Here is a 144,179-nt window from a genome sequence, read left to right on the forward strand (position 1 = left end):
TCAATTCTTACGATCTCACCAGGACAGTAAACGTCTATGCTGCTAGGAATGAAGGCAGGGGAAGATTTCTCCATTAGAAAAATGCTATTTTGTCCTTTTCCTCTTTTGGAGTTGCCTCACTTTCTCTTCTAACAAATCAGATCAGCCCTGTCCTCTCCAGGGTTCTCAGGGGACTTACATCTGGTGTGCGGAATGGATTTGGATCCCCTAATCTGCTGCTGACCTCCTTTCTGCCAACTGAGACAGTTGTGATCACTGAACAGTGTAGTAGGCAAAGGAAGCAATCATTTGATAGTACACCATTCTAACTTTCATCCTGACTACCAACAGACACATTTACAGTACTATTTGCAACAATGAAAAGTTCTGTATCCTTGATGGGTCCACTGGAATGTTCCATCCTGTTCCTTCCTAATGATGAAGAAACTCACCATTAAGTTTTGTGATTTACTTGAAAACTCTCACTAGGACTCAGATTCCTGTTTTGACTTATAAGGCAGTGTATGTTTGTCATGCTTGGAGTACCCTGGTGAGTATGCAGACTGTGATGTTATTCTTTCAGAGTGCAAACTGTTTTCCACCTGACCATGGCTCGTGCTTTGTTTCCCACTGGGGCCTGGTCAGGCAAGCTGTGTGTACACTTCTTGAGAAGGCTGATTGCTGTGAAAACCTTTGCCACATAAACAGAAACAAGGCATTGGCTCATTTAGATACAATCGCCAGCAACTTTTCTCTTATAACCTCTGGAACACAATTGCATCAGTTCAGACATGTGACTGGGAAGAAGTATCAGCTCAAAGACCATCTGGTTAAGAATGAGGAGTACTTCCCAGGTTGGCAGATGGCAAAATGCCAAAGTTCCCAAGCACATCTGCCTTGGTCCCCAATTCCTAAAAGATTCACAAGGTGAGGAGTTCTGACCCAGCCTCATAAAGGTGGGTTTGCCCTGGAAGAATTTGCCACGATTCTTTTGGAGCACCCTCAGGGGCTTTTGTATTTCTGGAGCTAACCTAATGAGTAAGTGTTGCTTTAGGACACATCTAAATTAGTTAAAATTCATTCATTCATTCATTCATTCAATTTATATTTATGAGCAGATATTGTCCTAAGGCTAGATTCACAAAGATAGACCCAATTTCTGCCCCTAACAGTTCATGCGACAGAGTGAGGATCTAAGAGAGGGAGGGATGGGACATATAGATGTTGACAATACAGAACCCCTTCCTCTACCTTTTTTAAATGTGAAATATGCTTTGTCATGCTATGTTAAGTAAAAGTTTAATTGCTTCATTTGTTCAATCAGCAAACATTTATTGAATGCCTGCTTTGTGCCAGGCCATGTTCCAGGTGCTATGGCTTTAAGGGAGTCCATTTAAGGAACAGCCTGAGATAATGTTAGGAAGATCAGAGAAGCACCCTCCCTTATTCTCCCTTCACCCTTCTCCAACTGCCCTCTCACCTCATTTTCTGAGGCAGCAACAACTTCTAATCCTTTTTGGGTCCAAGGGAGGGCATCCCCTCAACAGGAACTTTGAAAGTAATCAGATATACAATGTAAACATCACCTTTAACCATGCCAATCATTTGTCTCCCCTGGCCTTTCTTTAAATACACATGCAGGTTTACTCATGGCAGTGAGGCAGCACTGAAGAAGGGAGAAATAGGACAGCCAGAGTATGGTAACTTTGCCAGTGACTGACTGCTTGCATCTCTGTTGAGTAATCCTCTTTAGTAAATGCAAGCTGAGACTCAAAAATGAATGGAGGCTACCTAGGGTAGTGACAGGTATGTCCCAGGTGATGGCAGGGTCTTATCTCCTTCCCCATCTGATACTCAGCAAAGATATCTGTACAAATAGTCCCATGATGCATTTGACCATTTTTCTCCCCCCGATACTTTAGTACACTGAATCATATAGAAAAAGGGATAAATTATTTGGATAAACATAGATACTTCTTCTAGGCACTAAGGGGCTGTTTGAAATCATTATATAAAAAATGAGGCTTGAAGTAGTTAAAAAAAAAAAGAGGTAGATTTTATCTGTAATATGAAAATATTTCCAAAATGTGTAAATGGGTTAGACAAGTTGCAAAATAACATATAGTAGGATGAAGTCATTTATATTAAAAAAAGGGGGGGGGAGGAACGATGATAATGGCTAATATTGTATAGTGCTTATTATGTGCCAGACACTGTTCCAAGTGTTTCATGAGATTAACTCATTTGATCCTCAAAATGATGCCATGAATTAGGTACTGTTATTATTTCCATAATACAGATTTGAAAACTGAGGCATGGAGAAGTTGAGTGTCTTGCCTAAAGTCACACAGCTAGGATTTAAACTGAGGCAGTCAGTCTGCAGATTCTGGAACTTAAGCTTTGCAATATTTCTACAGGTACAGCCATAGACATAGAAAATGCTTAGAAGAAAGGATAGAGAGTTACACACCAAATGGAAAATTATGGTTGTCTTTGGAGAAGAACCAAGAATTGGAGGTGGGGCAGGGTCAACTTAAATATTCTCTTAGCTGAAATGTTTGAAGGTCAACCCCCCCCCCCCCCCCCCCGCCCAAAGAGAAAGACTGCATGTTACTGCTGTTAAATTATTTATTTCTTTAAAGATTCTATGTTTAAGAAATCTCTCCACTCAACATGGGGCTTGAACTCATGACCTCTAGATCAAGAGTCACATGCTCTACAATTGAGCCAGGCAGGCACCCCCTGTTAAATTTATTTCCAGGGGCGCCTGGGTGGCGCAGTCGGTTAAGCGTCCGACTTTAGCCAGGTCACGATCTCGCGGTCCGTGAGTTCGAGCCCCGCGTCGGGCTCTGGGCTGATGGCCCAGAGCCTGGAGCCTGTTTCCGATTCTGTGTCTCCCTCTCTCTCTGCCCCTCCCCCGTTCATGCTCTGTCTCTCTCTGTCCCAAAAATAAATAAACGTTGAAAAAAAATAATAAATTTATTTCCAGATAATTTTTTAAATATTAAAAAAATCAAACTTAGAGTCAATATAAGTGATTTTGAATAAAATTGCTAGATTATGCTCTTTTCCTAAATTTCACATTGATTTTGATATCGAGAGAAGAATTAATTGTGTTCATCTTTCCTCTTGTTCTGTCTCATGACTTCTGATGAAATCTTATTTCAGAGATTAGATGAAAAGTTATGTCAGATTTTATCTGGAACAATGGAAGGAATATTGGTAAAAGTATTACATTTCATGGCTAAAATGTTTTTCAAGTTCAGAAACTAAAGCCCACATGACCATATCAGATCAAGTATTAGGTACTGAATCAAGTTAAGGGGGAGGATTTGTCACAAAATTGAAAAATTTTAAGTTTCATATGTACTAATAATTGGGAAATTGTAGTGTATTAGGCTAATATAGAGATTTCTCTCTCGATAGGAGATAGGTAGATAGATAATGAAAGAATAATTTATTTTAAGGAATTGTCTCAAACAACTGTGGGGGCTGGCAATTCTGAAATCTGTAGGGCTGACAGGCTGGAAATTCAGGTAAGAGTGGATGTTAGTCTTGAATCCAATATCTACAGGGCAGGTTAGCACATGGAAAACTCTGGAAGGGTTTCTCTGTTGCAGTTTGGAGGCAGAATTGCTTCTTGTTTTGGAAACCTGTTTTTGCTGTTACGGTCTTCAATTGACTGGATGAGAGCCATCCATATTATAAGAGTAATCTGTTTTTACTTAAAGTCAACCAATTGCAAATGTTAATCACATAAATACTTTCACAGCATCATCTACACTAGTGTTTGACCAGACAACCAGACCCCATAGACTAGCCAAGTTGACAACATAGTTAACCATTATGAGTAAGTTCCAATTTGAACTGAATTCTGACTGCTCAAGAATATATATGTTAGAGAGAATGTGAGTCTAGTGATTTTTTTCATTTAGGATGTCTGGAAGTTTGAATTTACTTTAAGAGACTCAGTCATTTGGAGAAAATCTTTGAATAGTACATTTGCAATACATTTAAGCCGTTCTAATCACCATTTTTGCTTAACCCAAGTTGAGTTGTGAGATGATTCTGAATTATTTCATGGCAGTTGAGATAAGGTTAACTAAAAAATTCACACAAATCTGTGAAGCTATACAGCAAATACATTGGTGAACTCATTGTAGTATAGCATTTTCAATTTTGTTCCTAGTTAAAGATAGTTAACTTATGCGCAAAGTGCTTATTGTTCTTCAGTGAAGGTGGTCAATAATGAGAGGTGTTTTCATGTTAATATAATCACTCAGTTCTGTCTCTGACATCTCATCTAATAAAGTCATGCAAATAATTTCAGGATCACCTCCAGTCCACGAGTTTAAATTCTTTTGTTAAAAAAATTTTTTTTCATGTTTATTTTTGAAAGAGAGAGAGGGAGAGAGAGAGCAAGCAGAGGAGGGGCAGAGAGAGACACACACAGAATCTGAAGCAGGTTCCAGGCTCTGAGCTGTCAGCACAGAGCTCGACGTGGGACTCAATCCTAAGACCCTGGGATCATGATCTGAGCTGAAATCAAGAGTTGGACACTCAACTGACAGTTACCCAGGTGCCCCTATTGAACTTTAGTATTGCATTGATGCTCTGTTACTAAATGTAATACTTTGTTACTAATAGATGAATTGTGGGAAAACTAGTAAACATTTTTCAGATTTAGGACTATAGGTTTAATTAACAAAGGGTTATTCAGATTTTTACTTTAAATAAAATTATATACCACCTAAAGATACTTAAAATGTCTTTCTATGACTGCAAAGTAGAAGAAGGGAATATAGTACATGTCATAGAGTTGGTGGTGGCCTTTATCTTATTTTTCACCTGCGAGGTATTATTGGTTCCTTTCACAATTGAGGAAAATTAGGCTCAGAGAAGTTCAGAAACTTGTTCAAGGTCACCAGAAAGCAGAACTCCTTCAAGGCCTAAACTCCTTCCACTACAGACACAGCCTAAATAGAGAAGGAATTAAAATGCTTGCTCCTGCATTTCTTATATAAGAAAGGTGATTTGTTCCTATCTTATCTTGCATTTGTCTCCGTTCTCACTGTTAGCAAAGGTTTTAAGGACAAAGGTCTTTCTCTAAAAATAAGGTATTTCTTCCTAGGCAAGTGCAGCAGGTTGGACTATTTTCATTATATTTTTATTACATTGCAATTTGTCTTTGGCAAGATCAATTTAACTCGCCTTTTTCTAAATTACCACTGGAATAGGCCAGCAACTACAATGAGTACTTCTGTAATGGGAATGGTAGGAAGAGAGGTGGGGTCAGGGGGGTCCACAGTGGAGGGAGCAAAGGACTTCCCTGGGTGGGATTTCAAAAGAGTTGATGAATGGTTTTAGTTATAGGGTAAAAAAAATGGAAGTCCTCTCCTTTTCTCTCCTTTTTCTTTTGGTCACCCCTTTGACGAAGCCTATAAGCTATAGCTGCTGCAAAACAATGTTGATTAGATAGGCACTTACGTCAGGGTCGTACTGTGGTGCTTGCACCTTCATCCACTTGTGCCATGAAGATAAATCTGTAGTTTACAGTCCTAGAGTAAGTATTGCCAGATACTTTTAAGATTGCATAGCTCTGCCCTTGAACTGTATTCATAAAGTGAAAGAGTTCTGGAGATCATCTGGTCCAGTGGTTTCCCAACATTTTTTTCTGTAGCACAAGGACTTCAAATTCTTACTTGCAAGCCCAATAAGCAAAACTAAGAAGAGGTGCTGCTCTGATGCAGTTCCTAGGCTCTCTTCCAGGTCTCTAAAATGTTTCCTTTGAGCCCCCATTTTAAAATTTCTGGTATTAGTCAACCCTCTAGTTTTACAAATTTAAGAAAAAAACATTTTGAACAAATACTATGTGTCCAGCACTGTACTAATAAGTTTGGGGAAATTGTGGCCTAAAATAGGAGTATGTTCTGGTTCCTGGTTTATTAGGGGAGACAGATGATTGCAACACAATGGTAAATCAGTGATACAAATGTACCTGTGATATTATGGAGTCATGGAATGGGGGGGGCTCCCTAATTCACTCTGGGGGCACTGAGTTGAGACTGAGCCTGAGTCTCTAAGACTGAACAAATTATCCAGGAGGGCAGTTAATTTGGGAAGGTATGGAGGACAGTATAATTCAGACTGAAGAATGGAGTGGGTAAGTAGCTAGGGGCATATTCTGGAAGATACAAGTTGTTTTATGTAATAGTGCTGTGGGAATTGATGAAGAGGACATAAGCCTTGATTCTTTAGAAAATAGGGAGCCACTGAAGGCCTCAAGTGAGGTCAAGTTTACATTTTAAATTGCCAACAGGGACTATGAGTTTGATGAGAACAAGGGAGGATGGAAGATAAATTAGGAGAGTATAGCAGTGACAGAGAAGCTAAGAGTAAAAGTAAGTTTGGGGCAGGGGGTATGATGCATTCATTTTGAGGTTCTAGGTAGAGGTGTCCAGCATGACTGCATGGTATCTCTAGTCAGAAGACTTGAATAGACTATGATCCTATATATAGAAAGGGACTGGAGAGATGCAGGAAAGTTAACTTTACTTAATTCTTGATTTTTGGTTATTTTCTTAATCCTTTTCTATACTGAGCATATATTACTTTTATGACCAGGCAAAAGCATAGCTTAGTTTTAAAATTCTGTTAGCTTCCAAACTTTGCTATTTTCTTTAACCAGATTGGCACCACACTATATGGAATATCCTGCCACTAAAATTTGTATTTGGAAATGATACTATGTAGCCATTAAGATCATGCTTTTAAAAATAAGTATGCAAATATTTACCAGTCTTCTTACACCAAACTTCATGATTTGGTTTATTTAGTTGGGTCCTATGCAGATACAGTGATGGAAAAATCTCGAGAATAAACCAGAGTGTTCACAGCATGTCAACTGCTCTCTTTTTTTTTTTTTAATTTTTTTTTTTTCAACGTTTATTTATTTTTGGGACAGAGAGAGACAGAGCATGAACGGGGGAGGGGCAGAGAGAGAGAGGGAGACACAGAGGGAAACAGGCTCCAGGCTCTGAGCCATCAGCCCAGAGCCTGACGCGGGGCTCGAACTCCCGGACCGCGAGATCGTGACCTGGCTGAAGTCGGACGCTTAACCGACTGCGCCACCGAGGCGCCCTCAACTGCTCTCTTGGAGAAATCACAGGCAGTCCAAATGTTCTCTCAGTCACTAGTGATGGTAGAAAAAATGCGAAGCTGAAATCTAGCCCAGGGTCTCCTCAAAGTCTGACTCACAGGAGTGTGGTAAGAAGATACAGCCTTTTCTGACATTGCCTGGGAATGATGAGTCTTGCCTAAAAACAGTAAAGAAAAATTGGGTGGTGTTCATTTGAACTTTCTTCCTACAACAAATAGATCATAATCTGTTATTAGAATCTACCAAATTGAGGGCTGACCTTAATGGAACACACATACTCAAAAGCTATCTTTGAGCATTTGCTACATTTAACTCACTAGAGCAAAAGAACCATCACTATAATATGCAATGAGTCATTTTTATTATGCTCAAAGCAATTTATAAACTTTATTATTACCAGCTTATTCTGGTTCATAAAAAACTCTGTAAGGTAATACACTGTGTTAACATGCCAACGGCATACATTTTTAGCAATTGGCTGCACTTCCCAATTACTAACAGAAGTAAATGGAATACGTGGGTAAGGAGAGTCTGATTCAAGTTTTCTAGAGAACAATTTTCTCCAGTACTGGTTCAATATACTAACTTCAGCTTTCAGATTATAGGTAGAGGTCGGTGTAAGTGTTGGAGTCTGCAGATTTCAAAAAAGGCAGGTAGAATTATTGTCAGGAAAACATGACGTAGACTTCACTAATGTCAAGATTTTTTTTTTTTAATGTTTTATTTTTGAGAGATAAGAGTGTGAGCAGGGGAAGGGTAGAGAGAGGGAGACACAGAATCCGAAGCAGGCTCCAGGCTCTGAGCTGTCAGTACAGATCCCAATGCGGAGCTCCAACTTGTGAACTGCAAGATCATTACCCGACCCAAAGTTGGACGTGTAACCAACTGAGCCACACAGGCACCCCTCACAGTCAAGGTTTAAAAACTTATCTGTTGTCTGAATAGGTTCGTTTCCTAATGGAGAGAAACTGACTAGTACACACAGTATAGATTTTGAGAAACATGCCAACTTTGAGATACTATCAGAAGATAAAAATCTGAATAAAAACAATGTTTTAAAAAAATCACATTAGATTTTCATGTGGAATCTCCTGATATGTAACTGAGAAACTTTAGGGAATATGAAACCGAATACAGGAAATCAAGACTAAAATTATTGAAGAGTAAGTTCATTTCAAGTGGATGTCAAAGATGGACAATGTAACTTGAAATGATTAGTGTGGTGTTTCTCAGATGTGCCTGACCACAAGAATTACCATGGAGTTCTTACGAGTGAAGTCTGAGGGGTGCCTGGGTGGCTCAGTCCATTGAGCGTGACTCCTGGTTTTGGCTCAGGTCATGATCATGGGGTCACGGGATCAAGCCCTGAGTCAGGCTCTGCGCTGAGCATGGAGCCTGTTTGAGATTCTCTCTCTCATTTCTTCTGTCCTTCTCCCCTGCTCATGCTCCCTCACTCTCTAAAATAAAATTAAAAACAAAACAAAGCAAGAGTCTGAGACCCATTTTCTTTCAATTATGGCTCAGTGTGTAGTAGGTTTGGTCTGATGTGTATTTTAAGTACTTCAAGTGGTTCTAATAATCAGCAAAGTTAGGGAAATAGAGTCTAAGGGGAAAACAGCAGCAAAAATACCACCACAGCTTCTATCTCCTTACTCTTAAGACTACCCAGCAAACTACCTGAGAATGAGAAACACTCAACTGAAATTGAGGAATTGTCTATATAAGTTTATTTCAAGTCCAAAACACAAATTACTCAATTTTCTTAACAGACTGCATCATTTTTACTGCATGGATATTTAGGGTTTCTCTATTCACAAGTGCAGATTTATTTCTGAACTTCAGGCTCAAACTTATATGTGTGTATGTGTGTGTGTGTGTGTATGTATATATACATACACACACACACATATATATATATTTATATGTTTACTACAGAGGACATGTATGTTAGCAAATTTTATAAAATATTTTACATAAAAAACACACAAAGCATTTACCAATATTCTTCAGTCTTTACAACCAGTCTTCAGCAAAGATTTGGCTGAAGATCATTATTTTCTATAAAACATCCCAAGACTGAATATAATAGAATGCAGTATTTTTCATACTTTAACTTATTATTGCAATTTAAATTTCCCCTTTCTTTGACGGCTTCTGCATATGTTATATTCATAAAGTAGAATAAACCTCTTCTTTAACTTGGTGACTTTAATGGGCCACTTGTTAAGTTTTTGGTGTAACCAAGAACCTAAATAGTCTCAATGAAATCAAGTAACTGACATATGCAGAATATGCAGGGCTTTTCATAAGGGCTTTTTCAAATGAATAGAAGAATTCAGTACTTATCAGTGTAATACCCTTTATTATTTTGTGTTCAGTAACTATCACCCGGGTGCTATTACTTCTAGTATAGCCAGCATCAAAATATAAAGTCAAAATATGTACATTTTTATATATCAATTCTTACCTGAATAATCTCAGATCTCGAGAATGTTCCACAAAGTGGAATTTCTTCCTAAAGTTACAGTGAATGTGGTACAATGTGTACAAGTTGGTTAACCAGTGCCTGCTTTTCATTTCCAAGACTTTTCCTTATCTTGAATCAAATGCATAATCCTGACTACCATATCATAATGCACTGGGCTTACAGTTTATATATAAAGTCCAACTCAAGCTTATTTTGGTTTATTGTACATGCTTTATTAAAATGGTACTGGTATTTACAGTATCTGCAGAGTCCTTTCCAAGGCGCTCTCACACACATTCAGACGCACCCATACAACATCCATACCACAGCCCCATGCACCCACACCAATGAGATGTGAGGGTCAGACTCCTAAAATTAGGCAGCTGTTGGGGGACAAAGTTGTTGATTTGATTTTCGATTTTTTTTTAAAAGAGAAAAAGCATGAGGGAATGCATTTGGCCATTACAATGCTAATTAAGTTTGTGTATATTAACATATGTGGCAGTAACACTGAATATTCCTTTTACATTCTATGTACACAGAATGACATCAAGGTTTTGCAGTCAACAGAATATTCCAACTTCAGTCTCAATGCTGCTTGTAATGACTTCTGAATTCACATAGGGGCTTTCCCTAAAAATAATTCAAGTCTATGTAAGTGAAATAAGGCACAATTAATATTGATTTGATCTAGGGGAAGGGAAGGGATAAAAACTAGTTTCAAATGATCTTGCTATTGGGAATTAACTTTGACTTAGATCCACTTGAAATCCCTTCTCCTAATTTCCAAAGATTTCTTAGAAGGGTTTTTTCCTTTTTCCTGACAAAACCCAAAAAGAAAAGTTTGAGAATTCACATTTTAATGTTTCAATAATCTAAACTACTCAAATTGATGTGCACCCCCAACCTCTCCTGCCTAGGTCTCCTCCCTCAGAGCTATAACAAAAACACATCACATGAATCTCTTGCTGTTTTTGAGGAGATTTGTACACTTAAGTAGCAAATACATATCTGGTTGTCTTTGATTTAAAAAAAAAAAAAAATAGGAGGGAGGGAGGGAAGGAGGGAGAGAGGGAATAGTAACCTTGTGACTTTCTTGCTCTTTAAAAAAGTCCCTGTTTCCTCCTTTTCAGGATGATGAAGCCCCACCAGACATTACAAACAACTGCAACAAATGAGGTTGGCAGCATAAATAATGTCTAGTATTCAAATCTTCAAAGTGAGACTCATTTAGCTTGTATACAATCTGTTGAATGTTTTTTGCAGCAGGTGAACCAAACCCAAAGACGCTGGACATTCTGTGAAAGGGAGTAAGAATTGCAGTTCTGAAGGCCCCTGACTTTGGTTGTTTACAAAGTTCAATCCTGTTTATTGTGATCCTTGGTATCTTCTTCATCTGTATATTCTGATGGTTCTTCTCCTGGTTTTAGGAGTCTGCCTACATAATCATATTTTTCTGAAAAATACACCAAAAGAAAATCAGTAGTGATCAAATTTGTTTTAGTATTCCATTACACAGCAGGGAAGGTGTTCACCTCTTTTAAAATTATATCGAATAAGCTAAATTGATCCTATTGCTCACCTTGGCTGCCCTTTGTATTCATGTAAGGCTTGAACAAAAGAAAACAGGATTAGGGAATTTACAAAGCTTGGGGACTGTGCTTTACCAGGAAAAGTGTTCCATTCTACCAGCTCTTAGCCAAGGACATTTCATCAGAATCACTTAGAGATCATGCTAAGTAGATACAACTAGAAAATATTCTTGGGAGAAAATGGGACATCTGCTAGTAGTCTCCAAGAAAATAAACCAAATGAGATGCAAAGTCATTTGTTACTCATTATCCTGTGTTCTTTGAGAACTCAGTGTGTGGCCCCAGTCATACCATTATTCTTTCTCCTAGCAAACTCTCTTCTTACATCTCTGTTAATATTCCTTGTTTTAGGTTACCAGTACTTAATTTAGAACACTATAATGTCCAAGGTGATACATATTTAGTCAATTTTTGGTCAGGAATTTGAACTAGGTTAAGTGAATTAACTGACAAACCAGAAGGAGAAGACAGGAGGACTACCTCATACAGTAGAACCAGTTCAAATGCCAAGAAGCCAGAACTGTTTCCAAGGGATGTATAGGTCACATAAATAGCTGTCTGGAGTGTCACAGCTGTCAAGAGGTATTAACTGATGCCATGAGGGTATAAGAAAGGGGAATGACGTTTTTTCTTTATAGTTTTGAGAGTAAGATCAGTAAAATCATTTTAGAATAAATTATAGTATCAATATTCATAATGAATTCAGTTTTAAATAGAAGCCTATATTTAAAAATACTATGTCTTACTTAAAAAGCCTTATAAGACTAAAGGTGTCACAATTTGTTAGACTTACAGTTGGTAACAAGTCAATTTTTAAAAATGGATTTTTAACTAATATGTAACAACCATTTTCAAATTTTGCTATTTTTATCATCAAATAATGATGGTGGTGAAAATATATCCTTAGGTTTCTTAAAGAAGTGAAGTAGTATATACTTTCTTTGGCCATAAATTTAATATTTCCAAAGAACCCAAGAAAATGAAGGTACCTTTAAACTGCATTTCCCATTCTCGAACACTCTCCATTTGTACAGCATTCAAGTCTGAGAGATCATCATATTCATCTTTAAGTGCATCTTTATCTAGGCAAAATGTCGCCAGTCCTCTGGAGGCATCCCTACCAGCAAATATTCCATATGGACCAGCTGGGGGAAAAAAAGAAATTATTGACATCATCTTAACAATATTTTGTTTATTATTATTATTTTTTTAATGTTTGTTTATTTTTGAGAGAGAGAGAGAGAGAAAGCATGAGCTGGGTAGGGCCAGAGAGAGGGAGAGCTAGGTAGGGCCAGAGAGAGAGGGAGACAGAGGATCTGAAGCAGGCTCTGAGCTGACAGCAGAGAGCCTGTTGCAGGGCTCAAACTCACGAACTGTGAGATCATGATCTGAGCCGCAGTCGGGCACTTAACCAACTGAGCCACCTAGGCGCCCCAACCTTAACAATATTTTAGAATGTCTCAAAGGAAAAGGTCAAATAAAAGAAACCTCATAATGACTCATATTTGGTACACAGCCTTAACTTCAAAACATGCACAGATAGATACTAGACAATGAGAAGAAACTTCTTGGAGATCTACCTTTAGAACAAAATAAAGTTTTTCACTGAAAATTTAAAACTTAAATTTCAGATACCTCAAAACTTGTATTCAAAGTTGAAGACTACAAGGTATTAGGGAGAAGAGGAAACTTAAGCAATTAGGTTTGGAAACTGGTTTGTTTGAGGGGATATAATGCTTTATTGATTTCTGTTAATTAATTGTGGCATCTAAAAATAAAACAGAATATCCACTAGATAAGTACTTGGTAAAGACCCAAGTGAATTGTGGATCTAAAACATTTTCTTCCTCTAATCCAAAGTAGGTTGTATGAGCAGAGACTGTACCATCTTTGCACCTCCAGTGACTAGCTCAGTGCACAACACACGTAGATGTTCAACATATCTTTGCTGAATGTTTTACCAGAAATATGGCCCATTTTCAAAATAAATATCACCAGACTACCAGAATATATTCACAATTACCTATATAAACTATGAAAAGTCATTAAACAATGGTTGTCATTTGTCAAGGCTCTTGGGAAACAGGAGACATGGCTATAGGAACAGTTCCTCTGACTGACATAAAATGATTAGCATTTTGTCCAGGGAATTAAGAACCACTTCCCTAGAAAGGAATGGCATGATTTATATGCTGACAGCAGTGAGCCATTCCCAAAGTCTGTGCTTGAGAGTGGCAATTGTATTACTCATCTCAGTATCCTCAGTGCCTAGCACAGTGCCTGGCATAAAGTAGAAACGAAAGTTTCTTCCAAAATATTAGCTGCAATTCCAAATAAGGATTAACTAGATTTTGATCCTTTACTTTAAACAGATTCATTTATAGTAAGTAAAATCTCCGCTCAAATTTATGACAAAAAAGACTCTTGTTATTTAAAACAAATAAACAAAACCAAAACAACCTAATTTTCCATATCAAGAAATTGGTTAAATTACAGTACATTAATTTAATGGAATAATAGTACATAACTATCAAAAAGAAGGAGATATCTCTATATGTACAGACACACACAGAAGTCCATGATAGAGTAACTAAAAACAGCAATTCAGAAGAGTATGTGTGTGTGTGTATATGTATATATATAGCATGATTTCCTTTGAATTAAAAAAAGAATACACATGTATGCACATTCTACATGTGTTTGTATATGCATGAAAAACACCAGTTAGAATACAGACCAAACACTTAACAGTGGCAACCTTTTCTGGGGAATGGAGGAAAAAATTTTACTTCATGTAACTGGTAGTCTGGCTATTTAAAAAATTATTATTATTTTAATTGAAGTACAGTTGACACACAATATTATATTAGTTTCAGGTGTATAGCACAGTGATTTGACAAGTCTATATATTATGCTGTGCTCACCACAAGTACAGCTACCATCTGTCGCCATATGACACTGCTACAATACTACTGACTATATTCCCTGTGATGTACCTTTCATCCCTGTGATGAATTCATTCCATAACTGGAAGCCTGTATCTGTCACCCCACTTTACGAATTTTGGCAATCTCCTCAACCCCCTCCCCTATGTCAACCATTAGTTTGTTCTCTGAACTTAATGGGTCTTTTTCTGATTTTGGTTATATATTCGTTAAAAAATTCTTTTTATAATAAAAATCTCTCTCTCTCCCCTCTGCCCCTCTCCCCCACTCATGCTCTCTAAAATAAAATCAGTAAACTAAATTAAATTAAGTAAAAATTTAAATGCTAATAGGTGGTACCTGGCTGGCTCAGCCATAAGAATATGTGACTTTGAGCCCCATGTTAGGTGTAGAGGTTACTTAAATATTTTTTTTAAAAATCAAGTGCTAATAAATAAGATTTTTAAAATTCCTAATTTTACAATAGAAAAAAATTTTCTTTCCTGAGGCTATAGTTATCCATACATGACAAAGGTAATTTAGAGAAAATAATTTTAAAACTAGAATTACTAGCTTAACTATTATGAGCAACAGAGTGGTCAGTTAGAGAGCTTACTGTTCAGTTAACAAAACAAAATCTTTTCTAATGAGAAGTAAACTAGAAGAAAAACCTGGAAATTTCTTGCTTTTTAAATAAACAGAGTAATGATTATACCCATATTCATATTTGAAAGCATTTAGGAAATTGAAGATTATGTGTCAGAAAGTATCTGTACATTTGAGAGAATTCAAAAATCTACTTAAATAGACAAAAATCTAAAAACTTATGAAAATTAATTTGAATTATAGAAAGTGTTGCACTATAAAGTTCACTGAGTATAAGAAACATACTCTGAAAAGTTCATGGCACGGAACCAGAAGTGGCATTCGCAATAGGTACAGATACATTAACATGAAAATTAAGATAATCCTTCCAGTAAAGCACTTTCTTATTCTATTTTCCTGTTCCTAAGTATTCTCCATATTGCTACTTAATATTAGGTGACATTCACAATTACCATTTAATTGTTATATATTTTCTTACTGAATGGATATACCTAAAATTTAATCATTTTCCTATTAGCATACACTTAGACTACCAATTTATACTTTTAAATTTGTGTTCTATATAAGAAAATGAAACACTTTTTACAATGGGTCAACATTAATAACCTTCAAATTATTGCCCACTATTTCACTTGTCATTGAAAAGGGTATTAACCATTTAAGAGAAAGAAATTCAATATTATTTCTATTTACACAGTAAAATCCAAATTTCCTTAAATTGGAATTATTTCTTTAAAAAAAATTTTTTTTTAACATTTATTTATTTTTGAGACAGAGAGAGACAGAGCATGAACGGGGGAGGGTCAGAGGGAGAGGGAGACACAGAATCTGAAACAGGCTCCAGGCTCTGAGCAGTCAGCACAGAGCCCGACGCGGGCTCAAACTCAAGGACTACAAGATCAAGGCCTGAGCCCGAAGTCGGACGCCTAACCGACTGAGCCACCCAGGCGCCCCTGGAATTATTTATTTTAGAGCAATGTGAACTTTTAAAATTAAGCAAGAACAGGGGAGCCTGGGTGGCTCAGTCGGTTAAGTGTCCGACTTTGGCTCAGGTCATGATCTCAGGGTTTGTGAGTTTGAGCCCTGAGTCGGGCTCTATGCTGACAGCTCCGAGACTGGAGCTTCAGATTCTGTCTCCCTTTCTCTCTGCCTCACCCTCGCTCGCACTCTGCCTCTCTCTCTCAAAAATAAGTAGACATTAGGGGCACCTGAGTTGGCTCAATTGGTTAAGTGTCTGACTTCAGTTAAGGTCATGACCTCATGGTTCCTGAGTTTGAGCCTCATGTCGGACTCTGTGCTGACAGCTCAGAGCCTGGAGCCTGCTTTGGAATCTGTGACGCCCCCTGTCTGTCTGCCCCTCCCCTATTCACACTCTCTGTCTCTCAAAAAATAAATAAATGTTAAAAAAATTCTTTTTAAATAAACAAACATAAAAAATAAAATTAAGCAAGAATAGTCCCTAGGGAAAAGAAAAGTAGCCCTCATCTTAAAGCAGTTGTGTGGGTTTATTTATTTTTTTTGCATAACTCCACATGCTTTGTGGCACTAGCTGCTTCTCTGGAGATGGAGGCGATAGATAGACAGATAGATAGAACCAGTGTGATTTTTTTTTCTTGAGGAACGACAATGATGACAAAGTAATCTATAAACATTATATATCCCCTTAATGCTGACAAACTTAAAACAGCGACGAGTCACACACAAAAGAAAAAGTAAAGCTGATCAAGGCTGTAAAGAACTACAAATGTAAAATGATAGTCAACCATTTAAAGAATTTTCTAGCACGTGACTTTACTCTCATAGTCTTGCAAAGTAAAAGGAACAATTTTTGCCCTCCTCACTTGGCAGATGAACAGAAGCAGAGGCATTCAGTGACTTGCTTAAAATTACCAGCAGACTTAGGAAGTACTATTTCCACTTATCTTTTAAAAATTTTTTTTAATGTTTTATTTATTTTTGAGAGAGAAAGAAAGAGAAACAGCACAAGCAGGGGAGGGACAGAGAGAGAGGAAGACACAGAATCTGAAGAAAGGCTCCAAGCTCTGAACTAGCTGTCAGCATAGAGCCTGACACAGGGCTCGAACTCCCGAACCGTGAGCCAAAGTAGGAAGCTTAACCGACTCAGACACCCAAGTGCCCCATCTGCTTTTCTAACTACTCCAAATATAGTCCACCTTCAGAAAACACACAGAGGATCCACAAACCCAAAGGTGGAGTGACACCTGAAAATTGGAGCATTTCCATTAATTACAAAATTTCAGGGGAATAGATATTTTAGAACACCTATTAAATCAAAAGAAAAGAGAATTAACAAGAAAGCTATATACATCAACACCTTTTCTTATCATTTTGTTGTAATATTTATCTTCCTGGCCTGCAAAAGTCAATCTACTTCAAAGTACTTAAGAGTATAAACCATAAAACTTATCTGAATTATAAAAGATGATCATTATAAAAACAAAAAATCTTCCATCTCTGAGTATATTAATATATACCAATGCATTCTCTTATAAAATTCTCTGCCAACTTTTCTAAGGAGACCTCAATGCTAAATTAATGTAAAAACAAAACTTCATAAAACACGTTCTTTTTTTGATTTTAGATGTCGACTTAGTAAGAGCGAACTTGAATCAACAGTTAATAAATCAAGACTATTTCTAGGCAAAATGATGTTTTATTAACTCTTGAACAGAAAAGAATGATTCAGTGATTAACATACTTCTTCACTCTCTAAACTATATTAAGCGGTCTTCTTCCCTCAGGAAGCATTTAACTTATGAAAAGGTCTTTTTAGACTAGTTTAGTTTTTCCTGTAAGATCATAAAGAACATAACATTAAAAACTAGAATTGGAATTGGATGCATTGCTCAGAGAAAGGAGGATATGAGGTCTAACTAAAGTACATTTCTCTGCATTTATAATACAACCAGAAGCATTATCTGAGAAGCCAGAAATACCTGCCATTCCACTACCCCTTTACACAACAAACATAAAAGTTACTGATTCCAATATTTTGATAACCATACTTGGCTACCTATTACACTAAAATAACATAGAGTTACCCAAGGAAAACAAATTTTAATGGTATTAAGCCTTTAGGTATAATTTATAAAAAAAAAATAATAAAGGCCAGCTTATATAAACTAATGTTATTTTGACTATTAAGGGTTCATTTTTACATTAACATCTCAGTAATAACTAAGGGAGTTATATTCTGTTGCTTTATCATAGACTACAATATAATGCTGATATAAAAGTGGATTTGCAGGGATGCCTGGGAGGCTCAGTCAGTCAAGCATCCAACTTCGGCTAAGGTCATTATCTCACAGCTCATAAGTTTGAGCCCCACATTGGGCTCTGTGCTGACAGCTCAGAGCCTGGAGCCTGCTTTGGATTTTCTGTCTCCCTCTCTCTCTGCCCTTCCCTCCCCTGCTCTCGCTCTGTCTCTCTAAAATGAATAAATGTTAAAAAAAAAAAAAAAAGTGGATGTTTAATTTGAAGAAAATTCTTGCTACCAAAAATGAACAGCAATTCAACCAAGGCAGTTTCTCTTAAATGTACTTATGTAACAAATATTCTAGGACATCATTTTAAAAATAAATCTTTTATTAAAAAAAATATTTTATAATGTTTATTTTATTTTTGAGAGACAGGGTGTGAGCTGGGGAGGGACAGAGAGAGGACACACAGAATCTGAAGCAGGCTCCAGGCTCTGAGCTGTCAGCACAGAGCCCGACGTGGGGTTTGAAACAAGAAACCGTGAGATCATGACCTGAGCTGAAGTCAGATGCTTAACCAACTGAGCCACTCAGGTGCCCCCAAATAACTCTTCTTTTAAAGATAATGTTAAATACATCAAAATGACATTATACTAGAATTCAGATTTCATTAATACTCTTTAAGAGTTAACATAACTGTGGCACAGATTTTTCAAGTTCAAAATTCAATAAATCTACTAGTTAGTGAATCCTGAAACTGCTTACTTTAATATGATCAGGTAGAACGGGTAACATTTTTTTGAAAAAGGAAAAACATATGGCCACTGTAAGAAAATGTTTTAAAGAATAATGCAATGAACAGAAAATTCCAGGAAGAACTAAATATCTAAAGTATGTAACATAACTTTGTGATTCTTAGAATGACTACATAGCTACATTAGTATTTATGAAGAGGAGAAAATTCTACAATGAATATTTCAGTTATTTCCATAGTATAACAACCATAGTCTCAGGGACAAACTTTAATTCATTAAAGTTTATAAACAGCCTAGTTTTCTGGCCTGTTTTGACAATAGTCTTTTGTGATTACTAAAGCAACTTAAAAAAAAACAAACCTAATTATAGTTGTATTGAGTAATGTATTCCAAATAAGATTACAACGGGCCTAGGAACAAATGAAGCAATATGTAAAAGTGACTGAAAGAAATCCAAGTAATAAATATTAATTTTTTATACTTATATTTAGGAAGTCCCAAGACTTTTAGAGAGAAGGTAGTGTGGTGAAAATGAAAGAATACCTCTCAAGAAGCCAAGATAACTGGGTTCTAGAGGCTTCACCAACATTTAACATTGGGCAAATCTTAAAGGCATTGGTATAAAATGGGGAAAGAATCTAGTTTGGCCTCCTCCCATTTTAGGCAGGTAAAATACTTTCCTTAACTCAATCTTGCTTCTGAAATTCAAACTAGAAGGCTGTCAACAATACTGTGGGTTGAGCTCAGTGGCCTTGGCCCTCGCTTATAGCTTAGGGTGGGGACAGGGAAGACTGAAAAATTAAACTTCAGGCCTATGCCAGATGTTGGAATGGAGACTGAGTTTAACACAGCCTTCATAGGATGAGAAGTCTAAGGTGAAAAAATAGCATCTTAAATGATTATATTATTATATAATTTTTTTTAAAGTTTATTTATTTTTGAGATAGAGCCAGAGCACGAGTGGAGGAGGGGCAGAGAGAGGGAGACACAGAATCTGAAGCAGGCAGGACCCAGGCTCTGACCATCAGCACAGAGCCCGATGTGGGGCCTGCAAGATCATGACCTGAGCTGAACTTGGACACTTAACTGACTGAGCCACCTAGGTGCCCCATATTATTATATAATTATTATATTAAAAATAGGACTTAATTAGCTATTGGAATTTAGTGAACAGTAAAGGTAATACTGCAAGTGTTGGGGAAAAATATTCTATAAATAGTGTTGGGATAACTGCATAGCTTTCTGTAAAAAAGAAAAAAATCCTTATTTCACATCTTAAAACAAATTCCAAATGGAACTAAAAAACCCGAACCATAGAAGTACTTTAAAAAACTACGTATTTAAAAAAATAACCTTTTTAGTGCAAAAAACCTTTAACTTATGATAAAGAAACTCAGCAGCCATAGAAAGAAGATAAATTTGAATACATAAAACCAAAAATTTCTGTGGCTTAGAAAAAACACCATAAAGTATAAAGACAAATAAACTAGGAAAAATGTTTGCAGCTAAGATTGATTCACTTTTGATTCACCTTTTAAAAAACACCTAAAATCTCTAGGAAAAGACCAATACCATGATTGAAAAACTGTAGCAAAGAATATATGAACACATAATTTGTAGGAAAGGAAACATAAATGACTCAAAATTCTAAAGGCAGCCAACCTCACTAAAAAAGAGAAATGTAAATTAAAACAATATTGAGATACCATTCTAACTTCTCAGATTGACAAAGACCAGGAAGTTTGATATTGCATTTTTTGGCAAAGGAGTGAGAAATAGGCATTTCCATGAAGTGTAAATTGGTCCAATTTCTCTGGAGGGCAATTCGGAAATAAAGTACCCAAATAAAAAATATCCTGTAACCTAAGCCTCAGTCATTTTACTTCTAGAATTTTCCTTTTTTAAGTAATTTTTTTTAATGTTTATTTATTTTTGAGAGACAGAGTATGAGTGGAGGAGGGGCAAAGACAGAGGGAGACACAGAATGTGAAGCAGGTTCCAGGCTCTGACCTGTCAGCACAGAGCCTGATACAGGTCTTGAACTTATGATCCACGAGATCATGACCTAGGCTGAAGTCAGATGCTTAACCAACTGAGCCACCCCGGCTCCCCCTAGGAATTTACTTCATAAGTTTACTCATGTGTGTAAAAGGACATGTACATCAATATTTACAGGAGCACTAGGTATTAACAAAAGATTGGAAACAACTTATATGTTTGTTAATACCCTGTAAATTCTTCTATTTTAACTATGTATTACCAAACAAAAAATACAGTTGGCTTAAGGAACAAGATAGAAAAAATACCCCAAGAAACAAAAAGACAGTAATTGCTACAGACAAGTTTTTGCAGTAAAAATTATAAACTACATGAAGAAACAAACCACCATGGAGGAGTGAGCACATACAGCAGATACAAGAACTGGCATCCCCAGAATAATACAAACAAATTAAAGAACTATAGTATGTTTGTCTAAAATTCTTAAGCAATTAAGAGATGGAACATAAAGAAAGATTAAAAGACATGAACGACAGAACGAAAAACTAATGTGTACCTACTAAGAGTTCCAGAGGAATGAATAAAGAGAATGGGGGAGGCAATAATTGAAGATAATGAGTTCAAATTTTCTAAAATAAATGGATGACACACATCCTCAAATTTTAGTAGAGTGTGGCACATGTTAAAAAAAAAAAAAATCAAATCCCCACCTTGACAAATCCTAGTAAAAGAGCGGCACTCCAAAGACAAATGGGAAAACGGATTAATCAAAGGAATGCAATTTACCCAAAGCACTTAAAGAGAAATAGAAGACAGTGGCATAATATTATTGAAGATCTGAGGTAAAGGTCAATGTACAATTTTATATACTAAACCTATACTTTATTCCTGAACAAGGGCATATAGAGACAGAATTTTTTTTTTTAATGTTTACTTATTTATTTTTGAGAGAGACAGAGCTTGAGCAGGGGAGGGGCAGAGAGAGAGGAAGACACAGAATCCGAAGCAGGCTCCAGGCTCTGAGCTGTCAGCACAGAGCCTGACATGGGGCTTGAACCATGAACCATGAGATCATGACCTGAGCTGAAGTCAGATGCTTAACCGACTGAGCCACCCAGGTGCCCCAGAACTTTTTTTCTACCAATGAAAAAACTATAGGACATACCTCACTAAAATGAGAGCTGAACCTTGAACAAAGTAATGAGATGCAAGAAATGACAGTGAATAAAGAAAATGGTAACTATGCTGGTAAATTTAAATGAGGGCTGACAATAAAAAACAGGTAATACTTTAATAAATTTGGGGGAGGAGTTTGAAAAAATACAGAACTATAAGTCTAATAGGAATAATATAGAAAATAGGATGAGGGAGGGACTAGAGTGAAAGTTTTCTAAATGATTTTGTTTTTATTACTTTTGAGAGAGAGAGACAAAGAGAGAGAGTGTGCACACATGCACAAGCAGATAAGGGGTAGAGAGAGGGAGGAACACAGGATTCCAAGTGAGCTCTGCACTGACAGCAGAGAGCCCAATGTGGGGCTCGAACTCGGGAACTGTGAGATTACAAACTGAGGTGAAGTCAGATGCTCAACCGACTGAGCCACCCAGGCACCCCATATAGAGTGAAAGCCTTCTAAACCAGGGCCACAACATATGGCTATATACTACAGAATCTCAAGAGACACCATCCACATTTGTATGCATGGTACTTTTGTATATTTATTAAATAAATATTCTCTCAAATAGCAGTAAAGTATCTTAGAGTTTTTTTAATTCACAGAGAAATGTTTGGCCAATAGTCCTATGTTCTTCAGAAGGATAGTGTCTATAGCAAAAACTTTAAGGAAATCACCAAAAGAATCGTTAATAGAATATATCCAAATAAGTAGGGAGAAAGAGTGGAAGAATTAAAAAATTCAATCTGCGAAGGAAAAAAAGTGGATAAAAGGAGGCAATGAAACATATGCCAAAGATAAATTACTAAATAAGATGATAGAAATCTAAATATATCAGTAATGATAAAACATACAAACTAATTAAGCTGCTTAAAGACAGTGTTGATATTAGTCAATGAAAAAAAATGTGGTTATATGTTTTATCTACAGAGGAATAATAAAACATACCAGACTGGTGGAAAAAGAAACACTGAGGTAATACTAACCAAACAAAGGCTGAAGTCAAATCTCAAAATCAGTAAAGGTTAAGGATGTTTCTTTCTCTGCTGATTGTGATATGATCAGTTCTAGATCTAGTGCTAGATGGCATCAAAACATTCTCACACCCAATCTTTGTATGGCTGACTCCTTTAGGTTTTTGCTTAAATATCAACCCCCTTTTCTTGATAAACTAATATAAATAAAACATCTTTCTTAACCACCTATTCTAAATAAAGTCTTTTTTTTTACCCTCTATTACATATCCTATTCATTTCTTTCATAAAATATTTAACTATAAATTATAGTTATATACTGAATGCTAGTTTATTGTCTGTTTTCCTAAATTTCCACACAGGTAGGAACTCAACTGTTTTGAAAACTCAGTTAACTCACTTTTCACAACATCTTATTTAAGCAACACTGTAATGAAATACAGGCAATTCCTTTTCAGTATTTAATATGGAGATGAAATCCTATCTTAGCTATCTTGAGATGATGCAGGTTCGAAGGGTAGAGAAGTTATTTAGTGATGTCTGTCATGCGTACAGAGGGGAGGGGTGGTCTATGTCGTAGATTGTTGAAAGAATTATTAAAAGAAAATGAATGGCTAACTCTAGATGTTACTAAATCTATTTTCTTCCAGCATGAATAACATATTCTGGTTTCATTGGGCTTTCAGCTATCCTTTTATACTTAATGTTAGTATTTAACATAAATACAATTCCCTCAAAGATTAAAAATAAGGGCATGATGCTGAACTCAGAGTAGGTATTATAGAAATAACTAGTATAAATTTGAGCAGAGTATCAAAATTCATTAGACAACTTAGCTGATTCTTTTATTTTACTGAAAGGTAATGGATGTGTATGGCCATTAGTCCAAACAGACCCAGCTGGCTTCAAAGCAAGTAGCTGGGATGATAGCTGATAGTGTGAATAGGATATCCACGAAGGAAGAGGTCAGGTTGAGCCTAGTCAATATGCTGCAACTCTTGCTTCAACTGTAATTTTGCAAACTATAAATAAAAGTTAACATACTGAAGATAAAATTTAAAAAAGGAGGAAAATCACTTGAAAGGTACATGTGCCCCTTTCATGGGGGTACTTCTTTTATATATGACTTTTTCTTTTCCAGTGGAATTTAAAGGGAAGTTGGAGAAAATACAGCTTTGGTCTGTGTCAAAGAAAATGCTATACGGAATAAGGGGAAAGCCATATATTTAAATTTCAGAAATGCAGAATAAACTATTATACAAATTATACAACTGTATAATTGTTTGCCATTCTAAAGAATAAACAAAAACACTATTTTGGTAGAATTTCACTGTAGTAATATTAATCAAGTTATTTAGAATTATTATTATTTAGTCTTCCTACTCTATTATGACTCTAGAAATGTGTGAAATTATATTTTGTTGTGATACAATGGGATGGGATGGCATGTGAAGTCAATTATACTGTTTGATTTCTAGCTTTGCCACTAAGTAGGTGATTTTGAGTAAAACCTCCTTGAGTTTCAGTTTCCACATTTGTAAAATGGGAACATTACTTATCTCCTAGGGCTGTTTGAAAATTAAATGAGATAATAAGCTCAATAAATGGAGTTTCCTCCTCCTCCTCCTCCCTTGACCTCTAGAATCAATGCTGTTGAAAAGAACTCTTTGGTAAGATGGAAATTCTCTATAAAGTGCACTAATATGGTAGCCATGTGGCTACTGAGTAATGGAAATGTGGCCAGTGAGATGGAGGAACTCAATTTTAATTATACTTAATTTTAATTAACTTAAAATTAAAAAGCCATATGTGGCTTGTGGCTACCATATTGGACAGCAAAACATACAGCCATGAAAGTGTGTTTCTTTGAGGCTTTAGATCCTTATGGGACCCTGGAGAGGGTATCAAAACAACAGTAAGATTCTCTGCAAGTTTATCCCATTATGTAGTTTACCTGAACTAGTATAGATAGGCTTTGTGGTCAAATGTACCTGGATTTGAATGCCATGTCTGTACCTCAGACTCCCCATCTGCACCTCAGACTCCCCATCTGAGGGCAAGAATACTTACTAACCTCACTGAAGTAACATGGAGATGACAAATTAATGGATCTGATGTAGTAGGTGCTTAACAAATCTTACTTTCTTTCTCCTCCCATATGCATTGTTTCTTACCTGACCACTTTCCTCACATGCTGGCCAAGTGCCTGAACTGTTACTAAATTTAATGCTGACAAATGTAGTTAATGCCAGTTGTTTGCCAACATGTGTTTACTCCACTAAATTGTCAATAATTTTTTAAGAACTTGAACTTTAAAAATGACTAAGAATTTTTCAACATAGAAAAACCTCACAAAATAAAAAATCTTTAACTCTAAAACTATTATTGTGAAATGGGAGTAGATATTGGCTAGGCAAAGAAATGAGGTTTTCTGGCTCCTTAGCCCTAAGACTGTCAGGCTAAAATTGCTTCAAAGTGCTCAGACGACTGAAGATGAAAATAAAAATTAAAACCCAAAATAAACTTTATCTGAAATTTGGCTTCAAGACTTTTAGAAAAAGTGCTACATCTGTTAATGTGAAATGTCAACATATTTCAAGCCCATAGGTGATCTGTCTACTTTCAAGGTTCCTTTCCATAATACAACGTTCCAAACATCTCTACTAGGTTGAACAATAAATACTTAGAATAAAATAACTAATTACTCTTAGGCTGTTCATCAGGACCTGGGAGTTGGTGGAAGCCAACCTAAAAGTGATTTCTCCGTGTTATCTAGGAAGCCCCTTAATGCTCAAGCTGCACAAAGGCTATCTACGTTATATCTATGACTCTTAATTTTTAATTTCTGTTGCAGAACATTTGCCACTGGAGGCTGCTAAACTATGTCCAGGATAACCTTTCCTAGCTATTTGCAGATAGTGGCAAAGCATAATGTGTGAGGACTAATATGCTTCTTTGCACTGACACTTTGTTTGTTTCGTTGTCAGTTTAGATAGGGGCTACAAAAGCAGGTCTTTTAGTTGGGTAAGCTCTACATTAAAAACCTAAAACTGTACACAATTTCTAATCACTGCATACACTTTTTAATATTAATAAGAAAAAACTTCAGGTACAAAATATTGTGTAAATACTTGATTTAAAAAAAAATTAACTATTTAATTTGGTCTGTCCGTTTAGTTACTTTACTTTGGCTCTATTTTCTTGTCCCTCATATTCTTAGGAAAAAATATTAACTGTTTTAGCTGAGTTAAGTAGGTAGACAACTGTTTTTCATATTTACATAACCAGAAGCAAATATTTTATGATACCTATGACTTAATTAAATTCAATGTAGATGTACACACAAAAATACAAGCAACTGAGCAATTAAATAGTTTAACACATAAAATCTCCAATTTCTTATTCCTATTTCACTTAACCAAAGCACTTTAAAATATATTCCAGCCATCAAACACTAAAACCAAAAGTATATATTTACAAGTACCAATAAATCTCCTGTACTAACAGATTAAATCAAGAAGGAAACCAACTTGTTTTTAGACTTGCCAACCCCCTTAACTTTAAGGCTTGAATGTACTCTTTCGAATAACAGGTCACTCTAGGTCCCTAATTTTATTATTTATTTTTTATTGTAGTCACTTTTTTTTAAGCTTAGAATTAATTACTACATAACCAGGATGTACAATGTTGCTCAATTTTATCGTATACCAACAGGTTCCATGAGTCTGAACTGAAGTTTATTAGCATAATCTGAAATGTACGCTGTAACTACATGGAAGAAAGAAGGGTTTCTAACCCAGTGACCCTACATACACGGTTCTCTGAAAGCCAAGTTTTAAAAACCTTTAACTTGCAGAAACCTTGCACTGGGGTGTGGATTTATAGCTTTTTTAAGTTTTTTCTGCTCAGTGAAAACACAGTAAGTCATTATCAACATGTATTTGAATGCTTGCCTTCCTACGATCAGAAAAGAAAAGAAAAGAAAAGAAAAGAAAAGAAAAGAAAAAAGAAAAGAAAAGAAAAACCAGACAGGCCCGCCTGCTGGGGTATCTGAGCTCCACCTCCAAAACTCAGGGAGAATATCTTTGCCAGTCTTTATTAAGATCTACATTCTGGTCTGTCTACATCCTACATACATGGTTAATCTTGGAAAGTGGCTCCATACTAAAACTGGTTTAAAGAAAAAGAATCTGAGATGTTTCTTATATGCCCAGACTTCACAAGCTAAACGGTAGGAACTTGTAACTACGTGTACCTAAACGTGGCCTTATGGGGAATGGCAGAGGGAAAAGGGAGATCAGTGGCTAAAAAGAGTAAAGAAAGGAAAGCTGTGAATTACCTGGCGTACAACTTCAGGTCCGTACTTTAGACATCTCTCCTCCCTCCTGCCCCCACCTATCCCAGGAATCAGAAAGCTCAGGAAAGGTTATGGGCCAGCTTGACAGGCGACAACTAAAAGTATTTTGAAAAATTCAGCACAAGAAAAGGCTTCGTGGAGGGATGAGAGAAAGATGAAAGCTGAGAGCTAGCAACACTGAAACACAGACTTCGGAGGGTGGAAAGCTGTAAGTGCCCGCTGCTGGGGTTGTGTGTGGGGCCGGCCGTCCCAGGTGCAGCAGCCAGGGCGCAGGGGTTCAGACATCGAGAAAGCTGGGCAAACCAACCCAGTGCCTAGGGGCACCCACCATCGGAAGAGGGTCGCACTTGAGCTACAGGAGGTCTTCCCCCTCCCCTTCCAACTCCTCCTCACCCGGGCCGTAGAACTTGCTGCCTTTGGTCACGTCGAAGACTTTCCCATTGACCGCGAGCAGGATGCGCGGGGTGCGGGACCCGTCGTACTGGCGCAGCTGCTCCAAGCTGAAGTCCCGCTTCTTCATACGAGGCAGAGAGGCAGCGGGACTCTCCTCGCCGGCTCCGGCCCCGGCGCCCAAACCCCGCCGCCCCCAGCGCACCCACAGCCGGTAGGCCCCCAGCAGCACCAGCGCCACCAGCGCCACGTTCAGCAGCATCTCCCCGCCCCCCGTCAAAAGCGCCAATGCCGCTGCTGCCCAGCCGCCCCCTTCTGCTGCCGCTCCCGCGCCGCCTGGGCTCTCGCTGCTGCCGTCGCTGCTGCTCTCACTGCCACTCCCCAGGGTGCCTAGCTTCACGTCCCCATCACCCGCCGCCATCACTGCCCGCCAGCGCCTTCCTCCTCCTCCCCGCCCCCTGCCCTCCCCAACCCCACGGCCAACCCCGCCCATCTGAGGCCTCTCAGCCAATAACATGAGGTGAGGGGGCGGGGTCAGGCTTGCTCTCGATTGGGTGTTGACGGGGTAACGTTGTCTTGGATCTCTCCCTCCTCCTCCCTTCTTTTGCAGACCGCGCTCGCGTGCGACGCCCCGCCCACCTCGCCCCACACTTCCCTGCTTTCGCTCGTCGCCTACTCTGGCTGAAGTGGAAGAGGGGGGCGGGCTTGAAGAAAAGATGCAGCGCCGGCCGCGCGCGCGCACAGGCCGAGTGAGACTACGGCGCGTGCGCGAGTTCCGGAGCGCCACGCGCTCTCCTTTCCTTTGCAACTCCTCCGGGAGGCAGGCTCCGCCCAATCCCCTCGCAATGCGCGTGCGCCCTGGAACCGCTTCCTTTCCCAGGTCTAAGTTCGTGTCCGCGAACTCCCGCCTCTTCGCTTTTGCTCCGCTAGGGATTTCACGTGCGCCTAGGCGGCTGCGGAGGCGGGAGCCTGGCTGGGTCGCCTTTTCGAGGGCGCAGGTTGGTGGCTTATGGGAGGCCACGACTTAATTTTAACTGCTGGCGCAAACTATTGAGGGGTGTCCCTTTTTCCCCCGTGGCGCCGGCGCGCCTTTCCGGAAGCTGGGAGCGTGGGCGCGCAGACAAGCTACCGCCCAAAAGTTTTGGCGACGAACTGGAGTCTTCTTGTCGCGGAAAGAGTGCACAGTGCCCGCACTACGGTTATTTGGAATCCGGAATCTACTCGCTGCCTGCGCTAGCACGGAGCAGCCACTCCCGGGTGGTTTTGGTCAAGACTTCGCTTGTAGAATTTTCTTTCAGGTTTCAGACTAAAGGTGTTACCGCTTAAATCATAGTCCGTGGCGGTAGGGAAGTGGCTAGAATGAGGTGGTCCTTTGATTCGCTCATTCGACTTTATTTACATTTTTTTTTTAATCTCCCTAAGTCTTTCACAGTCTTTTAGCCTCTCAAGTCCTTTAAAAATCTGGTATAAATTCACCTCTGAAGCCTTATTCTGGGCTCCTTACCTCAAGCACTCAACTCCTTTGACTTGCTGTCTCGTGTCCTAGTCTGTTGTCTTTGTGTCAGGGAGTTCCCCCACGGCCACTCCCAAGAACTACTTGCTGTGAACAATCGGTGTGATAAATGAGTGAAGGTGTATTAAGGGAGTAACAATTTTCGTTTAATCTTGAGGAACCGGGGCGATGGAGGACAGACCCGAAAAGCAGTGGGGGCATATGATACGAACTAAAGTACTTATTAGGGAAACGACTAGTGTTCCATTTTCGCTTCAGTAATCAGGAGCAAAAAGTCTGGAAAATCAGGTTGGTAGTCTTAAGTCAACAGATAGGCTTGGACTTATACTGCCCGTTTTGGAGGAGCCATTGAAGAGTTTGAAGGGGCAAATGACCGGATAAAACTTCTCTAGATTATCTACCGGATGTATTAAAGACTGGAGTAGGAAAAGCATGGAAAACAAGTTAGTAGCCTATGGTATTAGTGCAAGAAATGAGGAAACTTAGAACTAAGTGGCATTAGGGCAGGGGTCTGCAAGCTTTTCTATGAAGAGCCAAACATATTTTAGGCCTGTCTTTCATAATTACTCAACTGTCTTATAGTAAGAAAGCAACCTAAAAGATGCTTAGAGGAATGAGCATGATTGTGTTCCAGTAAAACTTTATTTATGGACACTGACATTTTAGGTGTCATGAAATAGTATTTTTTTTCAACTCTTTAAACCTGTAAAAGCCATTTTTTGATCTACAAAGATACAAAAAGAGTCTATAGGCCATAGTTTGCTCACCCCTGTACTTTCTTGGGGCAGAATGAACAGGATTTAATTGGGAAAAGTAAGTGACCATATGGTCTAGTCTCCAATCTAGAATATTTTTGGAACTGAAAGGTGGCACTATACACTGGGAGAACAGGATTAAAATTAGAGTGTCCCAGGCAAATCTGAGTGGTCATCCTGAGGTTAATGGTTAGATGTCATAACTGCTTTAGGAATTGGTAACAGGAAATGCCAATGATGGAAACAGGATGATTGGGAAGAAACTGGTTTTGGAGAGAAGATGGATGCTTGGGATGAGATGCTTGGGAGAGAAGATAGATACAATTGGGATGATCTCAATAAGCAGGAAGAAACCACCTGAGAAGCTGCATAGCAGGCCACTCCTTCTATGTTATTGACCGAACTGGGTCACTAACTATTCCCTAAACAGTAACTGACAAGGAGCTTGAGATTACCATGTCTGGTTAGTGTTCATCTGACTTTTGGCCGGTTTTATGCAGGATTGTGGCATGCATTGCTGGACACTTAGTATCTATGGCCCCTTCCCACTAAATGACAGTAGCACACCCCTGACATTGGGGCATCAAAAAAAAACAATCTTCTTTCCTCCCCTAGAAAGATGTTAGTTGAGTGGTTAAACCAAGTGGTTTAAACCATCAGGATTTACCTTGGAGCTGAATTATACACATGTATGTTTCTTTTCCCTGATTGATTTGAAAGGAAGAGATGAATTGAGCAGTATTGAAGTTGTCAAGAAAATAGAGTGGTTGGGTAGGTAACCAACATTGTTTGCCATGAGAGTAAAAAGTCAAACATTTTCTTCTATATCCTTGATAAAATAAATACCTCAACTTCTCCACACTTGAAGCCCACCCCCCCGCCCCCGGTCTAAAGTTTTTTTCTGAGCAACTTATTCTCATTCTAAGCCCACTGAATTGGTTGAGAAGGCAGTTCTTTCTCTCTGCCAGGTAACAATCCCTCACAGGATATTCCTGCTTTGAATACTGTAGTAACTTTCTGCTCTTCTTTCCCTTCTTTGTTCCACATGAAGGCACTAGTCCTGTATACTGATTTTCTTAACTTGGACACCCTATCTCCAGTGGCACTCAGCTATTTAAAGGAAACAACTCAGAAATCTCAGTTGGCACTCAAAGTCGTCTATAAATCCACAAATGGCTTTGCTTCCTCCCCTTCTGCAGCAAACCTAATCTTTACACATAACTTCTATTACTTTGATGCATTTCCTTTTACAATACCTAATCTGCATCCTCCCCATTGCTAAATTCATTCCCCACTCCAAGACTTTACTCATTCTATTTCCTCATTGAGAGTGCCCTTCTTAATCCTCTCTCCACCAAAATTCTGTTACCTTCCAATTCCTTCTCTAATTCTGCCTCTGTCCCAGGCTGTATCAGCCCACAATGATCTCTTTCTCTGAATTTCTACCAATTTCTTCCCTATACTATCCATTTTATTTTATGCTCTTCTTGACCGTTTTGTTACTGAAACTCTGCTTTGGATCCCTACGTGTCTCCTTTTGCATCTGTAGATATTCCTTTTCTGAGTCTTTTCCACCTCCCCTTTCCTCCTTATAATCCACCCCTGCTTCACCCAGAGGTCATCTGTAAGCATCTGTCATTATCTGTGTTCTTTTCTCCTCTTGTTACTTTTTTCCTTGACATTTTATCTACTTAGTGATTTACTTCTCATCTCTATGGAAGATGTACCTCTCCAGCCCTGACCTCTCTCTGGGAGGTAATAGTACTGGCCACCAAATATTTCCATTTCTTTTCCCACACACATAGCAGACTTGCATTTCCCTATTCCTTTGAACTCAGTGTGGCCAATGAAATGTGATTGGAAGTGGTCTGTATCACTTCCAAGTAAAAGCTTAAAGAATGCACAATTTCTAAATTTTTTTTTTCTTTTTAAAGGGAGATTCCGGGGTGGTTCAGTTGATTAGCGTCCAACTCTTGGTTTCAGCTCAGGGCATGATCTCACGGTTTGTGAGTTTGAGCCCTGCATCGGGCTCTGTGCTGACAGCATAGAGCCTGCTTAGGATTCTCTCTCCTTCTCTCTCTTCCCCTCCCCTGCTCATGCTCTCCCTCTCTCTCTCTCAAAATAAATAAACTTAAGAAAAGAATGCATAATGTCTCATGCCCTCTTTCCTTTTGGCAAAATGATGGGATGTTTTAGTTATTGCTGTATAACAAACCACTCCAAATCTTAGTGACTTAAAATAGTAACTGGTTTGGGGCACCTGGGTGGCTCAGTCAGTTAAGTGTCCAACTTTGGCTCAGGTCGTGATCTCAAGGCTCACGAGTTCAAGCACCGTGTTGGGCTCTGTTGTTGACAGCTCAGAGCCTGGAGCCTGCTTCAGATTCAGTGTCTCCCTCTGTCTCTGGCCCTCCTCCGCTCATGCTTATGCTCATGCTCATGCTCATGCTCATGCTCATGCTCATGCTCATGCTGTTTCTCTCTCTCTCAAAAATAAATAAACATTAAAAAAAAGTAACTTTTATTATCACTAATGGTTTTGTGGATTGAATGGGCTCATGGGCAGCTGTCTTAACTTGCTTGGGGTCTCGTGGTTCCAGCCAGGTATTTTCTGGAGCTGAAGTAATTAGGAAGCTTGACTGGATGCGAGAATAGCCAAGGCTTTCTTCTTCCCAGTGTTATCCCAGGGCCTTGCTTCACAATGGCTTCTCCAGCAGAGTAACCTAATTTCTTAGTAGTTCAGGACTCTCAAAAGTGCAAAAGCTTCCAGGTCTTGTAAATCTTAGGCCTAGAAATAACACATTCTATTGGTTAAAGCAGTCACAGGGCCAGCTCAGTTTCAAGGGGAAGAGAAATAAACTCCACCTCTTGAATGGAGACTGGGGAGAAGAGTGATAAAGAATTTGTGGCCTTCTTTAATCTGTCACCCCGACAATGTTTCATATGGTGGTTGCTTACCTCAGTGAGGGTCCTAGATTCAGGACAAAGTAGAAAAGAGCCTTTAGGTGACAGACACAGTCGTATGAGTGAGAAATACATCTCTGCTGTTCTAAACCACTGAGATGTTTAGAGCTGTTTGCTAGCAAACAAAACCTAATCTACACTAATACAAAAACTGGTACTGGAAGTAGGGCACTATTGCAGCAAAAACCTAAAATATGTGGCATTGACATATACGTGTCTGTTACAAATGTTAGTGGTTGGTTGGTAGGCAGCATCCAGTTCTGATTCACTTATGAATCTCCCAGCAAATCTAGCTCAGAAATTTGAGCTCAATAAATATTTCTTAAATAAGAGAGATTGTTTCTTATAATTCTGTTCTATTTCTTTATTTTAGGGGGAAATACTTCTTTCCTGCATCAGATATTTCTTGAAGTATGGAGTGGGTGCCATGATCTTAACTCTCAATACTCTATTCCAGTGCTACTAACAAGTTTCCTGATGTGTAAGTTTGGCACATGCAGCCCACCTTCTCCCTTTCCCCTTTCCCATGGGAGTCAGGCCTCCCACAGAAAGTGTGCTTTCTACTCTACTGCTTCATATCTTAAATTTCACAGGGGCCTGCCCATGCCAGGGGATGCTTGGGTAAGCTTAACAGGATGGGCCCTTTGGGGGAGGTTTTTTTGTTTTTTGTTTTTTGTTTTTTGTTTTTTGTTTTTTCAGTTTTAGGAGCTAAGTTCACTGCCAGGGTAATTTAGGTAATTTAGTATCTGAACTTTTCATTTCTCCCTGGAAAATTCATATTGGGAGGGGGTCATAATCAAATTGAGCACATCTTTTTGGCTTTTAATTTTTAGAGTAGTTTTAGTTATCATTTGATCTTCTTTTAGGAACTTCTATTAATGTTGAAAAAGGTAGGGGGACATAATTTGAGACAGCAATAGAGCAGGTTTTCAGTTATAGCCTTGGGTACAAAACAGCCTTGGAGCTGATTTAGTGATATGTTGTTTTGACCCATTCAGGACATTCAAGGGAACAAAATCTATACCAGTGACCCCAGGAGATTCCACAAAAGGGAGAAGAGACCTTATGAAGATGCGAGCACAATTGCCCTAACTGACCTCTGACTTCTTGTCCGAGGAGGATAACCATATCCGAAGTTGATCTCAGTGGTAAGCTGAAGGCATAAGGCAATGGTCTTTATACATTTTGCTGACATACCCCCCAAATAATTTTTAAGTTGATGTGTAAAATTTTTTGTCCTAAAATTAGTTGCAAAAGATGTAATTTCTGGTTAAAGTAAATATGAATATTTTAAAATAAAAAGGGTTAAGATGCATATAATCAAATCAAATTCCATAGAAATTGAATACTCATCATCGTCCATTTTTATAGAAATTTACATTATTTTTTCTATGAGTTTGTATTTTCACTCTACTTCCCCACAAGAGTTTTAAAAATATATTTTTATGTTCAAATATATTTTACTGCTTGTTCTGTCATTCTTTTCTGCAATAAAAATTTGTTTATAATTAAAAAAAATTATGACTAAAAGTTGTAAGTGTCAAAAATTTCTTCTGGGTTGAATTATTATTACAATTATGAGTACATAATTGATTATAACAGTGTTACAAATTTCTTTTTATTTTTTAATTTTATTAAAAAAATTTTTTTATTTTTTTTTATTTTTTTTTTTTCAATGTTTATTTTTGGGACAGCGAGAGACAGAGCACGAACGGGGGAGGGGCAGAGAGAGGGAGACACAGAATCGGAAACAGGCTCCAGGCTCTGAGCCATCAGCCCAGAGCCCGACGCGGGGCTCGAACTCACGGATCGCGAGATCGTGACCTGGCTGAAGTCGGACGCTTAACCGACTGCGCCACCCAGGCGCCCCTAAAAAAATTTTTTAAAATGTTTATTTATTTTTGAGAGAGAGAGACAGACAAAGTGGGAGCAGGGGAGGGGCAGAGAGAGAGGGAGACACAGAGTCTGAAGCAGGCTTCAGGCTCTGAGCTGTCAGCACAGAGCCGAATGTGGGGCTCGAACTCGCGAACTGCGAGATCATGACCTGAGCCGAAGTCAGACGCTTAACCGACTGAGCCACCCAGGCACCCCACATTACAAATTTTTACACATAGCTACTAAAGAGAACTAAAATTTTATTGGAAATATGTCTCTCAATGAAATGGTTGGAGCTCCCTCTTCCCAAATAGTTCATGAATGTAATTTTTTGCTAGGAGACAGAATAGAAGACAGAAAAAGACAGAATAATACCACTCGGTACAGGACTTACCAAAAATGACTAAATGATTATTGTAAATGCATTTCAAAATGCATTTATATAAAATAGAATACTATATGTAGAAAACTGCGTATCTAAATCTCCATAAAAGATAGGGATGAATAATGATGTTAAGAAATGGTTAACAAATGACAATGAGCAGTAATGTTTGAGTAAAACAATATAGATTTTCTTTATTCAGTAATCTTTAGGTGAAAATTAATGAAAATATTTTCTCCTGTGTATAATTGCTCAAGAAAATACAAAACATTGACTGACTTCTGATACATATTTCTTTTATGTATAACACTGATCTGTTTATTGGAAATTTGTAATTTTTTAACATTTTTTTCCTTGAAATCCTCTGAAATATGTAACTGAGACATAGGAGAATGAGATTTTACATCAAGTTCTTTCTCATTTCTGAGCAGGTGTGCCTTGTAGCTGACCAGTATTTCCCAGAATGTTTTCCACAAATTTTCCATATTTGAATTCTGAGACAGATATATGAAATTTTGCTGTGAGTTTGTTACCCAGATGAAGTAAGGCTCAACCTTCTTCAGTATTTCTCTTTGGTATCTCAACAGGATTCTTTGGCATTGTCAGGGAGTGGAAGCGGAAATAGTATTGGACCATTTCTGTGCTTCTCTCTTAACAGATGTATAAGATGAGGAAAATCAGGAAATCTTCCTACAGGCTTAGCGTGCCTCGATTAAATTAAATATTGACATTGGCATTAGCATTGTTTCTTTGGTGACTCAGATGCTTTTTTTTTTTAAGTTTATTTTATTTATTTGTTTATTTATTTATTTATTTATTTTTACCATTTTATTTAATGTATTTTTTTAAATTTACATCCAAGTTAGTTAGCATATGGTGCAACAATGATTTCAGGAGTAGATTCCTTAATGCCACTTACCCATTTAGCTCATCCCCCCTCCCACAACCCCTCCAGTAACCCTCTGTTTGTTCTCCATATTTAAGAGTCTCTTATGTTTTGTCCTCCTTCCTGTTTATATATTATTTTTGCTTCCCTTCCCTTATGTTCATCTGTTCTGTGTCTTAAAGTCCTCATATGAGTGAAGTCATATATTTGTCTTTCTCTGACTGACAAATTTCGCTTAGCATAATACCCTCTGGTTCCATCCGCGTGGTTGCAAATGACAAGGTTTCATTCTTTTTGATTGCCAAGTAATACTCCATTGCATGTATGTGTATATGTGTGTGTATACATACATATATATACACACATATATATACATACATGGATGAAGAAGATGTATGTATGTATGTGTGTATATATGTATACACATATATACATATACATATATGTATACATATATACACATATACATACCATGTATGTATACATGTGTACACATGTATATATACATATATATATATATACATATATATGTATACATATACACACACACATACATACATACCACATCTTTATCCATTCATTCATCGATGGGCATTTGGGCTCTTTCCATACTTTAGCTATTGTTGATAGTGCTGCTATAAACATGGGGGTGCATGTGCCCCTTTGAAACAGCATACCTGTATCCTTAGATAAATACCTAGTACTATAATTGCTGGGTCATAGAGTAGTTCTATTTTTAGTTTTTTGAGGAACCTCCATATTGTTTTCCAGAGTGTCTGCACCAGCTTGCATTCCCACCAGCAGTGCAAAAGAGATCCTCTTTCTCCACATCTTCCCTAACATCTGTTGTTGCCTGAGTTGTTAATGTTAGCCATTCTGACAGGTGTGAGGTGGTATCTCATTGTGGTTTTGATTTGTATTTCCCTGACAATGAGTGATGTTGAGCATTTTTTCATGTGTCGGTTGGCCATCTGGATGTCTTCTTTGGAGAAGTTCTATTCATGTCTTTTGCCCATTTCTGCACTGGATTATTTGTTTTTTTGGTGTTGAGTTTGAGAAGTTCTTTATAAAGGATTTTGGATACTAACCCTTTATCTGATATGTCATTTGCAAATATCTTCTCCCATTCTGTCAGTTACCTTTTAGTTTTCCTGATTGTTTCCTTCGATGTGCAGAAGCTTTTTACTGTGATGAGGTCCCAATAGTTCATTTTTGCTTTTGTTTCCCTTGCCTCCAGAAGCTTTTTTGTACACGGGAACATTTGCCATCGTAAGATCTGGGATGAGTGAGAGGATGTCTGTTTTTTATAAGTGGGAAAAGAATGATTTTTACAGGAAGTTGGAAAAACAGAATTGTTGTGACATTTCAACTTCAGTCATATTTTAGGCAGCTCAGTTTTAGGACAGAGTAGATGAAAGTTGAATAAATGGGATTGATTTCCTAAAAATCATCTGTGTTTTCCTTGGAAAGTACTTATAGAATCCCAGTGTAGATAGACTCCAGTTTGAAAACTACTAAGTTTAAGACAATAAAATTATGTAGGGAATACAGTGTAGTTGCAGGGGATTCTGTTAACGCTCTTAGCCTCTTGGGCCTCTTGGCCTCTTCCCCATTGGCAAGATGCTGAATGGTGAGAAACTAGGTGAGAAAGCTCAGCCTTGTGGCCAGTTTTACTCTTGGAGCAAGGCTGCCATCAGGAATCATGCCTTCTGGTCTGTTTCTTTTTACTGCAGATTTTACAGGGACATGTCTTCAAGTGGGTGGAGGGGAGAGTCTCTGTCATCCTGCTCTGCCAGTCAGTGACTCAGTGGTAAGTATGCCTGCTCCCATTGGTGGTGCCTTGTTCCCAGCATCAGCTTTATCAGTAAGAGTGATAATTCTCAGCTGTCTACTGTTTTGCCTGTTTTTCAGTTTGTTCACAACTTGGTAGGAAGAAGGATGTGGTTTACTGTGTCCCCTAAATACTCTCCATTCTTAATAGTGCTATGAATGTTAACACAATAAATATGTACTGTGAGTTTTCCTGAGTTCTTTTAGCCATGAAGTTATTATCAATGCTGCTTGCTTTTTTTCCTAATAGATTTGTGCATAGCAGTAAGTGTAGTTTGTTTTCAAATGTTATTTTCCAAGAGACTATCACTGGGCAATATACATAAAACATCAGAAGAGTTAAGTTCAGGAGAAAAAGAATTGCTCTGTAGCCTTAAAGAGTTCTTTAACATACACTATGTCCCAAGTTTCACAGAAGGTGAATGAATACATTAATGGGTTGACTGAGGAAATTGGGCTTGTTATTCTGTTTCTTCCTGTGCTATAATTTACCTAGGTTGCTAAGCCTTAGTTTGAACATTCATAAAACAATGGTATAAAGTATGGCCATTATATGAGAAAATAAGATTATAAAGCAAAATAAGGAAGTGATAACTAATAGAAGCTCTGGGCATAAATATCTCTCCAATTTCAAGGAAATGGCACTTTTTAAAGGGACACAAACCTACGTTCTCTAAGCACTTGGGTCTTTATAAAATGACCTATGTTTTTGATTGCAAAAAAATCTGTCAAGTTTAAAAGGTTTAATTTAACACAAAATAAACTCTTCTTGAATTCTCTACAATGGATTTGTGCAGATAATTCAAGTATTGTCCTACACTAGCAGAAATTTTGACTGACTTTGACTTTGTTGTGGTTATTGAAAGGAAGTTCTCCAGTAGAACCCTGCTTTTTAAAAGGAAACAGGTTCAGGAATTTCTGACAAGAAGAACCAAAAGTTTTGATTCTTCTTTTCCTCTTGCCTCTAACATCTAATTTAACATCAAGTCCTATTGACCCTGTTTCCAAAATAGTATATCAAACATGACCAACCACTTCTCCATAGGTCTACTGCTACTATCCTAGTATAAAATCAGTTGCTCTGATTTGGACAATGACAACAGCTTCTTGTTTGTCCATTCTTACCTTCTTTGTCATTAACCATTTAACAATATAAATCAGACTCTATCACTTCTCCATCTATACTTCGCTAATGTCTTTCTTTTGCATTGTAATAAAATCCAAACTCCTTATCATGGCCTATATCATCTATTCTACACCTACCTTATGGTCACTCTCCTATTACCTTCCTTGCTTATTATGTTCCAGCCATATTGTTTTTCCATCTTTGTTTGAATATTCCAAGCTCATTCCTATCTTAGATTTTCTAAGGCCTGACTGAGAATATTCTCATCACTTAGGACTCAGCTCAAATGTTCACCCCTCAAAGAAGCTGATGTATGTCTAAAGAGCTCTTACTCTGTCTCCCTCAACTTCAATCATTCCCTATCCTGCTTAATTTTCTTTATCACATTTAGCACTACCTGAAATTATCTTATTTTTACATGTTTATTTTCAATCCCTCTGCTCACCCCCAATAGAATGTGATTCCATGATGGTAGAGCTGTTGGTCCTGTTTCCTGCTGTGTTGTCACAGTTTAGAATGAAGGTTGTCATTGATGGGAGTTATTAAATATTTGCTGAATGAGTGAATGAATTTTGCCAGTTTTTGCCAGCATATGGAGGTTTTTCCCTCTAGGGCAGAACTTAACCAAGCTACAAGATTGACATATAAAACCCTTATGTCAATATGTTAGTTTTCAGTGAGCAATATAACTGTCACATGGACTCAGACTTGCACTGATATGACCTGTTGAGGATTTTCTGCCTATGGGCTGACAAACAAAGGACTGGAGATTAAAGCAGAGACTTTTTGGGAAAAAATAGAATACAAGAAATGGGAATTAGATGGCTTGTATAGTTAAATATATCCATTTATTTAACAAATGTTTATAGGTATCTGACTGTGTTCTGTGCTAGGTACTGAAGAATCAACAAGGAATAATATCAAGTACCAGCCTTTATGGGTTTGCAGTCTAGTTGGGGAAGCTGGTGATAAACTGACAATTACAAATAAATGTCAAAAGTACTCTTTTTAGGTTAATGTCAGGGTGATATGTTTAGACCTAGAAGGGAAACTGAGCCTTGGGGGACTGAAGTGAGTTTCCCAGGAAATGTTATTTGAGCTCTGAGGAATTAGCCAGGCAGAACAAGGAATGGCATGGTGGGGGAAGGGTAGTGCTGGCAGAAGCTGCAGTCCAACCAAAGGTCTAGAACCTGGAGAAAGCAGGGCTTTCTAAAAACTCCAAGTAGATCTATGTGGCTGGAGTTTGAGGTTGGAGCGGGGTAGGGTGAGAAGGCTGGTGATAAGAGCCATGGACTTCGGTTTGGACTTTATCCTGATAAGAGGTAAAAGGGAGCCATAGAAAGTTTTTGTTTTGGTGGAGAGATGGAGTTCTTCTTTCACATTGCCAGAGTACAGCCAGTACTTTGCATTCTTTTGTCACAAAGATTTTTCCATGAACATCTGGGTAAGGTCCACACTCCTTTTCCTTGCACACAAGACCTTTCCTTTGCTCACTCTCAGCCTTATATCTGCTGCTCTCCATTGTGTATTCTGTGCTCTAACCTGCCAAATTTCTCAGTTTCCAGACTCACTCTCCAATCTTTAATTATGCTTTTGTATCCCCCATTCCTGTTAGTACCCTCACCCACCCCGCTTCCAAAAAATGTTATTGGATTATTCTTCAAACTACAAAACTACATGTTCTTTGCAACAAGCCAAACAAAACAAATGTGCAAAGAAAAAGTTAAAACTTTCTTTCTTCCTCTCACCATTAAACCCATGTACAATGTGCTTAAAATATTTTTATGCTCTGAATGCTCAACTATATTTAATAAATACTCTAAAATATTTTTAACTAACGTAGATCTATGCTATAAAATTTGTACAGCTTTCACCCCCATTCCCCAAACAATATGGGCATCATTCCAGTACCTGCTGGATGTCAGACCCTATGTTTTATCTCATTTCCTGCACAACTAACATATGAGGTAGATACTCTTATCCCCAGTGGGTAGATGAGGAACTGAGATGTGATTAGTTTGCCCAAGGTTGCACAGCTAGTGATTGTGGGAGCAGCAATTTGAACTTGGGGAATGTAGCTCTCAAGTCCACAGTGCTAGCCACTGACTTTTACTGTCTCCCAAATAACGCTATTTTTGTTCTTTTTAATAACTGCACAATGTTTATATTCAGACTTTATTTGGTCACGCCCCTACTGGTGAATGTTGAGGGTTATGTGTGTGTGTGTGTGTGTGTGTGCGTGCATGTGTTTTGCCACTACTTAAAATGCCTCAATATGTAATTCTCCAAAGTGGGATTTGAGGTCAGAAGGCTCTCCAAAGTGGGATTTGAGGTAAGAGGGCTCATTCATTCATTTATTTTTAAACAAAATCCAAACAAAAAAGCACCATTAGGATAACTGTGAATGCCTTTAAATAATGACTTTTTAATTATATAAATATTTTATTTTTTATTAATTTTTTTTATTTTATTTATTTATTTATTTATTTATTTATTTAGAAAGAGCATGAGCAGGGGAGGGGCAGAGATAGAGGGAGACAGAGAATCTGAAGCAGGCTCCAGGCTCTGAGCTGTTAGCACAGAGCATGATGTGGGGTTTGAACTCACAAACCGTGAGATCATGACCTGAGCTGAAGTCGGATGCTTAACCGACTGAGCCACTGATGTACCCTATATAAAGATTTTATATAAACAGTCTTTCATTATTACGTACATTGTTAAGACTCTGAATTTTGACAAACTGAGTTTAGCTGAGCTACCTGTAATAGCTTAGCTAATTATTTGCATTTGTATCCAGAAATGCATATTTTTGTACCCAATTATCATAGTGAATATGCTAGTTATTTGCTAGCTTACTTTGTTTTGGAGACAAATGTGTCCAATCTTATTCAATAATTGTATAACACATTTCAACACTTCAAAAACAGTGCCTGGGACTAGTATACAGCATGGTAGTTTATTCAGAGGTTGTTTCTTATATGGATTTTTTCTCCTGACTATACCTTCAGCTTATGTCTTAGTTTGTCATTATCTCTTATAGCAGAAAGTGCTCCCTAAATGACAGTTGATAAGTAAGTTATTAATATTGTTTTAAATACATTTTTTCTTGCATTACTGAATGTTCTTCCCCTTTAGAGAGAAACCTTGAAGATTTTATTTTTCATTTAGCTTTATGTATGTCTTCAGAGAAGAAAACTAAATCCTATTGTTTTCATAAATAGCTATCTAATATCAGTTCTGAATTATTTTCTTGTTAATTAAAGAATAACCCAGATAGAAGTGCTAACTGGCATAATGATAGTTTGCCTTTGTATTTTAGAACCTATTGGCCACCAATTAATACTGCATCTTGGTAGATATCTTCCTTCCCATCTCAGACAATAAGTTTCAAATGGTACAAATAAAGAATGTACAATATTATCATCAATTTCTCCCAAAACTTTGAACAACCTCACCATGAATGACATTTATGTACTACATTTTTTTTAACCTACAGGCTACCATGTGGGGAAAAAAATATGAGAAGGTTTTATTGACTAGATTTATTTTAATATTGAACATTTTTTTTGACATTATCTGAGCTTGTGCACCGAAGATGTGACACAGGGTCAGAACTAGGGCAGGGATGCACTTATTTCAAATTCAGAATTTAAGAGGGTGCCAAATAGCTCTGTAATCAAGGTATATCCTATTTTGGTGTAATACTTTTTGAATAAAAATTAAGGCCAAAACATTAAAAATTTAAGTAAAGATCAGAAGAGATCTACATTCTGGTTTTGGGGGGGACCATTAATCTGTTTGAATACTGGGTGAAAAATGAGTGGAAAAGGAGAGATCTCGCTGTTTTCTTCTTTGGTTTAAAGACAAAATGGATCTAAACTTAATACCCCATCTCATACATAGCATCATTAGATTAGCATTATTTCAGTCAACATGGTAACTTTAATGAATTGAAACCATTATCTTCTATCATCTATATTTACTGTATAAACATATCATTATCTTACCTATAAATTTGTTTAAAGTATTACACCACTTGGAAAGCTGAATGGAAATTTACAAAGAAATACAGCTGACCCTTGAACAGCACAGTTTTGAAATGTGGAGGTATACTTACACAGGGATTTTTGGGCATACTTATTTTTATTATACATAGTCAAACTGTTATGATTCAAGGGTTATGTATGTAGCATTCTAACACCCCACTTATACTTATTGATATTTTTAGCTTCTTAAGGTTTTCTTTTTTTTGGCACTGCGGTTGATAAAACAGCACACCTTCATTTTGATATGCTGCTGGACTTCAGGTGAGGTTGAGAATTTTTCTGTATGTTTTTGAGATATTTGCATTTCTTCTTCTATGATCTGTCCATTCATTTCCTCTTTTGTGAATTTTTTTTTGTTGTTGGATTGCTTGTCCTTTATCATTTTTTTGGTGGGGGGGATGTTTATAGTAGTAGTAATATTAACCTTTTTTTCTAACATGTGTTCAAATAGTTTTTCCTCTTTTACATTCACTTGTCTTGATTTTTTAAAAGGCATCTTTTAACTTATAGAAATGTTTAATTTTTTATGTGGTTAAATCTGTTGGTCTTTCCCTTCATGGCTTTTGGGCTTCCTGAAATTGACAGATTTTTGGTATCTCTTTTCATTAAAGATTGGGACAGCCAGCCAAGACTCTTTGGAGAGTGCTTGATGGGCTTTGATAACTTTTGTCTCAGGCTCTTTTACTTGTGTTGCTACCTCCCACTCTCCTTCTTCTGAGGAATCTGTTCTTTTTTAGGATTTGTTATTACATTCAAGCAAAGCCTTTCTGACCTAGGAGTCATTTGTCACTTATAAAAGTGTGCTTGCATATCTTTGCTCTGATTCACTGTGCAGATTTTCTGTTTTTCTCCTTGTTTTAAGAAGCAATCACCATGTGGTCTTCTATTTTATGCTTTGTGTATTGGGCCATCTGCAGCCTCTGAGTTATTAAGCTTTTTAGAGGCACTCTAATGGGGAGGCATGCCCTTGGTATAAGAACTGTGGATGGTGAAGATAAATTGGTAATGTGGAGGTCATGGGCTTAATGGTGAGTTTGATTCTTTGATTATACCTGTATAATCCTGGGAGGTTGTTATAAGCCTCAGAGCCTTTTCCCATAAAATGGAAGTGATAATAATACTGCTCTGAGGCTACTTTTTGACAGTGCAAGAAAGGCCTCTAACTTCTTTCTTTTTGGTCATGTTTCAAGAATATTTTAATGAGGTGAGGTCTTCACAAATTACCTTGGTACCCCTTTTGGCAAAACAAATTCTTTTATTTGCTGTCAGCCCATAAAAGAAGGATAAAATTTCTTGGCCTTAAAGACTGAAATCCTTTACGGAGTGTCTGGAATGAACTGCCCTTATTTCATTATTGAAAAGAGAAACTTTTAAACTCTTAGTGGAAATTAAATTTGAGACCATTTTACACAAACCATGGCTTAGGACCAAACATAGAGCATACGTAGGTAAAGGATAGACATGAGGGAGAAGAGTCTGGCCTGCATTTTGGTGGATTTCAAAATGTGCACAGAATTTGTTCCACATCTTCATTAGTGGGCTCAAAGAAAAGAAAGTTACAAGGGATCTAGAGTTACCACCTGTGCCTGCCCCCTGCCCTCAAGCTGGTGATCATAAAACCAATTTATGAATGCAGTTTGTTAAATTGCTCAACTGATAGTATTTCTGGATGTTAACTAATTTTAGAGGATTTGGGGCTAGGTATAGGGAGCTGAGAAGTGGATCTCAGGAGAAGTGGATCTCAGGAGAACTTATGCCTGACCCTGTGTAATGATCTGCTTTATTCTTTGCCTCCCACATCCACATTTGAGGCAGCATAGACCTGAATCCGGTAGACAGGAGGAAAGAGGACTGTCAAAACCAGATCCTAGTTTAAAAGCCTTGCTGTCCTTCAAGCTCAGGCCTTGACGGGTTCAGACTTTATGCATGAAATCAAAGCAACTAACATATTTGAATGCCATGTTAAGACACTGTGAGATGGTGAGTGTATATGTAAGGGAGAGAAAGAAAGAGAAGGGGTAAAGGAGACGGAATAGTGGGTATAGAATTAAGGCAAAGTTCTTGCCCTCAAGTAGCAGAAACAGTTAACTCAAATGCCTAGAAGGCCAACTACATTAAGTTAGTCAAGTGGTTTTGCACATATAAGAAAAACAACATAGTGAGCAGGATGAATGACAACAGATACTTGTGTCACTAACAAAGGAGGTGGTGGGGGCTATGGCAAACTGAAGTGTGCCATCTCTGTTTACCAGGAGTAGCCCATGCAATGATCTAGCAGATCTAGTTCTCAAAGTAGGGTTCCTGGACCAGCAGCATCAGACTTGCCTGGAAATTTATTAGACATTCTAGTTTTCAGGCTATCCCTGACCTACTGAATCAGAAAATCTGAGAGTGGAGTCCTGCATTCTATATTTTAACAATCTCTCTGTGATTCTTTTTTATAATTTTTTTTTCAACGTTTATTTATTTTTGGGACAGAGAGAGACAGAGCATGAACGGGGGAGGGGCAGAGAGAGAGGGAGACACAGAATCGGAAACAGGCTCCAGGCTCTGAGCCATCAGCCCAGAGCCTGACGCGGGGCTCGAACTCACGGACCGCGAGATCGTGACCTGGCTGAAGTCGGACGCTTAACCGACTGCGCCACCCAGGCGCCCCAATCTCTCTGTGATTCTGATGCTCCCTAAAATTTGAGTGCTGCTTTGTGGGAATTTGGACCCAGTGTTACCAGATTTTTTGCTTTTTCAAAAAGATGCTAGAAAACTAAATTTTTATGGAACTATACAGATTTTTAGATATTAAAAACTACAGAGAGTATATGTAATTTGGGGAGGGCCGTAGAAAACTACTTGTATAGGCCACACTGTAACCAAAGAAAGTACATCTGTGGGCCTTGTGGTCTCCATGCCTCCAGTTTCAACTTATGACATAAATCAAATATCATGTTGACAATGAATAACTGAAAATACTGCTGGACTGGAGGCATGACTCTCAGTGAGTATTCATGGGTTGGAGGGAGACAGTGTGGCAGTAGAGTCTGGCAGAGGAGGCTTTTAAAAGCTGCACAAATTCTTCCCCAGCCCAGATGCTTCCTCACTTCCCTCTGTGGTGAAGCTGAAGGATTTTGAACCACTGTACCTCTTGTAAGTCCAGAGTGTCCCTCAGCTGTGCAATAAAGAAGAAAAGAAGACTGTGTCACAGTTCTAGAACACTATGGTTTTTAAACTACTTCCACACCTGTCCTTTCATCACATCTGTCCATGAAACCTGTGCAACAGGTATGACAGGTATTGTCTCCTTTAGAGCTGCCCAAATAGGCTGGGTGAGGTTAAGTGATTTGCCTGAAGACACCCAGTTTGTAAGGAGTAAACATGAGACTAGATACCTAATCTTATAACTTCTAGAGTTTTTCTCCCATACATAGTTCCACGTATTTACGTGTACTGGTTTATCCCTACCACCAGTAATTCTTAAAAGGATCTGATGTGGCTTGCTTTATTATGACTGGTGACTGACTTTTACCATGTGTTATGATCAAGCCCCAGCCAATCTCCTCCCTGGCTTGGTGTGCTGCCTGGGGCCCCAGATCGTCTTCCTTTTGCCTCCTGTGAAACCCAAATACCAGTCACCATTCTTGGGACCCTTGGCCATCACCACCTCTGCACTTGGGCTGTATCTATTTGGAGTTCCTGGTTTCCCTCTTCTGGCCTGTCTTGCCACCCACTAAGCCTCAGGGGGGATACTCTGAGTCCAGAGCTGTTTCTAGTACAGGTGATAGGTTACATGGACATCGGTTGTCTAACTGAACTGAGCTCATTTTGCATAAGCTGCTGAATAGCTGCCATAGCAGTGGCTTTCTGACACACGGCAAATCTGGATGATAAACAATGTACATTACCAGGGGAGTGAGAATTTAGAATTCTTCAAGTATTCTCCCCAGTCTAGCTTAAAATAGAGTAGTCATGCATCTGCATAGCACTACCAGCAGAATTGTAGTAGTTTGTAATTTCTAGGATCCATTAAATACTACTTTGAGGAATTCTGGAATGCATTGTGGCTTATCTTCCACACAGTCTCTTTTTTTTTTTTTAACTTTATGTATTTATTTTGAGAGAGAGAAAGCACACATGGAAGGGACAGAGGGAGGGAGAGAGAATCCCAAGCAGGCTTTGCACAATCAGCGTGGAGCCCAATGCCGGGCTCAAACCCGTGAACTGTGAGATCATGACCTGAACCAAAGTTGGACGCCTAACTGACTGAGTCACCCAGGCACTCCCCCACACAGTCTTTTGAAGGGGGCTAGGATTAGGGAAAGACACATGCAGAGAAACATAGAGACAGAGACAGAGAAAGACACACAGAGACACAGAGTGAGAGAGAGACAAAGGGAGAGAGAGACAGAGAGGTAACTACCTAGCGAGTATGAAAGTCCTGCTGTGTGTATTTGTAGAAGGAAATGGAGAAGGTTCCTTTTGCTAGCACCTTGCTTTTGCCAGGATTGGCTTCATTACAGTTTTCTTAATCAGGGATAGCAGATCCCCAGTGGGAAGGGTGTATTTCAGCCTTATCTTGGATGCTTCCTTACTTTACTTGACTTAATTCAAAACTACAAACAGCTTAGTGTGTAGCTTGTACCATTTCCTTTGCATATAATGAAAATTTTATTTTAAAAAAGTCCCCATAACCATTTTTGCTGTTTTTCTACAGTAAGAGTAATCAAAAGAGAATTCTAAATACTTTATGAGCCATTTTTACTTGACAAAATAGTTTTTCTGAGCCAGACCTCTCTCTCTGAAACTTAGGGGCAGGAGAACTAGACTTTTATAGGAAAACTATGAATTCTTGTACATTGTCATATACTGCTCAAGGCCTTTTAAAAATAATTTTTTACTTTTCTTATTTTCATTAGATGTAATGGTAAAACCCAGTTACTATCCTCAAAATAAGGAGAGCATCAAATCTCAAACCGAAATATAAAAAGAAATTTCTTATTGATTCTGCTTGAATCTTCCTAGTGAAAATATTAAGCAGAAAAATTATCATATAGGAAAGCCATCTTTGATTTCAGTACAGATTTCAAACATCATATTTTTAAACTTGGGGAGAGATGTGTAAATTCAGTTTTTCCCATTGGCCTAGACTCAAGCACCTGCCTTTCTGTTGTGCAGTTACGTCCCCATTAACAAATGATCTGGAAGTAAAATCCTTTAGTCAGCTGTGGTCAAACAGGAAAATCTTCATGAAGTATTCCAGACAGGAAAGCATGTGCTCAGCCAGGTCTGCCTGAGAACAAACAGCATCATTAAGGACCCTCAGGCAGTAGCATCTGTCTCTCTGTCTGTCTGTCTACACTCCTCTGCAGATCAGCAAGGTTGCAAGTCCTCACAGTTTCTCTTTGGGTCTCTATTTTTTCCTTTTTCTGCCATTTCCTTCTCTTGGTCATGATTCTCCCCACCATCACAGGGCTGGGCTCTAGCCCTTCCCTCCAATATCAGTTGTTTTCACGCATTGTCAGGCTGCCAGATTCTCCTTTCTAGAGCCTGGGATCCTCTTTGTGATAATTCTTCCTGTCCCACCTTTAGGCACTCTCTCCTCCTCCCTCTATCAAAACATGAAAGGATCATAAGGCCCAGATAGGATGGTTCCAGCTGTACACTACTGCCATTGAGCTGTTCTGGGGAGAAGGTGTGTAGGACTAACCATGGTGTACTTTCTGGAGGCTGAGGTGCCTCATCCTCAGGCAGTGAAGATGGCAGCAAAGACCCAGGCCACCTGTAGACAGTGAAGTCCCATGAAGCAGGTCCTGCCCATTCCTGTCTCTTGTGTCCTTACTCCCTTGAATTTGCACTCACCTTCCCTCTGCCTTAGAGAGTTCCATTGCATATTTTATGTTTTAAGAATGTCCAGTGCTATTTTAATAAACATTTAATTCTGTTTTCATACTGTATAAAATACTTTTTCAGAAATTGGGATAAGACTCTCAATAAATTGGGATGAAGACTCTCAATGCTTTTTGTATTATTTCCATGTCTAAAAATAGTTTAGGGGCACCTGGATGGCTCAGTTGGGTAAGCACCCTACTCTTGATTTTGGCTCAGGTTGTTATCTCATGGTCATGGGATCGAGCTCCACTCCATGTAGGGCTCTGTGCTGACAGTGTGGAGCCTGGTTGGGATTCTGTCTCTCCCTCTTTCTCTGTCCCTCCCCTGTTCTCTCTCTCTCTCGATAAATAAATAAACTTAAAAAAATAAATAAAAATGAGTTTATTACAAAGAAATATGTTGATGGACTATAATATCTTTATTAATAGAAGAAATTTTAGTAAACTGACTCAATTGTCACTGAGGAATATTTTAATTTGCTTTATGACAAAATAGAAATAGCAAGTAATACATTAACAATAGTTAATTTTTATTTATTACATCCGTATTAAAATAAAAATAAAGGAAAAAAAATATAGAAAACTTTACTTATAATCCTACCACTCCATATTATTTGTTTTTATCTTCCTATGCTCCCTTCTAGGCCCACACAATGTATTTGTGAAGCTGCTGGATACGGTTCCTAACGCACTTCTATGGTAGAGGAATTCTTGTGAAAAGTTGTATTACATTTGGGGGTTGTATTCAAATTAGGTTTTAGTAGTATCCACCTGTTTAATTAGCTGCATTAACCAGCTTTAGTCTACTATCTCAGAACTTTGGCTGTACTATTGTAATATTGAGATTCATTTTTTTTTTTTTTGGTGGTGGTGGAGCTATGATTTTATTACCACCAGCATATGGAAGAAAAGCTTTGTGACACTAAGATTTTCATTGTATGTTTCACTATATATAGTGAGTTTGTGGGTATTAATAGGCCTTTACATGTAAGAGTTGAAATCCCTCTTTATCTTGGATTCCTGTGTCCTGTGAACATCATGGAAAATTTTCTGCTCAAGATAGGCAGTGGATTGGGTCTAAAGTAATTATCTACCTTGTCATATTCCTAATGCATATTCCCAAACTTAGGGGACAAACAACTCTGGCTTCTCCCTCTTCCTGGTTTTCTTTCTGAAATTGCAGATTTCTTTTTTTTTAAATTTTTTTAATGTTTATTCTTGAGACAGACAGAGCGTGAACAGGGGAGGGGCAGAGAGAGAGAGAGACACAATCTAAAACAGGCTCCAGGCTCTGAGCTGTCAGCACAGAGCCCGACACGGGGCTCGAACCCACGAACTGTGAGATCATGACCTGAGCCGAAGTCAGATGCTTAACCAACTGACCCACCCAGGTTCCCCTGAAATTGCAGATTTCTTGTCTTGGTGTTTACGAAGATTGCCTGATTACCAAAATCATCTAAAGTACAGGAGAAAAACAATTTCCCCGGGCCCTTTTCAGAGCTTTTGAATCAGAATTCTGAGGGGTGGCTTGTTTTAAATAGGCACCCTAGTAATTTTTACAATCTAGGCAAATCTGGGAAGCAGTCATTTATTTGAAGCCAGTTCATAGCTGCTGGCTCACACATTTGCTCTGCCCACATTTAAAGAGAGGAAGCCAGCAATTCCATCCTTGGGAGACCAACAGCTGTGTAGGTCCTGTCCTTATTCCACTCCATATATGGCTGTGGCCATGACTATATGAAATATAGCACAGGAGAGCAGGCCAGTATGGGAAGATGATCCACTCCCCCCATACACACCCAATGTCATCATACAGAAGTCTACCACAACCTTCAGTTTTGCCAGTGAAGAAGGAGAAATATATAGGTGGGGTTATTTTCTCTGCATCACTTACAACTTTGGAATTGTGTTCCTTACAGAAATTTTAATTATGTACATGATGGGATATATGCATGTGTGTGTGTGTGTGTGTTTAGAATTTTTCTTTATGCTTTTTTTCATGTGGTTACTGGGTTATTTTAATGTTTATTTTTGAGAGAGAGACAGAGCATGAGCAGTGGAGGGGCAGAGAGAGGAGACACAGAATCTGAAGCAGGCTTCAGTCTCTGAGCTGTCAACAAAGAGCCCAACCCCAGGCTTGAACTCACTGACTGTGAGCTCATGAACTGAGCCAAACTTGGAAGCTTAACCCACTGAGTCACCCAGGCTCTCCAGTTATTGGTTTATTTTAAATTCAGTTTATGCACTGAAAAATTGCTCCTTTATTAATTCCAGTGCTATTAATTTGAAAGTTAAGCAGAGTTTATACAACTCTAGGTCATTGCCCACATCTGGAATAGTATTCTCTGAAGTAGGCTGGTCCCAAAGTTGTGAAATAATGGGGCTTTTTGAGTTTGCACTTATTTCTTGAGTCTCTCTCCTTGCCCTGGGGGATCAGGGCCCTCCTGTTGTCCTCTAGCTGCCCATCCTATCTACGCTCCCCACCCCCCTTCCCTGGCAGTGCCCCATGCTCCAAAATTATCTTTCCCTCCCTTTTAAGTTCTTCTGAGTCAAAAGATAAAAATAGAATAACAACGGTAAAACATAACCCAGTAACTCTCATTCCCTAGATTTAGCGATCTCAGACAGCTGGTAGAAAGAAAAGAATGGATGAAATGAATTCATGCCATGGTGAGAATGACTGATTGGATGACTTACTACATTAACACACTATCTCAGGGACATTCACATTTTAAAACAGTGCTTATTAAGTTCAAGGAATAAGTTCCAAATACAGGCTATTAAGCAGTTTTAAGAAGATGGGTAATTTAGGGGCAGAGGGATCTTTAAATCACACCACAAGGGCCATAGTTCACTCTACTACCCAAGTTCAGCCGTTGCTCTTGGAAACACGTTGATATGGTATTCAGCCAGGAAGGCCGGGAAACATGCTTGGGTTGGGTTAAAGGGCAATTCCAGGCCTTTATCCCCACCCTCTTGGTCTCTCTCTCATCTCCAGCAGGGCACTACATGGGTGCATTCTCTGCAGGGTGCGTTGTCACAAGAATTAACAGATCACCTGCTAATGCAGGGTCCACCCCAGCAGAAGGAGCCAGGAAGGCCCTCATATTTTCATTATTTAAGTATGTTCACTTGTGGGCTAGAGGGTGTCAGTTACTGCCCTTTCATGTAGACAGAATCAAGAACCTTTGGCACCGGCTGTTATCGCTGTGTATAAAGGTTAAAAATTGACTGGAAGAAAATGTGGTACTTTATTCTCCCTCGTGTCAGTTGAAAGTTTATTTCTATGTGTTTTTGTGTCACTGAAATAATAAACAACCAGGCAGGCCTTTTTTTTTTTTCATTGAAGAATTCTGCATTAGGAAATGAAAATATTTTACCAAGTAAATGCAGAATGATTGATAGAGCAAGCATACTATACCTCTGCACATAAGTCTGTGTGTTATGAGATATGCTTCCTGCCATCCTTGGGTCCTTAGGTATCATGACTACTTGATGATTTTCAGTGATGGGATAGACCTACAGAAACAAGGCTGGACATGGCTCTCTTGAATTTTAGTTTTCCCTCCTCCCTCACCTATTTAGTACTTCCTATACAAAGCAAAAATCTGAAATGTTGGCAGCAGAACTTGGATGGGCCTGATTTCCGTCTGCAAGGTGTACTGAATAATACTGAAGAAACCTTTTTGTCTCAAGAGCAATGATTTTTCTGAGTGACTTTGACGCTCTGAGTGATTTCTTTTGAGTTAGGGTGTTTAAATTACTCATTCTTCAACTGTACTGAAAGAAGCAAGTGTACACATTTTATTATGAAACAGCAAAGAGTTTATCAGTAATAGCTGATACAACTGGGTGCCAGGCTCTGTTCTGCTTAATGTGTGTCATATCTACTTCTCACAACAACCTTGTGAATGTTTGCCGTTTTTGTTGCTGTTTATAGATAGGGAAACTGAAGCATGGGGAGTTTGGGTGATTTCAACAAGGTTCTACGCTGGGCTTATGGTCCTACTGGGAAGTGGACGTGGGCAGCATTACTTCACAGTGTTCATACTTAGCCACAGAGCCATACTGCCTCTTTAGCAACAACAACAAAAAGCCTAGAAGAATACACTGCAACCTGGTGTATTGTTGAGAGGACAGGTCCTCTCTAGGATTATGAGAAGGGGGCCAGAAGGAATATTTGCTTTGTCTGTATCATTTGAATTTCTATTTATGATGACAATATATTCATGTATTACTTAATATAATTGAAACTTTTTAAAAGTTTATTTCTTTATTTTGAGAGAGACACGTGTGTATGAGCAGGAGAGGGGCAGAGAAAGAGGAAGAGAGAGAATTCCAAGCAGGCTCCTTGTGGGACTTGATCCCACAAACCATGAGATCATGACCTGAGCTGTCAGATACTTAACTGACTGAGCCACCCAGGCACCTCTATAATTGAAACTTTTTTTTTTTTAATAATTGAAACTTTTAAAGTTAAAATTGTTAAAGTCCTGGGGCACCTGGGTAGCTCAGTCAGTTAAGTGTCTGACTTTGGCTCAGGTCATTATCTCACGGTTTGTGAGCTCAAGCCCCACGTTGAGCTCTGTGCTGGCAGCTCAGAGCCTGGAGCCTGCTTCAGATTCTGTGTCTCCCTCTCTCTCTGCCCCTCCCCTGCTCACGCTCTGTCTCTCTCAAAAATAAATAAATCTTAAAAAATTTTATAAAAATTGTTAAAGTCCTAGGTCAGGTTATTAATTTTCATAAATTCATTGCTACTTAAAAAAAATTATCAATTACACTCTCTGGTAAGGAAGTAGGTATTGTATTAAGGAGATCATTTAACACAGTGTTCTTGGTTTTTAGATGAGGAACCTGAGGTTACATGTCTTGCTTAAGCTCACAGAACTAGTTTGTGACAGAACAGGTATCCTGACACTGAATTTTGTGTGCTTTCTACTGCAGTTTTTGGGACATATCTTAGGTGGAATAAAATATACAGATATTAAGTGAACAGTCTGAGTTTCAACAAATGCATGCACTCACATAACTGATTTCAGAGCTGAGATATGTAGCATTTCCATTAACCCTAAAATTTCACTTGTGCTAGAGATCTCTTTGAAAACTTTACTCTTGTTCATTTGTATTAGTAAGAATCCAAGTGCTTACATTTCATATGTATCCACACATTTTATAGTTCTCAGCATAGATACACCTTAGTGTGTATATATGTTGGGTACTTCCTTTCTACATTTTCACAAAGTCCCATGCTCTCCTTATACTTTACAAGCCAGTTCCTCATTGCTGAAATTGCTAATTGGTGTTCCTTGTTTACAGTCATTCACACAAGTTGGTCTTTAGCCTGACATAATTATCATTACATAAATAATTATTCTTCATTTGGTCCTCAAGCTCCCCAACACATTTATAGTGAAAGTACTATCTTTTTTTGTTGGCTTGTTTTTTAACTAAGCAGTTCCTATATTAATATCTTAGAGATTTGGTAAGAATAAAACATAGTTACTAAAACCCATGCATTTGAACATGAACAAGTTTGGTCTTCAGTTCATTCTGTTAAGTAGAAAAGCTTATCATTCTCTTTCTCCGTTTACTTTGCTCTGTGTGTGTGTGTGTGTGTGTGTGTGTGTGTGTGTGTGTGTGTCTGTCTGAGAACTGTTATCTGGCAATGGTACCAATATGCTAATAGTGATTTTCAAAACTGATTCCATATTAACAAGTATGGAAAATGACCTCTGGCGTGAGTGGATCTCAATCCATGTAAGTTTGACATCTAAAACAGTATAGTTTTGGGACGCCTTCCAACTTTGGCTTGGATCATGATCTCATGTCCGTGAGTTTGAGCCCCATGTCGGGCTGTGTGCTGACAGCTTAGAGCCTGGAGCCTACTTTGGATTCTGTGTCCCCCCTTTCTCTCTTCCCCTCTCCCGCTCACCTGGGTGGCTCAGGCAGTTAAGCATCCAACCCTTGATTTTTAGCTCAGGTCATAACTGCATGGGGTTTGTGAGATTCAAGCCCTGCATTGGGCTTGTCCCTCACAACGTGGAGCCTGCCTGGGATTCTCTTTCTCTCTCTCTCTCTCTCTCTCTGCCCCTCCCCTGCATATATACATGCATGTGTGCATCTCTCTGTCTCTCTCAAAAATAAATAAAAGAATGTACAGTTTATATTTCAGTTTGTCAGTTGTCTCAATATTGTTTTTTTCTGCCATTTCTTCCCTCTAGCTCAGTATCCAGTCCAAGATCATGTATTGCATTTAGTCTTATCTCTTTAATTTCCTTCAGTCAGGAAGAACTCCTCACCTTTCTTTGTCTTTTCTGGCACTGACATATTTGAATAACATGGGCCAATTATATTATATTCCTCAATTTGGGTTTGTGTGATGTTTCCTCATGTTTAGATTCAGATTTCCTCATGAGTGGATGTGTGGCTAGACGACTGCAAAAGAAATGAGGTATCCTTCTTGGGGAATGGCATCATGTTAATATTGAACACTTGATGAAAGTGTTGTCTGATCTCTCTACAGTACAGTAACTGTTTTCTCTTTTACAACTGATAAAGCAATCTGGGGTGAGATGTGTTAAGAGCACATAAACATCATGCTCCTCATCTCACTCTTTCCCCTAGACTTAGCATCTATCTCAGTTCCTCTTCAAAGTCACAGTTGCCAAGACTTATTTACATATACCCTAGGTAAACAGAAAAACTGAATGATTTTGCTGAGGCTGTCCCTTTGCCTGTAATACTCCCATCCAAAGCTGTCTAGTTTGCATTACAATTTAAACCTATCTCAAAATGCTGTCTACCTCCCTGTCTATAACTAGAGTTAATGTCTTCCACTTTGACATCCAGGAGCACTTTCTAATTTTCTTGGGACACATATTAATTTCTCCTTTGTGCTTGAAACTAATGTGGTATACTTCCCTGATCCAACTTACCAGACAACAAGTGTCTTGACAGTATGGACTGTGTCTTAATCATTTCTGCATCCTCTGTAGAGCCCCAAAAAGGCAATCAATGGGAAGTTCGTGATCAGTGTTTATTCATTAAATGCATATTTACTCCTACTACACACCTCTTCTAATGTCCTAGTTGAATACCCAACTGCATATTTAAAAAAACTCAATTTCATCTGCTTAACATCCTACACCCTTTGTTTAACATGTTGCTATTTTGCCCTTGAAAAATGGAAAACTTCAGTGTCATTTCTGTATTCTTAGCTCAGGTGTTAAGAGTGTTGTTGAGTAAATGAATTGCTTTCTTATCGTTAGGATTTGTGTTTGATGTTTCCATCTAAGTCTTTCACTAGGGCACTGGGCCAACTTTTCATTGCTTTGATAAGAAGGCATGATGAGGTCTGCTCTTCCTCGGAGGCATTCTTGTAACACTCATTAAGGATAACTCCATATGCATATTGATAGGAGAATAGATCCCTACCTAACAATTCCCTTCTGTACAGGTTTTAGAAAGTGAAAATATAACCTGCCAAAATCACAGGAGTTAGGAGCCTAGGTTATTAATTTGTTCAGATAGTATTAATTTGTTCTTCCAAGACATGTAAGAACAAGCATTAGTTTGTAAGTTTAATGAATGATTGAAAGAACCAAAATTCTAAGTAGGTCAATCAAATCTTGTGGTACAACTTACTTGCAATAAATTATATGGGGAAAAGTCCAGACAGATGACACTGAACTGTTTGTTATTTAATATGGAAAATATATAAATTACATAAAATTCATCTTTTCTAAAGTGCATTTTTTTAAGTTTTCAAAATGGATGAAGCCACATCATTCTTTGTAGTGGGGCTTTTCTTTAGAATATGAACTGATATATTATTTTTTTAATAATTTAAAAATTGTAGCATAGTTTTAGATTTCCAGAAAAGTTGCAAGGAAGTACAGAAAACTCCTGTATACTCTTTACCCAATTTCCCCTATTGCTAACAATCTATATCACTATGCACTTTTGTCACAAGTTAAAAATAAACATTGGGGGGTACATTATTATTAACATAATGCTTTATTTAGATTTCACCAGTTTTTCTCTAATGCCCTTTGTTGTTGTTGTTCTGGGATCCCACCCAAGACATTTACATTTAGTCATTCTGCCTCCCTAGCCTCTTCTGGTCTGTGACAGATTCTCAGACTTTCCTTGCCTTAATGACTGTACAGTTTTAGAAGTACTGTTCAGGTTTGTTTGCAGAATGCTCCTCAAGTTTGGATCGCTTCAGTGTTTTTCTCATGATTAGACAGAGGTCATGGGTTTTTAGGAAGAAGACCACAAACACATAGTGTCATTCTCATTATACCATATTAAGGTTACATATCCAGGTAATTCATCATGTTGATGTTACTTTTGATCACCTGGCCAAGGTAGTCAACCTTTCTCCACTGTAAAGTTACTTCTTCCTCCATTTCCATATTCTTCCCTTGGAAGCCAGTCACTGTGTCCAGTCTACTCTAAAGGGGGAAGGAGGTGGGAAGTTAAATGCCACTTCTTGAAGAGGAGAGTATCAACATAAAGTATTTGGAATTCTTTTGTAAGGGAGATTTGTCTCTTCTTTTTTATTTTTTTTTAAATTTTTTTTTTCAACGTTTATTTATTTTTGGGACAGAGAGAGACAGAGCATGAACGGGGGAGGGGCAGAGAGAGGGAGACACAGAATCAGAAACAGGCTCCAGGCTCTGAGCCATCAGCCCAGAGCCCGACGCGGGGCTCGAACTCACGGACCGCGAGATCGTGACCTGGCTGAAGTCGGACGCTTAACCGACTGCGCCACCCAGGCGCCCCTGTCTCTTCTTTTTTAAAAAATTTCTTTCAGCCATTTATTTACGCCAGTATGGACCCATGGATATTTATTTTATACTTTGGGTATAATACAATATTTTGTTATTTATTGGTTGCTCAAATTGCTCCAGCTTTAGCCATTGGGAACTCTTTCGGCTGGTTCCTGTATCTCATGCTCCTATGATTTTGTTTTTTGAGCACTTCCTTACTTTCTAGTACTACAAGATGCTCCAGGCTATCTTGTATATTCTCTGCTTCAGGCCTAGAATCAGCCATTTCTCCAAAGAGCCTTGTTCATTTTATAGGAAGATGGTATTAGAGACAAAGTTCTGGCTCATATTTTGATAATATAATTATAACAAATATTGGAAATGAAAGTGAGAGAAAGTGAAGATGTGGTAGGGGGCATAGGCTTTGATGATAGCCCCTGACTTGAAATCATTACTGTCATGAGTAGTCTGATCACCATTCCCAGTTTTCATGGAAGTGAGAGGTTTCCAGGGATGTGGGGCTCTCCGTGATGTAACAAGGATGAATTGGCCACCTTAGTCATGAAATTGGTTATGTTTCATGGTTGCAAGGGACAAAAACCCAAATAAAGCTACCTCAGTTTAAAAAGGGAATTTAATGATTCATTTAACTGGGAAAGCTAAGGATGTATGGGTTTCAGGCAGAGCTGGATCCAGAGATCAAATGATATATTTAGGGCTCCCTCTGACTCCATGTTTCAGCTCCACTTCCCTCTGTGTGTTGGTTTTTTCTTAGACTCTGCTTGTGGGATTTAAGGGAGAAGAACAGCTGTCTTCATTCCCTAGGATAGGGGATCAAAAGTGAAATATCTAGAAGGGTGAGGCATGTAGTGTAAATGAGGAGAACAGGCTGGGTGGAGGACATTAGAGAGTGATGGGAACTTTCAGAGGGAAGCTTTAGTTATTAATGCTATGCAGGAATGCAAGTTCACTATTGTCAGATACTGCCAATGTTTCAAAATAAGACAGAAATATGAAATCCTGATTTTTAAATGTTGGTAAATAATTCAATTAAATACAAACAAAATTATTCATACCAAGAAAATACACTCATGGAGCATATGGCTCTGACTTACCAGAAGGACTCTTGAAGGGCTCACCTTCATGAGTCCATGGCTGTTTCCTGACTGCCTCAGGGCATAGTTGGGCACATACCTGCAAAAGGTGGTTTTCCCTTAGTAGTCTCAGGATACATTTACTGTTTTTGAAAATAGATCCATTTGAATAGCCTAGTGCTACTAGGAATTTATCCAAAGGATACAGGAGTGCTGATTCATAGGGGCACATGTACCCCAATGTTTATAACAGCACTTTCAACAATAGCCAAATTATGCAAAGAGCCTAAATGTCCATCAACTGATGAATGGATAAAGAAGATGTGGTTTATATATACAATGGAATACTACTTGGCAATGAAAAAGAATGAAGTCTGTCCATTTGCAGCAACGTGGATGGAACTGGAGGGTATCATGCTAAATGAAATAAGTCAGTCAGAGAAAGACAGATATCATGTTTTCACTCATATGTGGAACTTGAGAAACTTAACAGAAGATCATGGGGGAAGGGAAGGGGAAAAATAGGTATAAACAGAGAGGGAGGGAGGCAAACTATAAGAGACTCTTAAATACAGAGAACAACTGAGGATTGACGGAGTGGTGGGGGAGAGGGAAAATGGGTGATGGGCATTGAGGAGGGCACTTGTTGGGATGAGCACTTTGTGTTGTATGTAAGTGATGAATCATGGGAATCTACCCCCAAAACCAAGAGCACACTGTACACACTGTATGTTAGCCAATTTGACAATAAATTATATTTAAAAAAAATGAATGGCCTAGTGCTTGAAAGTTCACTGTGTATAAACTATCCTTCAAGTAGCATCTTTCATTAAAATATATGGATTTGTAAACTTATGTGTAGAAGCATATGGGAATAACCTTTCACTTAACTGCCTAAAACTATAGTATTTTAAACTATAATATGTATAATGGCTCCCTTCAAGTAACATATTCTTTTAATAAGATGCAGTGTTGGTAATCTCAAGTGTGGAAACACACTGGGATAGCCAAGTGCTAAACTGCTTGAAATTACATGGTGTATAATGCATCCTTCAAGTACCATCTTCTTTTTTTTTTTTATATATATATATGAAATTTATTGACAAATTGGTTTCCATACAACACCCAGTGCTCATCCCAAAAGGTGCCCTCCTCAATACCCATCACCCATCCTCCCCTCCCTCCCACCCCCCATCAACCCTCAGTTTGTTCTCAGTTTCCAACAGTCTCTTATGCTTTGGCTCTCTCCCACTCTAACCTCTTTTTTTTTTTTCCCTTCCCCTCCCCCATGGGTTCCTGTTAAGTTTCTCAGGATCCACATAAGAGTGAAACCATATGGTATCTGTCTTTCTCTGTATGGCTTATTTCACTTAGCATTACACTCTCCAGTTCCATCCACGTTGCTACAAAAGGCCATATTTCATTTTTTCTCATTGCCATGTAGTATTCCATTGTGTATATAAACCACAATTTCTTTATCCATTCATCAGTTGATGGACATTTACTTCTTTTATTAACATATATGTGGTTGTAAACTGATATTTAGAAGCATAAATGAGTGCTTAACTGCTTGGGGGAAAAATAGATCCCACTTAAGTTAATAGTTGCAAAATTTATCAAGTGCTTATTATGTGCCAGGCATTGTGCTAAGCAATTTACACATCTCTTTTAGTCCTTAAAATAACAAGTTACTATTAACTTCCCTGCAGATGGAGAAACTGAGAACAGAGAGATTATCTATCTTCCTTGATGCTCCACAGCTGAGGGGCCAAGGTAGGATTTAGACCTCTCTTGGGGTCTGATTCTAGAGCTCAGATTGTTTGTCCCTTTGCTGTATTGCTTCAAATGGCTGAAGACTAGAGACATCTTAATATCTCAGAGTCAGAGATCGGTGATAAAAGGAACCTTAGAGATTAGCCAGTATGTTGGCTTATTGATAGGGAAATTGAGACTGCAAGCAAGGAGTGACTTGCTTGCAGTCAATAAGGTCTCAAAGGCTATCAGTGGCTGAACTGGGGTAAGTCCAAAGCCATTTTGCTGCACCATGTAGCTTCTGGGACTTGCTAACTACAAGGATTGAAAGTCCATGGTGGGTTTTACAAAGCGTTCTGAAGCCTCGACAATTTATCCCTGCCATTCCTATTTCTGAATTGAAATATTTTTCATCTCTCATGTACTAGGCTCTTCAGAGGGGGAAATATTTCCTTGTGTTTTTAACCAAGAAAGAAGATTACAACAATTATTTTTCTCTAAAATGATAATTTCATCCATAAGCTCAGCCATCACTGTGATTTGAGGGAGAGGCCAAAGTTGGGTGGAGAGGATACTTCATGGCTGTGATAAATATGTCTTTAAGACCTTTATGTCAATTCCTAAGAGATAGGTTGCCAAAGCCTTGAAAGCTACATTTTGTCTACATAGATAAATGATCATAATGATCAGTTTCAAAAACACTAAATTCCAGTGTATGATTTCTTAAATATATACACATGTGAATTTAGCAGATATTTATAGATGGCCTTTTAGGTGCAAAGAATTTTTCTGGGTCCTTTGAGGGTATAAAAATTAATAGGGAATTATTCCCATCTTCAAGGAGCTTATTACATAGTAGAGAAGGCAGATATATAAGCCCTTAATTACAATAGAATAAGAGTCACAAAAATAAAACTTTTGAAGAAGTACTAGAAAAAGAACAATAAAATCCAACTCAGAAGATCAGAGAAGATTTTCCAAAAAATTTAAGCTGGACTTTGAAGCCTGGTCAGTTGGAGGATGAAAGCTCTATGGACAAAAAAGAGCATATGAGTAAAGATGTAAAGGTGAGACACAGGGTGTGTTTAAAACAAACAAACAAACAAACAAACACAAAAAACATGTAATAGGGACACCTGGGAGGCTTAGTCAGTTGAGCAGCCAACTCTTGATTTTGGCTCAGATCATGATCCCAGTGTCGTGGGATTGAGCCCCATGTCAGGTTCCGTGCTGAGTGTGGAACTTGCTTGGTATTCTCTCTCTCCCTCTATGCCTCTCCCTTGCTCACACGCACTCTCTCTAAACAAAGAAACAAACAAACAAAAATGTAGTAACAATTTTGGTCATATGTTGTAGGACGCTAAGGGTTGGGTGCTGGGAGCTTACCATTATGATGATCCTCCTCATTGGAAAATTCATATGTACATCAGAGTTTAAGAACTTATCGTCCAGGATATGTCTGTCTTCTCGTCTGAGTCTCTGGAATGTCATAGGTTCTACAGCCAAGAATAAACCATAGTGCTTATTTGAATGGGAAATAGAAGTCTTATGGGCCCTTGAGGGAATAAACTCACTACAGGGATTTTAAGTGAGGACTACACAAACAGTGGCTCTTGAAACTCTGCTCCTGACTCCCTTCTTGAGCTGCCACAATCCACTGGCTGATCCTTATTGAGAGACAATGCCAGTTCTTCATAATTATAGTGAGATTAATCTTGATTTAAGAGTGTTGTTTACCTGGGAAGCACAGGTAAACAGATCTTTGGAGTAGAGTGCTCTGGCTTTGACTCTGAACTGATTCTTTTACCCCAGGGATTTTAAGATGAATTCTGATTCAGAGGTTAAGAAGACATTTCCAGAGTGACCTTCTAACTCTTTCTTAGGACTTTCCTACTTCAAATGCACCTTTGCCTGGCAGGTGTCATAGTTTTTGGGGGTGTAAGTCGGGGAATTAAGGAAATGAGCTTTAATTTTGCAAATTAGATTTCTAAACAAGATTATTCTTTTCACAAAGGGTTAGTTCAAAGAATACTTACAATTTTTTTTTAGCCATCAAAGGGTTGCCCAAATCTTACCTATCTCTTCTTCTCCCTTCTCCTACCATCCCCTCCCCTCCTTTTTCTCTCCTCTGCGCTCTTCTCTTGCCTTCCTTTCTCCTTCCTTCCCTTCCCTTTTCTAATTTATTTATCATCCATCTATTTACCCATCTGTCAGTCTATCCTATTATTTCTTTCTATCTATCCATCTCTCTGTCATATGTCTTTACCTATTTTGTTTTGTTTTGTTTCGTTTTGATGGAAATGAGAACAAAGGGTGATAAGGAGCAGTACTTGTTGTCTGAACTCTCAAATATCATTGGAGTTTGTTTGAAATGTTGCATAAAGGCAGTTCAGTTAAGTCTATATTGTATTGTTTGTTGAGATAATGGTCAAGGGAAAAGAGAACTTTAGTGGAGTCCAAAGAGACATAATTCAGGGTATTGGGACAAAGTAGAGAAAAGAAAACTTGTTGGTTAAAGGCTAGAATTCCAGGTGATAAGAAAACAATTATAATCTCTTTTACTAATTCAGAAGAGAGACTAGTGGCTCTAACTCCTCACCTGGACTCATTTACAATTGCCATAAAACTTTCTGCCCTGTGATAGACTATGGCCCTTTTGTCTGCATCTCCAAACTGGAGGAGCAACCAGTGACCCACTGGTGCCCAGGCTGTGACAACATGATGATGAAGGGAGAGACCAGGGTTTGGAGGTCTCAACAGCAACTAGTACTCCCAGTGAGACAGCTCCTCCCAGCAAGCACTGCTCATTGAACAGCCTACTACCTAAGATGAGATGTTTCCCAAGGAGACTCGTTTTTATTCTCTAGGCCCAAATACTCCATAGTGTTTTCCACAGTGGGTACACCAATTTACATTCCCACTAACAGTACACAAGAGTTCCCTTTTCTCCATATCCTCACCAACACTTGTTTCCTGTCTTTTTGATACTAGCCATTCTGCCTAGTGTGAGGTGGTATCTTGTGGTTTTAATTTGCATTTCCCTGATCATTAGTGATGTTGAGCACCATTTTATGTGTCTGTTGGCCATTTATATGTCTTCTTTTGAAAACTGTCTATTCAGGTCCTCTGCTCATTTTTTAATCAGATTTGTTTTTGGAGTTGAGTTGTATGAGTTCCTTATATATTTTGGATATTAACTATCCAGTGTTTCATTTGCAAATGTCTTCTCCTATTCAGTAGGTTAGCTTTTTGTATTATTGATGGTTTCCTTTGATGTGCAAAAGTTTCTTAGTGTGGTATAGTTCTGATAGTTAATTTTTGCTTTTGTTTCCCTTGAGGAGATATGTCCATAAATATGTCGCTAGGGGTGCTGTCCAAGAAGCTACCACCTATGTTTTTGTTTAGGAGTTTTATGGTGTCAGGTCTTACATTTAGGTCTTTAATCCATTTTGAGGTTTTCTTTTTTTTTTTTTTTTTTTTGTATATGGTGTAAGAAAGTGGTCTAGTTTCATTCTTTTGCATGTAGCTGTCCAGCTTTCCAAATACCATTTATTGGCAAAACTGTCTTTTCCCCATTGTATACTGTTGTCGCCTTTGTCATAGATCAATTCATCATATAGGTGTGGGTTTATTTCTGGGTTCTTTATCCTGTTCCATTGATCTATGTCTGTTTTTGTGCCAGTACCATACTGTTTTGATTACTAGAGCTTTGTAGTATAGCTTGATATTGGGGATTGTGCTACCTCCATCTTTGTTCTTTCTCAAGGGTGCTTTGGCTATTTGAGGTCATTTGCATTTCCATACAAATTTTAAAATTATTTGTTCTAGTTCTGTGAAAAATACTATTTGTATTTTGTTAGGGATTGAACTGAATCTGTAGATTGCTTATGTAGTGTGGACATTTAAATGATACTAATTCATTCAATCCATGAGCATGGTATATCTTTCCATTTGTGTCATCTTCAACTTCTTTCAATAGAGTCCTATAGTTATCAGAGTATAATTCTTTCACCTTGGTTACATGTTTTCCTAGGTATTTTATTCTTTATAAATGGGATTGCTTTCTTAATTTCTCTTTCTGCCACTTTGTTATTAGTGTATGGAAATGCAACAGATTTCTGTATATTAATTTTGTATCCTGCCAACTTGTATCCTGAGAGTTTTTTTTTTTTTTGGTGGAGTTTAGAATTTTCTATATATAGTACCATGTCATCTGCAAATAGTGACAATGACACTATTCCTTACCAATTAGGATGCCTTTTATTTCTTTTTCTTGTCTAACTGCTACAGTTAAGACTTCCAGTACAATGTTGAATAAAAGTGGCGAGAGTGGACATCATTGTCTTGTTCCTTATCTTAGAGGAAAAGCTTTCAGTTTTTCACCATTGGGTATGCCATTAACTCTGGGTTTGCTATATCTGGTCTTTGTTATGTTGAGATATGTTCCTTCTTTTTTAAATTTTTTTTTTTCAACGTTTATTTTTTATTTTTGGGACAGAGAGAGACAGAGCATGAACGGGGGAGGGGCAGAGAGAGAGGGAGACACAGAATCGGAAACAGGCTCCAGGCTCTGAGCCATCAGCCCAGAGCCTGACGCGGGGCTCGAACTCACGGACCGCGAGATCGTGACCTGGCTGAAGTCGGACGCTTAACCGACTGCGCCACCCAGGCGCCCCGAGATATGTTCCTTCTAAACCCACTCTGTTAAGAATTTAATCATGAACAGATGCTGTACTTTTTCAAATGTTTTTTTCTGTATCTATTGAAAGAAAGATCATATAGATTTTATCCTTTTTCTTCCAAATGTGATGCTTCACATTGATTGGTTTATGAATATTGAACCACCCTTGCATCCCTGGAATAAATACCACTTGGTGAATGATTTTTTAAAATGTATTGTTGAATTTGGCTTGCTAATATTTTGTTGAAGATTTTTGCCTCTTGGTTCATCAGAGATATTGGCCTGTAGTTCCCCCCGGCCCTTTGTTGGCCTTTTTGGTATCAGAGTAATACTAGCCTCGTGGAATGAGTTTGGAAGTTTTGCTTCCTTTTCTATTCTTTGGAATAGTTTGATAAGAATAGGTGTTAACTCTTTTTAAAATGTTTTGTAGAATTCACCTTTGAAGCCATCTGGTCCTGGACTTTTGTTTGTTGGGAGTTTTTAGATTACCAGTTCAATTTCATTAGCAGTAATCTGTCTGTTCAAATTTTTTATTACACTCTGATTCAGTTTTGGGAGATTTATATGTTCCTAGGAATTTATCCATTTCTTCTAGGTTGTCTAATTTGTTGGCATAAAATTTTTCATAACATTTTCTAATAATTCTTTTCATTTCTGTGGTGTCATTTGTTCTTCACCCTTCCTCATTGATGATTGTATAAGTTCCTTCTCATTTTTTCTTAATGAATCTGGCTGAAGGTGTACCAATTTTGTTTACCTTTTCAAGGAACCAGCTTCGGGTTTCATCGATCTGTTCTGTTGTTCTTTTAGTCTCTATATCATTTATTTCTGCTCTAATCTTTATTATTTCCTTCCTTCTACTAGCTTTGGTCTTTGTTCTTCCTTTCCAAGCTCCTTTAGGTGTAAAGTTAGGTAGTTTATTTGAGATTTTCTTGTTCGTTGAGATAGGCCCATATCACTATAAATTTCCCTTTAGAACTGTTATTACTGTATCTCAAAGATTTTGGACCATTGTGTTTTCATTTTCATTTGTCTCCACGTATTTTTAATTTTCTCTTTGATTTCTTTATTGACCTATTTTTGTTTAGTAGCATGTTGTTTAGTTTCCATGTGTTTGTATTCTTTCCAGATTTTTTTCTTGTAATTGATATTCAGTTTCATACTGTTGTGGTCAGAAAAAAGGCTTGGTATGCTTTATATCTTTTTAATTTTATTGAGACTTGTTTTTTTGCCTAACATATGATCCATCCTGGAGAATGTTTCATGTGCACTTGAGAAGGATGAAATGTTTGGTATATATGTTAAGTCCATCTGGTCTAATGTGTTGTTTAAAGCCTCTGTTTCTTTATTGATTTTTTGTCTGGATGATGTCTCCATTGATGTAAGTGATGTGTTAATGTTCCCCCTACTATTAGCATATTACTATCAATTTCTCCCTTTGTGTCAGCTAATATTTGCTGTATGTATTTAGGTGCTTCTATTTGGAGTACATATATATTGGCAGTTGTTATATTCCCCTTTTGGATTGATCCCTTTATCATTATGTAGTGCCCCCCCCCTTTTTTGTCACTTGCTACAGTCTTTGTTTTAAAGACTATTTTGTCTGATATAAGTATTGTTCCCCTGATCTATTCTTGTGTATCCACCAATCTGCTAATGATCCCTTATAGTATGTGTGTGTGTGTGTGTGTGTGTGTGTGTGTGTGTGTGTGTTTTTATTCAGTTATTGAGTTCCTTACCTCTGCTCTGACTGGTTCTTTTTTTTAATATTTTCTCTCTTTGTTGAAGTTCTTACTCAGTTCACCTACTCTTTTCTCAAGTCCAGTGAGTACTTTTGTGACCATTACTTTGAATTTTTATCAGACGTATTGCTCAGCTCCTTTTCATTTAGTTCTTTTACTGTGATTTTGTCTTGTTTCATTTGGGACATATTCCTCTGTCTCCTCATCTTATCTAACTCTGTGTTTGTTTCTATGTGTTAGATATATTAGCTACATCTCTTGGTCTTGAAAGTGGTGGCCTTATGTATAAGAGGTCCTGTGGTGTCCTGTAGTGCAATCCCTCCTGGTCTCCAGAATTGGGAGCTTTAGGAGTGTCCCATGTGGGCTGTATGCACCCTACTGCTGTGGCTGAGCATCAGTTGATTTCAGCCAAGCTGGCTACATTGACCCACTTTGCCTATTGTGAGTACATTAGGTGGTGTTTGGTTCATGCATTTTTCAGATGCCTGTCTAAGGCCGTCAGAGGCGTGTTGGTGGAAGGGGCCAGCAAGTAGCCTCTGTCTCAGTAATTAACTTCTCACTACTTTAGGCACATGGAAGAGCAGGGCTTGTTCTCCATGCAGTGGCTAACTGAGAAGATCTCATTGGTGTACTGGTCTGGCAGTCAGCCAAGGTGTCTGCATTTAGCCTCTCCACCACAGTTGCAGGCACACTGAACCACAGGACTTGCTCCCTACACAGCCAGTTAAGATGCCAGACTGCTAGAACTGCAGGCATGCTGATGTGTGAGGTTACTTCCCCTTCCTCCAGGGTAGAAGTCTCTTTGGAGTGGTGCTGGTCCCTACTAGGGCTGCTTGCAGGGTATAGTGGGGCAGGAGCTGCTTTGGAGGGACGCTTGCAGAGGTGGTGGGTTGGATGGGGTGGATCTAGAGGGGAACATAAGAGTTGGGCACCCAGTGCTAGCCAGGTAGATGGAGAGTGTTAGTGTTGGCTACTGCAAGTGTCTAGCTATCTGGGCTAGGAGTTAGGGGAAGAGAATTATGTATACTAGGACTTTTTTTCCTAGAGAAATATCCTGCAGATTCTTGCTTCTCTCGCGCATGTTATTTTTTTAATTTTTTAAAAATTAAAAAAAAATTTTTTTAATTTACATCGAAGTTACTTAGCATATAGTGCAATAATGATTTCAGGAGTAGATTCCAGTGATTCATCCCTTATGTATAACACCCAGTGCTCATCCCAACAAGTGTCTTCCTTAATGCCCCTTACCCATTTAGCCCATCCCATCCCCACCCCCCACGGCCCCTCCAACAATTCTCAGTTCTCTATATTTAAGAGTTTCTTTTCTTTTCTTTTTTAAAAAATTTTTAATGTTTATTTTTGAGAGGGGGCGGGACAGAGAGAGAGAGGGAGACACAGAATCCCAAGCAGGCTCAAGGCTCTGAGCTGTCAGCACAGAGCCTGATGCAGGGCTTGAACCCACCAACTGTGAGATCATGACCTGAGTCAAAGTCAGATGCTTAACTGACTGAGCCCCCCAGGCACCCCTGTTCTCTGTATTTAAGAGTTTCTTATGTTTTGTTCCCCTCCCTGTTTTTATATTATTTTTGCTTCCCATCCCTTAGGTTCATATGTTTTGTATCTTAAATTCCTAATATGAGTGAAGTCATATGATATTTGTTTTTCTCTGACTAATTTCACTTAGCATAATACCCTGTAGTTCCATCCACATAGTTGCAAATGGCAAGATTTCATTCTTTTTCATTGCCATGTAATACTCTGTTGTATATACATACCATGTCTTCTTTACCCATTCATCTGTCGATGGACATTTAGGCTCTTTCCATACTTTGGCTGTTAATAGTGCTGCTATAAACATGGGGGTACATGTGCCCCTTCGAAACAGCACACCTGTATCCCTTGGATAAATACCTAGTAGTGCAATTGCTGGGTCATAGGGTAGTTCTATTTTTAAGTTTTTGAGGAACCTCCATACTGTTTTCCAAAGTAACTGCACCAGTTTGAATTCCCACCAGCAGTTCTAGCACATATTCTAAGATTAGTCACTAAATCTCCTTTACTTATAACCAAGCACTTTTCAAATGGCTGCTTCTATGCTGAGTCTTGGGCCAAGTCATTTATTATTCTGGCTTTTTAAGGGAAGTGACTCAATTTCCCATTGCCCTTTGGCTCTCCTGGTGCTAAGCCCACTGAATTTTAAAGTTCCTGCAGTTAAACACCACTGATTTTTTAAGCCACGAGTTATGGGTATTTGTCTTTCCAGTACAGGTCCCCAGGGACCAGGGTACCTGGTATGGGATCTAATCCTCTTGCTTCTCCATGCTTGTGGTGTCCCTCCTGTTTGTGGCTAGTACTGCCAAGGGTTTAGTTCAGAACCATGCCTTCACCCCTCCTACCCTTTTTGATGTGACCTCTTCTCTATGATTAACTGTGGAAGGTCTGTTTTGCTAGTCTTTGGGTCATTTTTAGAGTTAGTCATATAGATATAGCTGTTTTCTTCGTGTGTCCTTGGAAGAGGTGAGCTCAAGATCCTTCTACTATGCCATCTTCTCTGACTCCCTAGTAAATGTAATTTTTTATATTCTACATTTGAAAGGCAGGATTATTCACATGTGGAAAACTCTAAAATTATAAGAATGATTTTGGGTGACCATAAATGTATATGGTGGAGGGGGGAACCTGTTGACTTCATGTGAATCCCTGGATCCAACTGTACCTAAGGCTATCCCTTGGACCTTCCTATTTTATAAGAATGTAAGTTTCTTCTTTTAGTCAAGCTAGGTAGAGTTTGTTTTTTGTCAATTCTCTTTAGTGTTCTTATTAGTACAGCTTTTTTCTTTTCTTTTTTTTAAATATTTTTTTTAACACTTATTCATTTTTGAGAGACAGGGAGAGACAGAGCATGAGCTGGGGAGGGGCAGAGAGAGAGGGAGACACAGAATCCAAAGTGGGCTCCAGGCTCTGAGACATGGGGCTTGAAGTCACGAGCCGTGAGATCATGACCTGAGCCGAAGTAGGATGCTTAACCGACTGAGTCACCCGGGTGGCCCCTGGCTTTTTCCTTTTCCTTTTCCTTTTCCTTTTCCTTTTCCTTTTCCTTTTCCTTTTCCTTTTCCTTTTCCTTTTCCTTTTATCTAAGCTCTACTGTTGCATTATGCTTTTAATTGGTCTCTCACTGTAGGCCTGCTCTCCCTTCCATCCATTTTCTTTGCTGGAGTCAGGTAATGTTCCATACTTGGAACATTATGTAACATTCCATACATAAATATAAGGTCTGTTTATGTCACTGCTTATTCTGGTTAAAACCTTTAATGGCTTTTTATTGCTTTAAGATAATAACTATAGTCCTAGAACAGTATATGACTCTCTGTAATCTGGGTTCTGCTCATTTTGTTAGGTTTACCATTTTGCTTCTCTCTCTGCTCAGGTCTTCGTAGGCTTCATTGTGTTCTCTAAACATTATCAACTTATCACTTTAAAACATTTTTTTTAATGTTTATTTATTTTTGAGACAGAGAGAGACAGAGCATGAATGGGGGAGGGTCACAGAGAGGGAGACACAGAGTCAGAAGCAGGCTCCAGGCTCCAAGCTGTCAGCACAGAGCCCGACGTGGGGCTTGAACTCAAGGACCGTGAGATCGTGACCTGAGCCGAAGTCAGATGCTTAACTGACTGAGCCACCCAGGTGCCCCTCAACTTTTCACTTTTATCTGGGCCTTCAGAGAGGCTGTTTCTTGTCCCTGGAAAGCTCTTTGTACTCTCTCATTTCTTCTGCCTTATCCTCCTTCTACTTACCTCTAACAAACTGATCTTTATTTTTTGTCTTTCAGCTAAGATGTTGCTTCATGAATGTCATTAGAATGGGAGCTTCTTGGGATCCAGGAATTTGTCTCTTTTGTTCACTCTTATGTCCCCAGTTCTTAGAGCAGTGAGCACTGAGTGAGTGAATGAGGGAGGAAGACCTTTAACTTCTCAGTCTAGGTGAGGCTTTATTATTTATCCCCATATCTTTACTTTAACAGTATTCCTAACATTTGTAATTATTTGTTTAAGTCTGTGTTCACATCAACAGAGTGAAAGGACAATTCATGGGATGGGAGAAAATATTTGCAAGTCATGAATCTGAAAAGGGGATAATATACAGAATATATAAGGAACTCCTACAACTCAATAACAAACAAAGGAAACAACCCAGTTTGAAAATGGGCAAAAGATGTGAATAGACATTTCTCCAAAGAAGGTCTACAGATGCTCAATAAGCACATGGAAAAATGCTCAATCTCACTAACCATTACAGAAATGCAAATTAAAACCATAATAAGATAGATACTACTTCATACCCACTAGGATGACTGTTTAAAAACCCCAGAAAATAAGTATTAGGGAGGATGTAGAGAAACTGGAACTCTTATGCACTACTGTTGAGAATGTAAAATTGTGCAGCTTCTGTGAAAAGTAATATAGTCATTTCTCAAAAGAGTAAAAATAGACTTACCATCTTATCTAACAATTCCACTTCTGGGTATATACTCAAAAGAATTGAAAGCAACAACTCAAACAGATATTGTTATACCAATGTTCATAGCAGCATTATTTGCAATAGCCCAAAGGTGTAAATAACCCAAATATCCATTGATGAATGGATAAACAAAATATGGTATATACATACAGTGGAATATTATTCAGAATAGCCTTAAGAAGGAAGGAAATTTTGACACATGCTACAACATGGATGAACATTGAAGGCTAAGTGAAATAAGTGAAATAAACCACACAAAAGGACAAATATTGTATGATTCTATTTAAATTAAGGGCCTAAAATAGTCAAATTAGCAGACATAGAAAATAGAATGGTGGTTTCCAGGGCCTGGTGGGAAAAGGAATGGAGAATTATTATTTAATGGTAGAGTTTCAGTTTAGAAAGATGAAAAAATTCTGGAAATGAATAGTGGTAATGGTTGCACAATAATGTGAATATAATGAAACATTAGGGGGACTGAACTGTACATGTGAAAATGGTCAAGATGGTAAATTTTATATTTCGTATATTTTACCTCGATAAAAAATTGCAAGTGAAAAAATCTGTATTCCCTGCTAGATGTGAGGTCAATGTGGATAGGGATTTTGTCTGTCTTGTTCACTGTTGTATTCCTAGCATCTAAGCACCGTGCCTGTAGCGTAGTGGTATCATTTGTTGGGACTGAATGAATAAGCCTATGAGGAGTGCTGTAGTGGAGGAGAAACCAAGTCATTTGGAGTCAGGTTTCCATTCAGGGACTATTGGCCAAAAGTCAATGTTGCATTTTATGGTGCAGGTCCTGGCCTTGCTCTTTACAAGTTGCCTAAACCAAGTCGTAATCTCTCAGGGTCTTAGTTTCCATGTCTCTAAAATTTGGTAGATAGTTCTTGACCTGCTTCTCATTGGAGTTCTTGAGAGAATCAACTGGTACACTCAGTAGGGGCTTTTCCAGTGTAGAGAATTACTCAGCTACTTTTTGTGTGTGTCCTGGGCTCCTCCCTGAAGTCATACCTTTGCTGCCCATGCCAGGAGAGGCTTAAATTCACCTCCCTCATTGCACCTCTCCTCCATTGTCAGATGTATCTTGATGTAACTTAGCTGCTGCCATTTCTTCTCTTATCCTGGAAGCATTGATGCTGCATGGTGCTTTAAATGGATGGACTATAAAGCCTTTGTTAAGTTGCCCGTATATCCTTTATGTCTGTACATATATCAGATTGTAAGCCCCCAGAGGAGCAGAGCCAAGTTGTTAACTCACATTCACGGTTCTAAATTCAGTGCAGTGAGCAGATCGGGTTTATTCTCATGATGATGATGAAGAGGAGTTGGAAGATTTTTCTTCCATTATATCGAATGAAACTACTGAATTTTATAGGTTCTCTCTTAGAATTTTCTGGATGGTCTCTTTTTCATTTGAATACCTTAATCCCCTGGAGTGAAATGCAGGATAAAGAGGTAAATGATCTGAAAACAAATGTACTGTAATACATTCACTTTGGCTACAAAAATAAAACAACCCAAACCTAGTTTTTCTTGCAGTTTTTAAATCCAGATGGTAGTAAAATTTGACATTTCAATTCTGTTTGTGAAATTCATTTTGTTTTTAAATTGGGAAGAACCATAGAGCTAAAAATTGTCTGAAGTACTAGGAAGGCCTGGTGAGACCTCTTCGGGAGTGTTATTAATAAGGACTTGGTATTTTAAAGTGAATTTGGAGGCACTATAGATAGAGACTGTAAGTAACTGTGATGGATATAAATACTGAGAAGTAATGTGCTACCCCACACCTAATATGAAAAAGGCAGAGGATTGGCCTGGACAATGAAGAGAAGAGGGAAATCTGGACAAAAGAGACTGTTTTGGTAGCTGAATTTAAATTTTCAGTAACTCTCATTTTTGTTTATAGTTCTTATTCCAAAAGGTAGGCTTAATAAATCTGTCTTAATAAAGTTCTGAAATTAAGGATTTATAAGTTTTTTAAAAAAATATACTGTACAGGCCCAATTTAATTAATTAAGCTCAAGATTTAAGGGTCCAAAGTGTTCAAAACCAGGTAAAGTCCCCCTTACAGAATACTTTATTGGCAAGGCTTATTTCTCACTGGATCGGTTTTGTGTATATATTCTTGGAAGAAATCATAGAAACAAATCAGCATCTGTATGTTAGAAGCAGTATATCAATTAAGTTTCTTTTGGTTGAAGAAAGCTCAACCTAAATGGATTTAATCCGAAGGAGAGTTTAATGGCCTTCATAACTGGCAAGTCCAGTGGGGAGACTAGCTTAACTGTCTTGACACAGGTGCTTCAGAAACATCTCCAGGGCTGAATTTCACCTCAGCTTCTCTCTCTTTCACATGTAGGCTTCATTCTTAGCAGAATGTCCCCTCATGGTTGGAAAGAAAGCTGCAGCGTTCCAAGACTTCACAATGCCAAGACTGCAAGTCTATTGGCAAGGAAAAGACCTCTCTCAGCAGATAAACAAAAGCTCTGGATCTGGTTCTCAGTGCCTGATATGGGTCATGTGGGCATCCTTGAATCAATCACTTTTGTGTAAGAAGGTTGAATCTGCTGATTAACTTAATCCAGACATGGCTCACACCTGATTTAAGAGTGGAGCCAAGCTATTCACACCACATGGCCTGAAGTTGGTGGGTAGGCAGTTCTTTCAAGGAGATTCATGATGAATACAGGGGCCAAAACAATAGATATCAGCTATCAGTAATATTTAATTAAAGTGCTTGAAATTTTAATAGAATATTTACAATATTGAGTGTTTACTGTGTGCTAGGACATGCAAAGATGAATAAGAAAGGTCTTTTCCTAGTTCTCATGTATTTAGTTATGAGCACGTGAGTACCTGACTGCTTTGGTATATTGTAGAAAGATATGTTAGTGAGCTATTTTCTCCTTACCTTTCTCCAGGGAAACACACATTCTTTGAAGATGGAGAGAACAAATTTCTCCAAATTCTCCCTTCCTTTTACTAACCACATTCTATGTAGAGACTGAAAGGAGAAAGAGTTATTTCTGACACTGGGGAAGGAAATTCCTCTGTGTGTATATTGCTACTGCATATATAAACTGTATATTTGTGTGTGCAATGATGGTTATAATTTCCTCCACTGGCTCTAGTTCAGTTATTTTCTCTCTGATGATTTCTTCTGTGTTTCCTTCCATTTCTCTTCCCCCTGCCTCCAAAATTGCATGATACATATGTGTGTGTTCCTGTGCATGTATATGTGTTTATGTGCATGTATATATGCACAGTTAATATTGAAAATATTTAACAGATGATATGGCATATTCATCTACCAATCAGAGTGGATGCCAGCTATAAACAACCAGTACAATTGTAGTGGGACATAAAGGCTGTAAAGAAGCAGAAACTATGTCTTAGATGAGGAAGCAGAGATTCAAATGTACAAAAAATAGGGTGTGGGAGCCAGTCAACAGTGAGAGACAGCAGAACTAGGTCATGAATGAGAAAGCAAGTGAAGTGGAGAGAGAACTCAGTATCCAATCTGTATCCAAATTCAGTGGCTTCCCATTCTCCTGAGGGTTGTCTGTACTATGGTTCCTCTGAGATCCCCCATTTCCCTTATTGCTTAATTGATTCTTCCACTAAAAGCACCCCTTCCCTTTAAAAGCTACCTTGAGGGACTTTTAGTAGAAACTAAAGCTAGCTAACTAAAACAAATGGGATCATACTATATATAACATTTTATAACTTGTTGCAATAACTTTGTTATTCCCTTATAAGTAACAGATCTTTCATGTCAATAGATAATAGGATCATATCACTTTTCTGGCACATATTTGTGTTAGACACCTCTAGCTCCCTCATGCTTCATATCCTCTCAGCCTCGGTTTTACTCTAGCCATTGCACAAGTGTTACCTTACATATACCTGGTTTAGCTGCACCATATATTTCTGTTTTTGCCTGGAGCTTCTCACACCCCATGTGAGTAACCTACAGGGACCCGTTTAGCACTTGAGCATGGTCAGACTTGGCAGTATGTAGATGTTAATCCTTATGGGAAAATCTTGACTAGTGGAAGATGGGAGCCAGTGGATAAATGCTTCCCAACTCCATCGTGTAGGCTGACAATTCAGAGTGGCACATTCTGTGTAGTTCTTTAGAGGTCCCCAGTCAGATCAAGCTCCAGTTTCCCATCATTTCTGGTTTGATAATACACCTTTATACTGGATTTTCCTTCATCCTTGTGCCATTCCTCCTGGTCCTACACTACTATTCCCTGGGTTCGCCTCTCAAAATAAGCTACCTGAGTGCAAGTCCTTGGCCTCTTCTTTCTGGCAAGAATCCAGTCTAAGACAGTTTTGCATCACCTGGTTGCATCTTTATTTAACAATTATTTCCTTATGCACATTTATTTCCTTTTTTTCATTGTTATAAACAATGTCACCACGAACATTCTTATAAATGCATCTTTACATAGCTAATGCTTATTTCCTTAGGAAAAAATTACTATAAGTAAAATTGCTGAGTCTGTTACTGATCAATAGGAATACACATTTTAAAGGCTTTAATTCACCCTGGAGCAAAAACATTTGTATTTAAAAGTTTCAGGGGCACCTGGGTGGCTCAGTCGGTTTAAGCCTCTGATTTTGGCTCAGGTCATGATCTCACAGTTTATGGGTTCAAGCCCCGTGTTGGGCTCTGTGCTGACAGCTCAGAACCTGGAGCCTGCTTCAGATTCTGTATCTCTCTCTATCTCTGCCCCTCCCCCAGCTTGCACTCTGTCTCTATGTCTCTCCCTCAAAAGTAAACATTAAAAAATTAAAAGTTTTATGTTTGTCAAAAAAAATTAGCCACTAACCTGGTGACATAATCTATCTATAAAAATTCACATGGGGCGCCTGGGTGGCTCAGTCAGTTGAGCGACCAACTCTTGACTTTGGCTCAGTCATGATCCCAGGGTTGTGGGATTGAGCCCTACATTGGGCTCTGTGCTGAGCATAGAGGCTGGTTGAGATTCTGTCTGTCTGTCTGTCTCTCTCTCTCTCTCTTTCTCCCTCTCCCCTCCCCCACTTATACTCTTTCTCTTTCTAAAAAAAAAATAAAATAAAAATTTACATAAATGACTGATTTTATCTTGAAGGCTGGCTGCTTTTCATAACTACATGACAGCTTAGTCATGACTGAGGTAGAGACTTGCTTCACTTTGTCCAAATCAAACTTAGTGCTGAGTTCTTTGGGTTGAGCTTTGCTTACTGCACTTTAGGTCTTTTTAACACTATGAAATAAGAAATGGGTGAGAGATTAAAAGATGAAAATTTGAGAGTCTCACTTTTAGTTATTATAGGATAATTGTGTTAATGATACTGCCATTCAAGAAAGTTTTGAAACACACAAAGACCTTTAATTTAATCTCTAGTACTTAAGCTTTTAAGTTTACTATAAGAACTTTTTTCTTGAAAGAAAAAATGGGTATCAACAATTTGATATGTCTGTATCAGTATCACTGAAAAAAGTTTCAAGTAGCCCTAGGTCTCTCTTTCTCAAAGATGCTGTCAGAATTGACCCAAGTAAGCCTCCTAAATTCTATGTCCTTAGTGAAGTTTTCTCTCACCTTCTGAATTACTGTAGTACAAATAAAGTAGAAGTTATCAAGTAAGCAAAGAAAATTATATAATGTTTTGATAGCATATAATATTAAATGCATGTGTATGGTTGTATTACCTTTATTGTTTACATATGCTTTAGAAATGTTTACATTTTATAGTGTACAGGGAGATGACTTATGATTGATAATAGATAGCGATTGGGGGTTCCACAAAGGGGTGCTTGGTAGATGCTTAGTGAAAAGTATAGCTATTTCCACAGAAAAGAAAATCCTACTGACATTGTTTTGATTTACAACACTTTTTCCATTATCTTGACCTGGAATAAAAATGTTGGGCATTAGCTTCTTAGTCAAGACAGAAAATATTTATAAAAACATTATTTCTATGGGAAAATTAAAGTCTGTTTACTTTATGTTGATTTAAAATAACTTTTCCAGGAACTTAACCCATATAAATGAAAGAATTGCTTGTCTCACAATCTTTTCTGTCTTTGTGTAAACTTACAAGATGTATGGTACACACACACACACACACACACACACAACCACATTAATACAGTTTAAGATTGCTTCTGAATAGTATTCCTGTTGACTAAGTTTGGACAGGAGAAGTGGAGGCAGAACTCTGAGGGTGGAATTTGGCAGTCAGGAGTTTGAGGTAGGCTGTGTGGAGCCATCTGAAGCTTTTGAGAATTGAAGTAACCAGAATAAATCAGGATTTTCAAAACTATTATCTGGTCATGGTGTACATTTTAGGTTGAAAGAAGATTGGGAGTTTAAAAACCAGGTTAGGCCTGAGATAATGAAGACCTGGGCTAATGGGCTAGTTCTAGAAGCAAATGTAAAGGAGGAAGAAGAGATAAAAGAGACATCAGAAAGGACACAGGATGCTGGATAATAGAGGGTCGGGAAAGAAATTGTCAGAAGGATTGTGACTTTCCATTTGAGTGACCCAAGGGCAGAGACTTTGGCTTTTTTACCACTAAAGCTTCAGTGTCTAAATCAGCACTCAGTACAGAGTAGGTGCTCAATAAATATTTGATGAAAGAATGAAGAGCATTTATATCACCAAAAATGAGATGAAATTACCCATATGACTTTTTTAAATTAATTCCTCACTTGATATTTGTGAATTACCCACCTGGGATTTGGAGCAAATATTTACCAACCATATGGTGTGGGCTTTTTCTCCCACCAGCAGACTTCATTTGGCAGATATGTTTTGTAGCATGTACATCATTGTTAGCTCTTTATCTTTCTCTAGGAATGAATTTTAGCCTCCCCAAGGGGTGATGCTTATGACTCTTCCTTTATCTTTGGAGCAACAAAATGATTTTGCTGGTAAACCTGGCCATCTATTTACTTCCTCCATAAAGTCACGAGGAGATGTGGCATTAGTATTTGCTTGTTTTGCATGTGTATGGGAAGTAGAAAAAAAGGGTTGACTTGTATGGAGGAAGTCTAAGGGGCCAGAGTTTATACCCATGAAATCCTTCGTTGAACAAGGATTGTGGAATGCAAGGATGGTCTAGAAGGCTAAAGTCCCTGTCCTTGAGAAACTTAAGTAGAGAAGACCAAAATAATATGGTGGAAAGAGTCTAAACAGGAAGTGAAGTAAGCTCATGTGACATGGGATAAGTAACAACTTTCTTCGGTCTCATTCTCTTCAGATGTTAAAAAAGAGAATCTTGGGTTATATAATCCTCCAAGATTCTTTTGAGCCTTAATGTCTATCATTCTTTTTCTGACCTTAAATGCGTTGGTGAAAATATCTATTCTTCACCATGGCATCTGTTCAGCTTCCTTCTGAATACTTACCCTGTGTTCCAGCGTTTGCGTTGAGCCCTTACCAACATTTGACTATGTTCCATAACTTGTTATCATAGCAGAAACTCCCCCTCATTTTGTTGAGACTTAATAACTTAGTCTATTTAAGCCAGACAACACAGCTGTTCTGTTTGGAACATCTAGTTTGGTAAGGTTGTAAAAGGTACCCAGAAATTTATGAGAAACTGCCTGGACACCAATCACCCTGTCTGACCTTAGCTAGTGTTCATAACTTGCATAGTTATACTCCCACTGTGTTTCCCCCTGAGCCACAATATTTCACTTAGAAGTTTGTGTCTGTGGTTGGCCTTTTTGACTCTAGTCCATCCCTGGGAACCATCTTTCTTACCTAATGCCACATGGACACATAGTCCTATCATAAGCATTAAAGAACTTATTAATTTATTTAAAGAATTAATTTATTTAAAGAATCAGATACCTTTTTAGGTGGCATCTCTTACTGTTAGAGAAGGTCTGAGCTCTCTCTCATGTGCTTGATTCAACAGATTTATTATCAGATCACTGCCTGTTCTGTTTTTAATAGGCTCCTCCATCATTTTTCCTTTTTTAGAAAATTCCTAAATAAATATGTATAGGAGTGTTAACCTCAGATTCCTATGTATTTATTAAATTTGAAGGGTAGAGCTTAAAAAGGGTGGCATAGCTTTAAGCTGACCATGTAGTACTGGTTAGAAATCATAGGTGAAGACTGAACAGAAATGCAGGGCCTGAGTAGAACTTTTAACCTATGCTTATAAATGCTTATTAAAGGCCTTTTCTTATCAAAATAGCATAGAGTTGCCAAGTATCCAAAGAGTACTTTTTGTTGTTGTTGTTTCAGATGCTTGGATCACTGTCTGGAATTAGTGTCTATCTCATGGGCACTGTTGTTCCAATGGGCACTGTTGTTAATGAACCCTTCTTTCAAATTAGAGACTAACCAAGACTTTCAATTTCAGAGATTGTTTCTTAGGGGAACTTATTTACCCCTTGATATATTTCACATCAGGAATTAGAAACTTGGAGAATGCATATCTTCTCATACCTGGCATGAGTTCTTAAAATATAGAGACAGGGTGCCTGGGTGCCTCAGTTGGTTAAGCATCTGACTCTTGATTTTGGCTCCAGTCATGATCCCAGGGTCGTGGGATCAAGCCCCGTGTTGAGCTCTGTGCTGAGTATGGAGCCTGCTTAAGATTCTCTTTCTCTCTCTCACTCTCACGAGTCTCTCCCTCCCCCCCACCTGCCCTTCTCCCCTGCTTATGTGTGTGTACTCTCTCTCTTTCTCTGTTTCAATCTAAATAAATAAATAAACAAACAAATAAATCCTATAAAAAATAAATCTTATTAAGACTGGATTACTTAGAGTGCCTGCTTAGGTAACTCTATAGTCAACTAAGACCTACTCAGACCAAATGTGATTAGGATAGATTTTACTGCTGTCTAGTCCCATTCAAGTTCACATGGTGCTGAGGGCTCCCCTTTCATGATCCACTGCTCCTCTGGGTGTCACGGATGTATGAGTTTATTGGGATGTCTTCAGGAGGCAATTTATAATGGAATTAAGCATGCTTTGGACATGAGTGGGTGTCCATCCATTAGATGCCTCAGGAAGATGTGTAGGCCTTTGTCAATGGTAGACTCTCATTCTATAGCTCCTCAGCTTAGCTTATATATGGTTTGAGTTAGAATGGTATTAGTGTTTGATGAGTATTGGCTCAGCCTCCATTTGGCTCCCTGATAGTAGTTACCATGCTGTTCCTTCAAGTTCATTTTTCTTACTCAAAAAGTCACTCCTACTACTATTTCCCTCTCAATCCCAGCTCAAGGGATCCTGGGGGTGGGGGGGAAAAAGATTAACCTGGGAGAGGAGAGAGCAGAATTTGCCTTTCTCTATTCTCTTTCCAATTTATTATTATGATATGAAATCTGTACCCTGTTTTCTTCACTCTTGCTATAATTCTCTATAAGGATAGGGTCCAGGAAATGCAGAAAACTTAAAAAGCCATAAAGATTAATATTTCAAAATACTGTTTTGCTACATACTTCAATATTACAATGCCTGGAAGGATTCCTTAACTTGAGGTTTTATTAAGATGTCAAAAATAATTGTTGGACCAACTGACCTAGATTGTCAAAAGAAAATTATAGAGGCTCTCCAAGGTTCTGACATCTCTAAGAAACTGGTGAGAAAACAACTTGTGTGGCTTAGAGAAGAGTTTAGGTCAGGATCCTGTTCCTCTTGCTTTACATGGCCTCTTCTAGATTCTGAATCTTTTATTACTGATTCCAGTCTTATACGTTTGCTCAAAGTCTATAGTGTTAAGCACTGAGCCTTCATCAACTGGTTTCTATGGGATGTTTTGCCTCTATTTGTAATATTCTACCAGAACTGGGAGTGGGTGTGCAATATCACAGTTCTCTTTTTTTTCTTTTTTTTTTAATTTAAATTCAAGTTAGTTAACATATAATGTAGTATTGGTTTCAGGAGTAGAGTTTAGCGATTCATCACTTTACATATGACACCCAGTGCTCATCCCAACAAGTGCCTTTCTGAATTTCCATCACCCATTTAACCCTCCCCCCCACCTCCCGTCTAGCAATCCTCCGTTTGTTCTCTGTAGTTAAGACTCTTATGGTTTGTCTTCATCTCTGTTTTTATTTTATTTTTCCTTACCTTCCCCTATGTTCATCTGTTGTGTTTCTTAAATTCCACATTAAGTGAAATTATATGATACTTGTCTTTCTCTGACTGACTTATTTAGCTTAGCACAATACACTCTGGTTCCATCCACACTGTTCGGAATGGCAAGATTTCATTCTTTTTGATTGCTGAGTAATGTTCCATTGTATATATATACCACCCCTTCTTTATCCATTCATCAGTTGATGGAGATTTGAGCTCTTTCCATAATTTGGCTACTGTTGATAGTGCTGTTATAAACCCTGGGGTACATATGTCCCCTTGAATCAGCATTTTGTATCCTTTGGATAATACCTAGTAGTGCATTTGTTGGGTCGGAGGATAGTTCTGTTTTTAATTTTTTGACTAACCTCCATACTGTTTTCCAGAGTGGCTGCACCAGTTTGCATTCCCACAGTATAAAAGTGTTCCCCTTTCTCTGCATCTACATTTCTCTTTCTAATGGGCTTGGTGTCAGTATCTGTGTGTTCTTTAGCAAATGAATATCTTTTGAAGGATCAGTCTTTTTGTCTCATTGTGTTGATGTGAGAGAAGTTTTAGAGCTTTTTTGGTGGTAGTTATTCCTTCTTGGAGTTCCCTACATGGGCAGTGCCATAAGACATTCAGAATAACAATTTAAAAAAATCTCTTAGGGGCGCCTGGGTGGCGCAGTCGGTTAAGCGTCCGACTTCAGCCAGGTCACGATCTCGCGGTCCGTGAGTTCGGGCCCCGCGTCGGGCTCTGGGCTGATGGCTCAGAGCCTGGAGCCTGTTTCCGATTCTGTGTCTCCCTCTCTCTCTGCCCCTCCCCCGTTCATGCTCTGTCTCTCTCTGTCCCAAAAATAAATAAACGTTGAAAAAAAAAATTTAAAAAAATCTCTTGGACTGGGGGAGCCTGGGTGGCTCAGTTGGTTAAGCTTCAAACTTGTGGTTCCAACTCAGGTCATGATCTCATGGTTTCATGGGTTTGAGCTCCACATAGGGCTCTGCACTGGCAGTCTCTCTCTCCTTCTCTCTCTGCCCCTCCCCCACTTGTACTGTCTCTCCCTCAAAAACAAACAAACAAACAAACAAATCTCCTGACAAAAAAAATGCTCCATAAGTATTCAATGTCTCCTATAAAATTGGATTCAGTCTTGGGCATTTAATTTATAGGAGAATGTTTGTAGATTAAAAAAAAAAAAAAGAGGGTATCTGGGTGGCTCAGTAAGTAGAGCATCTGACCTCAGCTTAGGTCATGATCTCACAGTTTGTGAGTTCAAGCCCCACATAGGGCTCACTGCTGTCAGCACAGAGCCAGCTTCAGATCTTTTGGCCCCCTCTCTCTGCTCCTCCCCCTGATTGCACTCTCTCAAAAATAAACAAAACATTTTAAAAAATGTTAAAAAAAAAGGTGTGACTATTTTGCTAACATCTTTGAATGGAAGTAGCTTGCCTTAACTACCCTCTTTTATATTAATATATTCCCATTGCTTAAGTGGCAATGTGAATGTATTTTATCAGGTATGCTGAAGTTCACCTAAGAGAAATGCTGGTAATCTTTTTACACATAAATGAGAATATAATATATTCTGATATTTGCATATATGTTTTATATGTGCACCAACTAGCTTTTTATTACATTTGTTTCTTTAATTTGAAAAATGTCCAGTGTTTACTTGAATAATGTTGTTGGAGCTACTAAATAGGTTTTTAAAATAAACAGTATTTGAAGGCTTGCATAGAGAGAAGACTAACCTATTTTTTAAAAAAGACTAAATAAAAATTGTGTCCAAATGAAAAAAAAAAACACTCTTGGACAACAATGGCTTGGCACGTTAGCGTTTCCTCACTTCATTCCCACTTTTCCATTACATTTTCTCTGCCAAGTTTGGCCTCAGTTGGGGCTGAGAATTTAGTCGTCTTGGCTCCTTCTTGATATTGCCACTTTAGATGTTATTCCCTAGTATGAAAGTTGAAGGTTAGCTTTCTTCCACTCCTTTCCCTTGCACGTATCACATATTTGCATACTTCCTGTTCCTCCATCTCCTATTATAGATATATAGTTATTTTAGTAGCATCAGTATCCAATAGTTATGTGATTATGGTCATGTAAATTTTATTCCCATTTTTCTGAGTCATGATAACATTTACTTTTCGCACAACTTTTATTTTCCTGGGAATTAATTTTCATGTTTATAAATTTACTGATTTTTTTCTATGTTTATATCAGGGATCAGCAAACTGTGGCTCATAGGCCAAATACAGTCTGCCTCCTGTTTTTGTAAATAAAGTTTATTTGAAACATAGCCTTGCCAATTTGTTTACATATTGTTTATGTCTGCTTTACCTCCCAACAGCAAAGTTAGTGTAACAGAGACTATATGGCCTGAAAAGCCTAAAATATTTACTATCTGACCCTTTACAGGAAAGTTTGCCTACTTCAGTTTATATAATTCAACCTCAAACTCTGCAAATTTTCAGTATTACCTTTCAGTATACTCAGTAACATCAAGTATTCAATTGACTTCATTTCTTGGGGCACTCTTTTTTGGAGTTTTCTGTCTTGGTTTTGACATTTTGATCTTGACTGGTTGCCCCTGGCCAGGTACACAGCTGTCAGTCTGGTGGCACCCTTTATCCCCCAAACTAGGGATTCTCTTTGCACTCTTCTGTGTCAGGTACTTCTGTGTCAGAGCCTGACAGAGGAGGGAGGGGGTGTTGATCCCACAACCCTAGGACCATGACCCGAGATGAAATCAAGAGTTGGACGCTCAACCAACTGAGCCACCCAGGTGCCCTCAAATCCTTTGTTAAGAAACAATCTCATGTCTTATTTTTTTTTCTCAAAATATTCTTATTACTCTTTCATTTCAAATGGAACACAATTTCCAAAAAGGATGTGTGAAAAGTAAAATTTTGAGCCCTTGCATGTCTGAAGATGCTTTTTATATTACCTTCATGTTTGACTAATAGTTTGGCTGGGTGTAAAATTCTAGATTGGAGATAATTTTCTTCTGATTTTGAAGCTGTTGTTCCTTTATCCTCTAGTTTCCAATAGTGTTGTTAAGAGGTCTAAAGGCATTCTTATTCTATATTCTTTAAGTATGACTTTAAAAAAAAAAGAAACTCTTTAGAGTCATTTTCTTGGTATTCTGAGATTTCATAATAATGTGCCTTTGTGTGGATCTATTTTCATCAGTTAGGCCAGGCACTTGTTGAGACCTTCAATCTGTAAATCCATATTCTACAGTGTGTGAAATGTTCTTGAATTAATGTAATTGATGTTTTCTTCCAGAATGATGTCTGAAGGCAGAGCTTCTTAAGCAAATGAGTGTATACAATTATTTGGAGGGATTTTTAACATAGATGTGGCCAGGACCCACCTCTATAGTTTCTGAATGATGTATCTGGGTTGTGGCTTTCAGTATGTATATTTTGAAAAGCTCTTGGGGTAATTTTGAGAAGCACCTCTAGATAAGAGCCATTACTTTTGGGCAACAACTCTTAGAGTATAGTCTAAGAAGTATGGCATCATGGAGCAAAATAGTGTGGAAAAGTATTCTTTGAAATTAAACTTGGGTCCAATGACTCCTTTCCAACCATCATCTTTTGTTGCTATGTGATCTTGGGCAAGTATTAAATGATGATGATGATGATAAAACTCTCTTGAGTTTTTGTGAGACTAAATAGAAAAATGCCTGCCAAAGTGCCTGGCAACATAGTAAGTCCTGGATTTCCTTTCCCTGACCCTACATGTGATATGAAGAAAATAGATCTGGTTAGGATTGTTTCTTGACTTCAGGGGAGTATGTAAACCATAGCCTGTGTTGTATCAGAAGGGCAATGGGTACTAGATAAGTGCTCATATTGTGAGTAGTTCATCCTTCACATTCTAACAGAACATGGAAGCTTGGTTTATACTCTATCGACTCATACATGTTTAGATCTTATGTTACTCTATAATTACTCTTAAATAGTTCTGATGGGCATTTTGCCTACCCAGTCAGATAGATGGCAAATTATGCACAAATGTAGGGATATCTTCTAGAACTCTGAGTTATCCATAGTGCCCAGTACTAGGATTCTGTGTAGCAAACATTTCTTCAAATGTGATAACAGCCTGAAATGAGATATTTACCCACTCTTCTGATTGAGTGAGGAGACAGAACATGAATAAAACAGAGCTTAGGAGTTTAGGAAATGTGATTACCAACTCAAATATCCAGCATAATGTTTCTTTGCAGTCGTTTGGAAGACAACATGATAATTCTGACTTATTGGTGCTTTGCTTAAAATATCACTTAGGAATGTAATAGCAGAAGTTATTTTTGTGCATTTACTCTTGACTCTGGTTGCCTATTTATCTATCCCTGTACTGTTCTGGGTGACATTACTGGCATATGTAAAATCATAATATGGTTTCTGTATTATATGGAAATATATGGTTTCCATTTTTTTCATAAAATCCTTCAGGGAAAGGACTTTGTTTCAATAACTTTTGTATTTCCAGTGCCTAGAAAAGTACCTAACACATAATACGCACTCAACATAAATTTTGTTGATGAATTTTCATGTTCACATATATAAAGCTGAGTAATGATACAGGCTATTTATTTTTTGAGATACTGAGAGTTTATTGGTTTTCAAAATAAAACATTAGTTTTTCTCAGACTTCTGAGAGTCTGTGGTCTTCCAAGACAGTTTACAGTAGATATTTATAATCTTATAATACTAAAGTTATGAATTTGGGCTTTATGTTCTTTGACTTTGCAGAATTACTACTTTTATTTGTTTTTTAATTGAAGTATACTTAACATGCAATGTTATATTAGTTTTAGGTGTACAACATAATGATTTGATAATTCTATACATTACTCAGTTCATATGAGAATATGTGTAGTTACAATCTGTTACCATATAAAGTTATTACAATATTATTAACTATATTCCTTAGGCTGTACTTTTCATCCCTGTGAGTTACTTATTTTATAACTGGAAGTTTGTTCCAGTTTTGAACCTTTTAATGTCTTTCACTTATTTCTTTCACCCTCCTCACGCACACCCCTCTGACAACCACCAGTTTGTTCTCTGTATTTAAGAATCTGTTTCAGTTTTGTTTATTTGTTTTGTTTTTTGGATTCCACATCTAAGTGAAATCATATGGTATTTGTCTTTCTCTGTCTGACTTATTTCATACAGCATGATACCCTCTATGTCCATCCATGTTGTTGCAAATGGCAGATTTTATTCTTTGTTATGGCTGAATACTATTCTATATATAGATACACCACCTCTTTATCCATTCATCCACTGATGGACAATTTGGTTGCTTCCATATCTTGGCTATTGTTAAGTAATGCTGCAGTAAACATAGGAGTGCATATATCTTTTTGAATGAATGTTTTCATTCTCTTTGGAAAAATACCCATCAATAGAATTACTGGATCATGTGGTATTTTTACTTTCAAATAAAAAAATGATTATTTATTATAAGAAAGAGAGAGACAGAGAACTTGAGTGGAGAAGAGACAGATAGAACAGAATCTACAGCAGGCTCCAGGCTCTGAGCTGTTAGCACAGAGCCTGATGCAGGGCTTGAACCCACCAACTGTGAGATCATGACCTGAGCCAAAGTCGAATGCTTGACCAACTGAGCCACTCAGGTAACCCTATTTTTAATATTTTTAAGAAAACTTCACGCTGTTTTCCACAGTGGTTGCACCAATTTACATTCTACCAACAATGTGCAAGAATTCCCTTTTCTCCACATCCTCAACAACACTTGTTATTTCTTGTCTTTTTGATACTAGAAATTCTGACTGGTGTGAGGTGGTATCTCGTTGTGGTTTTGACTTGAATTTCCCTGAAGATTAGTGATGTTGAACATCTTTTCATGTGCTGTTGGCCATCTGAATGTCTTCTTTGGAAAAATTCTACTTAGGTCCTCTGCCCATTTTTTTAATCAGATTTTTTGGGTTTTTTGGTGTTGAGTTGTATAAGCTCTTTATATATTTTGGATATTACCCCTTATTGGATATGTCATTTGCAAATATCTTCTCCCATTCAGTAGGTTGCCTTTTTGTATTATTGATGGTTTCCTTCACTGTGCCAAAGCTTTTTATCTTGATGTAGTCCCAATAGTTTATTTTTGCTTTTGGTTTTCCACCTTAGGAGTCACATCTAGGAAAATGTTGCTACTGCTGATGTCAGAGAAATTATTGCTTGTGCTGTCTTCTGGAATTTTTATGGTTTCAGATCTCACATTTATGTTGTTAATCCATTTTGAGTTTATTTTTGTATATGGTGTAAGAAGGTGGTCCAGTTTCATTCTTTTGCATGTAGCTATCCAGTTTTCCCAGCACCATTTATTGAAGATACCATCTTTTCCCCATTGTATATTCTTGCTTTCTTCTTTGATTAATTGACCATATAATCCTGGGTTTATGTCTAGGCTCTCTATCCTGTTTTGTTATCTATGTGTCTGTTTTGTGCCAGTACGATACTGTTTTAATTACTATAGCTTTATGGTATAGCTTGATATCTGGGATTGTGACACCTACAGTTTTGTTTTTCTCTCTGAATATTACTTTGGCTATTCGAGGTTATCTGTGGTTCCACACAAATTTTAGGATTGTTTGTTCTAGTTCTGTGAAAAAATACTGTTTGTATTTTGATAGGGATTACAGTGAATCCATGGATTGCTTTGGATAGTATGGACATTTGAACATTATTAATTCTTGCAGTTCATGAGCATGACATATCTTTGCATTTATTTCTGTTGTCTTCAGTTTCTTTTATCAATGTCTTATAGTTTTCAGAATACAGATCTTTCACCTCCTTAATTAAATGCATTCCTAGATATTTTATTCTTTTGGGTACAATTGTAAATGGGATTATTTTCTTAATTTATTTTTCTGCCAGCTCACTATTAGTGTATAGAAGTGCAACAGATTTCTGTATATTAATTTTGTATCCCATAACTTTATTGAATTCACTTATCAGTTCATATAGTTTTTCGTTGGAGTCTTTAGAGTTTTCTATATATATAGTATCATGTCATCTGCAAATATTGATAGTTTTAATTCTTCTTTACCAAATTGGATGCCTTTTATTTCTTTAAAAAAATTTTTAAAAAGTTTTTACTTAAATTCCAGTTAGTTAACTAACATACAGTGTAATATTAGTTTCAAGTATGCAATATAGTGATTCGGCACTTTCATAAACACCTGGTGCTCATCACAGGCTCACTCCTTATTCCCCATAACTTATTTCATTGATCCTCCACCCCTCTCCTGTCTGGTAACCATCAGTTTCTTCTCTGTAGTTAAGAGTCTGTTTCTTGCCTCTCTGTTTCTTTTTTTCACTTTTTCTCATTTGTTTTCTTTCTTAAATTCCACATATGAGTGAAATCATATGTTATGTGTCTTTCTCTGACTGACTTATTTCGCTTGTCATAATGCTTTCTAGCTCCATCCATATCATTACAAATGGTAAGATTTTATTCTTTTTTTATGGCTGAGTACTTTTCCAGTGTGTGTGTGTGTGTGTGTGTGTGTGTGTGTGTGTGTGTGTGTGTATTCACTGCATCTTCTTTATCCATTCATTAGTAAATGGACATTTGGGCTGTTTCCATAATTTGGCTATTATAGATAATGCTGCTATAAACATTGGGGTACATGTATCCCTTTGAATTAGCTTTTTGTATCCTTTGGGTAAATACCTAGTAATGCAATTGTGGAAGAATAGGGTAGTTCTGTTTTTAACTTTTTGAGGAACCTCCATGCTGTTTTCTGGAGTAATTGCACCAGTTTGCATTCCTACCAACAGTGCAAGAAAGTTCCCCTTTTTTCCACATCCTCACCAGCACCTGTTGTTTCTTATATGGTTGATTTTTAGCTATTCTGACAGGTGTGAGGTGATATCTCATTATAGTTTTGATTTGTATTTCCCTGATGATAACTGATGTTGAGCATCTTTTCATTTATCTGTTGGCCATCTGGATGTCTTTTTTGGAACAATGTCTATACATGTCTTTTTCTCGTTCTTAAATTGGATTATTAGTTTTTGGGATGTTGAGTAGTATAATTTTTTTTTTTTATTTTATATATGGAATTTATTGTCAAATTGGTTTCCATACAACACCCAGTGCTCATCCCAAAAGGTGCCCTCTTCAATACCCATCACCCATCCTCCCCTCCCTCCCACTCCCCATCAACCCTCAGTTTGTTCTCAGTTTTCAACAGTCTCTTATGCTTTGGCTCTCTCCCACTCTAACCTCTTTTTTTTTTTTTCCTTCCCCTCCCCCATGGGTTCCTGTTAAGTTTCTCAGGATCCACATAAGAGTGAAACCATATGGTATCTGTCTTTCTCTGTATGGCTTATTTCACTTAGCATCACACTCTCCAGTTCCATCCACGTTGCTACAAAAGGCCATATTTCATTTTTTCTCATTGCCACATAGTATTCCATTGTGTATATAAACCACAATTTCTTTATCCATTCATCAGTTGATGGACATTTAGGCTCTTTCCATAATTTAGCTATTGTTGAGAGTGCTGCTATGAACATTGGGGTACAAGTGCCCCTATGCATCAGTACTCCTGTATCCCTTGGGTAAATTCCTAGCAGTGCTATTGCTGGGTCATAGGGTAGGTCTATTTTTAATTATCTGAGGAACCTCCACACTGCTTTCCAGAGCTGCTGCACCAATTTGCATTCCCACCAACAGTGCAAGAGGGTTCCCGTTTCTCCACATCCTCTCCAGCATCTATAGTCTCCTGATTTGTTCATTTTGGCCACTCTGACCGGCGTGAGGTGATACCTGAGTGTGGTTTTGATTTGTATTTCCCTGATAAAGAGCGACGCTGAACATCTTTTCATGTGCCTGTTGGCCATCCGGATGTCTTCTTTAGAGAAGTGTCTATTCATGTCTTCTGCCCATTTCTTCACTGGGTTATTTGTTTTTTGGGTGTGGAGTTTGGTGAGCTCTTTATAGATTTTGGATACTAGCCCTTTGTCCGATATGTCATTTGCAAATATCTTTTCCCATTCCGTTGGTTGCCTTTTAGTTTTGTTGGTTGTTTCCTTTGCTGTGCAGAAGCTTTTTATTTTCATAAGGTCCCAGTAGTTCACTTTTGCTTTTAATTCCCTTGCCTTTGGGGATGTGTCAAGTAAGAGATTGCTACAGCTGAGGTCAGAGAGGTCTTTTCCTGCTTTCTCCTCTAAGGTTTTGATGGTTTCCTGTCTCACATACAGGTCCTTTATCCATTTTGAGTTTATTTTTGTGAATGGTGTGAGAAAGTGGTCTAGTTTCAACCTTCTGCATGTTGCTGTCCAGTTCTCCCAGCACCATTTGTTAAAGAGACTGTCTTTTTTCCATTGGATGTTCTTTCCTGCTTTGTCAAAGATGAGTTGGCCATACGTTTGTGGGTCTAGTTCTGGGGTTTCTATGCTATTCCATTGGTCTATGTGTCTGTTTTTGTGCCAAGTATAAGTTTTTTATATGTTTTAGATACTAACCCTTTATCAGATATGTCATTTGCAAATGTCTTCTCCCATTCCATAGATTGCCTTTTAGTTTTGTTGATTATTTCCTTTGCTGTGCAGAAGCTTTTTGTTTTGATGAAGTCCCAAAAGTTTATTTTTGCTTTTGTTTCCCTTGCCTCAGGAGACATATATAGAAAAATATTGGTATGGCCAATGTCAGTGACATTACTGTCTGTGTTCTCTTCTAGGATTTTTATGGTCTAAGTTTCACATTTATGTCCTTCATCCATTTTAAATTTATTTTGTGTATGGTATAAGAAAGTCGTCCAGTTTCATTCTTTTTGCATGTTGCTGTCCAGTTTTCCCAACACCATTTGTTGAATAAACTGCCTTTTCCCATTGGATAGTCTTTCCTGCTTTGTCAAAGATTATTTAACTATATAGTTGTGTGTTCATTTCTGGGTTTTCTATTCTGTTCTATTGATCTGTGTGTCTATTTTTGTGCTGGTACGATACTGTTTTGATCACTACAGCTTTGTAATATAACTTGAAGTCTGGAACTGTGATGCCTTCAGCTTTGCCTTTTATTTCTTTTCTTGCCTGATTGCTACAGCTGAGACTTCTAGTAGTATATTGAATAAAAGTGGCAAGAATGAACATCCTTGTCTTGTTCCTTATCTTAGAGGAAAAGCTTTCAGTTTTTCACCATTGAGTATGATGTTAGCTGTGGGTTTGTCATTTATGGTCCTTATAACATTGCTACTTCCTAATGAATTATAATAAATATTCACCAAACTTCTTCTGTTTTCTAGATCCTTTGAAATTCTACCATAATGGAAAATTTATTTAGAAATACAACAATCACATTAAAATTAACATTTGATAATTTAAGCAATTTACAAATGCTTTATTGATAAGCATACTTTAGGGGCACCTGGATGGCTCATTCGGTTTGGCATCTGGCTCTTGATTTTGGCTCAGTTCATGATCCCAGGGTCATGGGATCGAGCCCTGTGTCAGGCTCTACATTGAGCATGGAGCCTGATTGGGATTCTCTCTCTCTCTCTCTCTCTCTCTCTCTCTCCCTCCCTCCCTCCCTCCCTCCCTCCCTCTCTCCATCTGTCCCTCTCCCCTACTCACATGCTTTGTCTCTGTCTCTAAAAATAAAAAAATAAAACAAACAAGCATACTTTAGTCAAAAATATTTTTACTATGGAATATCTCAGAATGGCATCACATGTTTAAGAATTATTTGGTTGCCAAATGATTTCTTGTTTATTGTGGTAGAATTCACAAAATATACATCACTGTTTAATCATTTTTAACAGTGAAATTCAGTGGCATTTAGGATATTTACAATGTCATGCAACTATCATCACAGTCTTGCTCCAGACATTTTTATCACCCCCAAAAGCAGCAGGAGACATTAAGCAGTCACTCCTATTCTCCCCTCCTCACAGTCCATAGGTACCACTGATTTGTTTTCTGTTTCTATAAATTTGCCTACTCTGGATATTTTATATAAATGGAATCATATACCATGTGGCCTTCTGTGACTAGCTTCTTTTACTTGGCATGTTTTCTAGGTTCACCAATGTTATAGCATGTATCAGTACTTCATTCCTTTTATAAGGCTGAATAATATTCCAATGTGTGTATATGCCTCATTTTGTGTATCCACTTATCTGTTGATTGACATTAACATTTTTCTTACCTTTTGATGTACTTTGAACACTTGTGTATCTGTTTGAGTCCTTTTTTTTAAAGTTTATTTATTTTTGAGAGAGAAAGCATGCACACCCAGAAGGGACAGAGACAGAGGGAGAGAGAGAGAATCCCAAGCAGGCTCTGCACTGTCACTGCAGAGCCCGACATGGAGCTTAAGCCCATTAACCATGAGATTATGACCTGCCAAAATGAAGAGTCAGACACACAACCAACTGAGCCATCCAGGGGCCCCTTGAGTCCTTGTTTTTTATCTTGTGGGTATATACCTAGGAGTGAATTGTGGTCATATGGTAATTCTATGTCTGATATATTGAGGAACTGCTAAAAAGTGTCATTTTACATTCCCACCAGTAAGGTGTGAGAGTTTTGATTTTTCCATATCCTCATCAACAATTGTTATTTTCTGTTTTGTAAAAATAATTAGAGCCACTCTATAACTGATTTTAAACTTTTATTATAAATTCTTATCCCTCCTCGGGGCATATTTGTAATTCTACATTGTGTATTTTTTGGGACAGTTTTGAATTTGGTCCATTGCTACACTAAGGTCACTTGTTCTCTGGGCAGGAGTGTGGTGCTCTGTGTGATTTCTGGTTAATGCTAACAGTGCTCCCTGACTACCCACACTATGTTGGTTTAGGTATGTTAGACTTGGAGTGTTACTTTTGATTGCTATGGACAGTTGTCATCTTTGCAGGGAAGGTTTACAGGTTTATGGCTAGAGTGAATACTGTTCTTGGACATATTTTTATCACATCCAAATAACTATGCTACAAAATATAGGATAAATATTTATTCATACTGTTTTGATGTCAGAGGGCACATTTCTAATACCTCTACTCTTCTGCTAAAAAGAAGCAGTGTCTTTTACTGTCAGAGAATTGTTTTAAATTTTAGTATTTTGGCAATTTTAAGAGTTTACTGTCTGATGAATGGACAAAGAAGATGTGATGTATATATACAATGGAGTATTACTCAGCAATCAGAAAGAATGAAATCTTGCCATTTGCAACTATATGGATGGAACTAGGGTATATTATACTAAGCGAAATTAGTCAGAGAAAGATAAATATCACGTGGCTTCACTCATATGAGGACTTTAAGATACAAAACAGATGAACATAAGGGAAGGGAAGCAAAAATAATATAAAAACAGGGAGGGGGACAAAACATAAGAGACTCTTAAATATGGAGAATAAACAGATGGTTGCTGGGGGGATGGGATAAATGGGCTTAAGGAAGACACTTGGGATGAGCACTGGGTGTTATACATAGGGGTTGGATCACTGGAATCTACTCCTGAAATCATTGTTGCACTATATGCTAACTAACTTTGATGTAAATTAAAAATAAATAAATAATAAAAAAGAAGTTTATTGTCTGTTTTAAGGTAACATTTTTTTTCTCTGAGAGACAAATTTACATAATACCTAATAAGATATGTAAGGATTTGTATAAAGCAGCAATATTTAAGTGCATTGTTATGTACAGACTTGAGATCCTAACCTGAACTTTTGAATAAATATACAAAAGAGGTATTTTAGTTCACCTAGGGGTGATCAAGGCTATAGTATTTATGCCACATTTTCAACTGTCAGTCTGCTTTCAGAATCTAGAGGAGGTCTTTGAATTAAGTACAAAGATCTAGAGATAAATATGGAAAAACAGTGGTCCATTCTGTTACTTAACAGTCTCCCTCAGGATGTGAGTTAGGTGCTTAGGTTATGCAGTTAAAAAAAAAACAACAAGTACAATTTATTGATGGGTTATGGATGTGGGTTAACTGTTACTCTGCTACGCTGCTATTTACTTTGTCCTGTACTTCCCCAAAGAAGCCCATTAAGTAGAAACACAAATGTATGGAAATCATTTTAACACAACTTGATACTCTACTATTTGGAAAGAAATTTTAGCTTTGTCAGGAGTGAAACATTTATTACTAGTATAAATCATCTCAAAAGATATCAGATGGTCTTCAAAGTGGGAATAGCCTATGTAACTGGTACAGAAACTGTTAGTTAAATAAGTAAATTAATGAAAGACTGGTAAAGAATAAAAGACAAAGAAAACCTATATCTCATAGTTTTTAGCATATAAATATTGGACTTTAAGAAACACTATTGTACAATGACCTGCATAGTAGGCTTTCAAAAAGTGTTTGTAGAATTAATATGAATACTGTAGGAAAGAGAAAATGTTATAAATTGAACTGAACTACAATTTTTAACTTAAAGAAACAAATAATCCAAAGAGAAATCTTTATCTATTGCTATCCTCAAAGGAGTTTAGTTTATCTATTTATCTGTCATTTAACAATATTTATTTAGTGCCTTCTACATGCCAGGCACAGAGATGAAGCAAGGAGGTGAGATGATGAACAGACAGGGAATGAGAGGAATGTAAACAAAGATGTGCAGTCATAGAAGTAAGCACAAAGGTCAGGAGCATTCAGGAGGAAGAAAGAGGAGGAAGACATTGTCTGTCAATGGTGACATAGTTGAGGAAATTAACAAAGTAAATGACTTGAGCTGAATCTTGAAGGTAAATACTGGTTTATCAGGAAGACAGCAAGGAAATTTTGGGTAGCTAGAATAGCATGGGCTGATGTAAAGTCAAGAAAACAACACAGTATGCTCAGGAAAGACTAATAGTTTGGTACTGGTGGTTCTGAAAGTGTCACGTTTGAGGAGGAATAGTGAAACATGAGTCTGGAAAGATATTCAAGGCCTGGGTCATGGAGTCTATATTCCATGATAAGGGGCTTGGTATTTATTTAGGAGGCACTGGCCATTGAGGATTGGCCATTGTTATAAACAGAGAATTGGCCATTGAGATTTGGGATTTTTGAGATTTTGTGTGGAGCACCATTTCTTCTAGGACCACACACATTAAAATCTTCTGTAGCACTTGTTAAAAGTTCAGAGCTCTGAACTGTACTCCAGATCCACTGAATCAGACTGTTGAGGTAGTAAGGGGTTGGGAATCAGCGTGTTCAACTAGCTTCTGAAAAGAAGCTTGTACCCTGCGGTTTCAAGCTCACCACCTTTTCAGGTTGGATTGAGAAAGTGGGCAAGACTGAGTGCAGAGAGATCATCTAAGAGATGACATGATACTTCAGGTGAGAAAGTTTGAGGTGGCAAGAGTAGGGATAAGGATAAAGAGAAGATAATGAACTTGAAAGATTTTAGAGTTAAAATCAAAAGGCAGCTGGTGATTAGACTCAGTGAAGAGGAGGGTTCAAACCAGATTTCTGTCTTAATTGGATCATGCACCAATAGTTATTATTAATGTTTTAATAAATTATAATTTTTCCTTTAACTCTATGATTTAAAAATTTTATGCGTCTCTAAACTTGATTTATAATTTCCTTTCATGCCAGTTTGTTGTTTTATTGTTGTTGAGTTTTACAGTAGAAGTAAGTAGAAAAATTGTGAATTTGTTAATATCTGTTAGAGTCAAATTGTCAGGAAAATATTCATTTAGTTTTATCTCCCAGAGTACCCCATTGCTTCTATGAATAAAATGAACAAACAACTTTATTTCTGAGAGAATTTATACGTGTAAACGCAAGGTCTAATTCATCACATAATCAAAGCCATTGGGAGCATGGGCAATGAGCTGGAGACACAGTGAGTTTAGTAGATTGCTCTTTCAAGTCAGGCAAAAACCAACAAAACTGTCAAGTATGTACATTTGTCTCTGTCACTGTCCCTTTTTTAAATCTCTTTCTTTCTAGTCCTATCCTAGAGAAAAGATTCCTTACATATTACTTGTATCTACAGTTACTTTTATTAACTAATGTACTGACGGATAAGAACCAAAGCTATAATTCTTTTAGGAGTGTGGCAGGGATTATAGTGTTCACCCATACCTCTGCTTCTCTACATTTCCCAGCCTCCTGTGCAATTAGGTTGGCCATGTAATTGAGTTTTGACCCTCAGAATGTGGGTGGAAATGATATATTCCACTTGTAGGCCTCCATGGTCTGCATGCTGTGAATCCAAAGCATCCTGTACCATCCATCTTCCATGCTCTCCTTATCTTATCCCTGATTCCCTTAAAGGGCTCCAGACATCTGCATTAGACTTTGCATGAGTAAGAGATACTTTATTATGTCAGGCCACTGAGATTCTGGTTTATTCTGTAGCATAGCATTGTCTACTCTGATCAATGCATAGATTATTTTTAATTTCCTTGTTGACTATTAAGGGTATTTAAATCACAGATGGATGAAGCTAGTGATGAAATGACAGGCACCAGGGTGGCTTTTTTGGGAGAGAAGGGGACTCTTTTGAAGCAGCCTTAAATCACATCATGAAGATACTCTCCTTGAGCCCTAAAGATATTATATTGACATCAGAATTTGTCACTTACTTATTTTATCATGCTCACATTATGTTTCAGGGTTTTTTTTATTAAAATGGGGTGATTAATACCCATGTAATAGAATTATTATGGGGATTAAAAGAGATGCCATATGTAAAATGTCTAGACCAGCGCCTAGCACATAGCAGGTGCCAGAGCCATCCTGGGAGAGCATCAGAGATGCCATCCCCATAATTAACTTTGTAAATTTCTGATGTGATTCACAGATGGGTGTTATTTACATTAGTGACGTTTAGTAGTTTTTAAATTCTCATTTAAAAATTACACTCTCCAAGTTCCAATGTCAAAGGTGTTTCACTGCCCTGCCCAAGTTGATGTATGGATAAGTGTCCAAGTAAATGGTAACTGTTATTATTTCCTGTTGCTCTTCAAAAGAAAGCAAGGGCAACCACTGCCATTGTGAGGATGATTTTTCTCCAGGCTTGGGCCAGAAAGGCTGAATCTCTATGGCTTTGGCTGTTAGTTGGGCAATGGTGTGCAACTGATTGGATTGATGCCAATCTGACTGGCCAAAGGCCAGAAAAACTAGACTGAGCCATGGGCATAATACTCATGTGTTCTAATCATGTTTATCTTCAAATTGTTTCTTTCTGTTAACAATAGCAGGAAGAGTGTTGGCGGGGGTGGCGTGATGGGTTTCAAAAGACATGAGATCAGATCCATAGTTCCCAACTTTACTACCATGTGACCACAAAAACTTACTTAACTTTCTCAGCTACATTTCCTCACCTTTGAAATGAGAACTTGGACTAGGGAATCTTTAAGGATCCTTTCTCTAATCTATCATAACCCAAACATAATTGAAGTTCCACATGGCTCAGTCTTTGTGCAAGAAAGAATTCAGAGAAGAGGTGTGGTACCCAAAAAGTAACTAGAGTTCTTAAAATATTTTTTTTTTACTTTCTCAATTAACTGCTAAAGTGGGGTGTGTATTTTTCTGGGAGGGTATTTAAAAAAAACACCTTTATTAAGATACAATTCACATATACTATTCACCCATTTAATGCATACCACTTAGATTGGATTTTAATACATGATATGCATTCTTTTATTTTTTATTTTTTAATGTTTTTATTTATTTTTGAGAGAGAGAGACACCACAAGCAGGGAAGGAGCGGAGAGAGACAGAGATGCAGAATTCAAAGCAGGCTCCAGGCTCCAAGCCATCAGCGCAGAGCCCAATGTGGGGCTCGGACTCATGAGCTGGGAGATTGTGACCTGATCTCAAGTCATATGCTCAACTGGCTGAGCGACCCAGGCGCCCATGATATGCATTCTTAATATAAAACAGCGTCTCAAAAATCTCTCTACTTCACTGTCATCCTTATTCCTTTCCATGTGTGTATCAGGGACTCCCTAAAGCTCTGAATCTCTAATTGACACCTCCCAATCTCACAAACTCTCCCTGACATACATTCCACTTGATTCTGTGGTCTCTCTCTCTCTCTCCTTCCTCCTCTTGCCACCTCTCTTAGCTTTTTAATGTATAGATCAACTGGGACTTGTTTGTTTTCTATTTTTTCTCTATCTGCTCACTATTTAGATTCTAAGCATCAAAGAAGAGTCCAAGAGCAACTGGACAGATGAGAAATTTTTCCCATTAGACCTAAAAGGGAGACAAAGTCAGGGGGCAAAGATGGCTCAGTCAGTTAAGTGTCTGACTTCGGTTCAGATCATGATCTTGTGGTTTGTGAGTTTGAGCCCCGAATTGGGCTCTGTGCTAACAGTATGGAGCCTGCTTCAGATCCTCTGTCTCCTTCTCTCTCTGCCCCTCCCCTGCTTCTCTCTCTCTCTCTCTCAAAAAAAAAAAAATTAATTATCATTAAAAAAATAAAAGGGGGATATAGGGTCTGGAGAGAAGGCTACGAAGGTTTATATTTAAATATTCTTCCTCCTATTGCACCATGGGCACACTATGTCTTGTTCTCCCACTTGTTCTTCCTCTCTGTGCTTCTAGTCAGCTCTGCCACTGTGCATAAATGTAAATGCAGTACTGTTTCCGGAAGGCCTAGAGTTTCAGGGGTTAAAGTGTTGAATTAATTTCACATAGAGTGACACATTTGTCTCGTTTGTGCTGTAAAATTGTGAGGCTGTCCTTGAATTGCTTTTCACCTCTACCTAAAGGAAGTGAGGCTCTCAATAGCATCTCTGGTATGATGTGGGTGTGTCCATGCAGAGCAGGCCTGTCCTTGCCTGCTGCAGCAAGTCTCTGCCTGATAAGGCCACACCAGGCTTCTCAGCATATTGGGAAGTCATCTCCATGCAGTGTGAAAATTTCAATGTGACCCAGTTTGTTCAGTGTGTTGTTTTACTGAATTTCATACTAATGAAAATCAATTAAAGAATAAATATTTATTAAGCACCTGCTGTGTTCAAAATACGCCCTAAGTATTCTGTGTAATGCATGGTCCCTAGCCTCACGCAGTTTTAAAATGGAGAAGCACATATAAACACATTGAGCATTATCATATTAGACCTGAAAAGAAGCTTATCTTTTAGGGCAAACTTGAATTCTTTTTTCAAAATGGAAAATATGTGTTTGTAATATATTGATTAGTAATGCATTGTTTATTGTAAAATTTTTCATAACACATAGAGTATGAAGGAGAAAATTTAAAGGATGAGAAATTCTGCTCCCTAGAAATAACTACTGTTAGAGTTTTGATGAATATTCTTCCAGCCATCTTGCTATGCATGCATACACACACACACATTATATATACATAATTTTACATAAATGGATTTATGATATACTTACTATTTGTAACCCACTTTTTTTTTTCAGAAGTATGTCAGGAACTGTTTTCCTTATCAGCAAATGTAGACAACCATCCACATATTTAATCATAGCAGAGTGTTCATTTGTATCATCATAATTTATTTAACCAATCCCCTATTAATGGAAATAAAAATTGTTTCCAATTTTAAAAAAATATTACAATCATTACATATGTGTCCAATTATGCCCTTAAGCATAAATTCTCTGGAGGTGGAATTGCTTGGTCAAAGGATATGAGCATTTAAACTTTTGTTACATAATACCACACTTCCCTGAAAAACCAAGCCCCTTGTTTCAGATGCTGTCATCCCCTTGGCCCACTCTGGAGGACCTTCAGATGGAACAAGCTTATAGCTTCTTGCGTGTCTTTGCTAAGGGCATTCTTTAGCTGTGGAGTCCTTACACAGTTGAGAGTCAGGAAGTGCCCAAAGTGCCAGGAGTTAATGTGACCCCTAACTAATAAATGACATGAATTGATAAGTAATGCCCCAGGGTGTGTTTGTTTGTTTGCCTTTTGGTGGGACTTTTCTGAGATGTGTTCAGAGGAATTCAGTCCATTGCCTATAGTGGTACCCTGCTTATTACTAACTCACTTACTTGCTTTCCTCACTTACTGCCTCACTTCTCCACTCCTTTGCTTGGGGTCCTGGGATTTGTTTTCAAATCTTAGTCTCAGAGTCTGCTTTGAAGGGAACCCAAGGAAAAGACATTTTTCCTACTACAGATGAAAAGTATGGTATGCAGAATAATGCCTCCCAAAGATGTCCATATCTTAATCCCTGGAAGTTATGAAAATGTTATCTTACATGGCAAAAGGGACTTTGAAGATTTAATCACATATTAAGAACTTTGAGAGGGGAAATTGTCCTGGATTATCTGAGTGGCCCCATTGTAATCACAAGGGTCCTTCAAAGTGAAGGATGGAGGCAGAAGAAGAGAGTCAGAAGGGAATGTGAATAGTCAGATGCAGTGTTACTTGCTTTGAAGATGGAGGAAGAGGGCCATGACCCAAGAATTAGGGGCAGCCTCTAGAAGCTGGAAAAGGTAAGGAAATGGATTCTCCCCTAGAGCCTCCTTGGAAGTAACATGCCCTGCTGACACCTTGATTTTAGCCCAGTAAAACTTGTGTTGGACTTCTAACCAATAGAACTGTAAGATAATAAATTATCTTATAGTTTATAGTAATATGATACAGTAGCAACAGAAAACTAATGTAAGAAATGAAACAATACAAGGCAACTGATGCCAGAAGTATCATATGGTGCTTATTATTCCAAAAGAGGGGTGTGAATAATGAGGCTCAGAGAAGGAAGAAATCATGAATTGTGTTCCTTCCTCTTGAGTAATGTCATTGTTGCTTGTGGATGAATTTAGAGTAGATGACTTAATGACCGCTAAATATATACCTGTGACCAGAAACTCTCCCAACAAGCTAAAGGTTTCTGTGAGTTTTAATTTACTGGAAAATTCTGTCAGGTTTTTAAAAATTTAGTTTGTATAAAAATTACCTGGGACAATAAAAAATGAAAAAGATCATCTGGAGAGTTAGTTAAAATGCAGCTTCTTGGGGCACCTGGGTGGCTCAGTTGGTTAAGCATCTGACTCTGATCTTGGCTCAGGTCTTGATCTCAGGGTCGTGGGTTTGAACCCTGTAGCGGGCTCTGCACTGGCGCCTACTTAAAAATAAATAAATAAATAAATAAATAAATAAATAAATAAATAAATAAATTTTTTTAAATGCAGCTTCTTGGATCTCATTTGCCAGACGTTCTGAGTCAAAGGTCTGGAATAGGGCCCAGGAATTTGCATTTAAAACTAGGTTATTCTGATACATGTTGCTTTAGGGACTCTGCTGCTAAACAGCCTTGCTCCTTGGTGGCTAGGAATGGGGTCGCCATGGCACCTACTTTGTTATGCCAGTTGTGTAGGTAAGATCAGAAGAGAAGGAAATCACTAGAAATTATTTACTATTGTATCATGTGCAAAAATCCTATTTTAGTTTCTATTTGAGGGAATCAGTCACAGTATTTACAGTGAATTGAAGCCTGATTTTAATAGATGGAGGTGGGCTGAGTCACTAGAGACAGAGTAATCTGGACCCCTGGACCCCTGCGGATCCTTTGATCTTATGGTTGCAGTAACATTTCCTCATTTAGCTAATGGACATATCATTTCCAGATGACCTTGGAGTGCCAGGGCACTTCGGCTTTTTTCACTGGAAGAAGCACATTCAAACATTTGGGCCATGCTAAGGATTGCAGATGTGCTGAAGGGTGTCTTGGATCTTGTCCAGTGAGAGCTGTGGAGGTCACCAGAAAAGAGTGCTTACATTTGCCTCATGCCTGTTTGAAGGAGGGTCTATGCTTGTCTAGCTCCATGCAGCTCTCTGAAATGTCAGAAGATAAGAAATGCCTCTCAGCACGAAGGCTTCCAGACACATATGTGACAAGAAATTTGGCATGAGCTTTACAAGTGTCAGATGTCTAGGATAAAGCAATATGGGTATAGTATTTCTAGTGCTATTTTGGTGCCTTGTGCATGAGCCTGCAGCATTAGAAAAACTGCTTTTCAGCTTTGGGTGATAGCCTTACTGGCGCTCAGTGTGCATGTCTGAAAGTACAGTTGGGTCACAAACTAGTGACGGGCTTCAGCAAGTCACCTACAACTCATAGTACCAAGATCCAGGGGGATGCTCTTGAGGGACCTGGGCGTTCCATAGCCTATGATAACTGGTAACAGCCACAGAGCCTCTCATCAGATGGTGCCATTTAAGCATTAATCAACTCTTGCAACACCCGTGTGAAGTTGGTAAACACTCATCCTTGTTTTTCATACAGGGAACTAAAGCATGGAGAGGTCCAACAGACAGGGTCACAGACTTAGCTGATTTACTTTTCTTATTGTTTAATGATATCAGGTGAATGATTTCAAAATGAATTTCCACTTTATATAATTCAGGGAATATGTCTCCTGGCGAGAGAGCATTTTTGGCAGTTGTGACTTGCTGAAAGACTTGAAGTTCCCAGTCTGGCTGTTCATTGGTTAGGAGCAAATGCCTGGGGCACTTGGCTTAACAACTGTCATAAATGGTGAGAAAAAATGTGTAAGAAAAAACAAAATATGGTAATGTAGTGAGGTTGTTACAGCAATAATATCCAAATAGGAATATTGTATATAAAGTTGAACATTACTCCCCCCTTACCCAAGATATTTGACAGTGACTGGATCCTCTTTTAATTCTATTTCTATTTATTTATTTTTTGGAAGTTCATTGGTAAGCTGTGGACACCATAATTTAAGAAGGTCAAGAAGAACTTAAAGTGGAGAGTCCCCTGAATGATTCTAATGTGGAACAAGAAAACTTGTAGAAAGAAGGTTGGTGGAGGATTATGTGATCTCTAAATATATCATGAAGTATTATTTTGTAGAAGGCAACTTAACTCTCTCAATTCTCTTAACTGATAACAAAACTTGGAAAAGTAGGTTTACCCCAGAGCCTGAGGGTTTAAAGAGTCATAAGAAATAATTTTCTGGTGTTGAGAATGATTAAAAATCAAAATAGGCTACCCAGAAAGGAACTGTCCTTTTCTGAAGGTGTCTTATAAGTAGGCTAAATCAGCAAGGCATGGTGGTGTTTCTGGTACCCTAAATGGTCTGCCTGGTAGTGACAGAAGTGAGGAGTTTTTTTTCCCTTCAAATTTTAGTTGGAAATAAGTTTAGACTTACAGAAGAGTTAAAGAACTAGTACATAGACTTCCCATATATCTTTCACCCAGCTTCTCTTAATGTTAACATTTTATACAACTGTAGTACAATTATCAAAGGTAAGAAATTAACATCACTACAAAGTGGGAGTGGGAAATTTTGAAGAGAAGACAGAGGATGGGCCTATGGACATCCATCAATCCTTCAACAGAACAAACCATTTTTATTTGTTTGATATGGAATTCTGCATGAGACTTTGCTTAAACAAATGGTTTTATTGCAAAAGCTTTTAAAACCATAAATCTAGAAAGAGGAGTAGTTAGACCAACCTCTTAGTGGGTAATTGTGTTGGGTAGACATTTGTTGATATAACTGAATGATACATATACTTTTTGTTGTTGTTTTTAATGTTTATTCATTTTTGAGAGAAAGAGAGAGAGAGTGCAAGTAGGGGGTGGGGCAGAGAGAGAGGGAGACACAGAATCTGAAGCAGGCTCCAGGCTCTGAGCTGTCAGCACAGAGCTCGATGCAGGGTTCAAACTCAAGAGCTGTGAGATCATGACCTGAGTCAAAGTTGGACGCTTAACTGACTGAGCCACGCAGGCGCCCCTGTTGTTGTTTCTTTATCTCTTTTGGCTTGCCCTGAATCAGGCAGAGTCTTTTTTTTTTTTTTCAACGTTTATTCATTTTTGGGACAGAGAGAGACAGAGCATGAATGGGGGAGGGGCAGAGAGAGAGGGAGACACAGAATCTTGGAAACAGGCTCCAGGCTCTGAGCCATCAGCCCAGAGCCTGATGCGGGGCTCGAACTCGCGGACCTGCGAGATCGTGTCCTGGCTGAAGTCGGAGCTTAACCGACTGCGCCACCCAGGCGCCCCCAGGCAGAGTCTTTATATTTGTTTTCTCCCCAGCACTAAAAATGATTCCTGACCCATAGTCTATGCTTCATTAATATTTGTTCATTGAATCAAATTGAATGTTCACCCTTTTTTCATTTTTTCACATGATTTGCTCCCTATTCAAATATCTGCTCAGGTGGCATGCCTGGGTGGCTCAGTTGGTTGAGTGACAATTCTTGAGTTTGGCTCATGATCTCAGGGTTGTGAGATGAGCCCCGTAAAGCTTCCCACTGGGCATGGAGCCTGCTTAAGATTCTCTCTCTAAAACACCCCCCCCCCACACACAAACAAACCCAAACAACCAAATATCTACTCAGGCCTTTCCTAACCACCCTAACTAAACATTTCTTCCCTCTTTCTCTTTCTACCCTGTGCTATTTTTTTTTCTTTTATTCAGCATGCTTTTTACTACCTGAAAGATGATTTGTTAATTTGTTGTTAGAAGTGTATGGTCTGTCTCCTACTAACAGTAAGCTCCTCGATGATGCTTTTCCTTGTTTTTGCTGGATTCTTATGCCTAGAATGGTATCTGGTACCTGGGAGTTTACGGGAAACACTAACAGAATGAATGAATGAACACAGACATTATCACCTGTACTTTGAATATACAAATAGTCAACTTCAGAATGGTTCACTTAAACATTTTTTTAATTCACAGTTTGCATATATAACAACGTTTTGACTATTCTTTCAATCAGATCATTGTATTTAGGAACTTCCTTATGCCTTTCACTAATATTGGAAAATTATTTCTTATTTTAATCTCACATAGTGATACTGCAGCTGGTAATGTTGTAGGCATATTTTTGAAAGAAAAAGGATAAATTATATGAAACTCTTTGAGCTCTAAGAAAGATAATAACTACATTTAAGATAGTTATGTTGTTATTAATTAGTGTTATGTAAAAGCAAAAGAATAATACTAGTTTAATAGGGACTCAGATCCCAGTAAATGAATTAAAATCATTCAAAATATTATGCATGTGGGCATCCCACAGTATGACTGCTGGGCCATTTCTTAGGGCCAACATCATCTCTACGCAGAGAAGGTTAAAATGTACTTGCTATCTGTCTATATGCATGTGAGGAAAGTGCCTAATGTATATCTGCTATTTTAAAAAAAAAACATTTGTGTGCACAAAGGCAAAAAAAATTCTCATCATGATTCAATTGTGTAAGATTTTAGAGAGGGTGGTTTAGGGCAACTCTATGTTTTCATCGTGGCATTTTTGATTTAAGAGCTAGATAGAGGTTTGACATTCCACACTGAGTGTGGTAGGCAGAATAAGGGCCCCAAAGTTGTCATACCCTAATTCTTGGAACCTTTGAATATATGTTTAAATGGAAAAGAACAATTAATTGTCCTGAAATGAATAACCAGCCTATCAGCTGACCTTAAAATGGGGAAATTATCCTGGATTGTCCGAGTGGGTCCAAGGTAATCACAGTGTCCTTAAAAGCGAAAGAAGGAGGCAGGAGAAAGTGTCAGAGGGTAATAATGTGAGAAAGACCATTGCTGGCTTTGATGTTAGAAAAGGGTAGTGAGTCAAGAATGCAGGCAGCCTCTAGAAGGCAAGAAAATGGGTTTTGCCCTAAATCGTCCAGGAAGAAGTATAGCCTTGGCTTTGGCCTAGTGAGACCCATATTTGACTTTTGGCTTTCAGACCTGTAAGATAATAGATTTATATTATTTTAATATAACCAAATATGTCAACTAACATACCAACTTTCATTTATACTCCTCCATATTCTGATTCCACCCACTGTACCCAACTTTATCTCCCTTTCCTAGACAACTTCTGTTTTTCTGTTCTAGTGAGATCAGTTTCCTCCCTTCTCATATACTACACTCATTCTCACTCCCTAGCTATTTGCCCTTATGCAGGCTTCTATGAGAAGGAAAGAATTTTTCCTTCTTGTTGGAATGAATCTGTATGGACATGGTTTCTTCTTCCCATAAACTGCTAGGTGAACCTTGATTGTCTGCCTCTTCCAATTCCCATATATTAAAAGATTTCAGCCATATTGAATTGGATTTTTGTCATGTGCCAGCACTGATGTCATGAAGATGATGGAGATTAAAAGATTCACTTTTATAGACACACACATCCATTAGTTGAAGAGATACACACAAACACAGTTACAGAGTGATGTGGCATATACTATAACTGAAATCTGTTTAGAGTACTGAAAGAATGGGTTGGGGGGGGCGCCTGTGTGGTTCAGTTGGTTAAGCTTCTGACTGTTGATCTCAGTTTAGGTCTCAATCTCAGAGTTGTGAGTTTAAGCCCTGTTCTGGGCTCTGTGCTGGGTGTGAATCTACCTGAAAGAAAGGAAAGAAAGAAAGAAAGAAAGAAAGAAAGAAAGAAAGAAAGAAAGAAAAGAAAAAAGAAAAGAAAAGAAAAGAAAAGAAAAGAAAAGAAAAGAAAAGAAAAAAGAAATGTCTGACTACTTAATAGGAGCAGGCATGAGGATCACAGGTGGGGTTTAGGCAAGACTTCTCAGATAAGGAAATATATGGGCTGATTCATGAATGATGAGGCATCAAAAATACCCAAGGCCTCTGCTTCATTTATAGCATAGGCATATTCTATAAATTTCAGAAAAGTTTTAAGATTTTTTTCTTTGCCTTTGAAAATAATAGTTGACAGATCTAACTGAAGTACAGAATAGAGATGGTGGTGACAGGACCCACAGAGATAGATCTGGAGTCCTGGCAATGCTTTCAGAGGACACCAATATAGCCAGCCAATGCAGCAGTCCCTGAATCACTGTGTGTGCAGGCAGATCAAGATTAACATGAGCAAGTGAAGTGATTCCAATGACATTAACATACTGATTGTGGTTAAGTGCACTGCTTGTTCAACAATTCTTGAGTACACTAAAAAATATTTAAAGTAATGGGAAACCAAAAACATTTCTTATTCATGATATTACAAAAATACATTTCTCATGCCTTCAACTAATAGTTCTATGTTTATGATTCTCAAATATATCTATCTCTAGTTGTTAATTTTCCTTTTTACTCTAATCCTAGATTGAAAACCTCTTACAGGACATTTCTAGTTAGATGTTCTGTCATCACATCAGTATTTACATGTCCAAAACCAAATTAATATAATCTAAGAACCCCAGTAATCTCTCTCCAAGTCTTAATTTCTGTTGTTGATATTATTAATGTTATAGTCCCCAAGATTTTCTGAATTGAAAATAAGTTATAGCAGAAAAAATTCTGGAATAGTTGTCAGGATTTAGGGGTTTTGCTTAGATTCTTTTTAAAAAAATTTTTTTTAACATTTTATTTATTTTTGAGACAGGGAGAGACAGAGCATGAACAGGGGAGGGTCAGAGAGAGGGAGACACAGAATCTGAAACAGGCTCCAGGCTCTGAGCTGTCGGCACAGAGCCCGATGCAGGGCTCGAACTCACGGACCGTGAGATCACGACCTGAGCAGAAGTCGGCCGCTTAACCGACTGAGCCACCCAGGTGCCCCTAGATTCTACTGCTCACATTTAAAAATAATTTTGCTTAGGGGCGCCTGGGTGGCGCAGTCGGTTAAGCGTCCGACTTCAGCCAGGTCACGATCTCGCGGTCTGGGAGTTCGAGCCCCGCGTCAGGCTCTGGGCTGATGGCTCAGAGCCTGGAGCCTGTTTCCGATTCTGTGTCTCCCTCTCTCTCTGCCCCTCCCCCGTTCATGCTCTGTCTCTCTCTGTCCCAAAAATAAATAAACGTTGAAAAAAATTAAAAAAAAATAATTTTGCTTAATTCACTTAACCTTAAGGATCTGTTTCTTCTTAATTCACTTAACCTTAAGGATCTGTGCACAATGAAGGGCTTGGGCTGGTAGCTAGATGACTCATTCATTTATTTGACAAATACATTTTTAGCATCTATGATGTGTTGGTCAATCATTAATAGAGCCTGGTGTGGGGGATATGATGTTGACTGAGCTAGGCACAAATCCTTACAGCACAGACATGTTCTCTGAATGTCTCCTATATCAATCAGTCTTTCACTAAGCCCCATTGATTTTGTCCTCACAGTATCACTTCTTTCTTTCTGTCTCCTGCTATCACTTTAGTCAAAGAGGGTGCTCGCTACCTCATGCTGGGGTGCCTGCTGGAGCCTCCTCCCTGTCCTCCAGTCTCCCCACACTGAGCCATGCTACATAGTACACTCTTGTCAGGTAACTCTCCTTGTCAAGAATCTAATGCTTCATATTGCCTTTTATAAATGATGTCCAGTTTTTTAGACTGTGGTCAAGGGTTTCCTGTAATTAGTACTTACCTCATGTCTAATTTTATCTCTATTTCCAACATGAAACCCATCTTTTGTCAGGCCGTTCTTCACCAAACATGGCTACATGCGCTGACTCTCTCGCCTGAAATACTTTCCCCTACCTTACCTCCTGACTAAACTGATCCCATGAGGCTCAGTGAAAGCCACATATTCTCCAGGAAGGCTTCCCCAGAACCCACCAACATCCTCACTCCTTCATTCATCTTCCAAGGCCCCTAGTGTGTAGTTTGCATATTTTGGACATTTGGCTATAGAATATTATAGCATCCTCATTTGTTAAATGTGTAGGTCTTATAGCTTCAATACAGTTGGGAGATCTTTAAGCACAGGTACTGTGTCAGACATTTCTTTTATGGCCCAGCCCAGGTCCAGGAATATGAAATCCAAGTTTAAGACTATAAACTCCTAAGTCTAGCTGCCTGAGTTCTTAACATGGCTTCATCTTTTCTTACCTATGTGACTTATCTTCTCTGAGCTTTTGTTTTCTTATTTGCAAACTTGGAACAATTTTACCTGCCTCAGTTACTCACTAGTTTATATGAGCAATTACTAGATACTCACTAGTTAATATGATTAAGGGTATAGAATGGATCTTGGTACATAGTGCTCAAGAAGTGTTAGCTAATATTATTTCATTGGATTATTATTAGAATTAAATGAGGTAATTCATGTAAAACCCTCACCATAGTGCCTGGCCTATAGTAAATATTCAGTAAATATTAGCCCTTGTTATTACTATTCTATTTAACAGGTGAGGAGGCTTTGTGGGGAGCAAATGGCCGTAATCAGAATTATTGTCAAATATTTAAAATTTTTGAGGTAACATTATAACAATCTCTACTTTTTTAAGATGAAGAAACTGAGGTTTGGAGAGATCAGGTAACTTGATAAAGCCACACACCCTGAAAAGTGATGAAGCAGATTAAATGCCCAGGAAGCCTGACTGCAGAATCTGTACCTCTTAAACCATTATTCTTATGCTTCTAGTCCTGGACTAGGTGGTATTGGAGAAATTTGATCTGCTGTGAAAACAAACATGGAATTTGTATCACACAGTCTTGGTCCTCATCCTGACTTTACCACTTACCTGGGTAGGATATTTAATCCTTCAGAGGTTATGTTTCCTTATCTGTAAGATGGAGACAACAATACCTCCTTCATATGATTGTGGTGGGAATTAAAGAGGTAACATAAGTAAAGTCCCAGTACATGGCCTGGCCTTTAGTAGGTATTCAATACATTTTAGATTCCTTCTTGTTTCTCTCCCTGTTGAAAGTTTGGGCTCAAGGTTGCACTTTTTAGAGTGTTTAATTAGTCTGTGATATGAATTAAAATGCAACATAGTGACTAGAGAAGCAGCCTATAAGAGTCAGTATTCCATTGCCCTGACTTTGTGTTATAAATAACCAAACATGGCTGGTATTCATGACATGTGAACACCTGGCACAACTTATTCTCGACCACTGTCAATGCAGTGTTTCTAATTGATGTAATCCTTTCTACAAGTTGGGGCATGTCCCAAGAGGGAAAGTCTTTTGCCAAGCAGGTGGGAGTGAGTAAAGAATTTGAGATTGCAAATATAGTCTGAGTTGGGGCTGCTTGGTTGTGCATGTGAGGAGCAGAGATTGCTGGGACTCTGAGCAGGCATTTGAGTGAGGCTTTTGAAGGTCATATGCCTCTGGATGATTATGCCACTGGAATTTTCCAAAGATTGTTTTATTTTAGTCTTTGGACTGGGTTGATGGTGATATAATATGTGGTTGAAAATAGCATGAATAATTAAGTTAGAGGCAACATTAATGTCCCAAGATGTTAATAAAAACAGCTCTGGGAATTCATAGATAGGAATTCCCTTCCCAAACTTGATTCCTAAGTAGGCACAAGTTAATATGATACATTCCAACAGCTAGTAGGAGAAAACATCAGCCTTTTTAATATGCCCTAATCTTCGTAGGCAGTATAGAGGCTACACTTTCCTCTCCTTCCTTTTAAACTTTAATCAAGATGTGTTACATTACACAGAGTGGATGATCCCCTGTGACTTCACTGCTCCCTCTTGAAGGACAACTGCTGGGCAAGCCAGCAGAGACAATTAGCACCTTAGGTTTCTATGTTCTTTCCTGTTCTGTTTCCCATCTGACCTCTCATTTCAAAGATTCTTTATAATAGAACTCTATCCCATTTCATGGAATTAATTTAAGAGTAAAATTATTTCCTAAATATGTTCTGCTTAATAATTAGCATCAACATATTTGAAATACTGCACATCTGTGGTAGAATGACAGCAGTTGATCATTAAGAATAAAACCCTCAGAATAGCTACTTAAGAGACAAGTGGGTGGTTTTATCAGAGAGATAAAAATGTAGACCTCTGAACTTAGATTGAGTTCAAATTCTGGCTCTTTTACTTATTAGCTGTGTCATCTTGAGTAGCCTACTTAACCTGTCTGAAGCTCATAGGATATTCATGAAGATTAAATAATACAATATATGTAAAGCCATAACACAGTGCCTGGCATGGAGTGCCTCAATAAATGTCAGCTTTTAATTTTTTTGTATGTATCATGGGGCGCCTGGGTGACTCAGTCAGTTGAGCATTCAACTCTTAGTTTCAGCTCAGGTTATGATCTTATGGTTTCATGGGTTTGATCCCCTTGTCAGGTCTGCTTGGGATTTTCTGTCTCCCTCTCTCTCTGCCACTCCCCTGATCATGCTGTCAGTGTCTCTCTCAGAATAAATAAACTTAAAAAAATTTTTTTTGTACTTATCAATATTACAATGGTCTGCAAAGTTGGACCCTTCAAGAGGGAAATGAGGTGGCACTTAAAAAGCCACTGAACTTGGGGCGCCTGGGTAGCTCAGTCAGTTGAGCATCTAATTCTTGATTTTGGCTCAGGTCATGATCCCAGAGTCATGGGATTGAGCCCCCTGTCGGGCTTTGCACTGAACATGGAGCCTGCTTGGGATTCTGTCTCTCTCCCTCTGCTCATCTCCCCGGCTCACGTTCTGTCTCTCCCTTAAAGCAAAACAAAACAAACAAAACAAAACAAAACTTGAAGCTGACAAACCATAGCCTTTTGAAGAAACTTCCTTGTCTATAAAGAAAATGTCTGGATGGAGGAGCCTGGGTCTCTTTTCATGCCCTTTGAATGGCTAGAAGAACCACAAAGATAGAAGAAATGGAAGATGTTGGTTGATGGTATTGTCATTTCTATAATCTCTAAACTTATAGTCCAATGAAAAGATGACACGTAAAAGAGAGAAATTCAAGCTGGATTAGCTCAAAGACCTGCTTCTTCACAAAGTCTATGAGGATTCCATCTGTCTGTGCATCTGTCCATCCATCCATCCACTCATCTACCCAAACATTTGTTGATCTCCTACTAGATTTCAGAAATTGAGCATTTTGCTGAGGCTACAAAGACAAACAAAACTAAGTTCCATCCCTTAAGGCATTTACAGATGAATAGGGGAGACAAATATGAAAACAAATGGTTTTAAGGCAGTTGTAGGCTAGTAGGGGAGACAGATATGAAAATAAATGGTTTAAAAATTAAAAGAAGAAAATACAAATATCAAGGGAACTCAGAGGAAAGTATTGTCTTTATTTGGCTTTTACTGAATTCTAAGCAGTTTGCAAATGTCAATGCATCATTGTTGTAATAACAATTTTAGAGAAAAAAAAAGGGATACTTCCACTTCAAATGTATGCATCTACTGTGTGACACATTCTGACTTCAGAAATGAAAATGGGTGAAAAGTTTATATCTAGCCCTTATAGGAAACAGAAATTGGAAGACAGATTTTAAAGGAGTGTCTCAGAGCACTCTTCTTCCAATGTGCCTTTTTATTGAGAGGCACGTGAAGATTTAGGAAGGGTTTTGCTAGAATTCTGTCTACTAAAGTATTAAAGATAGCACTTCCTGATGTAGGAAGACTCAAAAGGTGGTGTAGAGGAGGTTGGTAATTGAACCCAGAACTGGGAATAGGTAAAGGCTTGAGTGATGGGCCTGAATTCTCCACATTCCCAGCCCTAGTGAGTGTCCCATGCCAGAGCCTGAAAGTAACAGCCCAGACCTTGCCTTTTTCTTCTCTCCTCCAAAGAAGAGGACTCCCACTTTAGGAAATGAGTGCTTCAGAAATGATTGATTGATTGATTGAGAACCTTTACTTATAAAGAGGTTAGAAGAACCAGTGGGCCCAAAGTCTTTGAGATAAACCACTGCTGGGCTCCTGCTGGGAAGTCAGTGCCTCAGGCATCAGTGCCTGAGGGAAGATCACTTCTAGTTACTTTGTAAAGACACATCTTTGTTGACTTCAAAATAAATAAAACTTCAATGGGGACAATCCAACAGTTGTATAGATGGCTGTGTCCTTAAGAACTGTGGACAGAAACTGAAATAGGCTGAAGTCAGACAACTTTATGGACTGCAGATTAACTCTATGAGTGTGTTGCTTATTTTACTGTAACTATGTCACCAATGAAATGGTCTCATCTTCTGAAGTATGAGAGGCACCATGGCTTAGTGGAGAAAACAGGGGCTTTGAACACCTACTTTTCTTTTATTTAGACAAATTAATGTTGGGTGAATGAGTTCTATGAGTCTATAAAAACGGTGAGAATAATGTTTACTTCAGTGGTTGTTTCGAATATTAAACCATGTGATAATGGTCCAGAATAATGCCTAGCAAGAAAAGATTTACTTTTAGAGTTTTCTTGCTGGGTATGGCAACCAGTTGTTAAATAATAATTGCCCAGTGATTTATTCTCAAGTTATAACAATAGTCAACATTTATTGAGTGTTTACTATGTGCGACATATTATACTGGCTGCTTTATACATGTTATCTCATTCACCCTTTATAATAAATCTTTGAGATCATAGCATTATCCCTGTTTTACAGATAAGGAGATTGAAGCTCATACAGGGTGAATAATATACCCAAGTTCACAGAATTAGCGGAGTTTTAGAGCTAGGATTCTTTCCTAGGTGGCTGACCCTGAAGCACATGTATCTAACCACAGTATTATGACATATGTGGATTTAATAAGTGAGGACGCCCAGGACTGTGGCATTCTCTCCCACACTGTAAGGACTGCTGTGGGCAGTGGTCAAGTGGGCAGTGAATGGAACATGGTGGCATCTGGTGGATTTATAGGTTTGTGAACATTAGGCACAGAATCCTAGGCAAGGAATTAGGATTTCCATACACTCAGAAGGAGCTATATTCTGTGACTCTAAGTGTAGTATGAAGAGTGGAAGGAGACAGAGACAAGGTCATAGGGAGACCATCCACGATCACACATGGTGGCTACCATGTAACCAGAAAACCTGAGGAAGGATGGCATTGTTGAAGTCCTTCACTATTTAAACACAATGGGCGAAAGGGGAGATACTATATTGTCAGTGATATCTCATGTGAACCCATAGGTTGATGAAATTTAGATTATATTACTGTAATAGTTTTTACCAGTATGGAGGTTCTTGCCTCACCATATGGACTGGTGAGAAATGGTGGGTCTGGAAATTCAAGGAGGCGGGTTCACTGAATCTGTGTAGTCTGAAGTTGTCACAGTGGCCTCAAAGTAGTTTCTTGGATTGAACAATGTTCTTAAAATTTTATTAAGATATTGTAGTCCTAACCTTTGGTTTGAGAAAAAGACTCAGTTTGTTTCCTTTTCTCAAACTAGAAATTATCATCGTTGTGTTCAGTGTATCAAGGATGTACCTGATCAGACAAATATTAAACATCTCCTTAGGCTTAATACTTTGCCAAATATCGAGTAGGATATGGAGGAAGTGGAAGCCACAATCTTGTCCTCAAGGTTATTTTAATTTTGATTAAAGAGAAAAACAAAACACCACCAGCTAAGATTAATTGCTGTTTTAAGGAATAAGATCACATCTAGCAAGTGGAGTTAATTGAACACTTTATGAGGAAACTCATGAAATTTTACTGGCAAAATTATTTAAATGTTTACAGGTCTGAACACTTGACATTTGGATGTGAGCCTAACTGAATGTTTATGAACAGAGAATGGTGATAAATAACTGTTTCTCCAAAGATTTTGAAATGCTTAGGAGGCATGAAACAAGTCCTTTTTTAAATTTAGCACATTTACAAATAGACTAGATGAGGGGGTAAATAATATGTAATACAAGTAGTAATTGAAACCCATTCATGATAATGAAGAGCAAATGGTGCTGGGTTGCTTCTGTATCACCTCAGGCAAGTCATATGATATCTTTGGAGTCAGGTAAGACATTTAAAAAAAATCATTGAAAGCTTATTATTTTCCAGGCATTTGCTAAGAGATTTATGTATGTCATATCATTTGGTTCTTAGCATAATCCAACGAAAGCAGGTACTATTATAATCTGCATTTGAGCCCTAAGGAAATGAAACCTCAACAAAGTAAATAAACTTGCCCAAATTCGCACAGCTACTAATTGAAAGACCCAGAGTTCAAAGCCTTGTGTCTCTGACCCCAAAGCTAATACTTTTAATCACTCCTCCCATAAATTTTACAAGGATGGTGGTTGGGAGTGATGTAAGATTACTGCATGCAGCAAACCCCAGAGATAAGGTTCCAAAATTATGAATAATGAGGATTTGATGTGACTTATCTGGAAGTGGAGGTGAACTGTTTCTCTGGTCAGTGTTAACTCCCTTGCAAACATCACAACGGATGCAGGTGTTAAAGCTGATGCTTAAGCCCAGCCAGATGTGGTAGACAGAGGATACTGTCAGCCCCCAGAGTGGAATCCAGTTAAGGCCTATGGCAGTGCTATGATGGACTGTTTAGGCAACCATGTCTCCTCTTGTGTGCTGTGGTCTTTTCAACTCAGATGGATTAAATCTTTGGCTAGAAGTGCTTCTCAGCCTTTGGTATTTCTTAATTCAGTAGAGTATTTCATGAGTTGCAGATTTAGAGGCATAATCAACATGTCTCAAAATCAATTCCCCCCTTCAGAGGCCACTGACTGGTTTGTTTACTTTTGGATTCAGTGGATTAAGTACTGTAGCAAATAGTTCTTTGAAATTTTTTTTATTGTGCACTTTTCTCTCTCTCTTTGCCCTTCTAGTTCTTCCATCATACCGTCTAATGTACTTTTTTTCTTCCCCTTCCTGTCCTAGCCTTCTTTCTCAGTGACCTCTGAGAAATGGTGTTGAGTGATTTTGTCAACATCATATCATAACTCGAAGCCCTGTATTGAGCTGATTTCCTCATGGCTTCTTGGGTGGAGACGTGCTAGAAATGCTAAATAAGCCATGCGGGTGTTTGGGCTTCTGATCTACATACTTGAAACCAGCAGTCCCTGGGCTCTTGCGGTTCATGCTGGTATTCAGGCCTGAATACAAATCAGACCTCCATATTCTTCAAGAAGTGTCAGCATTCATGAAAGTTGAATATGAGTGAGCGACTCTTATTTTTATAATTTCATTTAAATAATATAATTTATTATCATAAATTTACATGCTACTCTACTGTAAATTAAGCCATACCAGGCTTAGCTCCAAGCACAAAGTATATCCCTTGTGAATATTATCCTTTTCATAGAGACTCTTAGGAGGGACATAGATTGTATTTTACATTTAAAAAAAAATTATTTATTTTCACAGAATTCAGGGACTCAACCACTGTGATTATTTGTCCAGTATTACTAAGATCCCACAAGGCAGGCAATGTCAGGCTGGATGGCAGAGTGCCGTTCATTTATTTATTCACTGCACATTTATTGAATGCTTCCCTGTTTCAAGCTCTGCTACGTGTTAGAGTTGTAGGGAGAGTGGAAGTGGAGTCAGATTGATGTCTCACCTATAGAACATGTCACTTGAGTCCACACCAAAAGAGCCCAGGTGTCCAGAAGTAAAACCACTTAGCAGTGGACACAAGGGGAAATGTCTTCGCATGAAATGGCTGATTCAACACTGAAGAGAGCTTTATGACTGAAGCAAAACATGGCCCCCCGACACTCTTGGCTGCATTAGGGCTGCCCACCTCAGGTTGCCTGCCTAGAGCAACCTCTTAACCTTTCAGAACTAGGGCTTTTTTCAAGTGCCACCTCTCAGAGGGCCACAAGAGGGTGCTTTCCTCCTTTCAGGTTATGCTGTTTTGAAATGCAACTCCTCTTTGCACTGAGTTCCTCGGACCCTGGGAAATTCAGTATATTCAGCTGTGGGCCAACAAACTTGATTCTAGGGAAGAGAAGAGTGTAGGTTTGTAAGTGTATGTTTATTTCTCTAATGTCTGTGTCCCCCACTGAAATGTAAGCTCTGTGGACAAGGTCTTGTCTTTTTGTTCATATCCCCTTCCTCTGACTGGCTTCAAGTCTGGCACACACAGGCCCTTAATAAATATTTGTGAGTTTAAAGAACTGATCTTCACTTTGAGTTCTAGCTCGTAGGTTTTCAACTTTTCTGCTCATCAGAATCAATGGGGGTCAGCCGGCCCTAGGATTCTCATTCAGTAGTCTGGGGCAGGGCTGGGAATCTGATTCTGAAAAGTTCTTGTGTTATTCTTATTTGCCCAGATGTTCCTGTGCTACTCATAGCTATTTCATCTTGCTCCTCTGGTCTTTTGGGCCTCTGGGTCCTCAGCTGCTTGGATCTGGGTAACACATTCCTGCATCCTGAGCTTGCCATTGTGATCCCTTGATTATGACCCACGCTTCCTCCCACTTTCCTCTTCTGTTCCTCTTCTCATCTCTTCCTATCATCCCATCTTTGAGAGAGGGGAATGTTCCCAGAGATGCCTTCACCTGCTGGCCCTGAGAGGGTATCTGGGAAGATACCTGCACTATGACAAGATCTTGGTTACCACACACAGGGATCAGTCTCTCCTGCAGGCTACCACTTAGGGACATTGTTGATAGGTGCTACCTACTTCAGTTATATCTGAAGGTATAACTTTGGGAGATTATACCCCAAAGTTGAGGAGGACCTTTCTCTTACAACAATTTGTATTTAAAATTTTATTTTAAAGATACTGTAGAGGAGGTTGTTTTGTCCATCATGCAGCATTTCTCTCCATTGCAGAAATTCTTATTTGGTCTTAATACTAAGGACAGTTTCACTTCTCTTGCTCTGCTTTAATCTTATGGACTTGGTGATTTGTATAACTGAGTCTTTATTAGAAATTTTTTTAATGTTTTATTTTTGAGAGGAAGAGAGACAGAGTGCGAGTGGGGGAGGAGCAGAGAGAGAGGGAGACACAGAATCTGAGATTAGCAGGCTCCAGGCTGTGAGCTGTCAGCACAGAGCCCAACCCGGGACTTGAACTCACAGACCACGAGATCATGACCTGAGCCGAAGTCGGATGCTTAACAGACTGAGCCTCCCAGGTGCCCCCTTTTTTTAAAACTAGATTCTAGAAAGCCTAGAGCCAAATGTGTGGTCCATTAGGTCAAGTGTATAAATACACATCATTACTGTATGCATTTTTGGCCTCATACACCTCTCCATTTAGGCACTCACCATAATGTGTTCTTTTCTTTTTTTAAATTTTATTTATTTATTTATTTATAATTTTATTTTTTATTTTTTAAAATTTACACCCAAGTTAGTTAGCATATAGTGCAACAATGATTTCAGGAGTAGATTCCTTAGTGCCCCTTACTCATTTAGCCCATCCCCCCTCCCACAACCCCTCCAGTAACCCTCAGATTGTTCTCCATATTTATGTCTCTTCTGTTTTGTCCCCCTCCCTGTTTTTATATTATTTTTGTTTCCCTTCCCTTATGTTTATCTGTTTTGTCTCTTAAAGCCCTCATATGAGTGAAGTCATATGATTTTTGTCTTTCTCTGACTAATTTCACTTAGCATAATACCCTCCAGTTCTATCCGCGTAGTTGCAAATGGCAAGATTTCATTCTTTTTGATTGCTGAGTAATACTCCATTGTGTGTGTGTGTGTGTGTGTGTGTGTGTGTGTGTGTGTGTGTATATATATATATATATATATATATATATATATATATACCACATCTTCTTATCCATTCATCCATCGATGGACATTTGAGCTCTTTCCATACTTTGGCTATTGCTGATAGTGCTGCTATAAACATGGGGGTGCATGTGCCCCTTCGAAACAGCACACCTGTATCCCGTGGATAGATGCCTAGTAGTGCAATTCCTGGGTCGTATGGTAGTTCTCTTTTTAATTTTTTGAGGAACCTCCATACTGTTTTCCAGAGTGGCTGCACCAGCTTGCATTCCCAATGTTTTCTTTTTTTTTTAAGTTTGCTCTCACTTTTCATTTATGTTATTATGTTTTAAGTACTCCTATAAGCTGCTTTTTAGCCTTTCTGAAATGAGACAGGATTAAAAAATTCCATTGCTAAATAAAGGAGAAGACACATTAAAAAAATGTTTACTTATTTATTTTGAGAGAGAGAGAGACAGAGAGCACGAGCAGGGGAGGGGCAGAGAGATAGAGAATCCACAGAGCCTGTTGTGGGGCTCAATCTCATCAACCATGAGATCATGACTGACCTGAGCTGAAATCAAGAGCTGGATGCTAAACTGACGGAGCCACCCAGGTGCCCCAAGGAGCAGACACATTTAAAGTAGTTTTCACAGTGCCTGGCCCATAGTAGGTACATAATGTAAAAGTTAGTTTTATATCTTCTTTGTAAACAAGTCTTTATTCTTTGTGGATCCAAGTTGGTCCCTCATGGATTATATAAGAAAGAGTATACTTGTAAAGTGGTTCTTACCATAAACAAGTTTCCCAAAGTGGAAAGTTGTTCCTGAATTAGGTGGTAGTAGGTATAACTCTAAAACAAGATGAGAACCCAAATAGTCCAATCTCTGTGGTGGAGTTTCCTATAAATAAGCCAGCCTAGACCAAAAATAATTTAAAAGTGATTCTAGTCTTTACTTGAGTCTCTCAAAGCACATTAAAGGGGAACTTGTTCTTATCTACCAGCCACATATAAAATCTTGTTTCTTTTCTTTTCCAGTTCTTTTTCACTTACTACCTTTCCACATATCTACTGACAACTGAATTTGCCCCTTCTGCTCCCCACTTCCCAGCTTTTTATTATGTAGACTGACCAAGCTTCTGTGGTTAGTTTCTTGGTTTTCTCACACTTCTCTGGACTTCTTTCCTGCTACTCATTCTCTGATTCTGTATCATAAAAGATTTATGTACTAGGCTGACAAAGACAGTTTGCCTGCTTGGGGGTGGGTTGAGGAATTCTCACATGTTAATAAATTTTCTGTGTCATCTAGGAAGTAAAGGGTGATTAATGTTGTGTGGTTAGAAAAGGAGAAAACTCTGGGATGTGTTTCTACCTCAGGAATATACTCAGACATGTTGGGGCACAAGTCTGAGTTTCATTGTTCTAGTCCTCCTCTACCCAAGCTTCCCTTGTCCCAGGATAAGGGACTTTATGGTATCTATAACCTGGAAGTAGAGTCACAATATCTTATACTGGATGGGGCTGATGGTATTGGGTGCATCAGAGGATAAGGACAGGGAACAAATGGTCCATTCTATACTTGGTTTCCTGTGGAGTGTGTGAGAAGGGCCACCCAAGCTTGTTCTTCCTTCAGGTGGGGAAAGGAGAAAGAAATAGTCTCAGATTCATTGTACCCAATTTGCTAATGGAGAATGCGGGCATCCATACACTAGTTATTTTCTTGCTCCAAGAAATCCAGTAAACAGTATGTAAATTTATCGTAAGTCTATATGCTGATACTTTAGGGCATCTGATCCAGTCTCTGAATTAAGGATCAGAGTTGAAGAGAATCAGAATGAGAGCCAGGCCAAGTCAGAAAACTTAGCCACAGAAATACTGACCCAGTACCACAGGGTTAATTAATTAATATGATCATTGTGAATTGAACTGATGGGTTTTCCCCCTCCTTTTAGATCACATTCTTTTCTTCGATGAATATTTATTGAGTGCCTACTTGCCAATTCTGCTAAGTGCTGAGAACATTAAGATGATAAGGCACTGGCCCCTGCCCTACAGGAGCTATAGTATAGATAATAAGAGAGACAGATATAAAAACCATAATTAGAACACAACATGTTCATAGCCATAATTAAGGTATAAACAGAATGTCATGGGAATATAGAAGAGACTTATCTGACTTGAGAGAGTCAGGGAGGGGGGAACACTGAAGCTAGGATGTAAGAATCAAGAGACTTATTTGCTTATTTGGTGGGATTATACTTACTAGGTTTTAGTTTGATCACACTACCTCATAAATATTAGAACAAGTCTGGCCAAATGTGGTGTTAGCATTTAGTCTTTTAGTTCTGCAATTAATGACAGTCCATAGTTGCATCTCTGGAATGTTCTTCTGAGCTGTAGAATTTAAAAGATGTCATACATAGAGATAAACCACATCCTTGGGCTTAGCAGATGAATGCACTGCTACTTCGTTAATGATGCTTATGGGAGACTTTGACTTGAGCCACCTAGTATTTACTTCCTGTGACAATAACACCATGTAAAATATATACTGATGGATAAAGATGATCATTATGAAACATGAATGTAGAAGTTCTAGGTCTGGGCCAAATGGAAAGAAGTTGCTGTCATTGGGGTATTGGAAATGAAGACTTTGCACATGCAGTGGGGATTCCCTTCAAGCAGTGGTAGTAAGGTTGTTGGGTTACAGATTGAAACTGAAGGTCTTGGTTGATGCTTGCATCAGAATTACCACCAAGGAGGGTGGCATGGTGGCACCATCTCTCCATGGCCTTCCTTAGCACTTCAACACATTTCTTTCCATTCTTTAGAAATAAACTCTGATTTAGAGCTCTGTATTTCTTTCCTAGTGTTTGTTATAAAAGTGACCATTAAATACAAGGTTTTAGTGACTAAAACATTTGGAGGCCACAGCCAAGCTGACAGCTTTAGGAGAGAGTTTATTTTCAATGTTTTTTTTCTCTAGCCTGGCTTCAACTTTAAATTAGATTGTATTAATCATAACAAAGCTCCTCCCTGCCTTAGTTGAAAGCACATTGCAGACATGGAATCTTTCTGAGACTTTATTTATGACAGAATCCCACATCATTTTAGAGCTTTCATCTTCCATGTTGCTCAGGATTTTATAGGTCTTGTTTTCCATAGCATTTTAGAAACCATGGTTCAAAGCAATAAAAATTACCTAGGGCACTAGGAAGATCTCTAGGGAAAGTAGTCTGCTTCCTAGCCATTGTCTCTATTGATGTAACTTTCACTGTGTTAATTCTGGAATACATAGTAAAATGGGGTAGCTAAGGTATTGGTTCTGGAGCCTTATAATCTGGGTATATTTCCCAACCTAGTCATTTACTAGGTGCTTGACTTTAAACACCTTAGTAAACATTTCTGTGCTGCTGTTTTCTCAGCTGTGAAGAAAGAACAATGGTAGTACAAACTTCGAAGCATGTTTGGGAGGATTCAATGAGTTAGAATAACTTAAAACATTTAGAACAGTTCTTTACAGTGGCAAGTGCTTAACACTTATTAGCTGTTATTATTAACTCAGAAGTTTGTGACGTTATATAACATAATTGGTGAAACTGAATGGTCTAATAGTCATCAAATAATTATACTTTGGTTGGTTGGCATGTACATGCTTGCTAATAGTATAGTCTGAGAAATTTAAACTCTAGACAACTATACTAAATTGGTTGCTACTTTCCTATAATTTCAATAGGAGACAATAGGAGGCAGAGTAGCTTAGAGCATTGGGTTTGGTCAATTTGAGCTACTAACAGCATTGGGTTTAGAGTCAGAGAGTATAGGCATGTACCAATTCTGTTACTTATGTAGCCTTTCGGTAATTTGGTTCCCACATCTTTAACATGGAGATAACTTCTTACAAGATCATTGTAAGGACAATGAATATGAATGTTTGAAACACCTACCAAATACTCAAAACAATTGTAGAGGGGGATAGGAGGAGGGATTGGCTAACTGCAGGCTAGTTCTATTTATGGTTAGTTTCCTGGTAACAAGTGGTGGAGATGGGAGTTTGCTCAGGGCATTAGGCATCCAACAGCAAAGGGGAAACACTCAGTCCTTTTAAACTTCAAGAGAATTGAGAGAAATTACAAAACTAAGAAGGGCAAATGGCAACGTGTTGCTGTTGTATTATAAACATAAGTGTAAGGGTGGACAGTTTAGTTCAGATGAATCATTCTGCATGTGTCCCATCCTGTCCAGGAATGCCATTTGCATAAGATGGGCAGCAGAGGCTGAGAAAAGGAGATGAAGGACCCAGTCTTCCTTCTTACTGGTGGAAATGGTTGTGCTATCCCAGGGTTTATTCACCGTTACAAGATTCTCAAATTTTAGTGGATATAAAACTTGAGTGGGGAAGGGGGTTTAAAGGGTACTTTCCAAAGCTGAATCCGCAGAAACTCCCAATTTGGGAGGTTATCAATGTGTACTGGCAATCTGCTTGTTTGAGGGCTTTCTGTGTGCTTCTGATGCAGGTGGTTAGAAGACTACACTTTAGGAAAGACAACTCCAGTGAGATTGGGCAGAGTAAATTCCCTTACAGAAGGCAGCTTCCCCATCCACTGGCCTTTTTCCCAGCATGATGGCTTGGTCTGAAAAAGCAGAAACAAACAAACAAAAAAAGCCAGTTTTGCTCTACTTTGAGCCAAAGTACTATTTAATAACCTATGTTAATTGTTTCTCACAACACTGCATGGAAGACAATATTAATTCCACTTGACACACAAGGAATCAGGGACGCAAGGAAGATTTCTTCAGGGGTGCAATGTGGTTTGGCACAAGCATGAATGATGGGCAAACATTACACAGGTCCTTCAATTTGTCCCCAGCCATCTGGGTATGCTAAACACATCTGTTCCTTCTCCTGGAGAGGATGTTCCACTGCTGCCACACGACTTAAATTATGTCAAGAGAGAGGGCTCCATTTGTCCATCTCTCTGGTTCACAGGGATGGCTCAAGGGAGCCTTGGTTTTGCCATGATTGGCATTCATTCAGGGCCTGGGTACTTAACTCTGAATTTTGATTTGGGTATTTGCCAGATACAATATTCTGCCAGGGCCTTCCCAGTATGTTCTTGCTGTTTTGCTCCTGAAGATTTACAGCTAGTGAAGGGATAAAGAAAGGTCACTGCGAGAGGCGGCAGCATGTGGTGGTGACTCATGGTCTGGGCCTGGTGTGGTGCCAGTTTGGGTGGAACGGTTGACTGGCTGCTGTGCTTGTTTTCATGTGGCTCTCTGCCATGGCCCTGCAGGAAGCAGTTTCTCGCCTGTTTTTGGTCAGAAGGAAGGCCTGGTCATTCTCCCCATGCCTGCTGTTATGGACTCAGGTCAGGCCAATGAAGCCTAGTGGCCATTTTACAAAGAATCCCATAGAGTAGGGGCTCAGGAGCCCAGGAGACAGGACGATGGGCCAGTCCTGGGAATGGTCAGGTCTTAGACACCAGCCACAGCTACCAGCTAGGAGCACATTGACAGCGGGGGCTTAAGGAAATCGGGAGATGCTGGTAAGCATGGATTTCTGGCAAGCAGATTTTTAACCTTGGCACTATTGACATTTTGGAACATATAACTCTTTGTTGTGGGAGGGAGTGGCTATGTTGTCCATTGTAGGCTGGTTAACAGTATCCTTGGTTACTACCCAGTAGATGTCAGTAGCACACCCCAGTGCCTCCTCATTGTCCACCCCCCCACACCCATTAAAGCAACCAACAAAGTCTCTAGACATTGCCAAATGTCCCTTGGAGGCAAAAAATAACCCCTAATTAAAAACCACTGTGGTATGGTTGAGTCCCTATCATGTGGCCAGTGTTAAAGAAGATCCATTCTTGGGGCACCTGGGTGGCTCAGTCAGTTGAGCATCCTACTTTGGCTCAGGTCATGATCTCATGGTTCGTGAGTTTGAGCCTCATATTGGGCTTGCTGCTGTCAGTCTGTCAGTGCAGATCCCGCCTCAGATCCTCTGTCCTCCGCTCTCTGCCCCTCCCCCGCTTGTGCTCCCCCCAAATAAATAAATTTTATTTTATAATATTAAGAAAAAATTTTAATGATTATTTATTTTTGACAGAGGGAGACACACAGAGCACAAGGTGGGTAGGGGTAGAGAGAGAGGGACACACAGAATCCAAAGCAAGTTCCAGGCTCTGCGCTGTCAGCACAAAGCTAGACGTGGGGCTCAAACTCACCAGCCGTGAGATCATGACTTGAGCCAAAATCAGATGCTCAACCAACTGAGCCACTCAGGTGGCCCTTAAATAAGTTTTTTTTTTAAAAGAAGATCAATTCTCCATCTTGATTTCCTCATCCTTTTTCATCATTATCACCATCATCATCATCAAATTTATTGAGCACTTACCATGTGACCAGTACTCTATTTTTCATCTCATTAAATCCACGCAACAATTCTAGGTTGAAGAGTCTTATTGTTCCCATTTTATGGAAAAGAAAATTAAAGTTTATGAAAGTAACTTGCCTGAGGTCACACCGCTGGCATTTGGGGCTTAAGTATAGGTGTAAATGCCTCTTACTCACCCTGTTGCCATATGTAATGAGCCATAAAATGGGAGAAAAGTTAAGGTACAGGCAAAGTTGGTATGCAACATGATGGAGCTGCCAGCAGGAGGTAGAGCCTCCATCTCAGGGCCAGGATGCAGGAGCATAGCTATAAACTCTGTGAAGATAATTAAGGAATTACATGAACTTGAATACCAGGTAAATGATTCAGATAGAGATCCAGTTATTTGGAATGAGATGTAGGTTGGGTCTTGGTCACAGATAAACCTCTACCTGTGCCCAGCTGTTCTCCTATCTGTTGATGATACCTGACCCCTGAGATATAACACCTGATACGAGCCCAGATGTGTCTTTTTCATTTCAAATACTGTTCATTGCACTATGGCTCCTTATCTAGGGCCCAGCCCTCTTTTTCCTGCTTTGTCTGCTTAACTCCCAGCTGCCTTGAGTTGGGGGCATGTCTGTTGGGATGAATGGGCAACATGAGGTTGCTGGTCACCTCTGGCGCACTAAAGACTCAGTAACATGACAACTGAAGCTGGTGTGATCTCTGGTGTGTGTAGTTGTGGTTTGTAGGACTAATAATTCTTCCTTGAATGCCAATAGTCAGAGCCAATCCTGGGAAAGTTTGTTTGGCAACAAATGTATTTTTTAAAGGAAGAGCCAGGGTTTCCAAGATTGTGGTTTTCTCAATATCAAGAGCACCACGTGGATGTGAGGAAAATGTCACTTAAAACCAAATTGAGCCTCTCCAATGGGCCCTTTAAGGAAATTTTCTCATTAATGGAGCAGCAGAAGAGATTTTGGAGTGCACAGTTGTTTTGTAATCTGCCTGATACCTGGAGCCAAATGGCCTTTGCTTGGAAAACAACATTATCAGATAGCACCAGCTTCAATTATAGGGACTTCTCTATCCACACCCAATTAATTAGCTTAAACTCATGCCCAATATGGGAACTGTGAGTACCCTTGGAAAAGGGAAAATTCCAACTAAGTTGCACAGGAAGATTTCTTTAGGGGTGTAGTGTGGTTTGGTGCAAACTAGAATTAGCAATAATTTGGGGGTTTCTGCTACTCAATTGCCTGGTAGGTGCTGATTTCCCACCAAGCCTCCTCAGTATGTTAATGTGTATTTTTATTTATTTTTTAAATATTTCTTTTTATATATATGTATTCTTTTAATTTATTTATTGTTTAATTTACATCCAAGTTAGTTAGCATATGGTGCAACAGTGATTTCAGGAGTAGATTCCTTAATGTCCCTTACCCATTTAGCCCATCCCCCCCTAACCCCTCCAGCAACCCTCTGTTTGTCCTCTATATTTAAGAGTCTTTTATGTTTTGTCCCCCTCCCTGTTTTTGTATTATTTTTGCTTTCCTTCCCTTATGTTCATCTGTTTTGTACCTTAAATTCCTCATATGAGTGAAGTCATAGGATATTTGTCTTTCTGTGACTAATTTCACTTAGCATAATACTCTCCAGTTCCATCTGCGTAGTTGAAAATGGCAAGATTTCATTCTTTTTGATTGCTGTGTAATACTCCACTGTATATATATACCACATCTTCTTTATCCATTCATCCATCACTGGCCATTTGGGCTCTTTCCATACTTTGGCTATTGTCGATAATGCTGCTATAAACATTGGGGTGTATGTGCCCCTTTGAAACAGCACACCTGTATCCCTTGGGTAAATTGTTAATGTGTATTTTCAGTAGTCACTACACAGGCTCCAGTGTTCCTGTAAGATTGTGAAATCTTCTCTGTGATTCCCTTGTGTGCTGAATTCCCTTTGTCCTTCCCTGGTGGTCTTGCCCTTTCTAGAGGATGTTGTATTGGCATTATTGGTATTTGCTGGTTCAATGAGGTATCATTTCAGGGAACATCATAAAACAGCAAGGTTGCTCATTAAAAATGTCTTGCTTTTGCTCACTCTTGGTTATTTTTAACATATTAGAAATATTCAAAATTAGAAAAAGAATACATGTTCAACTATTAGAAAAATAATACATATTTATTGAAGACAAATTATAAAATACAAATAACAAGGAAAAGGAAAAGAAAAATTACTTTGTAATCTCACAACTCAGATATAGCCACTGTTAACATTTTGGTTGTATCCTTGTATTTTTGTTTTGCTTTTTATAAAGGAAGGGAATAGAAGAAATTGCTATGAGACATGTGGCATATTCTTAATACAAATATATAAAATGATGCTTAAATAAATCTTTTGGTTTCTTGACAAATGGTTCCTGATAATTTTCAAAGATATACATGGTTTTAAAAATTGAAAAAGAAATGCCATATTTTTCTCCTTGCTTATAAAGGGTATATCTACAAGATAGTGTTCATGCATACAGGAGTGTGTGTGTGTGTGTGTGTGTGTGTGTGTGTGTGTGTGTGTGTGTGTAAATGGACTGTCTGTGGCTCTTGAAAAAGAAATTCTGTTGCTGGATTTGCTGACTCACTGCCAAGCCCTGCTGTAGGCAGGGAGCAGATTCTGAGTTATTCAAGCCAAACATTTGGCCCTCATGGTTTATTGGCCACTGTGGCAGACTTCTCCTCACACCTCACCTCCTCACGTCTTCCTTGTTGGCATGTGGGCATATCTGGCATTTTGTTCATTTTGCCTCCTCATCTCCTCCTATTTCCTTCAGTTACTCTTTAGCATTTCTCTAATTTATACTAGTATCACCCCAACTCCCTAATGCACAATGTTAGAAATACCCAGACACTTCCTTCCTGAGGTCACTGCAGGAATTCGCTCTCTCCTTCTAAGACCTTGTTTGTTCATATGTGTGCCTTTTCAGGGCTTCTATGCCATAATGAGAAGTCCTCAAGGGAGGCAACTTTACTCACCTTCATTTGTTCACAGTCACTCCTGGGGAGATTCTCCATTTTCTTTCCTAGCCCAAAGTAAGATCAGGGCATACAACTGAATTCAAGTTTTGTCACACCCTGAGGTGGACAGGCTTGGTGAGGTGAGGGAGAGAAGCTGTGTAACTTCATTGGATAATTCGTTACCATACAGGGTAAAAGATAATATTGTACAGACCAGCATGACCAGTCATGCTATCGCTGAGAGAATACATCCCAGGACTATAATTTTAAAAAGTTAGAAAAAGAAATGGTTAGCTTTAGTTGGCAAAGAACTTGACACAGGGAAAGTTACTGTAGCCTGCCTTAAAGCACCACAAGATATTAAGGTGACTGGGATGGCATGGCTTTAGATGAAAAGCTTGCTTTCCAGCTCCTTGGTGTTTCTTCCCCTTTTCCAGTCAGTTATTTTGGTTTACTGTTTGGAAGGTTTGGAAAAGATCCTAAGCTTGAATGAGGCTAATAATAATTGCTTTCTAAGTTCCCGTAATTGCCATTCTAAACATTGATCACATGGTCACTCATTTAAACCTTAGGAAGATCAGTCACCCCTATTTTGCAGGTGTGGAAACAGTATAGACTTTAAGAAACCCGTCCAAATGCACACAGCTTGTAGTACACAGGATCAGCATTCAGGCCAAGAGTCTGGCCTTATCGTCATCTTTTAAGAAATCAGGGGGTAGAATTCTGAGTTCCAGTCAGAGGTCTACTAATAATTTGCTGTGTTATCTCAGGCAAGTCACATCACCTCTCTGGCCCTCAGTTTCTTCATTTAGCTAAAACATTCTATGATCCTATCTATACATGCATTTATGCCATTCTCCTCCCCAACCCTGCAATTCTTGTATGTAGCTATAGACAGAAATACAATTTTCCTCAAAGGAAATCCAGGCCAGGTTTTGCATCTAGCTCTTCTTTTGGTCTTGATTCTGCTTCCTCTGCCGGATAGAATTGTTCTTCTATGGCAGGGTCACTGTTATAAGCAGACAATTACCTTGGGGCAGCTGATCTCATTGGGCAAATTCTACTTCGTGATAAAGAGAGGTTTGTTATAATTCACACAAGAAAAGATCTGAGAGAAGGCAATCCAGAGAAATGGAATCATTCTTTAATTAAGAAGTGTAACTATTCCATGTTTCCAAGGAAGGTTTGTAGTCCATAGAGCAGGGATATGTTTAAAAGAAGAGAGGATGTGGTTCTAAGCATGAAACACTAAATTGGCTGAGGCGAACCCCTTTTTCCTGCTGATTTGCCACATGTTCTCAGCAAGTCATTTGGCCATTTTAGGCTTCTGTTTCTTTGGTGAGGTTGTTATGAGAAGACCTGAGGAATCACCTGTAAAACTCTCTGCAAATATTGATTTCTGATAATCTCAGAAGGTGAGGTTTCTCAGCATCTTATCTCTCTGTAAATTGGGATCCTGGAACCCTGGCCCCTACTGGTTAAACAGTACTTTCTGAGATCTGTTTCCATGTGGTGGTCTGATTTCAGCAGTATAGGGATCTGGGTGTGTAGAGGGCCTGTTCCAGGTGGGAAGGCTGCTGTTAACCCAAGCAACATAGATTCCTCACTGTTCTTGTACTGTGTGATGATGTAATCAATTGAAATTGAGTTCTTTATGATAGTGATGATGGCAAACATGGAAGATGGGGCAATGGTGTTGACTTTGTGCTCACTCATTATCACCAATACAATAAATTACTTCATGAGATACTGTGTAAAGGACTATGCATATATTTGTGAACTAGTTCTGTTCTAGATGTTAAAATATACTTGGGACCAGGGTGCCTGGGTGGTTCAGTCAGTTAAGCATCTGACTTCGGCTCAGGTCATGATCTCACGGTCTGTGGGTTCGAGCCCCGAGTCGGGCTCTGTGCTGTCAGTTTGGAGCCTGGAGCTTACTTTGGATTCTGTGTCTCCCTCTCTCGCTGCCCCTCCCCCACTTGTACTCTGTCTCTGTCAAAAAATGAATAAACATTAAAAAAATTAAAAAAATATACTTCGTACCAACTTCCTGTTTTTTATTTCCCAGAGCCAAGTCCATCCATTTCCCCCTTTTCCTATGAATAGGTAAATAGTGCTCACAGTCATGTTCTAGTCTTAGAAAAAAAAAAATATCTAAGCTGAAATGTCTTCTACCATTCTTTTACAATGTCTTTGTTTTCTGGTTTTTGTTCCCTGCATTCCACTACTCATTCTTGTCTCTGCTTCTGACCTTTATGGGAATGCCTCAAGACTCAACATCCATTAAGTGAGATCATCATTCCATAAATGTCTAGGCAGGGTGCCTAGGAGAAGAGCAGATCTTTGTCTTGATATTGGAGAAGGTGATCCCAGATGTGGTGCTGAGGTACAAGAGCAGGGGATGATGCCAGAATGGAAGATTGGAGTCAGACTGGGAAAAATCTCTATGTCACACTTTGGAGGTTAGATTTTAAGCAGGAAGTTCACAGAAGCTTTATACAGATAACACACACACACACACACACACGCACACGCACACGCACACACACACACACATGGATTCAGGTGTCTTGTCTAATAAGGTTTCATTTATAGTTCAACACAAACATTTGATAATCCCCAATTTTGTGTTAGGCTCTGTAGTAGGTGCTTAGGGTATAAAGACAGGCAAAAACACGATTCTTTCTTTCCATGAGTCTGAACTACGTCATGACAATCATATAGGAAGAGTTCAGATTAAAAGCTTAGGCTTCATGCTAACAGAAGGTTTTAGACAGGAGAAGGATAATTCTTAAAATGTAAATTAAAATAGTTCTGTTGTTGGTGAGGAGGATAGAGAGAAGAAACTGACAAAGTGTTAACTGTAAATTTCCATTCATTGTTGATTATCTTCGTTGTTATAATGATTCCCATCAGTACTGGGGTCCTTTTGATACACACTTTGGAAAATGCTACTCTTTTGATTTCTCTCTAACATTCAGTAGCTAACACCCACTTGGACAGAAAAAACAAAATGATGATACCAAGAGGAGTCAATTGGTGCATGGCCAGATTTGCTTTACATACCAAGAATTCTTGCCTATTTCCAAATGTTCTGGGTAGATGCAGATTATTTGGAGATTGTCCAGCTAAGGCTTCTTATGAATAAAAAATGTTGCTATAATTAAAATCTTTCAGGTCCAAGTTACCTTTTCCCAGTAACTCACTTGTGATTTATACTTGGAGACATGCTATAATATCAAATTACCTAAGTGGGGAGGAGGAGGGAGGGAAAGAAAACTAAGCTCTGTTGTAAGGATCAGTTGTCAGAATATTGCTGACTTCATAAACCACTCGGGCTTTTTTCCCAAGCAACACTTGATGTATTTATAGTTTTGTAATTTGGTTACCTATCACTTAGCTTATGTGTGAGTCACCCATGAAATATATGCACAGAGACCAGATGTACTAATTACAAAGGTAGAGTGCAGGTTAGGAGGGCCCTGTTAAGACCCCTGTTTAACAACAGTGGCAAACTGTGGGGAAAGGATCATTTATCATTAAATGACATTAAAACAAAATGATAGAGCTTTTGAATCTGGGGCTTTAGAGAGCTATCCAGCTTTGCTCCTGTCAAGCTGAGCTTCCTGTCTTAGAATTGTAATTTTCCAGTTTGATCTGGTATGTTTCTTTCATGGAACAGGGGGAGGCAGGAGGGAGAGTATCGCAGTGGGAAGGATGGTAAGGGAGGCTACGGGAGAGAGAGGGAATAGCTATTTGAGTAGAGTCATTTGTGGTGACTTAATTTTTCCTCAGAAGTGATATTTGGAGATAAATGTCAGAAATTACTTTTTATTTATTTATTTATTTATTTATTATTTATTTATTTATTTTCAAGCTTCCATGGTATTCTTTTCCTGGAATGACTTTTAAAGTATAGCTGATACATATATTATATTAGTTTCAGGTGTACAACATAGTGATTTGACAAGTCTACATATTGTGCTATGCTCACCACAAATGTAGCTACCATCAGTCATCATACAACTATTACAGTATCATTGATTATATTCCTATGCTATACCTTTTCTCCCTGTGACATTCACTGCATAACTGGAGGCCTGTATCTCCCACTCCCCTTCACCTATTTTGCCTACCCTCCCACCCCTTTTTACCTCTGGCAACCATCAGTTCTCTGTATTTATAGGTCTGAATCTGCTTTTTGTTTGTTTATTTATTTTGTTTTTTAGGTTCCACATACAAGTGACACCATATAGTATTTGCTGTTCTCTGTCTGACTTATTTCACTTAGCATAATACCACCTAGGTCTATCTATGTTGTCACAAACGGCAAGATGTCCCCTATTTTATGACTGAGTAATATCTTCCATATCCATTTGTCTATTGATGGACATGTGGGTTGCTTCTATACCTTAGCTATTGTAAATAATACTGCAGTGAACATAGGGGTGCATATTTCTTTTTGAATCAGTGTTTTCATTTTCTTCAGATAATAAATACCCAGTAGTGGAATTACTGGATCATATAGTATTTCTATTTTTATTTATTTGAAAGAGAGACAGAAAGAGAGACAGAGGGAGGGAGAGAGAGAGAGGAGAGAGAGGAGAGAGAGAGAGAGAGAGAGAGAGAGAGAGAGAGAGAGAGAGAGTTGTGGGAGGGGCAGAGAGAGAGAGAGAGAGGGAGAGAGAGAATCTTAAGCAGGCTCCATGCTTTAGATTTGATTTGATTTCATGACCTGAGATGAATTCAGGAGTCAGACGCTTAACCAACTGAGCCACCAGCACCCCTAGTATTTCTATTTTTATTTTTTTGAGGAAACATCATACTGTTTTTGACAGTGGCTGCACCAATTTACATTCCTACAAGCAATGCACTGGGGTTCCTTTTTCTCCACATCCTTGCCAACACTTGTTATTTCTTATCTTTGGGATTCTAGCCATTACCTGGTGAAATCCTGTCCATCTCCCAAAATCCATTTCAAAATTTACTTCCTCTGTGGAAACTCGGGTCTTATATTGTCTTTCAATTGTATACTGGCATGTTAAATTCAAACTGAAGGTGTTATGTTTAGGAGTAAGAAAATTTTCACATTGAAGGTGAACACATTGTCCTGTATCAAACAAAGGTATATGTAAGGTTGTTTTATTATTTCTGAAGGTTTTTTCTGTGACTTGTAAAATTGTGGTTTCCACCTAGCATTAAGAGGAATGAATTAGTTACTTTCAGGACAGATGGTATACTTTTCTCTCCCTATGCTTGTCCTTACACAGAAAAAAAGGAACCAGATGTTGGGGAACTTTCTTAAATAAAGTTATGTATCCAAGAGCCAACTAGACCTAAAAAATTAATTCACTCTGCTCTAAATTTGTATGCAGTGTTTTATCTCTCAATTTGACTGTCTGAGTGGTCCATTTCAGCTATGGAGACCTATCTTGGAGATATTTTGGCAACAAAGAAACTCAAAGCCAAATTAATTACTAAGTTACAAACAGTGAGCCACAGTATTTAAATGCAAGCTCAACACAAAATAATGTTTTCATGCATTTGAAAAGACTCACTCCAAGCCTCCTTTTGGAGATTGGGTGGCTGCTAAATACACCTAACTGGTGCACAGGAAAAATTCTCCAGTGGTGCTTGGATACTTTTTGTGGAGCTAGATATCTGTGCAGGAAAGATGAAGTCCCTGTAGTCAATGGTGAGCACAATTCCTAGCAAGTTAGGGTAACTGTAATTCAGAGGCTCTTGGTGAATACTGAGGGAGATCTAGAATTATGGCCAAAGCCTGACTTCAGGGCTCTTGGCTTGGAAAGACTCAGCTGTATGCACTCAAATCATCCTCCTCTCAAATCCCTTCATGGTACACAAAAACTTACTGACTGAAACCCATGTGCCATTCATTCATTCATTCATTCATTCATTCAAAACATAGTTGTTAAATGTGTATTATAATCTGGGTATTGTGAAAGTTGGAAAGAAATAATATATATTTCTACCAACCTCCTCTATCTTACCCAGTCTAGTGTGGGATGAGTTGTTCATGGTGAATTTATAGGAGATTAACAGCTTTTTCTAAACTGCTTAAATCATTTTGAAAACATTTTTAATGTAAGTAATATAGTTAATCTATGACAAAGGAGGCAAGAATGTAAAACTGGAAAAAATAGTCTTTAATGAATGGTGTTGGGAAAACTGGACAGCTACATGCAAAAGAATGAAACTGAACTACTTTCTTACACCATACACAAAAATAAACTCAAAATGGACTAAAGACCTAAATGTGAGGCCCGAAACCATAAAAATCCTGTAAGACAACACAAGCAGTAATTTGTCTGAAATCAGTTGTAGCAACATTTTTCTATATGTGTCTCCTAACGCAAGGGAAACAAAAGTAAAAATAAACTATTGGGACTATATAAAAATAAAAAGCTTTTGCACAACAAAGGAAATATCAAAAATACAAAAAGGCAACCTACTGAATGGGAGGAGACATTTGCAAATGATATACCCGATAAGGGGTTAATATCCAAAATATATAAAGAACTTATACAACCAACACCAAAAAAAAAAAAAAAAAAAAAAAAAAAAGAAAAGAAAAAACAATCTGATTAAATAATGGGCAGAGGACCTGAATAGATTGGTCCAAAGAAGACATCTAGATAGCCAACAGACACATGAAAAGATGCTCAACATCACTTATTGTCGGGGAAATGCAAATCAAAACCACACTGAGATATCACCTTACAGCTATCAGAATGGTTAAAGTAAAAAAGACAAGAAAGAACAAGTATTGGTGAGGATGTGGAAGAAAAGGAACCTCTCTTCCCATGATCCTGAGATCATGACATGAGCCAAAGTCAAGAGTCAGATGCTCAACTGAGCCACCTAGGTTCCCCTTTAACACTATTTTAAAAAAATACTTCTTGATGTACAAAGTACTTTTCATGTATTATCTCATTCAAACCTTAAAACAACTCAAATTTGGAGAATAGCTGGATTAAGGTCACAACTAATACATGATAAAGCCAACCCAGCTCATCAGATCAGGGACCCTCTTTCTTCCCTTATACTCTAAAATGCTGCTGGTACGAGTTCTCACTACTGGGACATTTTTGTAAGTAACCTAAAACCCTTTGCTGTAATATAAACCAGTTTCCTCCCCCACCCCCAGCTTTATTGAGATACAATTGATATATTACAGTGAAACTTTAGGGTGTACAATATGTTGATTTGATACACTTATATATTGCAAAATGATTACCACCATTGTGTTAGCTAACACTTCCATCCTGTCACATAATTACCATTTTGTTTTTGTGGTGAAAACATTTAAGAATTACTGTGTTAGCAGGGGCACCTGGGTGGCTCAGTTGGTTAAGCGGCCGACTTTGTCTCAGGTCATGATCTCGCGGTCCGTGAGTTCGAGCCCTGCGTTGGGCTCTGTGCTGACAGCTCAGAGCCTGGAGCCTGTTTCAGATTCTGTGTCTCCCTCTCTCTGACCCTCCCCCATTCATGCTCTGTCTCTCTCTGTCTCAAAAATAAATAAACGTTAAAAAAAATAAAAAAAGAATTACTGTGTTAGCAACTTTCAAGTATATAATACATTGTTACTAGCTATAATCACCATGCAGTACATTAGATCCCCAAAACTTGTTAATTTTATAACTAGAGGTTTGTACCCTTTTGCAGTGTCTTCCCATTTCCTCAACCTTCCAGTTGCTGGTAACCACTACTCTACTCTGTTTCTCTGATAAACTGATTTCTTTTTGTTCTATCCTCAGTGATTTTTTTTTAAAGAATATTTAACCACCCTAAATTAAAGGATTTTCCCAAAATGGTAGGTTTATTTCATGCAGTATTGAGGTCGTAGGGACCTAAGGAGAAAACACTGAAAAAGACTGACAGGTTTCTAATGAGGTTTATGTCACATGACCACACTTCTCATTTCCAAGCAAAGAGAGTGTGTGTGTGTGTGTGTGTGTGTGTGTGTGTGTGTGTGTGTTTGGCTGACATGATAGTCCCCTGATTGTCCCTTCTCCCACTTCTATCCAACATGTTAAAACCTTTTGATTCTAAAGTATAAAACTACAGTGAAGAATATAAAATTGCAAATTTGTGTTCATAGGTATTATAAGCTTCTGGAGGAAATATCAAAACACTTTCTTTCTGTTCTGCTCATGGATTATCCACATGGCACTTTCTCTTAACCCTGTCTTCAGCACCATGTTCTTTCTTGGGCTGAGCTCTGAGGCCCAGGTCTGTTGATCTGAATGGACTGAGACCCTGGCCTGACTTAGTTGAAGGTATAGGGGTCAGTGTCAGAGTCATGATCGGGACTCAGGCCAAGTGGTTACAGGGGAAATGGCTGACAGGTGGGAAGAGGCTAAGGCAAGTCCTGGGACAAGTAAGCTTGGGAAGCAGGGAGGCCCTCAGACTGGAGACAGGAGAAAATTCCTTATCTAATAGTTCCAAATACTGACTGAAATAAATCAGTCCCTTTTATCAGGAAGCAACCTAAATTTATACCTCTAATGCTATGCCCCAAGAAGGCCCTTTTTTGTTCTAAAGGGCTGGAATCTTTATTTGGTTTGGTTATCCAATAAGAGAGATGGCTCTTCTGTGCAGACTTTCTGAACACCTCCTCTGCTGGTAACATTGCACCTTCAAATGGATTTACCTCTCTTTGAGGAGTTCAGGTTTTCATTTCACCTCAATTTCGAGCAAGTAGAATACTTGGTATCATTGTGCTTCTCTTCTTTGTAGTTTTCATCCTTGGGAATTTTGTGTCCCTGGACTGAAATGGGCTTGGGCAGAACCCTGAGGCTTGGTTGTCACAGGCTTAAATCTTTTCCATAGAGAAAATGTGATCTGCCTTGATACTTATTTGGGGAGGTAGGGCTCAATCAACATGTTTAGGTTGTGATTGACTTTGTGCATTCCAGGCACAAGACTTGACTTTTTTTTCAAAATTAGGAAGTTTTTTAGGGGCACCTGGGTGGCTCATTTGGTTAAGCGTCTGACTTCAGCTCAGGTCATATTCTCACGGTTTGTAAGTTTGAGCCCCGTGTCGGGCTCTGTGCTGAGAACTCAGAGCCTGGAGCCTGCTTCAGATTCTGTGTCTCCCTCTCTCTGCCCCTCCCCCCCAAAAAAATAAATAAACATTAAAATTAGGAAGTTTTTCAGGTCATATGTGCTGAAGAATACATTAGAAATAGGCTTACCAGTGTAGAAATTACTTCAGACAAAATGTTTATAGATGAATTCATTTTATTCCATTCAACAGATATTTATGAATGTCTAATAGTAGCGATTGAGACAAGAAGGGTCAAGTGTTATCTCTTCCTTCAGTTCATCTATAGGAGCTTCAGAGGCAGAGAGTTATAGAAAGTATGATGAGTGCTATGGCCACTTTATATTAGAGAATTTCAGCACAACTCTGCAGCCAAACATCTCCATATACAATATCGTCCTTTAAACAGGAGTTGTTGTAAGTGACCAATCTGATATGTTGGCTAAGTATAACTTTATTCATTTATGTGAAACATTTCATAGCATGCTATTTTGATTTATCACTATGTGTCCTACATCACCAAAGAGACTAAAATGGATTGGTTTGTGTTTCCCACACTAGCTTAGAAGCATTACAGATACAGTATATTAAGTTTTAAACATCAAAGAGAAAATTATCAAGTTAGAATTTAATTGGTCAATCTTTATTTATGCTGGAAGAGCTAAATATATATTATATTGTATACTTGTAGATTCCTTCCTTTCTGGAAACAAAACAAAACCCTACTGTATTAACTAACATGATAATTTTTTCAAAGATGAGCAGGAAATTGTTTTAGGTTAGTTCCTATTTAATGTAGTTTCCTGAATGAATATTTATTTTGACATTTGTCTGTTTCTTATTAGAAGCCCAAATGAGAACTCAAAGTGTGCGTGTGTGTGTGTGTGTGTGTGTGTGTGTGGTGGTGGTGGTGGTGGTGATATTGGGGCACCCGTTACTTTCCAATGCATCAGTATAACTCCTTATTCTTATTCATTATTATTCACTTGGTTCCTCTTACAATGTGAATAGAAGGAGACAAACATTTATAGATCACTTAAAACATTTTACTAGAAGAAAGGGAACAAATTAGCCCACTTGAATCAGTAGCTTTGCAGTGGAGAATGAGCAGAAGATATATTTAATCTTTCATCAAAGACTTTATTTGAAATTACTAATATACAGTTCCGCTCAGAACAGTGCTAAATGAGTTATTAGAACATTAAACAAGATCATCATTGTTTTTATTAGCAGCATTATTCCTTCCTCCTTTTGTTAGAAAAACACCCTGCAGTGTGTGCAGATCTGTTTAATTGCAATGCTTTTACATTTTCCCTCAAATGTAGTTGACTTATTTTATAAATATTTCAAGTACATAATTGCTGTTTTGCCTTAATGAAAATCACGAGTGTATTTAGATAATCTAAGGGGGTAGAACCCATTTGCTCCTGTGTCAGGTTTATAGGGGAGGTAAGTATAACTTGCTGACTATATGGACTGTGATCCTGAGAGAGGGTCTCTGGCCTCCAAAACCCCCTTTTATACATTTTCAGAATGAATAATCAAGGAATGTAGTGAAAGCTGTGGTATCAGACAGACTTGGGCTTTAAGCATATTGAAGGGACTATTTGGGGGACCTTCAGCAAGTTCTTTTACCTACTTTTAGCCTCTGGAATGTTTTGTAGTATTGATTGAGAGTAATAATCCCAAACTTGCCAGAATTATATGAAGATAATTAGATAATATTAAGCACCTAACAGAGGATCAGGCAAAAAAAAAAGTGCATTTCTTACCTTGCTGGCTGTTTTTGACTGATAAGAGAAGCTTGGTAAGGAGATTCTTGAGGTTCCGATGCCAGTCAGCAGAGATCCATCTGCTTTTCTTTAGTATTGGAGTTAAGCACCCCTGAATTAATGCAGAACCACTCCTTCTATATCCTGTGCTGAGAAGTGAATCTTTGTCCTCAACCATCCACATCATTATGGTTCAGTAGGAATCATAATAGCAAATGTGAAGATGTAATGCTCATCTGGAATGGAGAAAAGTGGAACAGATGTAGAATCTGGGGTTTGGCTAATGGTGCTGGAAAATTATCATAAGGTGGACTATCTGGTAATCAAAAAAACCAGATGTCTTTGCAAGGATGTGGCAGGGGGTGAGGAGTGGTAGAGGGTGCTATGAGAAGCTAGGGAGGGGCAAGGAGATGAGCAAGAGTATAGTCCTTCTTATTGGAGGAGAGGCAGCTGTATACATCTGCAAAGAATCTATCCCACAGCCAGTGATTGCTATTTGCTCCTAGACAATATCTGGGAAATTATCCATGTTTCTGTCACTTAACCCTATAATGCTGTGCCCAGACAATGTTCAACACTTTGAAATGAAACCAGTCACTTCAGTTAATGGTATAGTCAGGTGATACCCCATACTGATACATCTTTCTTAAGGCCATGTGCTGCTGGAGATAAGTTGCGGGCATGAGCTCATGTGGCTTTCACATGCTGCTATCCTGCTGTGGGCACAGGAGTAAACTTGTCTTGAATCCATGGCTTTGAAAATGTGAAATGGACAGTGCTTTTCCTAGCATTGTTGCCCAGAGAAAGAGTAGAATTTACTTAACTTTGTTGTTATTTGTCCCATATGCTACTTTCCTGGGCCAATTTTCAATCCTGCTTAGAGGTGTGATGGAAAATAAGGCAGTAAGGCCAAATTATCCATCAGTAATTTCTGAAGTCTGGAGAAACCAGACTGTCCAAGGAATTTCTACCCATTTAAGAGTGAGCTTGTAGGATCTCTAGGCCTTCCTAGGAGTGGAAACATTTTCCAAACATCTCACAGAGCCCAGGACAACATCTTAGCCACAAGATAGTTGCTCAGGGGTGCCTGGGTGGTTCAGTTGGTTAAGCATCTGATTCTTGATTTCAGCTGAGGTCATGATCTCATGGTTCATGAGTTTGAGTCCCAGTGTGTCAGGCTCCATGCTGGCAGTGTGGAGCCTGCCTTGGATTCTCTCTCTCTCTCTCTCTCTGCCCCTTCCCCATTCACACATGTATGCTCTCTCTCTTTCTCAAAATAAATAAATAAACAAACAAAATTCTTAAAAAATAGTTGCTCAATACTTTTTGGATGGATAAAAGTTTCTTTGGGACAGGCCCTTTTCATATTTGCCACTTATATTTGTGGACAACTGTGCTTTTCATTGTCATCATCATCAGTATCATTACGGTAATTTTCATCAGGCAGAAATATCTATGAAACACTATGCAAGGTGTGGTGCAAAGAAAAACTGGAGACACAATCTAAGTAGAAGGGGACAGGGGCCAAGGACAGGGGCCAAGTCTTAACTGACTTCTCATTCCTAGAGCCTGACACAGTGCTGGTCTCAGAGTAGAGGCACAATAGTTGTTTGAATAATACCTGAAAGAGTGCATGTGTAATAACTAGTCTGTACTTATTACATGATATAGCTGAAGAGCAGCCTTTTCCATTTCCATTTCTCTTTCTTTTTATCAAACCACCTCCCCAGCACCTCACACCTGAAAGAACTCTTTTTTTTTTTTTCCAGATTGAGCAAGTAGTGTATATTGTATTTCAGTACTATTACTTGGATCTGTTGAGGTGAGGACAGAATGTAGTGCTGCTGTGATGTTAGGATCTTGGCTGCATTGAAATTTACAGAGAGAAGAATCCTTTCAAATACTAGAAATAGATCAATATTCTTTTCCTGTTCTTTCTCTGTGCCCAGAACACCCACTGAAGTCAGGAGGAGCTGGGGGTGTGTGTGGGAACAGTGGAATGGGTGCCTTTGTCTGTTAATTTGAGTTTCATTCTGTCATTTCACTCCATAAGGTGATTCTGAAAAATGAATGCATTTGTAAGGCTATTAATAACCATATTTCTCCCCTAATCATTATGATTAAGTCATTGGTACTGCCAGGTGCCTGCAGCTTCCATCACAAAGCCCTGAATAATTTTGCTTTGCCATTTGACTACACTGAGATGCTCTGACTGACTATGCCAGAGAAGTTGCTGCTGATTTTCCTTCTTCTGTCAGCCAATTTAAATTCATACTGAAAACAGAGAGTAAGGTTTAAAATAATATTCTAAATCATAAAAGTCATTCTTCAGTTAAGGAACAATAAGTCAGCTTTCCTTTTATTATATTATTCCCAAAGAAGGTTTTATGGTCAAAATGTCACGTCTGGTTTTTCCCACATTTTCTCTTCTTTCATCTTGAGTGTCTCATGATCCAGTAGTGTAATTCCTGACACTTTATTCTTCACCTAGTATTTACTGCAAAAATGTCCCACACCTCCATGGATTAACTGCCTCTTCTCCCCCCAGTATTCCGGTTTATACTTGGCAGTACCATAGAGCAGTTCAGAGTATGGACCCTGAAGAAAGACTGCCTGGTTTGGAGGCCCAGCTCTGCCATTTACTCTCTGTGTGACCTTGAGCAAATGAACAACCACATTAAGACTTCACCTCTTCCTTTTTTTTAAAATGTTTTTTTTTAATGTTTATTTTTGACAGAGAGAGACAGAGGCAGAGTGTGAGCAGGAAGGGGCAGATAGAGAGGGAGACACAGAATCTGAAGCAGGCTCAAACTCGAACCATGAGATCATGACCTGAGCTGAAGTTTGACACTTAACCACCCAGGTGCCCCTAGCCTTCATTTCTTCCTATGAAAATTGCAGTTATAATAGTACCTACCTCCTAGGTTGGTGATGAAGATTAAAACTTTGCTAGCATATTAAAAGTGCTCATTACATGGTAGATTTATTATTATGAGAAAGAGAAAAGCAGTCCCTTTTCTGGGAGCCTATCTGACATAGAGAGGTCTTGGTGTTCTACTATTGAACATAAACAATTTCACAAAACATCAACAACAGACAAGTGACCATGAATTAAGAAAAAAAAAAGACTACTATGTAACCATGTTTGAACACAAACAAAATATGGGCATTGTCCAATCCAGAAACATGACCAAACATTTCTTTTTTTTTTTTTTTTTTGGCTGGTATGAGGGACTGCTGATTTTTTTTTTTTATAAATTTTTTTTTTCAACGTTTATTTATTTTTGGGACAGAGAGAGACAGAGTATGAACGGGGGAGGGGCAGAGAGAGAAGGAGACACAGAATTGGAAACAGGCTCCAGGCTCTGAGCCATCAGCCCAGAGCCCGACGCGGGGCTCGAACTCACGGACCGCGAGATCGTGACCTGGCTGAAGTCGGACGCTTAACCGACTGCGCCACCCGGGCGCCCCGAGGGACTGCTGATTCTTTAACAATTACAGATTTAGCCTGGCTCTAGTCTTCCTTCTTTGTAGATAAGATTTATTACAATGCTCAGTCATAGAAGTGCTCCCACTTCTTGATAGCATCCAATCCAAAGCAAAACCCGCTTTCTTTTTTTAAGTTTATTTATTTTTGAGAGGAGGGATGGGGAAGGAGAGCAGAGAGAGAGAGGGAGGGAGAAAATCCCAAGGAGGCTCTACACCATCAGCCCAGGGTCTGATGTGGGGTTCAATCCCACGAACCGTGAGATCATAACCTGAGCTGAAATCAAGAGTCAGATGCTTAACCAACTGAGCCACCTAGGCACCTCAAAGCCCACTTTCTTAAATCCTCCCCCATATCATCTAACAAAGCCCAAATTCTATAAGTCCTTTTTATACTTTCTTACAAGACATCCCACAGTTCCTTACTGTGTCTGTTGTTCTTTGCTGCAGCATACAATATTCCCAATTTATTCAACTACAGGTGTGTGTCTGGTGGTGTCTGCCTGGAGGGCACTGACAATTATTATTCCTTTTGATAACCACACGTCACAGGATTTAAATGCATATAGTACAGAGCAACAGAAGGGGCACTTGGGGACCTTGGACAAATTATTTAATGTCTCTGTTAGTTTTTTCATTTCTAAAATTAGGGGATTTGCTTCATGAATTTTATGGTCATTTTCAGCACCAACATGCTCTGGTATGTGTGTCACAATTACCAATGTTGGGAGTGCTGTGGAACAAGAATAATTGATATGGGAATGTTCTCAAACTTTTTATCTTTCCTAGCCTGCCAAAGAGAATTCTGTAATTGCCAACCCAATCTCTCCCCTCCTCCTACCTCTTTATGAAAATGCTCTGACTTTATAGGAGATAGGCTTATACACTGAAATAGAGAGAAAAAAGGGAAGCTGGGGATGGAGGAGGATTTCTGGGGATCACAGAGGGTGGTAGAGAGAGACATTAAAACATCAGAAGGAAGTAGAAGAGAGAAAGCAGGGAAAAGAGGAAGGTGTTATGTACATCATGTATTTGGATATCCTTTATTGCCTTCAAAAAAGAAGCAAATAAATAGTAGGAGTAATGGTTAAATAATTTGGGGTTTTGAATTATGCTTTCTGAATGGAGAACTAATCAAAAGCTGAACTATGTGGGCCTGAGTTTATTAGGACTACAGGAATACATTTCTTATATAGTCAGAGAACCCACCAAAGAGGGGTCTGCTCTCCTGGAAAGCTTGTTATTTTATAGTTAGTAAAGGGAAGAACATTTCCAGCAGGACCCAAGATTTATCCTAATCTCCAATTGGAAGGACCCATAGAGTCAAACCCTTGTGTAGATGATAGTGGGAATATGCTTAAACAGAGCTGGGTGGCAAGGACAGAAAATCAGTGTCATTTGTTGAAAGGAGGTCATTCGTTATCTTCCAGGCAAGGTATTCATGAGGCTTACTTAATTAAAGCTTTTTGTTTGCATGGAGGCCCAGAGAGGGTAATCTGTGTCAGATCCAAGTAGTAGGTGACCATCCATTCTGGTTTGCCCATGATTGAGGGGTTTCTGGGGATGCGAAACTTCTAGTGTTAAAACGGAGAAACTCCTTGGCAATCTGGGATCACTCTCATTAATATTACTTTTCATTCACAGCCTCACCTTCTCTCTTCATCTTTTCATTACGTTGTAGGCTGAGTGATTTTTTTTAATTTTGTTTTTACATTTATTCATTTTTGAGAGACAGAGAGACAGAGCACAAGTGGGGGACGGGCAGAG

At 38.5% G+C, this 144,179-nt stretch overlaps 1 protein-coding gene and 1 long non-coding RNA gene across 2 annotated transcripts; one reads left to right on the plus strand and one right to left on the minus strand.

The window, feature by feature from the left end:
- Nucleotides 1–9,816: 9,816 nt before the first annotated feature.
- On the minus strand, nucleotides 9,817–28,021 carry PGRMC2 (progesterone receptor membrane component 2). The gene is made up of 3 exons (XM_047091740.1): nucleotides 27,597–28,021; nucleotides 12,187–12,342; nucleotides 9,817–11,061 (listed from the first exon to the last, which is right to left on the minus strand). The coding sequence occupies exons 1-3, from the start codon at nucleotides 28,012–28,014 to the stop codon at nucleotides 10,964–10,966; spliced, it is 672 nt and encodes a 223-aa protein (XP_046947696.1). The 5' UTR covers nucleotides 28,015–28,021; the 3' UTR covers nucleotides 9,817–10,963.
- Nucleotides 28,022–33,217: 5,196 nt separating this feature from the next.
- On the plus strand, nucleotides 33,218–103,238 carry LOC124520060 (uncharacterized). Its single transcript, XR_006964241.1, has 4 exons — nucleotides 33,218–33,303; nucleotides 33,821–33,970; nucleotides 37,699–37,775; nucleotides 103,131–103,238. It is a non-coding gene; the product is annotated as an uncharacterized LOC124520060 (long non-coding RNA).
- The last annotated feature ends 40,941 nt before the right edge of the window (nucleotides 103,239–144,179 follow it).

This window comes from Lynx rufus, unplaced genomic scaffold (assembly GCF_022079265.1).
Source record: "Lynx rufus isolate CCGP_SWC_20201006 ecotype Redwood Valley unplaced genomic scaffold, mLynRuf1.p SCAF_3, whole genome shotgun sequence".
In the NCBI taxonomy this organism is placed as follows: Eukaryota; Metazoa; Chordata; class Mammalia; order Carnivora; family Felidae; genus Lynx; species Lynx rufus.

Bases quoted from the DNA above. Each gene is read 5' to 3' on its own strand.
- PGRMC2 (XM_047091740.1), bottom strand. From the start codon at position 28,014: ATGGCGGCGGGTGATGGGGACGTGAAGCTAGGCACCCTGGGGAGTGGC. The intron at 12,343-27,596 runs GTGAGGAGGAGT...TTTTTCCCCCAG, and splicing joins CAGCAAGTTCTACGGCCCGG to CTGGTCCATATGGAATATTT. The intron at 11,062-12,186 runs GTACCTTCATTT...TGTATTTTTCAG, and splicing joins ATGGGAAATGCAGTTTAAAG to AAAAATATGATTATGTAGGC.